The sequence below is a fragment of the Lissotriton vulgaris genome, chromosome 8, assembly GCF_964263255.1.
Source record: "Lissotriton vulgaris chromosome 8, aLisVul1.2, whole genome shotgun sequence".
Lineage (NCBI taxonomy): Eukaryota > Metazoa > Chordata > Amphibia > Caudata > Salamandridae > Lissotriton > Lissotriton vulgaris.
The window spans coordinates 1,194,059,230-1,194,203,408 of record NC_141696.1 but is presented as its reverse complement, the minus strand read 5'-3'; positions in this window follow the sequence as shown (position 1 = coordinate 1,194,203,408).

Here is a 144,179-nt window from a genome sequence, read left to right as displayed (position 1 = left end):
AAGGGTGCACGTTTGAGGGGAGAATGGTGCAACGCGGAGGGGAGAAGGGTGCAAGGTAGAGAAGGGTGCAAGGCAGAAGGGGAGAAGGGTGCAAGGCAGAGGGGAGAAAGGTGCACATCAGAGGGGAGAAGGGCAAATGACAGAGGGGAGAAGGGTGCAAGGTAGAGAAGGGTGGAAGGCGGAGGGGAGAAGGGTGCAAGGCAGAGGGGAGAAGGGTGCAAAGGCGAGGGAGAGAAGGGTGCAAGGCAGAGGGGAGAAGGGTGCAAGGCAGAGGGGAGAAGGGTCCAAGGCAGAGGGGAGATGGGTGCAAGACAGAGGGGAGAAGGGCGCAAGGCAGAGGGGAAAAGGGTGCAAAGCAGAGAGGAGAAGGATTAAAGGTAGAGAAGGGTGCAAGGCGGAGGGGATAAAGGTGCAAGGCAGAGGGGAGAAGGGTGCAATGGCGAGGGAGAGAAGGGTGCAAGGCAGAGTGGAGAAGGGTGTGAGGCAGAGGGGAGAAGGGTGCAAGGTAGAGAGAAGAAGGGAGCAAGGAAGAGAGGAGAAGGGTGCAAGGCAGAGGGGAGAAGGGTGCAAAGCAGAGAGGAGAAGGGTGCAAGGCAGAGTGGAGAATGGTGCAAGGCAGAGGAGAGACTGGTGCAAGGCATAGGGGAGAATGGTGCAAGGTAGAACAGGTTGCAAGGCGGAAGAGGAGTAGGGTGCAAGGCAGAGGGGAGAAGGGTGCACGGCAGAGTGGAGAAGGGTGCAAGGCAGAAGGGAGAAGGGTGCGAGGCAGAGGGAAGAAGGGTGCAAGGCAGAGAGTAGAAGGGTGCAAGGCAGAGGGGATAGGGGTGCAAAGCAGAGGGGAGAAGGGTGCAAGGCAGAGGGGAGAATGGTGCAAGGCAGAGGGGAGAAGGGTGCAAGGCAGAGGGGAGAATGGGACAAGGTAGTAAAGGGTGCAAGGTGGTGGTGGAGTAGGGTGCAAGGGCAGGGGGAGAAGGGTGGAGAAAGTGGAGAGAGAGTGGAGAGAGTGGAGAGATTGGAGAGAGAGAAGAGAGAGAGAGAAGAGAGAGAGTGGAGAGAGAGAGAGTGGAGAGAGAGTGGAGAGATAGTGAAGGGAGACAGTGGAGAGAGAGAGTGGAGAGAGAGTAGAGAGAGTGAAGAGAGAGTAGAGAGTAAGTGGAGAGAGAGTGGAGAGTGAGAGAGTGGAGAGAGAGAGTGGAGAGAGGACGAGTGGAGAGAGAGTAGAGAGAGTGGAGAGAGAGTAGAGAGTGAGTGGAGAGAGAGTGGAGAGTGAGAGAGTGGAGAGAGAGAGAGAGTGGAGAGAGGACGAGTGGAGAGAGTGTGGGGAGAGACAGTGGAGAGAGAGAGAGAGTGGAGAGAGAGTAGAGAGAGAGACAGGAGAGAGGGGAGAAGGGCGCAATGCAGAGGGGAGAGGGTGCAAGGCAGAGGGGAGAATGGTGCAATGCAGAGGAGAGAATGGTGCAAGGTAGAAAAGGGTGCAAGGCGGAGGTGGAGTAGGGTGCAAGGTTGAGGAGAGAAGGGTGCAAGGCAGAGGGGAGAAGGGTGCAAGGCAGAGGGTAGAAGGGTGCAACGAAGAGGGAAGAAGGGTGCAAGGCAGAGAGGAGAAGGGTGCAAGGCAGAGGGGAGAAGGGTGCAGGGTAGAAAAGGGTGCAAGGCAGAGGGAAGGAGGGTGCAAGGCAGAGAGGAGATGGGTGAAAGGCAGATGGGAGAAGGGTGCAAGACAGAGGGGAGAAAGGTGCAAGGTAGAGAGGAGAAGGGTGCAAGGCAGAGGGGAAAAGGGTGCAAGGTAGAGAAGAGAAGGGTGCAAGGCAGAGAGAAGAAGGGTGCAAGGTGGAGAGGAGAAGGGTGCAAGGCAGGGGGGAGAATGGTCCAATGGGGAGGGGGAGAAGGGTGCAAGGCGGATGGGAGAAGGGTGCGAGATAGAGAGGAGAAGGGTGCAACGCAGAGGGGAGAATGGTGCAAAGGGGAGGGTAGAAGGGTGCAAGGCAGAGGGGAGAAGGGTGCAAGGCAGAGAGGAGAAGGGTGCAAGGTGGAGGGGAGAAGGGTGCAAGGCATTGGGGATAAGGGCACAAGGCAGAGGGGAGAAGGGTACAAGACAGAGGGGGAAGGGTGCAAGGCAGATAGGAGAAGGGTACAAGTTGGAGGGGAGAAGGGTGCAAGGCGGAGGGGAGAAGGGTGCAAGATAGAGAAGGGTGCAAGGCAGAGGGGGAGAAGGGTGCAAGGCAGAGGGGAGAAGGGTGCACATCAGAGGGAGAAGGGCAAATGACAGGAGAGAAGGGTGCAATGGGGAGGGAGAGAAGGGTGCAAGGCAGAGGGGAGAAGGGTGCAAGGCAGAGGGGAGAAGGGTGCAAGGCAGAGGGGAAAAGGGTGCAAAGCAGAGAGGAGAAGGATTAAAGGTAGAGAAGGGTGCAAGGCCGAGGGGATGAGGGAGCAAGGCAGAGGGGAGAAGGGTGCAACAGGGAGGGGGAGAAGGGTGCAAGGCAGAGGGGAGAAGGGTGTAAGGCAGAGGGGAGAAGGGTGCAAGGCAGAGAGGAGAAGGGTGCAAGGCATAGAGGAGAAGAGTGCAAGGCAGAGGGGAGAAGGGTGCAAAGCAGAGGAGAGAAGGGTGCAAGGCAGAGTGGAGAATGGTGCAAGGCAGAGTAGAGAATGGTGCAAGGCATAGGGGAGAATGGTGCAAGGTAGAAAAGGGTGCAAGGCGGAGGAGGAATAGGGTGCAAGGCAGAGGGGAGAAGGGTGCAAGGCAGAGTGGAGAAGGGTGCAAGGCAGAAGGGAGAAGGGTGCGAGGCAGAGGGCAGAAGGGTGCAAGGCAGAGAGTAGAAGGTTGCAAGGCAGAGGGGATAGGGGTGCAAAGCAGAGGGGAGAAGGGTGCAAGGCAGAGGGGAGAATGGTGCAAGGCAGAGGGGAGAAGGGTGCAAGGCAGAGGGGAGAATGGGGCAAGGTAGTAAAGGGTGCAAGGTGGAGGTGGAGTAGGGTGCAAGGCAGGGGGGAGAAGGGTGCACGGCAGAGGGGAGAAGGGTGCAATACAGAGGGAAAAAGGGTACAAGGCAGAGAGGAGAAGGGTGCAAGGCACAGGGGAAAAGGGTGCAAGGCAGAGGGGAGAAGGGTGCAAGGCAGAGGGGAGAAGAGAGCAAGGTAGAGAGGAGAAGGGGGCAATGCTGAGAGGAGAAGAGTGCAAGGTGGAGAGGAGAAGGTTGCAAGGCAGAGGGGAGAATAGTGCAACGGAAGGGGGAGAAGGGTGCAAGGCGGAGGGGAGAAGGGTGCAAGGTGGAGAGGATAAGGGTGCAAGGCAGTGGGGGGAATGGTGCAATGGGGAGGGGTAGAAGACTGCAAGGCGGAGGGGAGAAGGATGCAAGGCACGGGGAGAATGGTGCAAGGTAGAAAAGGGTGCAAGGCGGAGGAGGAGTAGGGTCCAAGGCAGAGGGGAGAAGGGTGCAATGGCGAGGGAGAGAAGGGTGCAAGGCAGAGGGGAGAAGGGTGCAAGGCAGAGGGGAGAAGGGTGTAAGGCAGAGGGGAGAAGGGTGCAAGGCAGAGAGGAGAAGGGTGCAAGGCAGAGAGGAGAAGGGTGCAAGGCAGAGGGGAGAAGGGTGCAAAGCAGAGGGGAGAAGGGTGCAAGGCAGAGTAGAGAATGGTGCAAGGCAGAGTAGAGAATGGTGCAAGGCATAGGGGAGAATGGTGCAAGGTAGAAAAGGGTGCAAGGCGGAGGAGGAGTAGGGTGCAAGGCAGAGGGGAGAAGGGTGCAAGGCAGAGTGGAGAAGGGTGCAAGGCAGAAGGGAGAAGGCTGCGAGGCAGAGGGAAGGAGGGTGCAAGGCAGAGGGGATAGGGGTGCAAAGCAGAGGGGAGAAGGGTGCAAGGCAGAGGGGAGAATGGTGCAAGGCAGAGGGGAGAAGGGTGCAAGGCAGAGGGGAGAATGGGGCAAGGTAGTAAAGGGTGCAAGGTGGAGGTGGAGTAGGGTGCAAGGCAGGGGGGAGAAGGGTGCACGGCAGAGGGGAGAAGGGTGCGATGCAGAGGGAAAAAGGGTACAAGGCAGAGAAGAGAAGGGTGCAAGGCACAGGGGAAAAGGGTGCAAGGCAGAGGGGAGAAGGAGGGTGCAAGGCAGAGGGGAGAAGAGAGCAAGGTAGAGAGGAGAAGGGTGCAAGGCAGAGGGGAGAAGGGTGCAAAGTAGAGAGGAGAATGGGGTAATGCAGAGAGGAGAAGGGTGCAAGGTGGAGAGGAGACGGTTGAAAGGCAGAGGGGAGAATGGTGCAACGGAAGAGGGAGAAGGGCGCAAGGTGGAGGGGAGAAGGGTGCAAGGTGGAGAGGAGAAGGGTGCAAGGCAGTGGGGAGAATGGTGCAATGGGGAGGGGGAGAAGGGTGCAAGGCGGAGGGGAGAAGGATGCAAGGCACAGGGGAGAAGGGTGCAAGGCAGAGTGGAGAATGGTGCGAGGCAGAGGAAAGACTGGTGCGAGGCATGGGGGAGAATGGTGCAAGGTAGAAAAGGGTGCAAGGCGGAGGAGGAGTAGGGTGCAAGGCAGAGGGGAGAAGGGTGCAAGGCAGAGGGGATAGGGGTGCAAAGCAGAGGGGAGAAGGGTGCAAGGCAGAGGGGAGAATGGTGCAAGGCAGAGGGGAGAAGGGTGCAAGGCAGAGGGGAGAATGGGGCAAGGTAGTAAAGGGTGCAAGGTGGAGGTGGAGTAGGGTGCAAGGCAGGGGGGAGAAGGGTGCACGGCAGAGGGGAGAAGGGTGCGATGCAGAGGGAAAAAGGGTACAAGGCAGAGAAGAGAAGGGTGCAAGGCACAGGGGAAAAGGGTGCAAGGCAGAGGGGAGAAGGAGGGTGCAAGGCAGAGGGGAGAAGAGAGCAAGGTAGAGAGGAGAAGGGTGCAAGGCAGAGGGGAGAAGGGTGCAAAGTAGAGAGGAGAATGGGGTAATGCAGAGAGGAGAAGGGTGCAAGGTGGAGAGGAGACGGTTGAAAGGCAGAGGGGAGAATGGTGCAACGGAAGAGGGAGAAGGGCGCAAGGTGGAGGGGAGAAGGGTGCAAGGTGGAGAGGAGAAGGGTGCAAGGCAGTGGGGAGAATGGTGCAATGGGGAGGGGGAGAAGGGTGCAAGGCGGAGGGGAGAAGGATGCAAGGCACAGGGGAGAAGGGTGCAAGGCAGAGTGGAGAATGGTGCGAGGCAGAGGAAAGACTGGTGCGAGGCATGGGGGAGAATGGTGCAAGGTAGAAAAGGGTGCAAGGCGGAGGAGGAGTAGGGTGCAAGGCAGAGGGGAGAAGGGTGCAAGGCAGAGTGGAGAAGGGTGCAAGACAGAAGGGAGAAGGGTGCGAGGCAGAGGGAAGAAGGATGCAAGGCAGAGAGTAGAAGGGTGCAAGGCAGCGGGGATAGGGGTGCAAAGCAGAGGGGAGAAGGGTGCAAGGCAGAGGGGAGAATGGTGCAAGGCAGAGGGGAGAAGGGTGCAAGGCAGAGGGGAGAACGGGACAAGGTAGTAAAGGGTGCAAGGTGGAGGTGGAGTAAGGTGCAAGGCAGGGGGGAGAAGGGTGGAGAGAGTGGAGAGAGAGTGGAGAGAGTGGAGAGAGTGGAGAGATTGGAGAGAGAGAAGAGAGAGAGAGAAGAGTGAGAGTGGAGAGAGAGAGAGTGGAGAGAGAGTGGAGAGATAGTGAAGGGAGATAGTGGAGAGAGAGAGTGGAGAGAGAGTAGAGAGAGTGGAGAGAGAGTAGAGAGTGAGTGGAGAGAGAGTGGAGAGTGAGAGAGTGGAGAGAGAGAGAGTGGAGAGAGGACGAGTGGAGAGAGTGTGGAGAGAGACAGTGGAGAGAGAGAGAGTGGAGAGAGCGTAGAGAGAGAGACAGGAGAGAGGGGAGAGGGGCGCAAAGCAGATGGGGAGAAGGGTGCAAGGCAGAGGGGAGAATGGTGCAATGCAGAGGAGAGAATGGTGCATGGTAGAAAAGGGTGCAAGGCGGAGATGGAGTAGGGTGCAAGGTTGAGGGGAGAAGGGTGCAAGGCAGAGGGGAGAAGGGAGCAAGGCAGAGGGTAGAAGGGTGCAAGGAAGAGGGAAGAAGGGTGCAAGGCAGAGAAGAAGGGTGCAAGGCAGAGGGGAGAAGGGTGCAAGGTAGAGAAGGGTGTAAGGCAGAGGGAAGGAGGGTGCAAGGCAGAGAGGAGAAGGGTGCAACGCAGAGGGGAGACTGGTGCAAAGGGGAGGGGTAGAAGGGTGCAAGGCAGAGGGGAGAAGTGTGCAAGGCAGAGAGGAGAAGGGTGCAAGGTGGAGAGGAGAAAGGTGCAAGGTAGAGGGAAGAATGGTGCAACGGGGAGGGGGACAAGGGTGCAAGGCAGAGGGGAGGTGGGTGCAAGGTGGTGGGGAGAAGGGTGCAAGGCATTGGGGATAAGGGCACAAGGCAGAGGGGAGAAGGGTACAAGGTAGAGAAGAGAAGGGTGCAAGGCAGAGAGAAGAAGGGTGCAAGGTGGAGATGAAAAGGGTGCAAGGCAGAGGGGAGAATGGAGTAATGGGGAGGGGAGAAGGGTGCAAAGCAGATGGGAGAAGGGTGCAAGGTAGAGAGGAGAAGGGTGCAACGCAGAGGGGAGACTGGTGCAAAGGGGAGGGGTAGAAGGGTGCAAGGCAGAGGGGAGAAGTGTGCAAGGCAGAGAGGAGAAGGGTGCAAGGTGGAGAGGAGAAAGGTGCAAGGTAGAGGGAAGAATGGTGCAACGGGGAGGGGGACAAGGGTGCAAGGCAGAGGGGAGGTGGGTGCAAGGCAGAGGGGAAAAGGGTGCAAGGTAGAGAAGAGAAGGGTGCAAGGCAGAGAGAAGAAGGGTGCAAGGTGGAGATGAAAAGGGTGTAAGACAGGGGAGAGAAAGGTGCAAGGTAGAGAGGAGAAGGGTGCAAGGCAGAGGGGAAAAGGGTGCAAGGCAGAGGGGAAAAGGGTGCAAGGTAGAGAAGAGAAGGGTGCAAGGCAGAGAGAAGAAGGGTGCAAGGTGGAGATGAAAAGGGTGCAAGGCAGAGGGGAGAATGGAGTAATGGGGAGGGGAGAAGGGTGCAAAGCAGATGGGAGAAGGGTGCAAGGTAGAGAGGAGAAGGGTGCAACGCAGAGGGGAGACTGGTGCAAAGGGGAGGGGTAGAAGGGTGCAAGGCAGAGGGGAGAAGTGTGCAAGGCAGAGAGGAGAAGGGTGCAAGGTGGAGAGGAGAAAGGTGCAAGGTAGAGGGAAGAATGGTGCAACGGGGAGGGGGACAAGGGTGCAAGGCAGAGGGGAGGTGGGTGCAAGGTGGTGGGGAGAAGGGTGCAAGGCATTGGGGATAAGGGCACAAGGCAGAGGGGAGAAGGGTACAAGGCAGAGGGGGAAGGGTGCAAGGCAGAGAGGAGAAGGGTGCAAGTTGGAGGGGAGAAGGGTGCAAGGCGGAGGGGAGAAGGGTGCAAGGTAGAGAAGGGTGCAAGGCAGAGGGGAGAAGGGTGCAAGGCAGAGGGGAGAAGGGTGCACATCAGAGGGGAGAAGGGCAAATGACAGAGGGGAGAAGGGTGCAAGGTAGAGAAGGGTGCAAGGCGGAGGGGATAAGGGTGCAAGGCAGAGGGGAGAAGGGTGCAATGGCGAGGGAGAATAGGGTGCAAGGCAGAGGGGAGAAGGGTGCAATGGCGAGGGAGAATAGGGTGCAAGGCAGAGGGGAGAAGGGTGCAAGGCAGAGGGGAGAAGGGTGCAAGGCAGAGGGGAAAAGGGTGCAAAGCAGAGAGGAGAAGGATTAAAGGTAGAGAAGGGTGCAAGGCAGAGGGGATAAGGGTGCAAGGCAGAGGGGAGAAGGGTGCAAGGCAGTGGGGAGAAGGGTGTAAGGTAGAGGGTAGAAGGGTGCAAGGCAGAGAGGAGAAGGGTGCAAGGCAGAGAGGAGAAGGTTGCAAGGCAGAGGGGAGAAGGGTGCAAATTAGAGGGGAGAAGGGTGCAAGGCAGAGGGGAGAAGGGTGCAATGCAGTGGGAAAAAGGGTACAAGGCAGAGAGGAGAAAGGTGCAAGGCACAGGGGAAAAGGGTGCAAGGCAGAGGGGAGAAGGGTCCAAGGCAGAGGGGAGAAGAGTGCAAGGTAAAGAGGAGAATGGTGCAAGGCAGAGGGTAGAAGGGTGCAAGGCAGAGAGGAGAAGGGGGCAAGGCAAAGAGGAGAAGGGTGCAAGGTGGAGAGGAGAAGGGTGCAAGGCAGAGGGGAGAATGGTGCAACCGAAGGGGGAGAAGGGTGCAAGGTGGAGGTGAGAAGGGTGCAAGGTGAAGAGGAGAAGGGTGCAAGGCAGAGGGGAGAATTGTGCAATGGGGAGGGGGAGAAGGGTGCAAGGCGGAGGGGAGAAGGATGCAAGGCACAGGGGAGAAGGGTGCAAGGGAGAAGGGTGCAAGGCAGAGGGGGAAGGGTGCAAGGTAAAGAGGAAAAGGGTGCAAGGTGGAGGGGAGAAGGGTGCAAGGCAGAGGGGAGAAGGGTGCAAGGTAGCGAATGATGCAAGGCGGAGGGGGAGAAGGGTGGAAGCCAGAGAGGAGAAGGGTGCAAGGCAGAGGGGAGAGGGCGCAAGGCAGAGAGGAAAAGGGTGCAAGGTAGAGAAGGGTGCAAGGTGGAGGGGAGAAGTGTGCAAGGCAGAGGGAAGAAGGGTGCAATGGGGAGGGGGAGAAGGGTGCAAGGCAGAGGGGAGAAGAGTGAAAGGCAGAGACGAGAAGGGTGCAAGGCAGAGGGGATAAGGGGGCAAGGCAGACAGGAGAAGGGTGCAAGGTAGAGAAGGGTGCAAGGCGGAGGGGAGATGGGTGCAAGGCAGAAGGGAGAAGGGTGCATCAGGAAGGGGGAAAGGGTGCAAGGCAGAGGGGAGAAGGGTGCAAGGCAGAGGGGAGAAGGGTGCAAGGTAGAGAGGAAAAGGGTGCAAAGTAGAGAGGAGAAGGGTGCAAGGCAGAGAGGAGAAGGGTGCAAGGCAGAGAGGAGAAGGGTGCAAGGCAGAGGGGAGAAGGGTGCAAAGCAGAGGGGAGAATGGTGCAAGGCAGAGGGGAGAATGGTGCAAGGCAGAGGGGAGAACGGTGCAAGGTAGAAAAGGGTGCAAGGCGGAGGTGGAGTAGGGTGCAAGGCAGAGAGTAGAAGGGTGCAAGGCAGCGGGGATAGGGGTGCAAAGCAGAGGGGAGAAGGGTGCAAGGCAGAGGGGAGAATGGTGCAAGGCAGAGGGGAGAAGGGTGCAAGGCAGAGGGGAGAAGGGTGCAAGGCAGAGGGGAAAAGGGTGCAAAGCAGAGAGGAGAAGGATTAAAGGTAGAGAAGGGTGCAAGGCGGAGGGGATGAGGGAGCAAGGCAGAGGGGAGAAGGGTGCAACAGGGAGGGGGAGAAGGGCGCAAGGCAGAGGGGAGAAGGGTGTAAGGCAGAGGGGAGAAGGGTGCAAGGCAGAGAGGAGAAGGGTGCAAGGCATAGAGGAGAAGAGTGCAAGGCAGAGGGGAGAAGGGTGCAAAGCAGAGGAGAGAAGGGTGCAAGGCAGAGTGGAGAATGGTGCAAGGCATAGGGGAGAATGGTGCAAGGTAGAAAAGGGTGCAAGGCGGAGGAGGAATAGGGTGCAAGGCAGAGGGGAGAAGGGTGCAAGGCAGAGTGGAGAAGGGTGCAAGGCAGAAGGGAGAAGGGTGCGAGGCAGAGGGCAGAAGGGTGCAAGGCAGAGAGTAGAAGGTTGCAAGGCAGAGGGGATAGGGGTGCAAAGCAGAGGGGAGAAGGGTGCAAGGCAGAGGGGAGAATGGTGCAAGGCAGAGGGGAGAAGGGTGCAAGGCAGAGGGGAGAATGGGGCAAGGTAGTAAAGGGTGCAATGTGGAGGTGGAGTAGGGTGCAAGGCAGGGGGAGAAGGGTGCACGGCAGAGGGGAGAAGGGTGCAATACAGAGGGAAAAAGGGTACAAGGCAGAGAGGAGAAGGGTGCAAGGCACAGGGGAAAAGGGTGCAAGGCAGAGGGGAGAAGGGTGCAAGGCAGAGGGGAGAAGAGAGCAAGGTAGAGAGGAGAAGGGGGCAATGCAGAGAGGAGAAGGGTGCAAGGTGGAGAGGAGAAGGTTGCAAGGCAGAGGGGAGAATGGTGCAACGGAAGGGGGAAAAGGGTGCAAGGCGGAGGGGAGAAGGGTGCAAGGTGGAGAGGAGAAGGGTGCAAGGCAGTGGGGAGAATGGTGCAATGGGGAGGGGTAGAAGACTGCAAGGCGGAGGGGAGAAGGATGCAAGGCACGGGGAGAATGGTGCAAGGTAGAAAAGGGTGCAAGGCGGAGGAGGAGTAGGGTCCAAGGCAGAGGGGAGAAGGGTGCAATGGCGAGGGAGAGAAGGGTGCAAGGCAGAGGGGAGAAGGGTGCAAGGCAGAGGGGAGAAGGGTGTAAGGCAGAGGGGAGAAGGGTGCAAGGCAGAGAGGAGAAGGGTGCAAGGCCGAGAGGAGAAGGGTGCAAGGCAGAGGGGAGAAGGGTGCAAAGCAGAGGGGAGAAGGGTGCAACGCAGAGTAGAGAATGGTGCAAGGCAGAGTAGAGAATGGTGCAAGGCATAGGGGAGAATGGTGCAAGGTAGAAAAGGGTGCAAGGCGGAGGAGGAGTAGGGTGCAAGGCAGATGGGAGAAGGGTGCAAGGCAGAGTGGAGAAGGGTGCAAGGCAGAAGGGAGAAGGCTGCGAGGCAGAGGGAAGGAGGGTGCAAGGCAGAGAGTAGAAGGGTGCAAGGCAGAGGGGATAGGGGTGCAAAGCAGAGGGGAGAAGGGTGCAAGGCAGAGGGGAGAATGGTGCAAGGCAGAGGGGAGAAGGGTGCAAGGCAGAGGGGAGAATGGGGCAAGGTAGTAAAGGGTGCAAGGTGGAGGTGGAGTAGGGTGCAAGGCAGGGGGGAGAAGGGTGCACGGCACAGGGGAGAAGGGTGCGATGCAGAGGGAAAAAGGGTACAAGGCAGAGAGGAGAAGGGTGCAAGGCACAGGGGAAAAGTGTGCAAGGCAGAGGGGAGAAGGAGGGTGCAAGGCAGAGGGGAGAAGAGAGCAAGGTAGAGAGGAGAAGGGTGCAAGGTAGAGAGGAGAATGGGGTAATGCAGAGAGGAGAAGGGTGCAAGGTGGAGAGGAGACGGTTGAAAGGCAGAGGGGAGAATGGTGCAACGGAAGAGGGAGAAGGGTGCAAGGTGGAGGGGAGAAGGGTGCAAGGTGGAGAGGAGAAGGGTGCAAGGCAGTGGGGAGAATGGTGCAATGGGGAGGGGGAGAAGGGTGCAAGGCGGAGGGGAGAAGGATGCAAGGCACAGGGGAGAAGGGTGCAAGGCAGAGTGGAGAATGGTGCGAGGCAGAGGAAAGACTGGTGCGAGGCATGGGGGAGAATGGTGCAAGGTAGAAAAGGGTGCAAGGCGGAGGAGGAGTAGGGTGCAAGGCAGAGGGGAGAAGGGTGCAAGGCAGAGTGGAGAAGGGTGCAAGACAGAAGGGAGAAGGGTGCGAGGCAGAGGGAAGAAGGATGCAAGGCAGAGAGTAGAAGGGTGCAAGGCAGCGGGGATAGGGGTGCAAAGCAGAGGGGAGAAGGGTGCAAGGCAGAGGGGAGAATGGTGCAAGGCAGAGGGGAGAAGGGTGCAAGGCAGAGGGGAGAAGGGTGCAAGGCAGAGGGGAGAACGGGACAAGGTAGTAAAGGGTGCAAGGTGGAGGTGGAGTAAGGTGCAAGGCAGGGGGGAGAAGGGTGGAGAGAGTGGAGAGAGAGTGGAGAGAGTGGAGAGATTGGAGAGAGAGAAGAGAGAGAGAGAAGAGTGAGAGTGGAGAGAGAGAGAGTGGAGAGAGAGTGGAGAGATAGTGAAGGGAGATAGTGGAGAGAGAGAGTGGAGAGAGAGTAGAGAGAGTGGAGAGAGAGTAGAGAGTGAGTGGAGAGAGAGTGGAGAGTGAGAGAGTGGAGAGAGAGAGAGTGGAGAGAGGACGAGTGGAGAGAGTTTGGAGAGAGACAGTGGAGAGAGAGAGAGTGGAGAGAGCGTAGAGAGAGAGACAGGAGAGAGGGGAGAGGGGCGCAAAGCAGATGGGGAGAAGGGTGCAAGGCAGAGGGGAGAATGGTGCAATGCAGAGGAGAGAATGGTGCATGGTAGAAAAGGGTGCAAGGCGGAGATGGAGTAGGGTGCAAGTTTGAGGGGAGAAGGGTGCAAGGCAGAGGGGAGAAGGGAGCAAGGCAGAGGGTAGAAGGGTGCAAGGAAGAGGGAAGAAGGGTGCAATGCAGAGAAGAAGGGTGCAAGGCAGAGGGGAGAAGGGTGCAAGGTAGAGAAGGGTGTAAGGCAGAGGGAAGGAGGGTGCAAGGCAGAGAGGAGAAGGGTGTAAGACAGAGGAGAGAAAGGTGCAAGGTAGAGAGGAGAAGGGTGCAAGGCAGAGGGGAAAAGGGTGCAAGGCAGAGGGGAAAAGGGTGCAAGGTAGAGAAGAGAAGGGTGCAAGGCAGAGAGAAGAAGGGTGCAAGGTGGAGATGAAATGGGTGCAAGGCAGAGGGGAGAATGGAGTAATGGGGAGGGGAGAAGGGTGCAAAGCAGATGGGAGAAGGGTTTAAGGTAGAGAGGAGAAGGGTGCAACGCAGAGGGGAGACTGGTGGAAAGGGGAGGGGTAGAAGGGTGCAAGGCAGAGGGGAGAAGTGTGCAAGGCAGAGAGGAGAAGGGTGCAAGGTGGAGAGGAGAAGGGTGCAAGGTAGAGGGAAGAATGGTGCAACGGGGAGGGGGACAAGGGTGCAAGGCAGAGGGGAGGTGGGTGCAAGGTGGAGGGGAGAAGGGTGCAAGGCATTGGGGATAAGGGCACAAGGCAGAGGGGAGAAGGGTACAAGGCAGAGGGGGAAGGGTGCAAGGCAGAGAGGAGAAGGGTGCAAGTTGGAGGGGAGAAGGGTGCAAGGCGGAGGGGAGAAGGGTGCAAGGTAGAGAAGGGTGCAAGGCAGAGGGGAGAAGGGTGCAAGGCAGAGGGGAGAAGGGTGCACATCAGAGGGGAGAAGGGCAAATGACAGAGGGGAGAAGGGTGCAAGGTAGAGAAGGGTGCAAGGCGGAGGGGATAAGGGTGCAAGGCAGAGGGGAGAAGGGTGCAATGGCGAGGGAGAATAGGGTGCAAGGCAGAGGGGAGAAGGGTGCAATGGCGAGGGAGAATAGGGTGCAAGGCAGAGGGGAGAAGGGTGCAAGGCAGAGGGGAGAAGTGTGCAAGGCAGAGGGGAAAAGGGTGCAAAGCAGAGAGGAGAAGGTTTAAAGGTAGAGAAGGTTGCAAGGCAGAGGGGATAAGGGTGCAAGGCAGAGGGGAGAAGGGTGCAAGGCAGTGGGGAGAAGGGTGTAAGGTAGAGGGGAGAAGGGTGCAAGGCAGAGAGGAGAAGGGTGCAAGGCAGAGAGGAGAAGGTTGCAAGGCAGAGGGGAGAAGGGTGCAAATTAGAGGGGAGAAGGGTGCAAGGCAGAGGGGAGAAGGGTGCAATGCAGAGGGAAAAAGGGCACAAGGCAGAGAGGAGAAAGGTGCAAGGCACAGGGGAAAAGGGTGCAAGGCAGAGGGGAGAAGGGTCCAAGGCAGAGGGGAGAAGAGTGCAAGGTAAAGAGGAGAATGGTGCAAGGCAGAGGGTAGAAGGGTGCAAGGCAGAGAGGAGAAGGGGGCAAGGCAAAGAGGAGAAGGGTGCAAGGTGGAGAGGAGAAGGGTGCAAGGCAGAGGGGAGAATGGTGCAACGGAAGGGGGAGAAGGGTGCAAGGTGGAGGTGAGAAGGGTGCAAGGTGAAGAGGAGAAGGGTGCAAGGCAGAGGGGAGAATTGTGCAATGGGGAGGGGGAGAAGGGTGCAAGGCAGAGGGGAGAAGGATGCAAGGCACAGGGGAGAAGGGTGCAAGGGAGAAGGGTGCAAGGCAGAGGGGGGAAGGGTGCAAGGTAAAGAGGAAAAGGGTGCAAGGTGGAGGGGAGAAGGGTGAAAGGCAGACGGGAGAAGGGTGCAAGGTAGCGAATGATGCAAGGCGGAGGGGGAGAAGGGTGGAAGCCAGAGAGGAGAAGGGTGCAAGGCAGAGGGGAGAGGGTGCAAGGCAGAGAGGAAAAGGGTGCAAGGTAGAGAAGGGTGCAAGGTGGAGGGGAGAAGTGTGCAAGGCAGAGGGAAGAAGGGTGCAATGGGGAGGGGGAGAAGGGTGCAAGGCAGAGGGGAGAAGAGTGAAAGGCAGAGAGGAGAAGGGTGCAAGGCAGAGGGGATAAGGGGGCAAGGCAGACAGGAGAAGGGTGCAAGGTAGAGAAGGGTGCAAGGCGGAGGGGAGATGGGTGCAAGGCAGAAGGGAGAAGGGTGCATCAGGAAGGGGGGAAAGGGTGCAAGGCAGAGGGGAGAAGGGTGCAAGGCAGAGGGGAGAAGGGTGCAAGGTAGAGAGGAAAAGGGTGCAAAGTAGAGAGGAGAAGGGTGCAAGGCAGAGAGGAGAAGGGTGCAAGGCAGAGAGGAGAAGGGTGCAAGGCAGAGGGGGGAAGGGTGCAAAGCAGAGGGGAGAATGGTGCAAGGCAGAGGGGAGAATGGTGCAAGGCAGAGGGGAGAACAGTGCAAGGTAGAAAAGGGTGCAAGGCGGAGGTGGAGTAGGGTGCAAGGCAGAGGGGAGAGGGTGCAAGGCGGAGGGGAGAAGGGTGCAAGGCAGAGGGGAGAAGGGTGCAAGGCAGAAGGGAGACGGGCACAAGGCAGAGGGAAGAAGGGTGCAAGGAAGATAGGAGAAGGGTGCAAGGCAGAGGGGAGAAGGGACAAGGCAGAGGGGAGTAGGGTGCAAGGCAGAGAGAGAAGGGTGCAAGGCAGAGGGGAGAAGGTTGCAAGGCAGAGGGGGGAAGGATGCAAGGTAGAGAGAGAAGTGTGCAAGTCAGAGAGAAGAAGGGTGCAAGGCAGAGGGGAGAAGGGTGCAAGGCAGAGGGGAGAATGGTGCAAGGCAGAGGGGAGAATGATGTAGGGCAGTGGGGAGAATGTTGCAAGGTAGAAACGGGTGCAAGGCGGAGGTGGAGTGGGGTGCAAGGCAGAGGGGAGAGGGTGCAAGGCAAAGGGGAGAAGGGTGCAAGGCAGAGGGGAGAAGGCTGCAAGGCAGAAGGGAGAAGCATACAAGGCAGAAGAAAGAAGGGTGCAAGGCAGAGAGGAAAAGGGTGCAAGGCAGAGGGGAAAAGGGTGCAAGGCAGAGGGGAGAAGGATGCACGGTAGAGAGGAGAAGGGTGCAAGTCAGAGGGGAGAAAGGTGCAAGGCAGAGAGGAGAAGGGTGCAAGGCAGATGGGAGAATGGTGCAACGGGGATGGTGATGAAGTTAAAAATGTGCCCCCCGGAAACATTTCTGTTGACGCCCATGGAACGCACAGTCCTTTGTGAGAGAGAGTGGGAGAGAGTGGAGAGAGAGTGTAGAGCGAGGAGAGAGAGAGAGTGGAGAGAGAGAGTGAAGGGAGAGAGAGAGAGTGCAGAGAGACAGTTGAGAGAGAGGGTGGAGAGAGAGAGTGCAGAGAGAAGTGGAGAGAGACAGTGGAGGGAGACAGTGGAGGGAGAGTGGACAGAGTGGAGAGAGAGAGAGTGTGTAGAGAGAGAGATAGGGGAGAGAGAGAGTAGAGAGAGAGTGGAGAGAGAGACAGTGGAGAGAGGGTAGAGAGAGTGGAGGGAGAGAGTATAGAGAGAGAGAGTGGAGAGAGACAGTGGAGCGAGAGTAGAGGGAGTGGAGGGAGACAGTGGAGAGATAGTGGAGAGATAGTGGAGAGAGAGACAGTGGAGAGAGAGACAGTGGAGAGAGAGACAGTGGAGAGAGATAGTAGTGAGAGTGGAGAGAGAGTGGAGAGAGAGAGTGGAGAGAGAGTAGAAAAGAGTAGAGAGAGAGAGTGGAGAGAGAATGGAGAGAGAGATTGAAGAGAGAGTGGAGAGAGAGTGGAGAAAGAGAGACAGAGAGTGGAGAGAGAGGGTGCAGAGAGAGAGAGTGGAGAGAGAGAGAGTGGAGAGAGAGTGGAGGGAGACAGTGGAGTGAGAGTGGAGAGAGTGGAGAGATTGGAGAGAGAGTGAAGAGAGATTAGAGAGAGAGAGTCGAGATAGACAGTTGGGAGAGGGAGTGGCGAGAGTGTGGAGAGACAGTGGAGAGAGTGAGTGAGAGAGAGAGAGTGGAGAGAGAATGGAGATATAGTGAAGGGAGACAGTGGAGAGAGAGAGTGGAGAGAGAGTAGAGAGTGAGTGGAGAGTGAGAGAGTGGAGAGAGAGAGTGGAGAGAGGACGAGTGGAGAGAGTGTGGAGAGAGACAGTGGAGAGAGAGAGAGTGGAGAGAGAGTAGAGAGAGAGACAGGAGAGAGGGTGGAGAGAGAGAGTGGAGAGAGAGTGGAGAGTGAGAGAGTGGATAGAGAGACAGTGGAGAGAGAGTAGAGTGAGAGAAGGGAGAGAGGGTGGAGAGAGAGAGTGGAGAGAGAGAGTGGAGAGAGAGTGGAGAGGGAGTAGAGAGAGAGAGTGGAGGGAGACAGTGGAGGGAGACAGTGAAGGGAGAGTGTAGAGAGAGAGAGTGAGAGAGTGGAGAGAGAGTAGAGAGAGAGTGGAGAGAGAGACAGTGGAGATAGAGTGGACAGAGGTGAGAGAGAGAATGGAAAGAGAGAGAGAGAGTGGGGAGAGAGTAAAGACTGACTCAGAGACTGAATACTGATTGACCGAAAGACTGACTGGCTGAGAAACTGACTGAGAGAGAAAGGGAGAGAGAGAGTCTGGCTGACTGAGAGAGTGACTGACTGACTGACAGAGAGAGAGACTGATTGAGAGTGAGACTGACTGACAGAGAGAGAGAATGACTGACTGACAGAGACTGACTGACTGAGGTAGAGAGACACTGACTGACAGAGATAGAGACTGACTGACATAGAGAGAGACTGAGAGAGAGAGACAGAGACTGACTGACTTAGAGAGATAGATAGACTGATTGACTGTGAGACTGTGAGAGAGACTGACTGACTAAGAGAGACTGACTGAGAGAGAGACTGAAGGAAAGAGACTGACAGAGAGGTAGAGAGAGAGAGAGACAGAGAGACTGACTGAAGTAGAGAGAGGATGACTGACTGAGAGAGACTGGCTGGGAGAGAGAGAGACTGACTGGGAGAGAGAGAGAGAGACTAAGGGAGAGAGAGAATGAGAGACTAACTGGCTGAGAGAGAGACTGACCGAGAGTGAGAGAGACTGACTGAGAGAGCGACTGACAGAGATGTTGGACAGGCCACATGAAGGGCTCGCTCCCTCCCCGCATGACAGGGCCCGGACACCGGCTCTCCAGGTGCTACCCACAGAAGCAACCCGCAAACCGTCCCCTACGGGACTCCTGCTCCCTGATGTAAATATATAATTTACCGTCTTAATTTCTATGCAGGTAAGTACTCAATCAATAATAACTCAAATCGGAAAGAAAAAAACAGAGTCCGTGGTGTTAGAGTTCTTAGGGGTTTTATTCCTTAAAAAGGAATGGTCAAGACCTGGATATCATGTTCTTCCCACCACAGGGGTGGAAGAAGGGATAGAGCAAAGTTTTATTGACAATACATAGCTTATATACTTAATTTACACCATAGAAAGCAATATAGTAGGCGTAACAGCTGAGAGAAGACAAGATAACAGTATCCACGTGTTACTAGTACGTAATCAGAAGGCGTGGACTAGGCGTGAACTAGAGGTGTGTGCTAGAAACGTCACAGGTAGGTGTCACAAGGGGGTGGCACTAAACAGAAATGTCGCAATGTCAGCAGAAATCGGAAGCTTGGATGCGCGCGCAGCTGCATGACGTGTGATTGACGTGAAACTGGAGGGTGCAGGGGGCTTGACATTTTCACTGACGGAAAGAGACAGAAGTCTGGCATGTCAGATCAACTTGTACTTCTATCATATCTGATATCTGATGTTTGGGAACCATATTATCTGGACAGAAAAGGTCTCTGGGGCAGAAGCTATTCTATACTGACTGTGAGTGCGTGTATAAGCGCCTAAGTGTCTGCATGAGAAGCGTGGGGGCATGGGCCTTTCATGGGAGCATGGTAACAGAGGCTATGAATTACTTGCACGGAGACAGGTCGGCCCTTTGCTCTGCAGCTGAGGGGGATGTTTACTGGAACTAGTAGGCAGGAATGTATTTTCGAGGAGCGGAACAGATAACTCGAAGGTTGTAGTCAGTCTTGGCAGGCAGCAGGCTGAGCTGAGCGCGGTGGGCCGCGCTGGGAGTAAGTCAGAGTTCACGGGTACAGAGGCAGCCTGGGCTGAGGCTTTCAGAGTCAGAAGCCAGAAAAATGCCTCGATGGCAGTAATTCAGGGCCTACTTTGCCAGAGCTGAAAAACGTGTAAGGTACACTACAAAAAGACGTTGGCATAGCATACTTAGGGACGGACTATTTAACCCATTCAGGGTGGGTCTGAAAGAGGACATGTTAACGTTGGACGCAAATGTATTTGCGTCTTCATAGCTGGCACAGGAGGGAAGTTACATGCACTTTAAGCTGGTACATGGAGACGGTGGGGTACACGCTAGGGAACACAACTTGACCATAGAATTTATATTTCCTCATCCCGGACATCTCTGTATCACTGGCCTGGGCCACTGTCAGCTCCATTGCCCGGCCCGGCCGCCATCTTGGACACTGCACCACGAGGCCGCGTGGCCTCAGCTCGACCCTAACCCTGGGCCTGGCCAGGCCCCGACATCCCGGCACCACCATCCACCCAGGAGGTGAACGGACCACTTGGCAGGTCAATGGGAGAAAGGAGTGTCGATGGCTCTCCCCGCCAGGTGCCGATCGCCCCCAGCCTCCCCGGGCGCTGGCTCCACCCCCCTGCTGGGTGTCTGGACTCCCTCATCCCGGACCTCCCGACCTCCAAGTGCGAGGGTCCGGACATCAAAGGGCGCCAGACCTATAACTAGGGCAGCTCCAGAGCAGTAAGGCAGTTGTATCCTGGAGTCGAGAGACACCGTGAAGAACTCATCCTTGACGGACTGCTGGCGCTGCCGCAGCCCTGCCTTGTGAACTGTCTGCCTGCCTGCTGGTGCTGCCGCAGCCTTCTGCAACCTTCATCCTCGTCGGGACCTGCTGGCGCTGCCGCAGCCCGTTGTAACGACCATCTTCGTTGGGACCTGCTGGCGCTGCCGCGGACCGTTGTCACCTTCGATCTCCTCGGGACCTGCTGGCGCTGCCGCGGCCCGTCCTCCTAGAACACCGAGCTCGAGGATTGTGAGCTACCCATCATCTCATCGCAACTGCCAGATTGGTAACAAGACTGTCCCGCTACCCCCTTTTCCCTTCCTAGAGACTAGAATCGAGAGGACCCCTGAGCCCTGACCTCCTTGTACCATTCTACCGTACTTCAAGATTGCTTATAAAGAACGTTAAACCTTATCTTTGTGTGGTGTCCATCTGTGGGGGGGAAGTTACTTGTCTGTACGATCTCTGGAGACGGCTCTCCCCGGAGACCTCTCCCCCTGTCCTCGGCCGACCCTCCAGGTCCCGTCTAACATTGGTGGCCAGCGGCGCGATCCGAACCAACGCGTAATCGTACAGAAAGCAACTCACCCCACGACTAAACCACAATGTCGACCAAAGAGAGCGGATCTACAGAGAAATTCCAAATGGAAAAACTGGAGGAGTACAGCCATCGAGAATTAAAACAATTTTGTATGGAACTGGGCATTGCTACCACCGGTCTGAGCACAAAAGATGACTTTAAACACGCCCTAGAAGCGTGGGCAGAAGCAAATGCCGCCGGTCCCCGGGACCACAACATCGAAGCACCGGAGACGAGCACCGCTCCGTCCAAAGAAAGGAGAGCGGGTCTCTCCCGGGAAGAGATCCAAGAGCGAGAAAAAAGCAGACTGCACGAACTAGAGTTGGCACGGCTCAAGTTGGACGGAGAACTAAAACTAGCGGAACAAAAAATGAACCTAGAACACTTACGGCTCCGAGAAGAGCGGGAAGAAAAGCAAAGACAAAGAGAGCTCGAAGAAAAAAGACTGGCATACGAACACGAGCGCAAACTGGCAGAGATAGAACTACGGAAGCAAAACAAAGACCTGGGGGTGCCCGAGCAACCGCGCACCCCAGGAGCTACAGAACCAAAGGTCCACATCCCCAAAGATGTCGTCCGAGAGTATTTCCGAAACGACGACATACAACAGTGGTTCAAGGCCTACGAGATCGCCATGACCTCCCACCGGATCGATCGAAGTGACTGGGGAGCCGGTCTATGGGGGAGGTTCGTCAATGAAGGCCGCGATGCCCTGCTACAGCTCCCGGACCATCAAATGACGTCCTATGACCACATGAAGGCCGCCCTCCTCACTCGATATGGGCTTACACCCGAAATGTACCGCCAGAGGTTCCGCGACTGCACCCGAATCCCGGGTACAACTTGGGTGGAATATGTGAACTATTTCAGCCCAGCCTTCGAGGGATGGATCAAGGGGAGCCGCGTAACGACCTACGAGCAACTTTTTAACCTCATCGTGTGGGAGCACCTCTCCAACAACTGCTTCGTCGAGCTCAGGCAGCACCTCCTCGACAGTAAATTGACTGATCCACGGCAGCTCGCCGCCGAGGCTGACCGATGGGAGAGCACCCGAGTGGGCCGGGGTGGGCCGAACAATCAGAACAGGAACAACCAAGGTCATCATCGTCCCCGAGGAGGAGGCCAGGGCCGGGGGAAAGACGCCGTCCCGGCCGCTCCCGCTACCAGCACCCCGCCCCCGGCCGGCCGGGGCAACCCCCCGATGCGCCCGGGGTTCCGAGCCAATGTCACGTGTCACCGATGCCAGCGAGTCGGCCACTACGCCAATGACCCAAACTGCCCAAAGAACCAGACTCCGGGGCCCCGCCAGGTAGCTGCCGCCACCCTAGGAGAAGAGCAAGTCTCCGAAGAGCATGAAGAATACGAACAGGAGCAACCAGAGTGGGAACCGGCCGCCATGGTCCTGGCGTGCCTAGGGGGAAGAGACATGATCCCGCGGGCTCCCCTACCCGCCAACACCAGAAAATACAGTCAGTGGGTGAACATAAATGGGCGCAAGGCTGAAGCCCTACGTGACACGGGGGCCAGTGTGACAGCCGTCCGCTGTCACCTGGTGACCCTGGAACAAATCCTGCCGAACGTTCTCTGCCCCGTCCGTTCAGCCGACAATTCTGAGAGCCTGTGTCGGATGGCCTGCGTCCCATTCGAATGGGGAGGAGTATCCGGCATGCTGAAGGTGACGGTCCGCGATGATGCCCCCGTGGACTGTCTCCTGGGGAACGATCTCGAGAGTTCCCATTGGGCCGCCGTGGAAAGAAGAGAGCACCTGGGGATGTTGGGCCTCCCGGACTGGGCGTGCGTAACCACCCGGTCCATGGCCGCCCACGCCATCCCCCGACCTGAAGAACCCGAATGGCCAGCACCTCCTCCCCCGATCGCTCCAGTGGGGGACGCCGACCATACCGACCCCCCAGAACAAACCCAAGAAGGGCTCGCTCAGCCCCAGGACCTTCCAGACCTGGCTCAGTGGCGTCAAGAAGGGGGACCCACCCAGGAACAATTCCGTCAAGAGCAAAAGACCTGTCCCTCCCTCGAGGGACTACGACAGCAAGCCCTCGCCCAGAGCGCGGGAGATACCGCCGGGGCCCACTGGATCTATTGGGACAATGACCTATTGTACAGCGAACAAAGAATCGCGGAGTTGGGGGCCAGTCGAGTGTTGGTGGTGCCCCTCCGCTTTAGAGACTTCCTGTTGAATTTGGCCCACGATGTCCCCCTGGCTGGACACTTGGGACAGGACAAAACCTACAGCCGCCTGGTGACCCACTTTTACTGGCCAAAAATGAGAAATGACGTCCTCAACCACTGCCGGTCCTGCCCCACCTGCCAGGCCAGCGGGAAGAGCGGCCGCAAACTCAAGGCACCCCTGCAACCATTCCCGGTTGTTACCACCCGTTCGAAAAGGTGGGAATAGACATTGTGGGGCCCCTGGACCCCCGAACAGCACAAGGGCATCAATTCATCCTGGTACTGGTAGACCACGCCACCCGCTATCCCGAGGCTGTTCCCCTGCGAACTGTAACAGCCCCGGTGGTCGGCCGAGCCTTAATGGGGATCTTCTCCCGGGTGGGTTTCCCCCGGGAAGTCATCAGCGACAGGGGCACGAACTTTATTTCAAAATATATGAAATCCCTCTGCCAGCAGTGCGGGGTCACCTACCGATTCACAACCCCCTATCACCCTCAAGGAAACAGACTGGTTGAGCGGTTCAACCGCACACTCAAGGGAATGATTATGGGGTTGGAAGAGCCCCTCCGCCGCCAGTGGGACGTGCTACTCCCGTGCCTCCTCTTCGCCTACCGAGAAGTTCCCCAGAAGTCCCTCGGCTTCAGCCCCTTTGAACTCTTGTACGGACACCCTGTTCGAGGGCCCCTCAGCCTAGTCAAAGAAGGTTGGGAGATGGCCCCCCTGAAAACCCCTCCAGACGTCTACAAGTACCTCCTGACCCTACGCAATCAGACCAGACGATTCAGAGAGATCGCCAAAGCCAATCTTGAGGCCAGTCAGGAGGACATGAAGAAATGGTACGATCAGAATGCCTCCTCCATAGAGTTCGAACCTGGACAGCAAGTATGGGTGATGTCCCCCACCGAACCTTGTGCCTTGCAGGACAACTGGACAGGGCCCTTCAAGGTGGTCGAGCGCAAGAGCCCCGTCACCTATCTCATCGACATGGAATCTCCCCGGAACCCCCTCCGGGTCCTCCACGCCAACAGACTCAAACCCCACTTTGTGCGCTCGGAGCTCAGCCTACTGATGGCTACAGACAGCGGAGCGGAAGACGACTCCGAGCCCCTCCCTGACCTACTGAGGACCCGGGAGAAAGATGGTTCAGTAGACGGGGTCCGACTCTCAGATGCCCTAACCCCGGAGCAGCAGCAAGACTGTAGGACCCTCCTGCTGCAATTTGCGACCCTATTTTCCCTCACCCCAGGGGTCACCCCCTGGTGCTTGCACGACGTGGACACTGGGGACAGTCCCCCTATCAGACATCGGGCGTACCGCGTACCAGATCGGGTACGTGCCTGCATCCAAGAAGAAGTGTCAAAAATGCTCACACTCGGAGTCATTGAGCCCTCGGACAGCCCCTGGGCCAGCCCGGTCGTGCTGGTCCCCAAAGCTGCTGCCCCAGGCACCACCCCTGAGCTCCGATTCTGCGTCGACTATCGGGGTCTGAACGCTGTCACCCAAACCGACGCTCACCCCATTCCCCGAGCAGATGAACTGATCGACCGCATGGGGGCTGCCCGCTACCTCAGCATCTTCGACCTGACAGCGGGCTACTGGCAGATCGGCCTCACCCCCAGGGCCCAAGAACGATCCGCTATCTCCACCCCGGATGGCCACTACCATTTCAAAGTGATGCCATTCGGCATGAAAAACGCTCCAGCCACTTTTCAACGATTTGTGAACCAGGTACTGGCGGGCCTCGAAGAGTTCAGCGCCGCCTACCTGGACGATATTGCTGTGTACAGCCGCCACTGGTCAGACCACCTCCGCCACCTCCGAGAGGTCCTGCAGGCCCTCCAACAGGTCGGCCTCACAATCAAGGCCAGCAAGTGCCAAATTGGCCAAGGGTCCGTGACCTACCTCGGACACCAAGTGGGAAGCGGTCTGGTGGCCCCCCTTCAGCTCAAGATCGCTGCCATCCAGTCCTGGCAGCCCCCCGTAACGCAAACCGAGGTCCGAGCCTTCTTGGGGCTCACCGGATACTACCGGCGGTTTGTGAAGAACTATGGCAGCATTGTGGGGCCCCTCACAGAGCTCACATCAAAACACCCAAAAATGGTCAACTGGACTCCAGACTGTCAAGCGGCCTTCGAGAAGCTGAAGGCCGCCATGTGCACCGCCCCTGTGCTCCAGGCTCCCGACTACAGCCGGGAGTTCATCGTCCAGACTGATGCCTCCGACCATGGCATCGGGGCCGTCCTCTCCCAGCTGAACCCCGATGGACTTGACCAACCAGTGGCCTTCATCAGCAGATGCCTACTGGCCCGAGAACAGCGCTGGAGCACCATCGAGAGGGAGGCCTTTGCAGTAGTGTGGGCCCTCAAGAAGCTCCGGCCCTACCTCTTCGGTACCCACTTTCGGGTGCAAACAGATCATCGCCCCCTGCAATGGCTAATGCAGATGCGGGGGGAAAATCCCAAACTATTGCGATGGTCCATCTCCCTGCAGGGGATGGACTTCACTGTGGAGCACCGACCTGGCCAGGATCACGCCAACGCGGATGGCCTGTCACGCTTTTTCCGCCTCGACGAGGAAAGTCCCCAAGAGGATGGGTGACTCTCCCCGCCTTCAGCTGGGGGGGACGCATGTTGGACAGGCCACATGAAGGGCTCGCTCCCTCCCCGCATGACAGGGCCCGGACACCGGCTCTCCAGGTGCTACCCACAGAAGCAACCCGCAAACCGTCCCCTACGGGACTCCTGCTCCCGGACAACTCTGTATCACTGGCCTGGGCCACTGTCAGCTCCATTGCCCGGCCCGGCCGCCATCTTGGACACTGCACCACGAGGCCGCGTGGCCTCAGCTCGACCCTAACCCTGGGCCTGGCCAGGCCCCGACATCCCGGCACCACCATCCACCCAGGAGGTGAACGGACCACTTGGCAGGTCAATGGGAGAAAGGAGTGTCGATGGCTCTCCCCGCCAGGTGCCGATCGCCCCCAGCCTCCCCGGGCGCTGGCTCCACCGCTGCTGGGTGTCTGGATTCCCTCATCCCGGACCTCCCGACCTCCAAGTGCGAGGGTCCGGACATCAAAGGGTGCCAGACCTATAACTAGGGCAGCTCCAGAGCAGGAAGGCAGTTGTACCCTAGAGTCGAGAGACACCTTGAAGAACTCATCCTTGACGGACTGCTGGCGCTGCCGCAGCCCTGCCTTGTGAACTGTCTGCCTGCCTGCGCTGCCGCAGCCTTCTGCAACCTTCATCCTCGTCGGGACCTGCTGGCGCTGCCGCGGCCCGTTGTAACGACCATCTTCGTCGGGACCTGCTGGCGCTGCCGCGGACCGTTGTCACCTTCGATCTCCTCGGGACCTGCTGGCGCTGCCGCGGCCCGTCCTCCTAGAACACCGAGCTCGAGGATTGTGAGCTACCCATCATCTCATCGCAACTGCCAGATTGGTAACAAGACTGTCCCGCTACCCCCTTTTCCCTTCCTAGAGACTAGAATCGAGGGGACCCCTGAGCCCTGACCTCCTTGTACCATTCTACCGTACTTCAAGATTGCTTATGAAGAACGTTAAACCTTATCTTTGTGTGGTGTCCATCTGTGGGGGGGAAGTTACTTGTCTGTACGATCGCTGGAGACGGCTCTCCCCGGAGACTTCTCCCCCTGTCCTCGGCCGACCCTCCAGGTCCCGTCTAACAAGAGAGAAAGAGACTGACAGACTGACAGAGAAAGAGAGACTGGCTGACAGAGAGAGAGACTGACTGACAGAGAGAGATTGACCGAGAGAGAGAGACTCACAGAGACTGACTGACAGAGAGAGAGACTGACTGAGAGAGACTGGCTGACTGCCAGGGAGAGAGAATGACTGACTGAGAGAGACTGACAGAGGGAGAGAGAGACTGTCTGGAAGACTGACTGACTGAGAGAGAGAGACTGAGAGAGAGAGGCTGAGAGAGAGACTGACAGAGAGAGGGACTGACAGGAAGATTGACTAACTGAGAGAGAGACTGAGAGAGAGACTAACAGAGAGAGGGACTGACAGAGAGAGAGACTGACTAAGAGAGAGACTGACTGACTAAGAGAGACTGACTGACTGAGAGAGACTGACTGACTGAGAGAGACTGACCGACAGAGAGAGGCTGACTGACTGAGAGAGACTGAATGACAGAGAGAGATAGACTGACTGACTGAGAGAGAGAGACTGACTGACTGAAAGAGAGAGACTGACTGACTGAGAGAGAGACTGTGATGGAATTGGGGTCGAAGTGTGTATGAAGCTATGCAATGCCTCTTAAGATTGCTAATGTCTACTAATAAAAATGTATTATCAAAATGTGCTCTTTGTAGTTACCTCTGCTTTTGAAATACTGCATTGTTGCATTGTCTAATGTTTTAAAACGGAAACGAGAAGGAGCAGTGGATGCACTTTTGTCAAAACTGAACAATGAGTGGGCCCGATGTTGTATATCATGACAGGAGTCTTCATCAGGAAACCCACCTAAAATTGGGCACACTTCCCCGGCCTACTGATGGCAGGGACCCTGTAATGAATGAACCACCACCTATGATAGCCTGCTGGCAGACTAAGCACAACCTTTAACTCCACCATCCAGTGTTACTTATAACGGCTGTATTGGTGACAGTGGCGTAACAATAGCCCGCATCCCCTGCAGTATGGCGGGTCGCTGGTCTGAGAGCTCTAGAATGGCACGGAGAATGGGGGGGAGCCTCCATGTAGTTTGCAGGGGGGGGCCCTAAAGTTTCGTTGCGCCACTGAAAGAGCCTTTTCCTCTTCGAAGGGCAAACTACTCAAGACCCTGAGTACAATCCAAGAAACTACATTTCTCAAAAAGCCACAGCACTCCCACAGTGTTTACAAATGGTGGAGGTCATTTAATTTATTTATTTGTTTATTTAGAGTTTTATATAATGCGAACAAGATCCTTTTGAGTGACAGAGCGCTTTACAGGACACGCAAGGACAAGTGATAGATAATAAACAACAGTATAGTACTGCCTGATAAAATATTCATAACGTGACAAATATCATGTGGAACAGTAATAGCATGCGCAGATGGGTAGAAGAGATAGGAAAAAATCAAAGTCTAATATAATTCACAATTTGAAGCATAGTCTGTGCGGTAGAGGAACGCAGTGTACAAGAAGGGTCGACATAGAAAAGAGGGCAGAGCAAGAATCGCGAGCAGGTGATGTGTCAGTCGATCAAGGGGGGAGTCCTCAGTGGGCAGTGAATTTGCAGGATAATTGAATTTTTACTTCTTTCTCAAAAGGGGATGTGGACGGATGCATCTGATCTTGGATGGGAGAGCATTCCACATTCTGGGGGCATTTCTGAGAGAAGCATTGATGGTAAGTTTTCTTTTCTTAAATATTTGTAGCTTGAGTAGTAGGGAGCAGGAACTTCTGGCAGATCTATTTACACCAAAAAGGACCAGTGTCTGGGCCATGTAGGAAGGGGTATTGTAGTGTAGCCTTTTATGGGGCATACATGCGATTCTTAGTCGAATCCTAGCTTCTTAGGGTAGTCATTTCAGGGATCAAAAGTCTGGGTTAATGTGACCGCTTTTATTCAGCCTGTGGTGAGCCTAGCTTCTGCATTTAGTGTGGCCTTCAGTGGTGCACTGATGTTTTGGTAGAGTTGCTTTAATGTAGTTTCGGATGTACAATAGCTTGAACCGCTGTTTTGAGGTCTGCTGGAGGGAGGATAGTTTTAAGTTTCCTAAGAAGATGTAACTGATAAGTAGCAGCTCTGGTAGTGGCATTGATGTGTTTTTGCATGGAGAGGGGTTTGTCTTTGTTTGAGTGGATGACGCGTGGGTGGCAGTTAAAGGTGGTGAAAAGACGGATCTAATATTTGATAGTAGAGATGATGGAGGGTGGCGAGATCAGTAAGAATTCAATTTTTAGGGCATTACGTTTGAGGTGATTTCAGGTCAGCCAGTGCTGTGTTTTTGTCAACGTGAGATAGAGAGTTTTGATATCATCGGATGAAGTGATTTTTATGTAGAATTGGGTATTGCCAAAGTAAAAAATAGAGAGAGAGCGATCCCACTCACCAAAGGGACAGGACACCAAAATAGAACACTTCAGTCAACAACAAGATCCCTTTGGGCACCTTTGTTCAAAACATACAGGTACTTCTTAGTAGTCATACAACACTTTTTCAATCATCACCAATCATACGAAACCAAAAAGATAATAAAAAAAGGATTTTTATTTTGCTGTATACAGTTCTCTTAGGATACACAATATATGAAAAATATATAAAAACAAATTTATAAAAAAACATCATCATTTTACATTCAATGATCAAAGTTAAAATTATTTAAAACCCACAGTCTCAGAGGGCTGTGACAATTATTGGAGACATAAAACTTGATCTTAGCAAATTGGCACCCAAGTCTTACAACTGTATTTAAACAAGGTCAGCACGTTTGTTCGTTATCCTCTTTCTTAGTGACCCCTGGGATGCTTGGGTGCTCAATGAACATAAAGCAAAGCGCTGCGTTTCGGTTGCCTGATATGATTTGCCACCTTCTTCAGGCTTAATGTTACAAATCAGTGTCTCCCCAGACAATCCGTTAAGAGAGATGGGAAAACTGTTTCTTCCTCTGGTGTGAATATTTTTCTCCTCCAGACCACATCAACCCAACAATAGTATGTATAGCATACTTATATAGCGCGTACTGTCACCCAAAGGGTATCCTGGTGCTTTGACTCAAAATCACGGCACAAGCAGAGGAGGATCACACAGCGCTAGGAAAGAGATGGGACTTCAGACCCTTTTTAAAAAGAGTCACCTCATTCAACTTCCTTAAAGAAAGCGGAAGAGCATTCCATAATTTAGCGGCAGTGAAGCTGAAAGAACGGCCACCCATTCGTGTCCTCTGAATTCGAGGGACCGCAACCAAGAAAGCAGAGGAGGAACGTAGGGGCCTGGCTGCCGAGTACCATTTGAATATATTCTGAAGGGCAATAGGCCCCAGTCCATGAAGTGCTCTAAAAACAATGCAGGAAGCCTTAAAGCAGACCCACTGATGTATAGGCAGTCAATGAAGGTCCCTAAGTGCCAAGGATGATGAAGCAGAGCGCGCACGTGAGAGAGCCAACTTGGCTGCCATATTCTGGATCCGCTGCAATTGTCTAATCAGAGAACTAGGGCCACGTAGAAGTAGTGCGTTACAGTAGTCTAACCTACTGAGTATGATACTGCGCACTACCTCAGGCCTTGCCAGCACAGGTAACATGGGGAGAATTTTAAGCAGCATTCTTAACAACATCATGCAAGTGCCAATGGTCTTATTCACATCGGCGTCCAGTTGTAGTTGCAGACCAAAGATTACTCCCAGATTGTGAGCAGCATCCACTGACTCAACGGTAACCGTAGTGGTGGGGGGCCAGAAATCAGCGGGCAGAGGACGCGGGATTTTATCTAGTGAGCAATGTAGAACCTCTGTCTTAGATCCATTAAACTGGAGGGAATTTTCCCTCAACCAGTCCGCCGTGGCCAGCATACAGCGGTGAAAGGTCTCTATAGAAACAGCATCCTTACCTTCAAGAGAGAAGATAAATTGCGTGTCATCTGCATAATTTATTACTGCGATACCAAAAGATTTAATCAACTTGAGTAGGGGGCAGAGGTAGAGGTTAAACAAAATGGGGCTGTTCGCAGAGCCCTGGGGATCGCCTTGCCCTACCATTCTAGTATCAGACATAAAAGGGGGCAGAGTCACTACTTGATGTCTATCGTGGAGGTATAAGACTAACCAGTCCCGAGCTGAACCGACCACCCCACTATCTTCCAATCTCCTGATCAGTATAGAGTGGTTCACAGTGTCGAACGTGGCCGACATGTCGAGCAGAACTAAAAATGCTGCTCGACCACTGTCGACTCGCGAACGTAAGTCATCCAGGCCAACCACCAGTGCCGATTCTGTACCATGTGCTGGTCGGAAGCCGAACTGGGCCACATCTAGGCAGGCATTTGCCTCAATAAAGTGGGATAGAGACTTAGTATTGTGTAGGATGTGTGTCCTCCCTTTAATTCCTTCCTTAAGTTGTACTGTTAGGTGGGGGTGAAATAGACACACGGTTGAATAAACCTTCGCTCATTCCCTTCAAAAGACCTCTGCCACACACCGCCAATGGAGCTATGGTGAGAATTCTTTCGTTAGGTAAAATCGTCTTATTATGGGTTCAAATTCCTCCTCATGCAGATGAGACCAAACTGCAGGAACATAAAAAGTCTCCTGGCGTACTCCAACTCTGCCTCTAAGATAAGCCTGACTGCTCTTGCCAAGCTACCAGCAGGGGTTATTTTAAGAGTGTAACTCCCTTATCCTGACTAGAGGGGAAGTTTCTACCTGGCTTTGGCACATGCCCTAGGCTGCTAAAAATCCCATTTCTAACAATAATTAATTATTACATTAGAAACAGAAGTAATGAAATGAAGGCATACACTGAATATAAACTTGTATTATGGAAGGTCACGTTATTTTGCTATGGATTGTTGAAGTAAACCTAGAATATCTAAAAATCTAGCATCAGTAACAGCAGACACAGAAACACAACAGCCTTCAGAAACCTAGACCTCAATAATGAAAGGAGCTATCATGGCAATTGAAGTGAAGTGAAGTGAAGAATATACGCCGGTTCCCAAATAGTTAGTACATTCATCTGTGGCCTGAATGATTATACCTATGAGAATGGCTTTGTTGGACCGGTAAGAGCCTTCTCCTACTTCACAGCCAAAGCCTGGCACAAGCTCCCAGTCAACATCAAATGCTTCCCTACTCTGCACACCTTCAGTAAGAGCCTCAAGACCTGGCTCTTCGGCTAACTGGTGACCCTCATGGGTGAGTAGCGCGCTTTAAACCCTGTGATTGATTGATTTATTGATTGATTGTAAGAAAAATAATTTCAGAAGTTACAGATTTAAGAGCCATAAGGAATGAATTTTAGGTATGCTGTGGTTGACCCTTCATTGCCTCAGCAAGGAATGTGCAGCTAGAACTCTACAAATGAATTCCGATTATTGTCAGAAAAATTGCTTGAGATCCTGTGACTTATGTACCGTATTTTCCGGCGTATAAAACGACTTTTTAACCCCTTAAAATATTCTGGAAAGTCGGGGGTCGTCTTATACGCCGGGTACCAAAATTGACGGTATGTTTTACATAGCACGGACTTCACCCGAAGGTGTCAGACCGCTTCTCAATTGAAATGGGTGCCGCTTAGGGAACTCCAGCACAAGAACGAAGAACGTAGGCGGTCTTGAAAATAAATTACAGTTACGGTACAGGCTAATGAGCAGAGCAGAAGTACGGTACGGTAATTTCATCTGAACTGATGGCAGTCAACTACGGTAGCACAAGAACGAACGTTACATAGGTGATGGTGGCACTGTGGAACACGATATCAGCCCCTCGCCAGCCAGAGGCAACTCAAACACTGCACAAGTTTTAAAAGCAAACAAATGGCGCCGTGAGCCCTACCTAGACTGCAACTGCACATCCCCAGGCAGACGAGGCGCTCCACCACATGTGCTGATCTCTCTCTCCTTCCGTAATTCTTACGCTCATCGGAAGGAGAGGAGCGTCAGTACCACATGATCTCCTCAGTCCATGGAGATAGAAAGGGGACTGTAGGATGTTAGGAAGTGGGGGTAGTCTTATACGGCGAGTATAGCACGAAACCTACATTTTGTCAAGAAAAGTAGGGGGTCGTCTTATACGCCGGGTCGTCTTATACGCCGGAAAATACGGTAAGTGTCAACCTTCTATGGCTTTAGCAGAATAGCAGTTACTCATGTTAGTAGTTATTTCACTATGTTATCACCTGTTATGAAAGTTTCAGTTATGTATTTAACAAGAAAAAAACAAGTACATTGCCTCCATATTGAAGCTCTGATTGTAGGATTGTTTTAGAACCTGGTGCTTCAAACCCTGTAGTCAAGTACATGTGCTCACCGAGTCAGAAACATACCACCTTAGATGGAATTTAGACGAAAATTTGACCAGTGTGTCACATGACTTTATTCTATTATTTTTTTTCTCAAAAGAAGGGAAATATCATGTTTAGACTATAGAATAACCATTAGATATATAGTTAAAAAATTATACCTTTGATATCTGCTGACCTTTAGATTAGACCTGCAAACATTTTCACTAAGTGAGACCTCAGAGAAAGTAATGATCCTAATCAGAGACCAAAAGGGTGATGAGTGGAAAACTGTGCTTTTCACAAAGTTTGGTTATGTCTTTTCAGTCCTTGATAGATGAAGCATTTAGAGGATACTAGGATGTAGTCTGTATAGTTTATTTCAATGATATTCTGATTTATTTAGAGGCTTTGGAGACATGCGTACAACACATCTAGTGGGGTGCATGAACTGCTGGCAGCACAAGGTATGAGTCTTCATATATTTAAAGGAAGAGCTTTGTGAGGTGCCTGTGTATGTCTAGGAAACTACATTTCCCAAGAAACCACAGAACTCTCATGGTGTTTGCAGATAGGGTGGAAATTTTGAAATTATCAAGCAGAATTTTCTAGTGGTCCAAAAGATCCTTGCTAGGCAACCAGATACATTGTAGATACTTTCAGGACCTATTTTTCTGGAAAGGAAGAGACTGAATTCTTAGGAATCCAGTCATAATATGGAACTACTATTTCAGATGCATCCTTAAAGAAGTATAAATGTATATTTTATTTTGCTTATGTATATGAAGAATGGGAAAGATCCACATCACTTTGACACTTTTCTCATTATGTGTATATTCTATGAAGGTGTTGATATGAGGTTAAGGTAGTGAATATTTTGGACTTATTGTGACAAAGGTGTTTTAGGTTACAGTTTAAGAAAACAACCTTGAATATATATTTAAACCAAAAAGTATGTTCTTATTAAATAGAAGGCAGTTACCTTATCAGTGAAAGGAGTGAGACGATTCTAACCCTTTACAAACTCAGGCCTAGATTTATCATTATGACGCAGCACAATGCATTAAGACAACTTGCTCCGATGTGCTGCATCAAATGGAGAGGGCAAGAATGCACCATATCTATCAAGATTTGCTGAAATCCTGCTATTTCCTTGCACTGGAGCACTGTCTGCTTTCGAACACCAATGCAGTCATCTTTGCACTATATTGCAAGGGTGATTGTTATTGTGCAGTAAGGGACACCTTCCAGCACAAAAACAATCCTTAGCAGCATGTTCTTCTTTCTAAGTGATCATCAGAATGCAACTTTTAGAAAGATGGCACAAGGAGGATAAATAAAGATATTTCTTCTTGTTGCGCCTCTATCGGGAAGGCTTACGATGTTGATGCTATCCCAAGTTTACCAGTCTTGGTAAATCTGAGAATGCATCAAAAAGCAAGGGTGGATGCATGGGAACACTCATGCTCCACCCATTTAACGCCTTCCTGGAGCAGAGTAATGCAAGGCAGCACCTTGTGCAGCCTTGCCTTTCTCAAGATCTACCTAGCCAAGCAGGGCCACACCAGGTGGCCTCGCGTGGCTTGGTAAATCTGACTTTAGGATTGTGTCACCTTGCATGACGCAAGTGCAATGCAATCCTTTGATAAATCTGGCCCTAAAGATATGATTTATGCTTCAATTGCTTGAGTTTTCAAGAGTAAAAACTGTCTGAAACATAAAAATATTCTGAAGGTATATTATTTGTAATAGCAAATATTAGATGCTGCAGCAAATTGATATCTCAATCTTTAGATATCAGCTATGACCCATTAGAACTCAGTGCCCAGAAGAGTGATTAGTCACAGGGAAAATACCAGTGTATATATTTTCTCACTTATCACATGCCCCTTTCTCCAGGTCCGCTGCTAACCAATATATTCATCATGTGTATTGTTGGCTGTATATTTAGAGAAGTGTAGCATTATTCATAACTTCAGTTGGATCCAGACTGCAAGGTTAGTGCTCTCTGTCAGACAGATATGGAAATAGAAGTTCAGTAAAACTGTTTATAACCTTGTTTCTCATTGTGATACCTAATGTAGATCAATGCTGGCTCTTGTTTATGAAGCACTGAATGACATATGTGTAAGCATTTAAATAAACATAACTTGGCTATGGGAAGCCAGTGATTTTCCCTATAATTATGGGAAAATAGGAGTGTTTTGAGGGAGTTGTTGAGGACTGGATGCTGTGAAGGTCTATCAATTTCCTTTTTTTGCCTAAGGTAAAGGGGACTCCTCCTAGTAACATGGTGCTACCCTGCACTTTACAGTGACATGAAAGTGGCATGTGTCTCACTAAGGGAGCCCCAGAAAGGATGAAAAAGTCACAAAAACCCTTAAAACTCATTGGCAATCTTGTAGCACTTGATTGAAGATGGCGACTATACAGTACAGTACTTCAGTAACCACTAGCTCCTCAGTGCCATGCATTCTGGATTCAGGCACAACCGCAGTGCAGAAACAGACACCACAGACAACATTTGTGTGATACTTCACAGAGGAGACACCAAAGCCCTCATTATCCTGGACCTCTCTGTAGCATTTGGCATGGCCTCACACCCCATCCTCATCAGGCACCTGCAGAAGACTGCCATCCAAGGACCTGCTCTCTGCTGCATGTGCTTGATCTTAACAGGTAAAACACAAGCTGTCAGTCTGACACACAAACACATTTGCGGAGTGCCTCATGGCTCATTTATCTGCCCCAGCCTCTTGAACACATATATGATCCTCTGGCCAACTTAATTTGTGCATACAACCTCAGCATCCTCTCCTATGCAGATGACATGCAACTTATACTATCAACCACAACAAGACCCCAACACAAGAAACAAATTAACCACCTGCATGACCAAAGTTGGTAATTTGATGAAAGCCAGCTTTCTTAAGATCAACACTAACAAGGCAATGTAGTGATTGTTGTCAAGAATGTCCCACCAAGGGACTCCAAATGGTGGCTGGCTGAACTTAGACTCACACCCAGAACCCATGTCAGGAACCTTGGAATAATCATCAACATTAAACTGAGCATAACTACACAAGTCAACGCTCTCACTACATCCTGCTACTACACCCTGAAGATGCAGAGGAAGATCTTCAAATGGCTCTCAACCAACACTAAAAATCCTGTCACGTATGCCCTAGTCACCAGCAGGTTGGACTATGGGAACACCCTCTATGCCAGGATAACCAAGCAACTCACTAGAAGACCACCAGCAATGCAGAACTCCGTAGCCAGACATATCCTTAACCTCCTAGACAGAACTCACATCACACAACTTGTCAGGGAACTACACTGGCTCCCAATACACAAACAAGCTAAATTCAAACTCATCAGACACAAATGTAACATACTACACAGCTCACGCCCCACCTACCTGATCAGTCACATCTTATTTCATCAACCACCAAAACATATTCACTCTACTGGACTCCTACTCACACACATCCCATGCATACACAGAACCAGAGCAGGACTCTTACATCACTCCTAAAGCATAGAATGACCTCTCACTCCACATAAGAGCCTCCTCCTCTCTTTTGGAATTCTGCAAGAAGCTGAAGACCTGCTTTTCAGTTATCCAACCTCCTACTGGCAGGGCTAGGCACACACACCTACTCAACACCAGAAAACCCTTGTGGGTGCTAATGTGCCTTACAAATTCACATTACAAGCAATACATCAAACTCTCTCTGACATCATTGAAGTGTGGCCAGCCAAGTAAAGATATCTGGGAGAATATCCAAAGGGGATTCAGTCTGCGAGGAGCAAAAACCAGGTTTAAAACAAAGTAGCAAGTGGGTAACAAATGCAATGAAAAGGAGAACAAATGCTTTGCAACACACTCTTCACTGGTAACTGGCTTTTTTATATGATTCAAAAAGAAACTGAGAGCACAAGAAACAACTCAACTTAATTTTGGATTAAGAGCCTCTGGTTCCATCTTGGTTAAAGCAAATCATAAGGCTTATACACACATGCATATCTCTTCTGATTCATGACATCCACTAATGTGCGAGGTATAAGTCCATGTTTGACATCTTTCATCTGGTGCAGAACTCTCCAGTCTCACCAGCACCCTTCTCACCCAATGCCTATGACAGATTGTATAATCTATCCCCCAGCCCCTCCTCCAGATCACTGTGAGTAACATCAGAGTGGTCTCAGCTGCAAAGCCATTCTGCCACAAATCCTGCAAGATGCTGCCTACATATATGTTGAGTGCACCATCTACCTCTGAAGTATCACCACATTGGTAAGCGTTTGGCATGGATATAATAGAAGACCAAGATGAAGGCAAGCAACTGTGTTCTGCACCAGATGAAGCCTGTGGGTCAAGTTATTGAGGATGGCCAAGGCAGATAAAATTGCAGTAATCCAACTGGGAGTCCAACTGGGAACATACTACAGGTTAGATAACCATACAATCTGTATTGTAAGGGACAAAACGATAACCTTCTGCAGGATCCTTAAAAAATGGAAGCAACTGGCTTGCTCTTTAGAGACATACATGCTGGGAGTTAAAATAAAAAAAGCTTGCTGATGAAGGATATCCTGTGCATACTGCGTGCCTGTTTTCTTCTCCTGCTAGATCTTTTAGTAGCTTTCAACACTACTGACCACTAGAGAACACTGTAGTTCTTCGAGACGTACATGGGCTTCAGAGAGAAGGCCTGACCATGCTTTGTGCCTTAAAGCCAATCAAAAAAAGTTGGCCATGAGAGGAAGACATCTCCTAAGGCAGCTTTGCCTTGTGGTTCTCACATGGTTTGATTCTAGCTCTGTATTATTCAGCCTTTACATAGTGCCTATAAGAAACCTGATGGTAATGTTTGGTGTAGCCATGAGCTGGTGACACCCATATTTACCTGAAGATCCACCCCATCAAAGACATACAAACATTAGAATCCTGCCTTAGGGGAGTCCATTGAGGGATCTCTTCCAACCTCCTTCCTTTGAACTCTGAAACCAGAACACATTGCTTAAAATTACTACAATTATTAGGTGATTGTTGGATACATGCACGTAGCTTTAAATAGACGTTCTCCCACACTGTTATGGAGACAAATTTGCTAAGTATTTGGTTAGTTTCTCATTAAACTATGTTTTGCCTTATCAAGAAAGTAACTTTCAAAGATCGGGCTCACGTGTGGCGATTGGAAACATTACAACCCGCTTGCCACATGGCCTGATGAACTGAGATCACTGCCTAAATTATCGAAGGAAGTAAAAAACCTCGGAATGACCATGGACTCCAAGCTGTCGATGAATGCCCAAGTGGATAAACTTGCAAGATCAAGCTTTGCTACTATAAAAACGCTGCAATGAATTTTCCCTCATTCGGGATTTCCACACAAGGTCCAAGCTACCATCTCCCTTGTTCTGTCCAAACTCAATTATGCCAATAGCCTCTACCACGGATCACCTTTAATGACCATGAAAAGACTACAACGGATTCACAACTCGGCTGTCAGACTACTCTTGCATATCAAACCGTGAGACCACATCTCCCCTGCCTTGAAAATACTGCATTGGTTACCGGTTGCCAGAAGATCCACGTTCAAGCTGTTTTGTATCAACCACAAAGCAATACATGGAATGGGACCACTCTTCATCAGGAATAAAATCACCAAACACATTCAACAAAGGAACCTCCGCTCTAAAGGAGCATCTCGCCTCAAAATCCCACCATACAAGACAAAAACCATAGGTGGCACATCCTTCTCTGTTCAAGCAGCCAACCTATGGAACTCTTTATCCCCCAACATAAGGTCCACCAAAAACCACCTTATCTTCAGAAAACTACTCAAGATTTTGCTCTTCCCCACATAAGCACCATACGCAAACAGAAATTTACAGCATATCCCTCTGTATGCAAGCATTTGTTTTCACTATAGATATGTACCTATCTTTGTGTATTACTTTGTATAAACATGTAAAATAATTATGTTGTTCAGAGAAACATAATAATATTAATAAATAAATAAAAATCATCTTTGGTCTACATGTACATACTTCCATTATGCATCTATGTAACTTCCATGTACTTGGATCTGTGTGTCTGTTACTTTTCTCCTGAAAAAGCATATACAATGCACTACCCTATTTCTATCAATATCTTTAATCTACATATACTTACCTCCTTAATGTATCTATATACTTTCAATGTAATTATGGATTTATATATTTATCACTCTCTTCTAATTTAGCATTTCCAAATCACTACCCCAATGCACTACCCTATTTCTCAGCCTATACTTCGCTCAATATATCTTCAAGCCCAACCTTCTCAAACTTCTTCGACTACTCCTTCCAATGCACTACCCTATCTGCCATCCTATACATCTATCAATATATTCTCTACATCCACTCTCTCATTTATCCCAAACCCCATACCACTACTGTGATTGCCAAAATAACCCTTTCTAGACTCTCTACTACTCTACCCCTCCTTGCATCATCTGACACCTCTTTTACTATACCGATCCCCTAAAACAAACATTTCTAAACTCTTCCCTCTGAGTCCTCCCCTCCAAAACTCCTTTTTACTCATCCAAAAGCCTCCTCCTACTGCTAAGACCTAAATAAAAAAATTTAAAAAATGCTGTCACTCTTTTATCCGTCCACTATCCTTTTCAATCAAAATTAACAGACTAACATGTTCACTTCGCAAATTCCATATTAAACTATACTAATATACTACCCACATAATTGAATAACATATCCACTAATGAAATTACTTCATATTTTTTACTATACAAATTTTCAACAGTAATCCTTTATGGGTTCCGGAGTAGCGTGCTACTCGCCAGAAAAGCGCTTCAACACCCATCAGGGGTAACATGTGCTATATGAATGCAAACCTTTCTTCCCCTTTTATCCCTCCGCTATGCTTCTCACTCCAAGTAACTGACTAATATCCACCACTGAAATTACTTCATATTCCACCATATTAATTCACCACTAATCCTTTTTAGGCTTCCTGAATAGCGTGCGTCAACAAGCGCTATATAAAACCTTTGTCCTCCTCTATCCTTCTGCTATCATTCCAAATCCAAATAACTGACTAACCTATCCACTACTTACAATGTACTTGCATGTTTCACTATACTATTTCAACACTAATCCTTTATGGGTCCCGGAGTAGAGTGCTACTCGCCGAAAAAGCGCTTTGACGCCTCTTCAGGGGTAGTAAGCGCTATATGACTGCAATTACAATACAATACAATACAATAATATAAAAGGCCCCTCACCCAGAAGCACCTGCCCTGTCCTTTCCCTTAATACCACTTGCCACTTTTTTGACTCGTATTGTGACGTTAATCTGCTGACATATATGAGTTCAGTGTTCTATTTAACGGGAAGTCTATATATAAAACTGAGGGGCATATTATCAAGGAATGGCTTTAAAATTATCGCCAATTTAGTGGCAGGAAACTGCCGCTAAAACGGCGATAATGGGCTTGATAATATGCCGTAGAGAATTCCAATAGAAGCCCATGTTCTGGTGTTAACATGGGCTTCTATTGGAATAATTTTAAAGCCATTCCTTGATAATATGCCCTTCAGTTTTCTATACAGAGCCAGGGCATCCTTAGGTCGTGAGTGCTATATAATAATGTGTAAACAAATATAAATGCTGGCCTTTCTGTATATAAATTGCGTTCAGTTATGGAGGCCCTGACAAGAAAGTTACTTCAGCTATAATCCTTTATATAGAATCTCACATAACCTATAAATTCCTTCTCAATTAATGTAGGGTCAAGTTTTATTTCCAATAAGCACAGCGAAGGCTAACCTGGGACTTGACCAACGTAAGGCAGATAATACGTTTTTTACACATTCAGATACACAGTAGAGAAGGAAAAGCTTTAGCGGTTCTTATTGTGAACTATCCGTGGAAAACAATATGATTTATTCAAGGTCCTTAATTAAAGCTGTTTAGTTGCACGCCAATGAACTGGCAATTCCTTAACTAACTCGATGCCAATGGGTATTTATCCAATGAAAATCAACTGTTCCTTTCCTTGCCGAAAGGCAACAGACAGTTGGTATCATCTTGGCAGCATGTTGCAAGTGGCATGTCATTTTTGCTAAAGAGAGGCTTCTAGGAAGTGCTCCCTCTGTTATATAATGTTCTATATATCCGAAGGCTTGCATGCTAATCAATATTGTGCTCAGCTGCATTTCTCTTGGGACGTTCGTGCATTACTTCGTTCGCCTTTAGGGAAATTGTTTACTTTGCATTTTAAATTTAAGGAAGCCAAGTCTGTGGAATATTTAGTTAACAGTTAATGGTTTTCTATTCATATTGGAATCTCTGAAAAGAATCCATTTCCTCAGATGTGTCTGCTCCGCATATAATAATGAATTCGCTAGCTGAATTATTTCTTTTGTTTTATTGGTTTATGTCAGAAGGGCGGCATTAAGCCGTATACACAGGCTAGAAGACTAATACATGCACAATATAAATATTTAGACCTTGAAGTAGAACTGCGTACTTTATAGTAATGTACAAGAATGGGCAACCGTGGCACTCCTCAGATGTGAAGAACAAGGTAGATGGGTACTCAAAGGGTAATAATTTTTTAGGTGCTCAGGGAAACACCTACTGGTTCCAAACAGGTGTTACCGCAAATATGAAAAATGGAAAGTCTTACATCAGGTAAGAACTGCCCTGAGCACTCTTGATGCACAACAGGTGCGTGGCTGCAGGTTAACTTGAAAGTAATTCACTTAATATTCAGAATTTCAAGAATGTTTATTCATCCAAGTGTTTTTGAATTGGTCCAAAAAACAATGTTCATAGGTACATATTTCTTCATATGATTACACTTTTAATCAAACCTCCATAGCGATTCATAGCAAATGATCAGTTTAAGATGACATGGAAACCCCAATGCATTTTGTGCTAAGATAGCACTTCTTCAGGGGGATATTTTTCTAAAAAGAAAAAATGAACCATATTGTAGGTGTTTGCTGAACAGGAACCACATAACACACACAAAATGTATCTAAGCAAAACATGTAAGAGAAGATGAAAGTAGAAAAGCACCAATGTAATGCCCCAGAATCGAATTATAACCATCGAAAAGAAACTGCTCAAACGAAGTTGAAAAGACATAAGCATTTGGAAATAAATACGAACATGCGTCACGAGAAAATAAAACAAGAGAGCCATGAAAACACCATAAGGAATCAGAAAAACTGAGGATAACTGTGCAGTAGATGCTGAAACAAGACCACGAAAATTATGTGTATAGCAACCAGTAAGATCAACTCGGATACTCGGCGTCTTCCGGGTTTTGACTCGGACATACCTTCGCTGTACATGCCCGTTCTTGGTGACGGGTAAGTTTTCCTTCATTCTTGTGTTCCCGTGATTCTGGTGGCGGTTCTCTCGTCTTTTTTATGAGACGGTCTCACTCTGTTTTGAATGTGTAGATAGGTTGAACTTTTCCAGACACATTTTTTCCATGGTGACTTCTATATGTGATCGCGATTTTCTCAGGTACCGTTATTATTCTTCGTTTTACAGTTGATCTTACTGGTTGCTATACACATAATTTTCGTGGTCTTGTTTCAGCATCTACTGCACAGTTATCCTCAGTTTTTCTGATTCCTTATGGTGTTTTCATGGCTCTCTTGTTTTATTTTCTCCTGACGCATGTTCGTATTTATTTCCAAATGCTTATGTCTTTTCAACTTCGTTTGAGCAGTTTCTTTTCGATGGTTATAATTCGATTCTGGGGCATTACATTGGTGCTTTTCTACTTTCATCTTCCCTTACATGTTTTGCTTAGATAAATTTCGTGTGTGTTATGTGGTTCCTGTTCAGCAAACACCTACAATATGGTTAATTTTTTCTTTTTAGAAAAATATTCCCCTGAAGAAGTGCTATCTTTGCACAAAATGCATTGGGATTTCCATGTCATCTTAAACTGATCATTTGCTATGAATCGCTATGGATTTTTGATTAAAAGTGTAATCATATGAAGAAATATGTACCTATGAACATTGTTTTTTGGACCAATTCAAAAACACTTGGATGAATAAACATTCTTGAAATTCTGAATATTAAGTGAATTACTTTCAAGTTAACCTGCAGCCACGCACCTGTTGTGCATCAAGAGTGCTCAGGACAGTTCTTACATGATGTAAGACTTTCCATTTGTCGTACTTTATAGTAAAACATTATGATGGCATTTATTTGAGCCCTTAACTGTTTAAGCTTTCTCCATCTCAGACCCCCTTCGCGCTCTTTTTTTGATGTTTGGGTCGGTATGAGCTTTCATAACTATTTCCGTAAAAGTTTCCAGGACACACTTACGTCCTGTTCACACATGACGGATATTCTACAGAAATGTGAGGAAATGCACGGTTGTAGCCAGAGTGTGGAGTTTGCAGACTATTCTGGTTAAGAATCCATTGTGGTATCCATGCAAGTCCCGCCACCCAAGATTCGTCTTGGTAACTAGGTTTCAGAGATGCCCATGGTTCCTAGTGCTCTCAGGAGGCTGGCTGATAGAGAGCCCAAACAGAACAGCTATTCACCATGGCAAGTGAGAAGAATTTGGAATTTACCCCCTCTGTGCCGGACCGTCTTTCGAAACTGCACCCAAAGAATCTAAATTTCCTCTTGCTTGCATATGGGATCCATAATTTTATAGGCCCCAGTGGGACACAGAGACTGTGGTGTTGTATGAGTGAGGGTCATGCATGCTGTCACAACAGGTTGCCCTACCCCAATAATGTTTTCTAAAAATAAATCCCTTGTGTCTTTTGGGGTTTCTGCCCCAGGGGTCAGCTAGGGATAAGACCCTAAGAAAGGCAGAAATACTGTGTTGTTCAAGGGTTGAGGGCAGTGCCCGATGATTGGCTGGCCACTCCTATCCCATCTTTTGTCGATTCTACCCTGCTATCTAATGGACTTTCTGACCCCCTGGGGGCCGATGGGGCAGGGAGTGCAGGGGGCAAAATGACTACAGGGCCTGTTCTGCAGTGGAAGCATGACTAAATACATTGGTGGAGATTTAGTTTGATGCCTGGTCAGATCCCCCTCATGCCTACATTTTATTTTACCAATTTTTTCCATGGTGTATAGTAGGCTTTCTTTCCTCCTCATGGGGGTAGAGAGACCAGTGGGCTGTGCTGGGTTGAGAGCATATGCCAATGCCTGATCTGGTCATCTCCACCCCTTATATTTTTTGGGTATCTAACTGGCTTTTTGCCCCCCTGTGTAATAGGTTGAGGGTAAACCTAACCCACTCTTTCACCAGGAGAGGCAGAAAGAATACTATTATCATTCTGGGGCAGAGGCATGTTTACCCCACAATTTCATATTTTGGTCAATTATTTGGACCATTTTTTCCTGGTATCTAAAGAGCTGTCTGCCCTCGTACAGTGGCAGATAGGCGTAAACCCACATTCTGCCCATGGGGGACAGAAAGACTTAGACTTATTCTGGATAGGGGGTGGCTCAGCCTGATGCCTGGGTTTCCTCCCACTTATTCTTTTATGAACAATTTTTCACTGGTGTCAAGAGGGCTTTCGGTCCCTGAGGGAACAGAAAGATTTCTGGGGCTATTTTGAGGTAGAGACATCACCCGATGCTTGGGCCGGCCACTGCGTTCTTCCTTTTGTTTAAAAATTTATTTTCACTGGCGTCTTGTGGGCTTTGTGCCCCTGGAGGGCAGACTTAGGGGTAAACCCTCCTCCAATCTGCCCCCCGAAGGGAGGAATACTATTGGGTACATTCTGGGGTGGGGCACAGAAGAATGACTAGGAGGGAGGCATACCTTTTTTATTTTTGACCATTTTTGCTGGTTTCTTGTGAGCTCTTTGCTGACCCCTGTGATGCCATGACAGACAAGAAGATAGAAAGGAGTTGTCCTTCAAAGCAAAGAAGAGAAAACAAAGGTGAGTGTAATGATCATCTTTGTGTAATGTCCCTCCAATATTTGCCATGTCTGCTTTGCTGGCTTGAGAACTCCATGCACTTTGCCCTGCTAAACAGGGCTTCCCCTATAATCAAGGTTAAATTGTCCTATTCCTAATTGGCATTTACCTTGCTTTAAATCCTTAGTGTACGAGGTAAAAAAGAAATCCAATTGAATGGTGTAATCAGATTTTTTAATAAAGTACCTTTTAGAAAGTTACCTCAACCCTGTCTGAAGCTGCTGGAGCTAATTTGCATGAGCTGTCCAGCAGTTGCACAGCCCATAGTTAGCCTTTCATGAGTTGGGAAATTACTTCCACAAGATACACAATAACCCCTTTGACTGGCCAGGTGACCTGAATGAGAAGAGATGAGATCTTTAAGCTCACTTTGGCACTCAGAGTGGGAGTTGCTGCCCCCTCTGTTGACACAACTGTGTCAATTACTACCTGAGAGACCTGTTTGAGGAACATGTAAAACATCTGCGCCTTTGAAATGGGTGAAACAGGACCGGAACACAATTCTTGTGCATCCCCTGTCTGGTTGCTGAATGATCCTCTTTGACTTGCCAGCCATCTATGTCATATTTTTGTACTGGGTTCAGAGCCTGCTTTGAACTGGACTTTAGCATTATGTGTGGGAAAAAAGTAGTAATTTACATAGTATACACACCCAGCTATCAGAGCCCAGGTTTAGTGTCGCTGAAGTATTTTGATATCTTGGAATTGCCCTGGTATACTGCATTTTGGGGGCCTGGGTGCAGTAAGGGAAACATGACCTACTGAAAAATTAGGTAGGCCTGGGACTGGGAACTCTTACCCCATTGGTTAGGGAGTGACCAGGAGTCGCTCCAGCCGCTAGCAAATGCCAACCCTAAATATGGCACCTGAAGGACACATTCTGGACCTGCTTTCTGCTACCTAAGAGGAGCCCTGATGGATTGGATCTGCATTCTCTTGTACACAGGAAAAAAAAGTGGACTCCTAGGGTCCATTAGCTGAATGCCTGTGTGAAAAGACAAACTGCAAGAGATCTTCACCTTGAAAAGCCCAGCTGGCCAGGGGCACCTGAACTGGACTTTGCTGTTGCCCTCTGCATGACACCCTGAGGGTTTCTATATGCCTTTCCTTGAGGTCCTTCGGACTTTAGAAGTGTACTCATATGGTTTTTTGGGCAGCAACAGAAAGTTTGGAAACATTTGAAAACTTTTCCTTGAGAGATTCAGTAGAACACATCAGTAAAAGTATACAACCGTTAGTTCCACAGCATCAGATTGGATTTCAAGTTAGTCCCAAACAAAGACCTCCGCAATGCCAATAAAAGTGACATAGCCCCATTCTGCTATAGGAATTAGACAATTTACAGCAAGAAATCTCCAAAGCACCAGAGGACCAGGTGGACCAACAAGCTTCAGCTATCTAGTCTTTGGTTCAAACGCAGCAGCTACACAATTTAAATGGCATCCTACAAGGGGCTGATTCTTATTTTCAAAAGTGACAAAGTCCAATTCTGTGTTGGACCCAGAAGAAATTAAATTGTTTTTCTTCAAGAAAGTGACCGTTCTGAAATGGGACTAAGAAACATTTTTGAAAACTTAGACTTTTTCGGGACCAATACACTTGGTACTTCCAACCTAGAGTCCATCCTTGGTGCGTAGTGCTCTTGGCACTAGTTTTACTTTTAAGTTTAGAAAATCATATACCCAGTTACCCTTATGGAATTTTTGTTGTTTTGTTGTCATTTTAATTTTTAAATGTTAATTAATGTTTTCCATTTGTTTTGGGATTTTATGGCTTGGCCTTGTGATTTTATTACTGTTTTGGTACCGCTAAAATACTTTATACATTGCCCTAATTTAAGCTTCTCAGCTTTGTGCCACTGCTACCAGGAAGTTGAGCTCAGGTTAATTTAGTGATTTTGCCAGTTCACATCAACAAGAAATATTATTAGTCCTTGAGATGGGTAGTCACCCAAGCCAAAAATTAACCCCCTTTCTTCCAATAGGTAAAACTTAGCAGAAAGCAAGCAGATATATGTAATGGGAAACTTAGTGCTAAATCAACAGGGAGAGGAAGGCCACAAACTGGGAACTAAGGAAGCAGGGAATAGAAATCACTGACTGGGGAATGGGTAACTGCTAAAGGGAAAGGAAGATTGCTCTGAAATTGTGAAACAAAAGAGCATCTCTGAATAGTGCTAGTTCTAGAAACAAAGCTACACTGCTAAACAGTGCGGGATACGGAAACAAAGATAAGCTTCAAAATAGTACAAGTTTATGAAACAAGGATATACTGCTAAACAATGCTGATTAAGGAAACATGAATGGTCTATAGCTCTAGGATCAGGAATCAGGAACATCATGCAAGCACTTACTGCCAGAAGTGTGTTGATTCCTCCATCCATCTTTAGCCTACAAAGGTGAAGATATATCAGCGAGCAGAGGATTCTAGGGAATACAGTCATTGGTATGACAATATTATGCTCTGCGATAATACCTGCCTTGGATCTGGAACTGTTGCCTAGTTCTGAATATTTTCCAAGAAGCTGAAAATTACTGTTGGGTTATGCCTCAAAGTCAAGTTTTCTGGGAAAGGTAGTTGTTGGGAGGAACAGCTTGTGTCACTCACAAAGCACAATATGGATCTGAAAAGAAAGGCAAGTTTGGGAAATTGTCCAACATATTGGAAGTCATTACATGAGTAATGTACACATTCATATTGCTTAGTCTAAGGCTGAAAAGTTCGCTAGGCATGCGCCATAATGGTGAGAATGGAGGGCTACTCAATCACCCGGATTCAATGGCCCTCGTTCATCCAAGATTGATGTCATTTTTGTTATTTAATGCACTGAAGTATAGGGAAGGATCTTGCGGAGTAAGACAGGCATTTACAAGACAGTGTGTTAGTGTTTTCTTTGAGTCTCCTACATGATAGGACCCCACAGGGCTGTTCATTGTTAGTCATAAATGTTTATCTTTTATGTGTATGATGTAGGTGGCATTTGTCCCAGGCCTTCTTCTTCATTAGCATAGTAGGCAGATTGTTGAAAATATGAAGAGTAGAAAGAAAACACCCTGTCCCCCACCATTCACTAAAAGAAAACCCATACTGCACTGCACGGTTCTGCCTTCCCCAGAAGTGGAGTGAAACAAAGCTAAATTGTGAACTGGCGTCCCTCACATGGATCTGAAAATAAAAAAACGAATCTAAATTTCTGAAGATGCTACCATGTCACGACATATCCCGGGGGTATATTTCGGAATATTATAGCATATATTGGAGCATATCACAGACATCCCCAAATCTGCCCCAGCCATCCATGAAGTTATTATTTCATACCTAAACAAACATTATTCTATTGATGTCTCTAATGTGGTGATATCATTTTTACGTATCCCATATTACCTCTGGATTGTAAAAGACGTGAATATCTCGTCATCTGCATTCCACAAGAAAATCATTTTGTTGTTAGCACAAGAAGGAATTTTTCTATAAAAAATTATTTCAGAGCTTGAGGGAAGAGATTTCCTCCTGTGCCAAAATCATTCTTGTGTCACTGAGACTACCACCCATTAGGCAGCTGCTTCCACTGGCATAACTCCGCCCCCCATGCACCAATCAGCATTGTCCACTTTCCATTGGTAATCAGTGAGGTGGCATACACAGGAATAGGGCTGTGCCCCTGCCCTAGGACTGAAGCAGACCACCAGGAACAAGAGGATAATAAAAGTGTCTGAAATGGCCACTGGGGGCCAAGAGAATTCAGAAGGAAGCTCCATCCATTGGGAGGGCCAGCAGCATCAGGTATTTATTGCGTCCTGTTCCCTATGGCAAGGAAATTTCTCAAGGAGTCCCCATCTCCCTGGAGATGAAGCACAGAGGAATTTCTTAAGGGGGGGCTTGCATGCATCTCTTTTCATGATTAAAATGAACCCCATGGGACCCCATCTACTCAGGAACCCAATGATGCCTCTGGGAGGGAATGCAGATGAACCCTTTCACCTATTGTATTGTCCCCTGGGGTACCCTGTCTCCCCTGGGGCAAGGTTTCTGCTACTATGTACCTCTGTTTGCTGGGAAACAGGAAATTTTTGTTACCGGTCAGGACAGAGCAGTAGTTGCCCAGAACAGGCAGGGAAATGGAACATCAAGGGATTAGCAGAGACACCCAAGTAAATGTAAATTGATACTTGTATAGCACACTACTCACCCGCTAGGGTCTCAAGGCACTTGTACGAATACCGCTGTGGAACCCATCCTGGCTTTCCCTGTGTGGCGTCCACTCCTGGGCACCCCCAAGGTGGAGGCCAGGCATCCTTAGCATTGTGGGGGCTGTTGTGGAGATTAAGCAAGCTATTGCCCAGAGTTGCAGAGTGGGACTCCTTGATTGGAATAGGCACCGAGGCGAGAATTATCAGGTCCGTGGAATTTTGAGCCCAAGACCCGCCGAGGCGGGGTATTGAACTCTCGTCCCAGGCTAGACCTCTGCATCAGGGTCTGCCGCTCTAATCATTGAGCCACACTTCTCCACCCAAGCCCATATGAAAATTTGAAGTGCAAAGGCTGCTTTATTTAAAAAAAAAACAGACAAGCAAAAGGATAGGCACATGACTTGGAGGAATGCCTCTTAAGCCCTCACGCCTTAGTATGAACCTCGGTGGCGTCAGAAAAATTTACATATTTTTGCTACAGGTGCCCAAGAGAGGGTAGGAACACAACCAACATGGGCAGAATCATTTTGGGGGCTGTCAGCAGTAAGACAAACCTTCACTGGTGCCAGAAATTGAAATTCTTAATGGTCACTTCATGTCTCTCAGGTAGAAAAATTGATGGCCCAAGGAGACTTTATTCAAGTTTTAAACATTCTTGAAGCTGGTGAATTTGCATGAAGGGCCTGGAATGCAGAGCCTTTCATAGGTGGGTCCTAAGGTTTCTTTTGTAGCATGATAAATATAGAAAAAAGTCTCATGGACATCTTTTATTTGAATTGAAACGCTTTAATGACATTTAGAATTTTATAATTAAGAATTGCATGGTTTGATGAAAGTCACTGAAGTGCTTTATTATCCAGTCACAAGGATAACAGTGACTGCTTGCATGCCCTAATAATTGTCATTAGAAGATGGTATGATCCACAACAGTTTTAATAGTTTTTCATTGGCTAATTATGTCATATTTCTGCTTTTATTATTGTGACAACACACTGATAAACCCAGTAGGCCGGCTGTTTGATAACAACAGCTCATTGTATTGTTTATAATATATGTGATTGGGTATTGTAGTGATAGGTTTAAGGGCCCGCTAAGGGTGTGGACTGTTAGAAGGTTATCACCATCAATATTTCAGCCTGCCTACTTATACACATTAGTAGATGAATGCGTAGGGAGCAGTGTTTGCAGTACTTTTTTTATATATGTAAAGGCACTGGGTGGAACATGATATACTGGATGTGGTTCATTAGGAGGGAAGAAGTGCTCCATGTTAAACAAGGTAAAGACTGAGCACACCTGATATAGATTGCAGAGGTATTTTCAAAGTAGGTTGTGGCTTAAAGCCAAAGTCTGTGAAAAAGCTGTGAGAAAAGGCAAAGCATTTGTTGACAATGAATTATCCACCAGTGGATGTCTGGGCATTTGCCTATGTTAAATTGTTTTGATATAGTGTTATAGATAAAGCCTACATTTCAAGGACATTTAAAAGGTGAGGATGTTTCTTTCCGTAACTTCACAGAAGATTCTGAAGCATTACAGATTGTTTAATAATGTAGAATGTAGGGCGACCCATTTAGAGGTAGTTTAACTCACACTGGTGTTGTAGGCATGGCTCTAAGGTTGTTTGCCATTGTACTTATCTCAGGAATGTTTGAGGTGTATTTTACCAAACTACAGAGGGTTGTTCATAGTGCCTGGCAGAAAGTGTCTTATCAGTGGCAAATGCATACCTGTCAATTCTTGACTTAAAATTGCAGGTCATGTGAAGGCTTTGGAAGCATATTGTTTGTTAGGTGAGTGAATACCAGTAAAAATATTGTTACATCCACCAAGTGTTGACGATTTAACAGATATGCTATGTGTCACGTTTGTGGTCAATGGTTTTGTCCATTAAAACTTGATTGGTAATACAAGAAATTGGGCAGAGGTGTAGTTTGTTGAATTACTAAAGTTTACAAACCCCATGGAACATTATCAAAATCATAAAATATGTCATGGGAGGTGTCAACAGTGATGCCATCAAAAATGTCTTTTCATGTGTCATGTATGTGGGGTCATAATCAGCGCATGACGTGAGACAGGTTCACTAAACCATAGCTGCTGAATTTCAATGACTTTTCAGTTTATAATATTAGAAAAAACAGATGTTGAGTATGAGTTGTAATTAGGAAAACGTTATTAATAATTTGTATACTAAACCAACTTAAACTACACAAGTATTAGAAATTCAAAAGTTATAGTTATAACTTTTTCACAATTTTCTCCTCACCCAAAACTTAGTATAACTTGCGCACCGGTGTTGTGTACTTCCTAACCAGACCACATGAACTATAACTTAAACCTTCTCCATGTACAGCTTATATGTCTTCATATAACATCACTCATACTACGTTAAAACATAGCATTCATAGCAACTCTCATAACATCTGTAATGCCATAATTTATGAGAACGTTGTGCATGGTAGCAGAATGAGTTATACTCTCTATAGAGTAGAGTGTCCTGCATTAGAGTGTTGTGATGTAGAGTATTGTGGCGTAGAGTTTTGTGACATAGAGTGTTTTAGCATGGAGTGTCATGGTGTAGAGTCTAGAGAAATAGAGCAGATTGGCATATAGTGTAGTGGCATGGAGTGCAGTGGCATGCCGTAGAGTAGAGTGGAGCGATGTACAGTTGAGTGGCTTGTCATTGCGTAGAGTAGAGTGGCAAGTTAAAGAGTGGCACATCATAGAGTGTCTCAGAGTAGAGGTGCATCAAGTGGAGTGCCGTAAAGTGGTGTGCCATGTCATAGAGTGGAGTATTGTGTCATAGTCTGGAGTGGAGTATTGTGGAGTTGAACTTCATAGAGTGGACTGGCAAGGAGTGTCGTAGAGTGGAGTGAAGTGTTGTACTGTAGATTGATGTGTCGTAGAGTAGAGTGGTGTTTCATAGAGTGCAGTAGAGTGGAGTGTCATACAGTGTCATGTCATAGAGTGTTGTGAGTGTTGTGGCGAAGTGCGGAGTGGTATAGAGTAGCGTGGCATACAGGAAAGTGGCATAAAGTGGAGTGGCGTAGAGTGGATGGGCGTAAAGTGAAGCGCTATAAACTGGAGTGACATTTCATAGAGTGCAGTTGCGTTTTGCAGAGTCAAGTGGAGTGGCGGACAGTGGTGTGACGTGTCGCAGAGTTGAGTGGCATGGAGTATCGTAGAGTGAAGTGTTGTACAGTACAGTGACAGGTTGTAGAGTGGAGTGGCATATCATAGAGTGGAGTTGCATACCGTATAATGAAGTACACTGAAGTGGCATGGAGTAGAGTGTCGAAAACGTCATGCTGTAAAGTATTGTGGCATTGAGGGTTGTGACAAAGATTGTTGTGGCGTAAACTGGAGTGGTGAGGTGTGGAGTGGTGTAGATTGGATTGGCGCAGACTGGAGTGGCAAAGAGTGGAATGTCATAGAGTGGAGTGGCATGCAGTGTAGTGGAGTGACATAGAGTGGGATGAATATAATGAAGTACAGTGTTGTAGAGTGTCATATTGTGGAGTAGAGTAGAGTGGTGAGTTGTAGAGTGAAGTAGAGCGGTGTACAGAGGCGTAGAGTGGAGGGGCATAGATTGGAGCAGAGTGCTGTAGAATGGAGTGGCATAGAATGGAGTGCCAGCTCATAGAGTACTAATTAAACAACAGGGGGTGTTGATGGACAGAGTTTCTGAATTAAGCAGAATACTCTCACCCAGTCAAGAGATCAGGGCTTGATCCAACAGCGTTTTTTAGCTCACTGCACCATCCCAGCTCAGAACCTGGCTATATGCAAATTAGTCTGTCCCTGGCCCAGTGTATCATGGGAACAGGGCAAACCAAACTACCAAGCCAATTCTTTCACTGGGAAGGAAACAAGAGTACAGTACTGTTCAGTGTCTGAGTAGTATTTCATCGAGTGGAATTGAGTGTTTTAGAGTTGAATAGCGTTTTATAGAGTGGAGTATCATGTTGTGTCATAGAGTATAGTGCAGTGGCAGATTGTTCAGTGTCTTTTGCTATCCATAATTTTATTTAGATTTCAATAGGTTCCGAATGTCATAGAGTAGCGTTTTTTAAAACTATACAAAACAATAACAATAATTTTCCCTACCTATACAGACTTTACTAAAGCGCCTATTGATCTCAAAATCAGTAATACGCTATATTTCACGTTCAAACCTAGAACACTGACAAAGTGTGATCCAAACAATATAGCTGCCTTTTTATTTTGTATGGGCTTTCATTAATAAGTAATATTGGTTTTTGTCATCACTGTTTTGTCAGTGATATATCACAACATTACATCAGTATACTGCAGCCCAATCAATTACTAAGATGAATGATCACTTAAAAACTACTGAAACAATTTACATCAAAGCACAAAAAGAACGCTTTTCATATCATAATTTTTATTTCTGGCAAATTTTATGAAAATCTATTCAGCCATTTATGGCTGTTTAAAAAGTCTATGAAAAAAGCACTGTTGAAAAACAATCATGTTTGTGACCTTCCCTTTTGTCTTTGCGCCCCTTTAACTTATCACCACAAAAACGTGTTGAAGTTATTATCAATCAAAAATGTAAGGAGTCCTTATCTCTTGCAGTCCTAACAATAAGTGCCGAGTGACTAATGTTACTCTGTTTCTCAAATATATATATATATATAAATAGTGTGTACATAGTATTATAATGAATTTTATTCTATTTATGTATATGCATTTTTCTGAATTTTATATACTTTTCTAGATATATTATTATATCATATATGGATTGTATTTTTATGATTGCGAAATTTGCACAGTATATGTTTTGCACAGAACAAAAAATCCTTGTGAATGTAATATATGGCACTATGCCATTAATTCAGTTTCAAATGACAAACATTTTTTTCTAAAAATGTGAACAGTAAAGGGTTAACATGGGTAGGTCGGGAATAACCAGTACCACCCCCTTTTTTTGAACTCCTTAAGTACCCTCGTCACTGTTTAGCAACTCTATCATGTGATCAAGCCTCGAGCTAGAGGCGAAACGCGTCATGCAGACTTGCTGGGTTTTATTTCTGAAAAAAAACACTAAATTTGCACCAGAAACTTTGGGTCTGACTTGTTCGCTTTTTTTTCGAAAACTGTCTGAGCAGAGAGGACAGTGATGTGGCGGCTGCAACATCGAGCGGAGTACAAGGAATATATATATATATATATATATATATATATATATATTCACTGAAAAAACCATAGGTTTCACACCAGTTATAGTTAGCTGGAAATTTTACTGACATAAAACCATTGAAATTCCACGTTATAGTTAGTTGGACTCACTATAACGTGCGCGTGTAATGCACTGCTGATGACGTCACATATTACATCACTCATGACATGGTCAGTGACATCACTCATGACATCACTGATGACACCATCCAGTGAATGTGTCTCTTTCTGAAAAATAAATATGTTTTATATATGTATATGTAAAGGTCGATGGAAGAATAAATGTTTAAAAAAGTGTTTTAATGAATGTTTAAAAAAAAAAAATGATTGGTTAACTGGCTTATTAAGTGTATCTTAGTGAATACATATATTAACGAGTAATGTTTAAATATTTAAATATATGTATCAGTGTTTCACTTTGTGTATAATTGGCTGCATGGGTTGGTGAGTAGCTACATGTGTGTGTATATGGGTTATTAGATGTTTTTTAGTATCAGTATGAGTGTCTGTATGGTTTGGTGGGGGTATTACTTAGCACATAGATGCATCAATGACTGACTCACTGTTTGTATGTGTTTTGAAGACAGCATATGTGCAGGACTGTATGGGTGGATGAGTGTGTATATGTGTGTGTTAGTGAGTGAATGACTGTCTCACTAGTGTCTTTATCAGTAACGACATATGTTTTAATCTAGTATATGTGAGTATTGATGTTTATAAGTGAGTATATGTGAGATTGTAAGAGTTCCTGTTTTAAATAAGTATGTGTTTCTATAAGTGATTGTTTAAGAGAGTAAGTATGTGTAAGTTTTCTTAGAAGTAAGGTGGTAGTGGGTGTATAGTTATATATGCAAATAAATGGATTTTCAATAGTTTATTTGCATGTGTGAGTATGTGTGTGAGTAACTTTTGGATGACTGTCGGTGTGTAACAGGATGTATAGGTGTATCACTACATATGATGAGTGAGTATATGTATGAGTGACTATATAGAACTGTTGGTGAATGAGTGGATGTGTATATAGATGGTGGTATTACTGAATTGGTTGTTGTAACTGGTATGGATATCTCCATTTTTTTGAAAATGTTAATTTCTATTTTCGAATATGTGTTTTAAGGGTTACATTACACTGAAAGGAGGTCTGTCACTCTGTCACAAAGATGGTGTCATCAGTGATGTCATGAGTGATGTCACTGACCATGTCATGAGTGATGTAATATGTGACGTCATCAGCAGTGCATTACACGCGCAAGTTATAGTGAGTCCAACTAACTATAACGTGGAATTTCAATGGTTTTATGTCAGTAAAATTTCCAGCTAACTATAACTGGTGTGAAACCTATGGTTTTTTCAGTGAATTTAATAGGTTTTTTAAATGCTAAATCCTAACTATAACTGGTGTGAAACCTATGGTTTTTTCAGTGAATTTCATAAGTTTTTTAAATGCTAATTCCTAACTATATATAAGGCCACAAACCTATGTTTTTTTCTTTGAATTTCAAAATTTGGTTAATAGCAAATGTCTATAGCTATGAAATGTAATATTTTTGAAAATGAATGAATCCTATATTTTATTTGTATTTTAAACAATTTTTTATTTTTGACCCTGGAGCGCTCCCGGGGCGCGCCCCGGTGAGCGCCCCGGAGAGCGTAGTCATTTGAAGCGCCCCGGTGCGCGAACCGGGAAGCGTCCCGTTAGCGCCAATGTCGCGAACGAAAACATGATCATGACGTATCGCGTAGCCGTGTCCGCGTGATACGCACGGCGTAAGCGCACCCGGAAGCACTCGAGCGAATACGATCGCGCAACGTAAACATCCGACGCGCTTACGCGACGTGACCCGGAGCGCGCCCCCGGTGCGTGTCCGGGGGCGCGTCGCGTAAGCGCGTCGGTCATGTGACCTGAAAATAACACTTTTTCTTGGTGCAGAACAGTTTTGGTTTCATAATGATGAAATCCCTGGTCTTGTGACCTGAAAATAACACTTCTCATTGGTTCAGGCCTTTTTTTTTCTCCAAATGATGAAAGACCCCAACTTTTTTCCTTATTCTGACTTTGTCCTTTGACTGTGGAAGATCTGTTTGTACCTCTCTGTACCTTTTTGATCTATATAATGACTTCAGTAGCAGCAGCAGCTGATGCATCTGCACCACCACCACCACCAAGAGGACCACCACAAGATTACATTGGTGGTCAACAAGAGGAGGAAGAGGAGGAGGAGGAGGAGGAGGGGAGGAGAAGATGGCTTGAAGAACACAATACCCCATACCAGCCAAGACCACACATTATATGGGAGTTTTTTTAGATCCCAGAGGGGAAGAAAAAAGTAAATGCAGCCAAGGTGACTTGCCTAATCTGTGGCATGGAACTTTCTAGGGGGAACCCTAATAAAAAATATTCATTCGGAAACAACACAATGATTAGACACATGCAGCGCAGGCATCCAATCAACTATTCTGCTGCAGAGATGAGGGAACTGGCCAGAAACCCTCCCCAAACTACAAGCTCCTCCTCCAAAAGAAAGCAACACACTCCGTCGGGACAAGAGACAAGAGAGACGATCCCTTGCATTCAGCCACGGTTTGCGGATTTCCGAATAACCTGTAAACATTGTGGGAAGACCATCTCCTACGGAGAACAGAGCATAAAGCTCATCGTCCTTGCTGGGGACAACCACAAATGCCCCAATAAACCCTAATTATTTCTTTTCTTCTTTTTTTTGCTCCAGTTGAGCCATTTTCAATTCCCTGTTTTTTCGTTTCTCCCCATGAAAAATACAAAAAAATATAAAACTGTTCAGAAAACCCCAAAAAAGTTAAAAATGTTCAAAAAAGCAATAAAAAAATATAAAACAACAAAAAGAAGAAAAAAACTGTTCTTTTTAGAACTACCTCCAATTTATAAAAAAAGGCTACATTTTTTAAAAACTCTGTCATTCTTTTTTCCCCATGGTCCGCAACCCGGTCCGCTCCCCGGTGCGCGTACCGGGCGCTCCGCCCGCGCAAATCAAAAAAAATGGTTTTTTTGCCCCGCTGGGCCCTTTTATGGCCCCCACATCAAACCTAGGGGGTCAGGGGGGTCTATCCCTGCCCCCTTATGGTCATTTCCCCCTTTTTTTTCCAGCTCTTGTGTCTCTTTCCTACCGAGACACAAGATGGCGGCCGGTCCGGTCTGTTTGGAATGTTTACAGACACCCGAGAGCCAATCAGTTTTTCGTGCGCATGTCGCGTGGCGCGCCTGGAGCGCTCCCCGGTGCGCGTACCGGGGCGCTGCCATAGATATATATATTTTTTTTTAACCTAAATTACTCAAAATCCACTGGAGCACATATCTTGAGACATAGCAAAGGCACAACGGGCTACCAGTCCCTACAATTTTGCCAAGTTTGGTGGAAATCCATTCAGCCGTTCGGGCTAAAAGTGAGTTTGACCGCCCTATGGAAATTAACATGGGGAAAACACGTTTTGGGACCCCCCTTTTATCTCGGCCCCCGCTTAACGAATCCCCCCCACATTTTCAGGGAAGGAGCGGAGCGGAGCGGGCCACGAACTTTGAGAAATTCGCAAAGATTCGTCCACCGGCGCCAAACTTATTCCCAATAGAATGTTGCGGATTTCCTATGGAAAGTAGATCCTAACTATAACTACCTACTGGCGACCGCCAGTAGGTTATATATATATATATATACAAGGCTGTAAGAATATGGCTTCTTTAATGGATCAGGTCACCCTCAACCCGGCGACACGAGAGACGCGTTTCACCTGCACAGCAGGCTTTGTCAATCTGAATAGCGCCCTCTTGCAGTAAGTATATATAGTGTGTTTCCCTCTAAGGACAATAGTAAATACTTAAAAAATACTTTCAAGTTAAATACATGAATTTATGCAAATGTACACAGTGTGCTGGTTTCGCAGCTAATATGGCAGGTAAAACAACATCTAACTATATTTGCTGGGCACACTGCTCAAATCACATAATGTGGTTCACCTAGACATTCAAAGCATAAATACAAACAAATGCAAAGTAAAACTGCATGACATCGGCCTTTAAAGGAACATTCCACTATAAAAACCTGCGGCGCTAATCACTTGTGATATTATGCCATTATATTCAATACTCAATATGTAGTTACAATTAAAAATGAACGACGCTGCTGCAGGACATGGCATTACTTTGGCTCAAATATAGCTTTTGCTCAGTTCGTGAATGTATCCCCGGTAATTGAACTCCGACCTCAGCTCCAAATTAGTGTTCATGACTGCTTGCTTGAAATATCTGGAAATACTTTGAAGCCACAGGAGACAGAACAATAGTAAAAGCGCCACTGGGACTCCATCATAGTTTAATGCCTGAAATGCAAACCTCTCAGCGCGTGCCTGTCTTCTGATCGGGAATGCCAATCCCATAATGCACCTTGGCCAAAACACATTCAGAAGCAGTTCTAGGGCAAAAATGTTTGTGAGTGCGTCAGAGTTATCCACATAATATACCGGGGTCAGAGGGCAAAAGCATATATATATATATATATATTCACTGATTAAAACACAGGTTTCAGGAACGTTATAGTTAGGAATTAGCATTTAAAAAACCTTTAAAATTCAGTGAAAAAACTACAGGTTTCAGGGATGTTATAGTTAGGCTGACATTTTACTTGTAGAAAACCAGAGAAATTTAGCCGTTATAGTTAGTTATAACTCGTGCCCCTGCAATGCACTGTTGATGATATCACATATTACATCACTCATGACATGGTCAGTAACATCACTGATAATATCATCCAGTGACTAAGAGTTTCTAAAAAGTTTAAAAATGTTATACAAATATGTATGTATATATATATTTTTTTCTTTTTTTTTATTCACTGAAAAAACCATAGGTTTCAGGGACATTGTTCTTAGAAATCAGCATTTAAAAAACATTTGAAATTCACTGAACAAAACATAGGTTTCAGGCACATTATAGTTAGATGGACATTTCACTCTTACAAAACTAGAGAAATTAAGTATGGGCGAATTTTGCGGATCTGCAGTCCGCGAATTCGCATGAAATCGAAAAAAAACCGGCGAATTAGTGGATTTTCCCACAAACTCGCGATTTTTTTTGTGATTTGCACTCTACTCAACTGGAGTACTTTCTACTGGCTAATCAGTAAGTGCTACCTCATTGGGTAAATGTATAGTGCTTTTCCTACACTGCAGCTGCGTAAAGGGCCAGAAGATTTTTCTCCACTGACCATGTGTGCCTGTAACTTTGCCACCGCGCCAAAAGGGCACCGAGGCCCTTTGAGGAAGCTGTCCATCATAGTTGGGAAAGGACGGGAAGACGTTTGATAGCGCTAGTGTGTGGTGCGGGGACAAACAAGTGGGGCTTCTATGCGTGTCAATATGCCTCTTGTGTATAAAGGGTCAGAGAGTGAGCAGGGCAGCAGGTGAGGAGAAAGCAGCCTCCTGGTCACAGGAACTAAACGTGGTTGAGCTCGAGAAACTCAGGGATTCAAAGTCCTCCCTCGAGTATTACAGCTAATTTTCAACAGCAGATATGGGGTTAAAGCACACTTGCCCAGCCTCAACCGCGCTCACTAATGTTTTGGGCTGATTAAAACGTTACTGAATTTGAGCTTCAACTCTGGCATCTGCTATATCTGTAAGTGCTTCCTCTTGAGGTTTAATTTTTGTGACAGGAGCCTCGTGCCAGAATGAATCCTGCCCTGCATAGTTATCCACGAAGATGCCACCGTTTTGTGCAATACCTCTACTCAACTGGAGTACTTTCTACTGGCTAATCCAGTAAGTGCTTCCTCGTTGGGTAAATGTAAAGTGCCTTTCCTACACTGCAGCTGCATAAAGGGCCAGAAGATTTGTCTCCACTGACCATGTGTGCCTGTAACTTTGCCACCGCGCCAAAAGGCGCCGAGGTCCTTTGAGTGAGCTGTCCATCGTAGTTGGGAAAGGGCGGGAAGACGTTTGATACCGCTAGTGGGTGGTGCGGGGCCAAACGAGCAGGGCTTCTATGCGTGTCAATATGCCTCTTGTGTATAAAGGGTCAGAGAGCGAACAGGGCAGCAGGTGAGGAGAAAGCAGCCTCCTGGTCACAGTAACTACACGGGGGTTGCGTTCGAGAAACTCAGGGATTCAAAGACCTCCCTCAAGTATTACAGCTAATTTTCGCCAGCAGATATAGGGTTAAAGCACACTAGCCCAGCCTCGACCGTGCTTACTAATCTTTTGGGCTGATTAAAACGTTACTGAATTTGAGATTCGACTCGGGCACCTGCTATATCTGTAAGTGCTTCCTGTTGAGGTTTAATTTTTGCTACAAGAGCCTCGTGTCACAATGAATCCTGCCCTGCATAGTTATCCACAAAGATGCCACAGTTTTGTGCAATACCTCTACTCCACTGGAGTACTTTCTACTGGCTAATCCAGTAAGTGCTACCTCATTGGGTAAATGTAAAGTGCTTTTCCTACACTGCAGCTGCGTAAATGGCCAGAAGATTTGTCTCCACTGACCATGTATGCCTGTAACTTTGCTACCCCGCCAAAAGGCGCCGAGGTCCTTTGAGGGAGCTGTCCACCATATTTGGGAAAGGGCGGAAGACGTTCGATACCGCTAGTGTGTGGTACGGGGCTTCTATGCGTGTCAACAAGCCTCGTGTATAAAGGGTCAGAGAGCAAGCAGGGCAGCAGGTGAGGAGAAAGCAGCCTCCTGGTCACAGGAACGGGGATTGCGGTCGAGAAACTCAGGGATGCAAAGACCTCCCTCGGGTATTACAGATAATTTTTGACGGCAGATATAGGGTTAAAGCATACTTGCCCAGCCTCGACCGTGCTCACTAATGTTTTGGGCAGATTAAAACGTTACTGAATTTTAGCTTCAACTTGGGCACCTGCTTTATTTATATCTGTAAGTGCTTCCTGTTTAATTTTTGGCCCACCGGAAGCACTTACAGAGTTAAGGCAGGTACCCGAGTTGAAGCTAACTTTGTGACCATTTTAGAATGGCGCCAGCAAGCACTCTGGCAGCTTGCCAGCGCCATTCTAAAATGGTTACAAAGTTAGCTACAACTCGAGCACCTGCCTTAACTATGCTTCCTGTGGGCCAAAAAAAGAAAACCGCCCGCTCACGAATTCGTGAATTTTTCGGCAATTTCGTGAGATTCGCGAATCGCGAAATTGCCGAAAAATTCGCAAATTTCGCGAGCAGAGCGGATTTTGCACGCATACTTAGTATTCAATAGAATATTTGAGGGGCTCTATTACACCAATATACATAAGACATGTCTGCCTAGCAGAAAGCAATTCTGGGATGGAGAAGATGGTGGCCGGATAGTCAACCCGGTCGGGAGCTCTGTGTTTGCTCTACTGAAGAATGCGTTTTAACCAGGGGAAGCATGTCAACAGTTCCGGGAATCGCATGTGGATGTTGAATTGATTTAGGGTCTCCCTGATGAACCCGGGATAACTTGTTGAAATTTGGATTAAAGATTTAAATCTCCGCGGCCGAGACTTAGACTCTGGACCCAAAAATCTACCTCGGCAGCGGAAGGGAACTGAGCGACGCTCGGCAATCTTGCCAGAGCTTACAATCCTCCCATTCAAAACGGCGACAACGCTCACACCCTCCGAAAATAAAATCGGAAGTTAACTAAGCGACGAGGCGTGCAAGTTACGGAAGAAGGTTAGGTTAGGCAATGCAAAAGTGAAGCTTTACTCACAAGGGAAAGTCGCCGCACCCAAAGAGGAGAGGCACCCGCTGAGCAGAGTGCTCCGAGCCAACGCAAGACTGTGGGAGGTGGCGTCGTTAGCACAGAGGAATTGCCGGAGGGCAGTGGTGAAGATCCCGTTCCTCTTCTGGGGGAGAGAAGACAGTGTGAGCACAAGCAAAAACAAAGGAAGAAGATCCACAGAACTATGTGGTGTTAGCCCCGAACTGAGCAAGGCAAATAGACTTATTGAGCAATACACAGACGGCGTAGAGTCTAAAAAGCCTATAAAGGGATTCACCGACCAGCACATGAGCAGGGTAAGTGGTGGCAGTGGAGGAAAAACTGTGGAGGGGGCGAGGGTAGAAGAGGACCAGATAAGCTACTAAAGTAGAACACCCATTAGAGCTTTTAGAAGCAGCTCCACTCGTAGGCACTAAGGAAGGGGGGGTTGGGCTCTCAAAAGCCATAGACCTCGCTAGTCCGATAGAACCTACTGGAAATACAGATGTAGGGAAAGATCTGAGTACAGAACTGGGGAGGCAGTCCCCTTACTGCCTGAGAAACAGACAATTCTTTAGGCTAAATAAACCAACATCTGTAAAACAAAGCGTTACTCCACACAGAACTAAAAGAAAGCCCAGGAGGCAGACAAATTTAGAAACAACATTTTAAAAAAAGCAGACAGGGGAGAAAGAGGAGGTCGGAGGGGGAGCTGCAGTTTCTAAAGGTAGGGTCACTCCTCCTTTAAGGTCGTTTTTTAAAGTACAACAAGTGCAGCAACAGGCAGTGCAGCAACAGGCTCAGAGCCAGCAGGAAAAACAACTGGTTCAGATAGGTATGGAGGACTTAACAGGACCGAGCCCGCCAGTCAGTTTAATATCGATAGAACCGCCAGGGAATCCTACAGATAGCCTATCAGATAATCAAAGCCAGAGCACAACTGACCCTTTCCTAGAAAAAATGTTGGAAGAAATAAGGCTAAAGTTTGCGATATCCGAAAGTAACCAAAACAAGATACAGGATGCCTGCGAAATACTGGATAGTGAACTTAATGCTTTAGGAGACAGAGTAACAGCTGTTGAAGCAGCAGTAGACTCTTTAAGTAAGAAAGTGGACTCAAACAAAATTGAGATTAGAACTCTGAGGGCAAAAAATAAAGATATCAACGAAAAAATTGAGGCATTGGAAAATCAATCCAGAAGAAAAAATCTCAGAATCCTGAGTGTACCGGAGGGCCGAGAAGGCACAGACATTAAGAAGTTCATTGTCTCACTCCTCGAAGAATATTTTCCTTGGAGCAAAACAGTTGGTTTCGAGGAAGATATCTAGAGGGTTCACCGTGACCCTTTTGGGAGAAATAAAGAAAGGAAAACCCAGAGGAAAATATTAATTAATTTCAGAACATACACTCTGAAAGAGAGGATTCTAAGTGAGGCCTTGAAAACAGGGTCTTACAATAAAGACGACTGGTCCTTTAGAATTCGCTCTGACATTGCCAAAGTAACCCATGACAGGCAGTGGGAGTTAGGGCAACTAATGCCGGAGCTAAAGTTCCTAAGTGCTTCAGTTCAGATGAAATTCCCAGCCTTCCACAGGATCATGTGGAGGAATAAGATGCACAACATCAGGGATCCGGGTGAAGTTCAACAGTTCCTGGAACAAATGCCTGATCAAATGTGTGATCAAATGCACAAATAACTATATCTGAATAAAACAGTAGAAGAAGGATGTTTAATTAGTAGCTCAAAGTGGGCTTTTAATACAGCCCAAAGAAGAAAGAAGGGAGGTTTCTCTAGGGAGGGACATTTTTAACTTGCCCAAAATAAAAAGAAAGAAAAATTAAAAAATATGCACAGTGGTTGGGAGCAAGTTAGGGGAAAAAACAAAAAAAATATGTCCTCACTACAATACAAGAAAAAGGGGGCGGTTGGCGGCTGGCAGAGTTGACTGGGACGTCCCAAAGATGGTGAATATAATCTTGTGGAATGTCAATGGCCTACGATCCAAGAGTAGAAGAAGGAGTATACTTGAGTATTTAAAGACAATAGACAGTGAAATTATAATACTACAAGAAACTCTTCTTCTAAAAAAGGAGTGGGAGGAAATTATAAAGAAACTACACTGGGTGGACACTTATGTCTGCACAACCCAAGACTGTATAATCAAAGGGATTGCTATTCTATTTACAAAATCCCTTAAAGCAAGAGTGGAATCTGCGGAAACAGATCCAAAGGGCAGATGGGCAGTGGTAAAAGTAAGAATATACAATAACCTATTTACGATTGCGGGTTATTATGGCCGAAATATGAGGACCCAGCTCCTCTACAAAACCTTTATACGCAATTGCTTTCCCCGGTAATTGTAGGAGGGGACTTTAATATCATGCTCAACCCAAAAGTAGATTGCCTCCACCTAAGAAAATAAATAAGCTTGCCTAAAATGAGAAAATGGTTGGGGCTTTGCATAAAAGATCTGAGCCTAGCGGATATCTGGAAAGAGAAAGGGGATAAGAAATATAATTTTACATTTCAAAATAAAAAACTTGGACTACAATCCAGAATTGATTATTTCTTGGTGGACCAGTGTCTAGTAGACAAAACACAGAAGCTGGAACATATTCCAGCACATCTTTCCGACCACTCAGCCATTCAAATCACAATGCAGTTTAATGATAACTTCTTAGGATCAAGGTGGACAATTAATCGTACCATTTTTTCAGACCCTCAGATTATTGAACAGCTTAAGCAAGAGACAGAGATCTACTTTGAAAATAATAAAGCTGGCGTCTCAGTACAAACCGCATGGGATGCGTATAAAGCAGTAATCAGGGGCAAGATTCTTAGCCTAGCAGTGCATAAATCTAGGAGGACAAAACAGGGGATCTACCAACTAGAAAACAGTATTAAATCACTTGATTTTCAAATATCAGCAGAAATAATATCTTCTAGAAAAGGGCTTTTGGAGGCAGGCAGATTAAAGCAAAGAGAATATCTTACAGAAATTTTAGAAGATAGGGTAAGAGAAAAATAGAAAGCAAGCAAGCTGGCCCATTATGAATACGGGGAAGGATGTGGAAAGATGCTGGCTTGGAAAATCAAAACGGACCAGTCTAGAAATAAAATAGCCTGCATCGATCCCCGTAACTCCACAAGCCGGAGTCAGAGGATGTTGTGAGAAGACAAGAATTTACAGCCTTTTTCTTAGACCTCTACACTGAAGATTGCAATCCAACAAGAGAAGAAATAAAGCCTTTCCTGGACACGCAGGACTTACCAACCCTATCTATGGTAGGGAGAGAAGATTTAAATGCAGAGATTACAAATAAAGAAGTTGAGGAAGCCATAAAAAGCCTTAACAGAGGAAAAGCAGCAGCCCCTGACTCTCTGCCGAACGAGTTCTTTATAAAGCTGAAAGACTATCTGGTCTCACCTTTAACAGTTCTCTTAAATACAATCTTCATAGAAAAGGGCGTACCTCCAGACTCTTGGAATGACGCTACAATTTCTATCCTCCTTAAACCGGGTAACAACCCCAGGAAATGCAAATCATATCGCCCAATTTCTATCTTGAATTGTGATTACAAGATACACACGCAAATAATGGCAAAAAGATTAGGACGACTGGCTGGTTCATTGATCAACACCGATCAAAAAGGCTTTGTGGCAGGAAGACACTTGCAAGATCTAACACACGAACTCATTGGGGCAATCGATGTAGCTATTAATTAAGGGTGGGCGTAGTTCGCGAAGAAGCGCTACGCGAAGATACGCGAAGTGCACTTCGCACTACGCGAACTTCACGTAGCACTACGCGAGCTGCGTAGTAGCATGTTCGCACTGTGCAAGATGTGTTTTCAATGATTGCACAGTGCGGACAAGCATCCGGCACTGTGCATCATTGAAAACTGCATCTTGCACAGTGCGAGCTGTAGTTTTCTGCTGCTCGAGTAGATTATTACTCAAGCTGCAGCTTTCTCAACGCGAACTGGTAGTTTCTCATTGAGAGCGGTCGCGAGCATGCGCAACCACTCACAATGAGAAACCTTACCTCCCCGCGTTGAGAATCTCGCTGGGATGTCATTTTGCTTGCTCGCGGTCACGAACATGACGTTCAGGACTGCGAACAAGCAAAAAATGAGCGCTGCACTACGCTACGCTGCACTACGCGTGTTCGCACTGTGCTACGTGCAGCTCGCGTAGTGCGAAGTTGCGCAAACTTCGCAAACTCCGCGAGCGGAGCGTAGTGCTTCGCCCAGGGTTACTATTAATGAAAAACTTCCCCTATCTATAATCACTTTCGACGCAGCTAAAGCATTTGATAAGGTCAATTGGGCATATTTAAACGAAGTCTTCGAAAAATTTAATCCGGGCGAAAATTTTCAAGGGATGGTCAAAGGGATTTACAGCTCCCCCAGGGCCAAACTTTTAATCAATGGAAACCTTACAGATAATATACAAATAAAAAGAGGAACAAGACAGGGGTGTACCCTTTCCCCCTTAGTTTTCAATTTATATATTGAACCTGTGGCAGACAGACTTAGAAATCATCTCTGCATATGTCCTTTCTCCTATCAAGGTTGGCATAAAAAGGTCGCCTTGTTTGCAGACGACCTTATGATCTTTACCAGGGACTTGAATGGATCCATCAGGGCAATAGAAGACACATTGCTTAATTTTGGGAACATTTCCGGCTACCAAATTAATCAATCTAAAACAGAAACTATGAGCTGGAATGAGCCCACCAACAGCCCCTCTAACAAAGAGAAAATTAGATATTTAGGTATCGATCTGGTCAAAGACCTAGACAAAGTGGCAAAAATAAATATCCACAGAATTGAAGGGGAAGTAAGAAAGTTGCTAAAGGTATGGGGGGGGGCCTACCGCTGACGCTTCTTGGGAAATCCAACATAGTTAAAATGTCCCTCATCCCAAATTTACTTTTGCCTTTAGTGCCATTCCCCTAGAATTTAAGAGAGATACAATAAAGAAAATTCAGGGGGAACTCACAAGCTTTATCTGGTCCTCGAAAGGATCTAGAATTGCATGGAGCAAACTAAGAAGGAGAAAAGAGCAGGGGGGAATAGCCAGACAAGATCTCCTAGAATACTTCAAAGCCTTCCAATTCAAATTTAGTAGGCCACTTTTGAACACGCTTGATAAATACCCACTATGTGTAAATGTATTTGAGCTTGTAAAGCGCACTGCTACCCATAGATTTCCTGGCGCTGTATAACACTGGGGAACCCATCCTGGCTTTCCCTGTGAGATGGTCCCTATTGGGCACCCCCAGGGTGAAACCAGGCATCCCCGGCATTGATGGAGCCGTTTGTGGAGATTAAGCAAGCTATTGCCCAGAGTTGCTGAGTGGAACCCATGGTTAGAGTGACACCGAGGTGAGATTCATCGAGCCCGCTGACATTGGCCCAAACAGCCTGCCGCGTCGGGAATTGAACCCTGGGCAGGGGAGGAGGACTTCCAGATCCCAGAGAGAACCTGGGGGCAAGAGCTGCCGACACTGGATATAAAAAAATCCTGGCAAGTATCTATGGATAAATGTTGATCTATTGTAACATCTGCTGCCCTAAAAATGAACCATTTATTCACCACTCACAGAGCCTACTGGACGCCGAAGAGTCTTTCCGAGTTCAACGGGGCTAAAGTGTAGAACTGCCGAAAATGCGGACTAGAAAAAGCAAACGATCTACACATGTTTTGGTAGTGCCCTCAGCTCGATGGTTTCTGGAACGAAGTGGATAAAACTGTAAACGAGGAATTACGAAGACATCTGACTGTAAGTATTGACTTAGTTATTTTCGGGTAATGGGTACTAACTCCTCGGAAAAACTATCAGGAAAGCAAGAGAATCTGCTCTTCTTATTTATTTTACTGGCTAGAAGAGAGATTTGTATTAAATGGGTAAGTCCAGCCCCACCGCTACATGGAGACTGGCTGAGATCGATATTAAGAATATTTAAATTGGATAGAAAAAGTGTATTTAGTAAAAAGTTTAATTTTTAGGAGATATGGCAAGACTATCAGGAACGCTCTCAAGTCAATTGATTATTATAACCTACTGGTTATCATCTGTCCTCCACCCTATCATCCAATGATTATGCGATGGCAATAATGGATCAGGCGATAGCCTGCTCAAGTAGCCAGGACAGCTAGCTCAACCCCCTCGGAGAAACTTATTGAAATAGTAATGGAAATAAGGGGATCCCATATTCTCTTAATCTAAAGGGAAACTGCCCAGACAAAATATGCCAAATAGGGGCAGTCAAGTACCAGGACAAAGAGAGAAGGGGCCCGACAACTCCTTACTAATACTATTGCACAATGAGGACAAATAAAAAAATAAAATAAAAAAAAAGACATGTCTGCCTGTGCAACTGAATGACAGGGCAGAACTAAGAAGATTTGATCATCTATAAGCGAAGCTACCCGAAGAACGAAGCAAGACAGGTAGAGAAAGAAGAAAGAGAAGTGCAGAAAGAGTCAAGAATGGTGCAGAAAGAGGCAAGAGAGGTACAGAAAGAAGCAAGAGAAGTGAGGAAAGAAGCAACATATGTGCAGAAAGAGGCAAGCGATGTGCAGAAAGAGGAACGAGAGATGCATAAAGAGGCAAGAGAGGTTCAGAAAGGTGGGAGGAGGGGTGCATAAAGAGGCAAGAGGGGTGCAGAAAGAAGCTAGAGAAGTATTGAAAGGTGCAAGAGAAGTGCAGAAAGAGACCAGAGGGGTGCAAAAAGAGATCAGAGAGGTGCAGAAAGAGACCTGAGAAGTTCAGAAAGAAGCAACAAATGTGCAGAAGGAGGCAGGAATGCTGCAGAAAGAAGGAACACAGTTGCAGATACAAGTAAAAGATGTGCGAAAAAAGGGAACAGGTGTACAGACAGGCAAGAGAGGTGCAGAAAGAGCAGAGAGGGGTGCAGAAAAGGGCAATAGGGGTGCAGAAATATGTAACCGAGGTACACAAAGAAACAAGAGCAGTGCAGAAAGAACCAGCAGAGGTGCAAAAAGAGGCAAGAGGAGTACAGAAGGAGGCATGTGAATTGCAGCAAGAAGCAAAAGAAATGTAGGAAGCGGCAAGAGGGGTGCAGAAAGAGGCAATAAAGGTACAGAAAGAGACAAGAGAGGTTCAAAACAAGGGAAGAAGGGTGCCAAAAGAGGCAAGAGGGGTGCAAAACGAAGCAAGAGAGGTGCAGAAAGAAGCAAGAGAAGTGCAGACAGAGGCAAGAGAAGTGTAGAAAGAACCAACAGAGGTATAGAAAGAGGCATGAGAAGTACAGAACGAGGCAAGAGGGTGCAGAATCAGGCAGTAGAGGTACAGAAAGAGCAATCAGGGGTACAGAAAGAAGCAAGAGAAGTACAGAAAGTAGGAAGAAGGGTGCAGAAAGGCAAGAGGGGCTTTAATCCCCGAGTCCCGCACCAGCTCACCTTACCCGCATCAGACTCTACACAATACCTCACTTCATTTCCATAGCTCACCACTTACACACCGGTAGGGGTAAATACTTTGCTTTGCACCCCCTCTATAGCACACCCTAAACACCGCAAAGAGGTTAGAGTGCTCCTACCCTCCTTTTTCCCCCTTTCCTCCCTTTTTACCCCCTTTTTTCACCTTACTTGCTTCAACAGAATCACAAAATGGCAGCCAACACTTCCTAGTTGCAACCGCTTGCACCGCTCGCAGCCAATCAACAACAACCTCGTGCTTGTAACGCCTCAGCCAATCAGATGGCAGAATTCCCAAATATCAATATCTGTAAATTTCAATATTTCTCAAAAACTACTGAACGAATTTACGCCAAATAAACAAAAGCATGCTTTCTAGAGCAAGACCCTTCTCCCTGCCAAATTTGGGGTAATTCAGTTCACCCGTTCGACCTGTAGCCTTGCCTAAGGTTTCCTATGGAAATTAACATGGAGAAAACACGTTTTAGGTCCCCTCTTTTTGCTCGGCCCCCCCTTGCTGAATCACCCCCAAACTTTTAACACAGGAGCTAATCTCAACAAAGAATTAGTTTTTGAACATTTTGCGAAGATTCATCAATCGGCGCCAAAGTTATTTGGAATAGAATGTTGCCATTTTCCTATGGTAACTAGGTCCTAACTATAACTACCTACTGGCGACCGCCAGTAGGTATTATATATATATAAAAACACCTAAATATATATATGTATCACTCGATATACATATTTAAAGAAAAACACAGATCTATCTATCTATCTATTTATGAAATAAACACTTAACTTATTTCCAATATAGTACTGCACTACAGGTAAGACTGCCTTTGTAAAAGGCTGAAATGTAATACCTCACATCGGCTCATAGTTTGTGGTAGCTGTTGAAAAACAACAACAATGTAATCAGTGCTAATGTATTGTCTGCAGCTCTAAGGTGCCATTGAAATGCAGATGATTATTATGTATCATAACATTACATCCCTCCTGATTGATGTTGCTGCTTGGTCCTGGTGGTTTAGATGGAGCTCTGAAGATCAGTAGATCAGCAATATGTCTTTACATCAAGTGATTCTAAGCAGATATTGAATACCATTCATAGGGATTTTGAAAGAATTGTGAAGATCAAATTAACCCAGTTGTAGAACATGCCTCTTTTTGCATGGTTAGCCCCTACTTTTTGCCTGAAGTTATTTTCAACTGTAAGTGCACCTGGCCCCTGCTAACCAGGTTCCCAGTGTCAAAGCTCTTTCCCAAACACCGTACCACGATTGGCACAACTACAGCTACCCTTGTAAATCCCTTGTATATTTTTACCCCTGGTACCTAGGGCTTGAGTACTGAAGAGGGTCCTCTGGGGCTGCAGCATTGGTTGTGCCTCCCCTGGGACCCTCACCAAGGCTATGCACTCTGCCACTGCAGGCTGCATGTATTTCTGCATAGAAAACTGAAGAGTCGACATGGTACACAGCCCTATGTGCCATGCTACTCATACACTGTGTAAGGTAAAGGTAAGTCACACCTACTGCAGTCCTTTAGCCCTAAGGCAGGGTGCTCTATATCCTATGTGAGGGCATATTAGCAAGAGCAGATATGCCCCTACAATGTCTATTCTGAGATGTTGTAGGTGCAGTGGGAAGCCATGAAAATTAAATGGGATGGAAACTTGTCAATTCGAGTGTCCTAGCTCCTTGATGGCTTCACTGATTTCTAAGATGGTTAGTGCCAGACATCTTGTCTCAATAAATCCTCCCTGATGCTAGTGGTAATACTAGACAGGGCTGCCCTCTCTCCCCTCTGCTGTTTGCCCTCTATATTGAACCATTTATTAAGGCACTTCAGGCTAATGTACGGATACTCCAGTTGATTATAGAGCAGCAGTAGTTTAAAGTCACTGCATATGCAGGCAACATAGCCATTTTTACGACCGATCCATCAGTCACTATTGAGGGTATCTAAACGGAAGCTAAGAAATTCGGCCTTTTCTCGGGCTATAAGCTGAATGTTAATAAAACACAAGTGTTTCTTAACTTTCAGCCATAACATCCTATTACAGGGGGTTGCCTGACTGCCACGTATTTAAGCGTCCGTATATCTCCCAAGATTGAATACATACACACATTAAATTACGACCCTTTGTTGGCAAGTACCACCAAGCAATTGAAATGCTGGCTCAAACTCCCAATTAGTATTTTGGACAGAAGCAATATTATTAAGATGAAGGTGCTACCGAAATTTCTGTACCTATTCCCTTCAATCCCGCTGTGTATCCCCAATTCTTTTTTCAATAAGTTAGATAGGGTGCTGAGTGGTATTATTTGGGGCACAAAAAATCATGACAGGCTTTAGGAATAATTAAACTTCTGCATATTCAGGGGGGGTTAGAACTGCCCGATTTTAAAATATATTACTGAGCAGTGTTTTTCGGCCGTTTGCGTAATCTTCTAGATAAATTGGACTTTTGGCATTGGCTCGTTCTTGGCCCTGAGAGTCATATGTTCTTATATAGAATCAATGACCCTAATTATTTTAAACGTGTACACTCAAGGTTATCAGGGACTGTGTATGCATATGGCAGGGCATTCTGCCTAGGACCGCTATCTCTTTTATATATGATAAACTCCCTCTCTGGGGTAACCCAATGTTGCTGTGATATTTCTGGACTCTGAGGGTCAGAAATGGGCAAGGTATGGCGTTCAGTATTTGGGTCAATTATATTATAGTAATGGTTTTAGATGATTTGAGAACTTGAAGCCGGAACCACAGCCAAACTACAGAAAAAACTCCAACGCATCCAAAACGCCTCAGCCAGACCCATATTGGACATCCCCCGTCAAGCTCACATTTCCGGTCACCTGAAAGACCTCCACTGGCTCCCAGTCAACAAGAGAATAACGTTCCGTCTCCTCACCCACGCACACAAGGCCCTCTACGACCTAGGTCCCGAATGCCTCAACACACGACTGTACTTCTACACACCCACCCGCCAACTACGTTCATCCAATCAAGCCCTCGCCGCAATTCCACGCATCCATAGATCCACCATGGGAGGAAGATCCTTCTCCTATTTAGCGGCCAAAACCTGGAATTCTCTCCCCTCTCACCTCCGCCTTACACAGAACCACCTCTCCTTCAGAAAACAGCTGAAAACCTGGCTATTCGATATATAATGCACGCACCCTCCCTCAAGCCCCTTGAGACCCTCTGGGTGAGTAGTGCGCTATACAAATTCCGAACTTGAACTTGAACTTGAACCCTCAGCGGATGTTTTTCAAATACCTCCAGTTTAGGGACTATTTTACAAGACACGTTGCACTGCGAAACGTATCAAGTTCACTGATATGGGAGTGTCTGCATGCGCAGAATCGAAAGGCAGCAATAAGCATGATGTACAGACCCCTCTGTCAGTTTAGAGTGGATGGCTGCGAAAAACGAGCAGCAAGATGGAGTGAGACTCCTAGGATAAATGTCACTCTGGAAGGGGTCAAGATGGCATTTGACATTATAGAGCGATTGGTTCATTTGGTCAGTCTACGACTGCAACAGTTGAGGACGATCTGCGCACTTTACTATACTCCGGAGAAGATAGCTAGATGGTCCGGAGGCAGGGGCGTACAAGGAGGGACACATGGAGGTGCACATTGTAAGTGCCCCAAATATGAGCTATAGGCAGCTGATTTAGTTCACATGTTTGTTACGTGTCCTGATCTAGGATTATTTTGGCAGAGGATATCATCTGCTATGAAGCTTCGACTAGGATACGAAAATACTTTTCGATAGCTGAGAGGATGTTGGGCTATAAAGAGGTTAGCCGAGGCTACAAATATATAATTGCAATAATGTTAGTAGCAGCCATACTCGCAATAGCTAGAGCCTGGATCTCATCTAAGCCTCCCTCAGTAGCCGAGTGGTGGTAATAGAGAAATTGGTGAAAGAGAGAAGGCTAGAGAAATAAGAACTTTGCAAAAATGTGATTCTATATGGGGCTGTTTAGAGGACACATAGAGTACAGGCTCAAGGAGGATTAATATGTATATATGTTGTTTCTTGTTATTTTTCTGGGTTTCTAGTGAATCTATACATTTTCTTAAAGTACTGTTCAAATATTATGAATTTGAATATTGTGTATTGTGTTGATATTTTACTTTCCGCTACCACTTTCAATTATTGTGGATTAGATTATCTTGACAAATTAAAAATTAAACAAATAAAAAATGAGTTGTTAATTGATACTGATTAAGGAGGAGCAACAAAAAGACCTTCATCCTCTCGCAGTGCGAGACACAGAACGAGCAAAAGGGGAGCAGGCCAGTAGCTATCCTTGCCGTGAGGGCAACGGCGCTGCACCACCGCGAAAGGTACCAGCTGTTCCTTTCCTGCCGTGGAGGGAGCGGCGCACAGGCCTCATTCCCCCAGCATTCCCTGCTCTGTTGCCCGCTCTGACACGGGGAAGCGCGCCAGGAGGCACAACAAAAAGACCTTCATACTCCCGCTGCGCGGGATGTGCCCGGGCCCGTCCCGTGCCCATCAGCGCCAGGAAGAGGCAGGGCAGGGCCACCCCCTGAGCTGTTCCATTTACCCTCATTTTGCTGATAAATCAAGGGGTAAGACTTTTTAATAATCCATATGCCCACAGTAACTTGATGACTCTGCCGCAAAAGTTAATAACATTTGTATGTCCCTCCTCTTACTTGGACCACTGCGGTGGTACCGCTTGAGCATAGCCCTGGAGGGAATTGTAAGTCTGTAAATGAACTGAGGGTTGATTTGCGTGATATCATTGTATTAATTGTGCTGACAGGTTGTCTGTTTTATGATTCTGGCCCTTTCTGAATCCCCAAGGGCGTTTAATTGTATTTGGGTAGCGGTGGGACAAGGTACATCTTGTAGGAGATCTGTAATGATACCCGCTGGGAAAATGGGAAAAAGGGTAGCCGCTAGCAGAAACAAATCAACATGTGAGCCTCCGACCACAGCGATAGATAAAAGGCTTCAGACAGCTATCGGGGTGATGTCCGTGGAAATAGAGCGCATGGAAAGAAGGCTATCTCTTACCCCAGATATTTTCCCACAAGAGACTGAGGCGACCCCGTCAATAATTACCATTCAAACACCGCAGCATAGTTCATTGCCACTTTCCCCTTCCGGCCACCCTCCCATATCGCCAACTGGGGCCCAAGAAAGACAAACACACATTATGGTGCCCCCCGCGGGCTGTTCGAACCAGGAAACAACCACATAGGGATAGTATGCTTACTAGAATCCCAAATAAAGGGAAACATAAAGCAGCACTTGGTATGGGGCCAGAGAACAAAAAATCATGTGTGACTAACCAGGTTGACACAGTGGGACTTGACGAGGCAGAACAGATAACGGGCAAATCCCAAATAGATAACTCAGCTGCAGAACAACCATCATGGGTAGTCAACTTGATGGCCGACCTTCTAACTAAACTAAGAGCTATCAATTCAATTATGCTTTATTCGATTTTCAAAACACAAATTCATAAAAGCAAACATTTTAAAAACCAATGTTAAAAGAGATCTATACGGTTAAAAATTTAACAATATAAAAGAAATGCTATAGTGCAATTCATACAAGGCCGATAGTTATCAAGGGGTTACTCCACATGATTCAATGTATGTAGCTAATATCGAATACTTGAAAAAGCTGTACATAATAATTATACCTTCACTTAGCGAGCAAAGACGGCTTGCTAGTAGATTAAGAGGCACGCACGGAGTTGTTGTACAAAGCTTGAAATGCTTTATTTGGTGCTTTAGATCCCTCTCCCCTCCAACTCGACAGACGCGTTTCGCCTCGCGGCTTTTTCAATGTCGATTATCCCTTAGTGTTACAACCATTTTGAACCCTCCCTTCACTTCCATAGCCATGGAAACAAATGATGGACATAGTATCAACCACTTAGACATTGATTTAGTGTCGGCCATCTTATAGTAGGTAAAAAATGCAATAAGTTAATTCACATTCTGAAAGTGCAAGTGCTCAAAATAAATCAATAGTAAATGTTACTAATTAATCGAGTTCACGATTAAAATACATTCATAAAAAACAGGTATTTCATTTGTGTAATGGCAACTGATTATCCGCCATAAACATTACCTGTAATACATTATTTTCTTATCACAAAACCTCAGCAGATGACATACTAGATAAAGTAAGTGTTCGTGAAATTGCTGAACATATCATACAAAATCAATATGTTATTCAACATGCTGAAGTGACAAAAAAAACATATATATATATATATATATATTTATACATGTTAAATTTGAGATACAAACTTTGCAATGGCTTTGTAATATAGGGGGAGTTTAGTTACCATATACATTACATCGTATTCCGGAACCTAATGACAAGTTTTAAAAAAGAGGATACTGCCTTGATGACATAATTGTTTTCTAACTGTTTTAACTTGAGGAATGCCACTCTGCAGGTACGTAGCCCCCAGGCCTTCAATATAGGTTTCAAAAATCTCCCTCTTGGTATCCTATGAAACTTACAAAACAATACACAATGAATATGAATAAGAGCTATCATTAAAGAAGAAATAGCACCCTTTGTCACCCGCATAGATAGACTGGAGAGAGGTTGGGAGGGCACAGGAGCCATAGTACGAAATGACCCTGCGACCAGGAAAGCAGGGGGAGGGTCTGATACTGGTAGTCAAGAAGCCACCCATGGCTCAACAAACACACACGGCAGGGGGTGCACATAATTGAGATCCCCTCAACCAGTGGTATACAAAGGGAATCGAGCACTTGAACTACACCAGTCACCCAAGAGCTTAGACCGAGGAGGAGTACAAGGGAAGTAAGTGGAGGGGGTAAGGCTAAGCCTCCAAATAGGGAGGTATTCTCAGGGGATAGAGATAAAGCAAAAATAATCCATGAGGAGTTAGTAGCAAATTTGACCAACGTATTCTATCTGGAAACATCAAAGAGGGAAAAAGATTGACCTAAATGCTCCTGGTACAACAGCAAATGATGCAAAGCAAAACAAGAGCTTGTGCAACCGGTGAAAGCCAAAGATAGGCCAAACATTAAACTAGCCAGAATTAAGCACAGGAAGATCTTGCAGCAGGAAAAGAAAAGGTGGGAAACAGAAAGGTGGGAGGCCCTCAGGATTGCCCTGAAGCACAACAATTTCAAACTGTTTCGGAGGCTAGTCAGGTCTGGTGAGGGGGGGGACACGCGGCTATAGAGCCTGATGAGGCGCCCGAAGCATGGGAATCACACTTTGGGTCCCTGTACGACTGCGAGGTGGAAAGTCGCTCATGCCTAGATATTTCGAGTAACACCTTGGAGCATAGCCAGGTGGGTGGCGGGATATTTCGTTGATGGAGGTTCAAAATGCTATCATCAGCTTACTCCCCAACAAAGCCCCTGGTCTCGACAAACTCCAGGGGGACCTCTTTTGGGAGGAACCCATTGTCTGAGCCCCATACTTGGGTGCCCTATTTAACGCTATTCTTAAGGGCATGAATGAATCCCCCTGACACTTGAAGGGGTGCAGAGATAGTAAAAAGGGTTGACCACTTCTACCCTCCAGCTATGGACCCATCAGTTTAATCGATAATACCAAAAAACTGATGGGCAGGGTCTTATTGGCCCGTATACAGGGGTAGATGGAGGAGCAGAGAATCTTGAGCGTCTACCAGGCCAGCTTCAAGCATGTCAACGGTGGACCAGATATTCAGATTACAGCTACTTTTCTGGAAAACAGTGATGATGGAGGGTGGTAGCCTCTATCTTATATCTGTTGATCTGAAGTCACCTTCGATCTTGTGCCTAGAAAGAAGTTGTGGGAAGTGCTTGGCGATCTTGGGATTCCTCCTATCTTCTTAATGTGCTAGTAAGGTTACACACGGACAACTATGCACAAGTTAGATGTGGAAAATATGGGGAACTCTCTTCTCGCTTTTCTGTCAGAAAGGGGGTGAGACAGGGATGAGTTTTAGCCCCCACACTATTTTGTCTCTATATTAAAAGGCTCATTGCTTTCTTAAACAATATAAAAGACTCTGATGCCCCAAAGCTTGCCACCGGGAAGGTACCTGCATTGATGTTTGGGAACGATACCTTGTTATTGTCCAAGTCACCCCTAGGCATTCAACGCATCTTGGATGGGTTTGCACAGTTTTGTAACATGAGAGGTTTGGAGATTAATCTATCTAAGACCAAATTCATGGTCTTTAACCGTCCAAAGAACATGCGTCCAAACCCCTGTCTCAATGGCGCCCTCCTTGACAAAACCAGCAGCTCCTGTGGTAGGGATATTCAAGGCCCAAGCAAGAGGGGCCACACTATATGGGGCTGAGCTTTGGGGGCATAGTTCCACTACGGACCTTTTGAAGCTAGAAAATAACTTCATGAGACAGCTTATAGGTCTACCACGCAGTACCCCTCTAGTTCTCCTCCGCATGGACTTGGGTATAAGGCCAATTGATCAAGGGATTGCCCTTGACATTTTGGCGGAGGTCATGAGCAACTCCTGAGCTGACCCCCAACTTAACTCCAGTAAAATACCTTGTCTGGTTCATATCAGGAATATTTCGACCAGGCTTGGGAGGAGAGAGCTGTGGTCATCTCTGAAGCTGTCTAGTCCTACGATATCCAGGGCAGATCTTGTAAACATTACAGGCAATCCAACCTGCTGTCTCTATAGGAGAGCGCTAAAGAGGGCAGGCTGACAATGGAGTTCCTACAAATAAAAGAGGTGTACATGAAGGAACGCTTTCTGGATGTAATCTATCCACATATGGCCAGGAAATTGTACCTGAAATTTAGATTGGGAAATTTACCTTTGACAGTGCATACCAGTTTATGGGCTCCCGAGAATTCGAGTGTGTGTTCCACTTGTAATTAAACGGCTGAAACTGAAATGCATGTGCTGTTCTTCTGCATGGCTTATGTGTTACCTCGCAAACGATGGTTAATCCAACCATGTAAAATGTGGGGTTCACCCATTGTGCAGAGGCTTTCAGAGTTTTAAAATATGATACTGACCCTCCAATTGTATTTGCGGTATCCCAGTTTTTAAATGCCATGTGGCACACAAGGAAAGGACTTCTAAAGCAATTACAGGGGAGGATTAATTGGAGGAACCCATTTTTAATTTTTCTAGTGCAATGCAATGATCGTTTTGCCTTTTTTAGAAATCTGAATCTGATATGAGTTTGTCAGTAGTTTTAACTGTGCATAAATCATGAAAGTGTAATCATTGAATAACTTGTATAAATATTTGGAGATTGTCTTCTATGCACTTTTATGGCCACAATGGCCGAAATAAAGTTTTTACCACAACAACGATATTGATTAATTTATTGAAAATTAACTATAGGAATTGTGTAATTAATTTTAGGTGCGAGTTGTGAAGTTTATAGGGGTAAAGGGCAGGAAGTAGTTTATGATTAATTAATGAATAATTAGATGTTAATTAATATTAGTTAATTGTAAATATTAAATATGGAAATTGGAAATAGCTTAATTATTTTAGGTTTATGTGTTTCCCCACTGTTGCACTCACAGGAGTGGGGATAGTATTTTTTATCCCTCCACTATGCAACACTTTCCCTACTGTTGCAATGACTGGAGTTGGCGTTGTAAATATTATCCCTCCGCTATCCAACACTTTCTCTACTGTTGCACTCACTGGAGTGTTAATAGTAATCTTTTCCCCTCCCTCTGCTATCCAAAACTTTCCCTACTGTTGCACTCATTGGAGTGGGAATATTGATTTGTACCCCTCCTCTACCCAAAACTTTCCCTACTGTTACATTCACTGCAGTGGGAATAGCAATTTGTACCCCTCCACTGTCCAACACTTTCCCTACTGTTACACTCATTGGAGTGGGAATAGTAATTTTTACCCCTCCGTGATCCAACTCTTTCATGACTGTTACGCTAACTGGAGTGGGAATATTACATTTTACCCCTCCGCTATCCAACACTTTCCCTACTGTTGCACTGACTAGAGTGGGAATAGTACATTTAGGGCCAGATATACGACCATTGGAAATTGCGACTCACAAATTGCACGAGCCGCAGTTTGAGTCACAATTTATAATGTGTGTCTGAGACACTGTTTGCGATTCCCAATGGGTTCGCAAATCGAGATTTATGCCACTTAAATGTTAGCAACTTTTCAAAAATTGCCACTCTGTGCCCCAGCTAGTCCTGTGGCATCACAAAGACTCTGGCACACAGACAGCTTTCTGCCCGCCTGTGGAGATGTGTGGATGACTCCCAGGCAAAGGCACAAAGGAGTTGCCGCAAAGTGAGGTGTGTGACCTCCTCTCCCAGGAAAGGTGTAAGGGGTGTTAGTCCTAAAGGCAATCTTCAAAAGGGAAGGCTGCCTGTGATAACACACCAGAGCAGGCTGCTTTTTGTTCCTGTAAATAAGTTGGTGACAGGGCCATAGAGGAAAAACCCACCCCGAAACCGGTTTTCCTATGGGCATGTAAGCCTTAGGTAGCCATATCTCTGGGGTGGGCAACCAAGCTCATCACAGTCAAAGAAGAGTTCAGATATTTTAGGAGTGGCAAGACTATTGTACTCGGGGATTGCCAAAAGCCATATATAACTGGAACTGTAGGTAACCTACTAGCCCATTGTCTAGTAATTGCGTTGTCCCCTCTGGGCACTTTCCCGGGATGTAATGGGCACCCCTGATACCCTGAACTTCAGTACTCTGTGGATTTAGAGAGAGGACCTAGAGAGGCGTGTCCTGCCACCTTTTACGTTGCACAAAGAGAGGCACACCATCGGAAGGACTGCACCTGCTGCACTCTGGGCTAGTTAGATTGGACTGTGTCTGTGGCTCCTCGCTTGGGAAAAACTTCACAGCACCAGAATGAAGCAGTGACTCCAAGGATCAGCTGCTGGCTGCCTCGAATAGCACCAGGGACATCATTTCTGTGGATGCCCAAACCATGGGGTTTAGGGAGAGCCAGGGAGGGGTTACCACCATCACCAGAGTAAGCCCCTTGAAATACTCAGGGGGTGGAGATATGTAACTTTCACTTTTGTAGTAAATTTACATTCGAAGTTTGTGGATGCCCAAAAGTAGTAAACTTACTGAAAAGTATAAACGTACTCAACAGTGTAAGTTACCTTTGTGAACTAGGCCCAATACCTCTGAAGACATTTTTCATCCATGGTATTTGTCTCACACCTCGTAACGTCCTCAGGGGCATATTACCAACAACTAGCAATAATTATCGCTATGTTGGTTTAGCGGTGATATTTTTATCGCCGAGCTGCGGCGATTTTTATCGCTTAGGAGCCTTGCTATTATCAAGGTTTATCTCCTAAGCGATAAAAATCGGCCAAAATGCATGATTATCGCTGAAAAGTCAGCGATATTCATGCATTAACGAGCAAATGCTCTTAGCCATGTTATCCACCTTCCATTGGATAACATGGCTAAGAACTGCTCAGGGGCAGGTGTTATCTTTTGGAGATATTCGCGCTTAGCGCGAATATCTCCAAAAGTTGGCAATAGGAAATAGCGATGTTAGCGACTGTTTCCAGTCGCTAACATCTTGGCACGCCCACTTTGCATGTCATTAGTGATAAATATCACTGACATGCAAAGTGGGGCCCAAGATGTTCGCTATCTCCTACTAGCTGTCGCTAACTGGTCTTAGCAACATCTAGGTAATAGGGAGATAATTTTATCTCCGCTTTCTTGGCTTTTAAAGCCAAAAAAGCGGAGATAAACCTCCTTGATAATGTGCCCCTCAGTGTCTAGAAATACCAGTTCTAATGCTCAACCATCATTGTGTTCACTGTGAAAGTAACGCAAGATGCAAGTGAAAAAACATTTTTGGGAAATATTTCCCTCAGCAATCTTTTAATTCTTCTGAAAACCTTGCAAAATGCAGCAGGACTTTTATCACAATACACTGCAAAGAAGCCATGTTCAATTCTGCTCTCCTTAAAGGAAATGGGCATGTTCGACAACTATTTATATCTGCCTTCCTTTCCGTGAAAAGATTAAATATAAACACCAGCTGCTATGGTAACAATCTGTACACCTGGTTCGGTTCACATTTCGAAGTTTTGAAAATGTAGATGATATTATTCAAAAGAGGTGCAGTTCATGAACTGCACTTTCTTCAACAGTGACTGTATGTGGCATTATGGAGCTTGTCTGCAAAAACAACGAAGTACATGTTTGGCTGCAGCTCTCCACTTGCACATGTACGGTCATTTAACTGGAAAATGCAGACTAGTGCATTTGTTTCTTAATGAAACCAAAATCTTTACTATAATTTGGAACAGAGAAGTCCACTCCAGTCAGCCCTGCATTGCTCTTTTCCGCAACAATCACAAGGTCACACAGAGGTGGTTGTGACTTACTGTTGTACTACTCCTACCCTCCTGGCATGCCATGAGTGAACCAAGTTTTCTCCTCTCTTACTCTTGGAGATCAGTGTTGAGCCGCAGGCATTACAAGAGTAAATCACACCTAGAGAAATCAAATTATTCAGTGCACAAAGCTGCTCCTCCTGAGCTAACTGAGAAATACTACAGATGCATCCCTTGAAGAAAAATACTTTTTGAAGAAATTACTTTATTTCCAGAGTCCTTCATCACATCTAAAAGCAACTGCATGTTTACAGTTGCTGAGTGGATGAAAAATATCAGAGCCAACTAAATTCTGAAAATGGCGGAGATGGTTATGCTAGGATGGGAGGAACCAAATAGTGGTGGCATTCAATTTTGGGCTTAAGGCCTACTCCTGCACACAGTATAATGGTTTTGTTTGATAACAATCTCTTGTTTTTCTCTTGTACTCTCAGTCCCTGGTCTTGAGTGTATTATCAAGTTGCTTATATTTCTTAAGGGTATTTATCTGTATAATATAGATTTAGTGGTTATCCAAGTTGTAGCAGGGTGCATGGTGGCCGCCACGGCTCTTGCTGTCAACGACGAAAAATAAATTATTGTTTTAATTTTCTCTCGTGGTTGTCTGTCAAAATCCCCCCCACCTGGTCCCACGGCCCTAAAGCTAGAACCGGCAAGAGTGGCAGCTGCATAGTGGCTGTAATTGATAAGGCCCCTCACCAGCTCCTTGAGACACTCTACAGGTGAGTAGTCGCGCTTAACAAACCCATGATTGATTGATTGCTTGACCAGTAGAGAAAGGGGCAGCATCAGTCTATCCACCATGCAGGGCAGAGGGTAATCTTTTTGGTATAAGCTGCGCTACTGCCCCCTTCTATGTGGGGTTTCCCAGAAACCTTTGCCTCCCAGAGGGGCTTGCAGCTGATGATTTAAACTAAATGGAACTGGTGGGCAGAGAATTGAATTGAAAGGCTGAGCAGCCCCTACAGTACCCTCTTTGTCCCCCGAGGTCCGACGATGCGCTACTGAAATCCTACTTACCCAATGTAATGGTTCAAAATGGCAAATAATAGTACTTTAGTGCTTGAGTGAGTGCCCTTGAGTTTATCATCAAAATCCTCTTGATGAGGGATTCTTTGTGTAAGGGAGAGGTTAGATGGTTGACTGACCCGCTGATGGTACATGCCTTTAAACCTTACCTCTGATGCTCATGATGTTTCTTGGGTTTTAACCACATTGTCGCTGGGTGCCCAGCAGGGGTGCTTGAGTGCTCATGAGTTCATCATCAAAACTCTCTTGATGAGGGGTTCTTTTGGTAGGGGGCTGGTTAGAGTAGGGACTGACCTGCTGGTGGGCCAGGCCTTCTAATCCGACCTCCGATGCTCATAATATTTCTTGGGCTGTGACCAATTTGTCACAGGGTGCCTCTGCAGGGACAATGCACTAAGCGGTGCCCTGATGTTTGCCTTATTAGACTGAATGTGTCACTCTTGTCAACATTGTCTTAATATTGAATAACCTTTCTTTATGTTAAAAGTGATCGATGTTGGCCGGGCCCTTGAGTAAATGGGAAACATGTACAATTTTTGAATGCTTATATCTGTCTTAAGATGTTCAAAATATGCAAGTCTCAATGTGATGTGTTACTGTGTTTTCTTTCTTAGGAAGCAACATTTGCAACATCCTACTTCAGTTGAATTGTCAGTGACTAACTTTGATGGGGGGATAGTGGTTGTGAGACAAACCCATTGCAAGAGTGAGCACACTATGGGATTTCATCAAAAAGCAGAGGGCAGCCAATTTACGTGGATAAATTCAATGGGTTCTGGAGGATTCCTCGTCTAGACAGAGTACTGGCATTAAAAATATGTGAATTCTACAGTCTCACATCATATTGTCCTTGTGCTGCTCACTTTTCATGATGCGTGCTGCTCATATTCGTAGAAGCACAGAAGACGGCTCTCCCGCTGTGCCGGGGAGAATAGCGCAACCTGCATCACTTTGTGGGGTCCCGGTCTCACCCAGGCCCTCCTGCATTGCCAGGCTAGTTAGGGGGCTCAGTCCTACCCGGACCCCCAGGTAAGTGTTTTCAGCTCGGGGAGCCCACCCCCGTCCTCTTCTCTCTGATCTTCGGGGGCCCGGTCCCACCCAGGCCCCTGAATTATCCTACTCTTTGCGGGGGCCCGGTCCCACCTGGGCGCCCTGCAGTTCTGGCACTGGTGGAGGTTAGTGTAGCCCGGCTGCTTCGGCTTGCTCGTAGACCCACCTGCACTCTTGTGTGCGGCCGCGGGAGCCAGGGCTGCTGTTCTGGTCTCCCTGCTCTGGCAGGGGGACACAGAGACTGCTGCTGGCCTAGCGAGGACTCGGGAGAGTGCAACAGCACTTCCCCCTCCTTTTCCCTGCACACTGGAGCCTGGGGTTGGGGTCTTGGGCCCCTCCTGGGGACACCTTCACGGGGAGCGTAACTGCGCTCCCCGACTTGTTTTCTTCTCTGCCGGGGCCAAGTTTGGATCCCCGATCCCTCCTCTGACTTCACGGGGAGCGCTGTCGTGCTCCCCGACTTGTGCTGTTCTGCGGGGCTGCCCGGCTTTACGCGAGGCCAACGGCGCTCCCTGCCTATTCCTCCTAACACGGGGCCCAGGATTGGGATCCTGGGCCCCTCCTGGGGACATCTTCACGGGGAGCTCAATGGCGCTCCCCGATTTGTCTTCTACTCCGTTGGGGCCCAGAGTTTGGATCCCGGGCCCCTCCTCGGGCCTTCACAAGGAGCGTGAAGGTGCTCCCCGACTTGTGCTCTTCAGCGGGGGCCAGGGTGGGCTCCTGGCACCCCGCGACCACACCTTCACAGGGATCGTAACGGCGCTGCCCAGCTTTACTTCGGGGGATGGGGTCTCGGGCCCCTAGAGAGCTCTTCACGGGGGTCGCAATGGTGATCCCCACCTCCTCCTCCTCATACGAGGCCCAGAGTTGGGATCCTAGGCTTCTCCCCCTGCCCATCTTTGCAGGCAGCACAACAGTGCTCCCCGACTTCATGTTCGGCGGGGGCCAGGGTGGGCTCCTGGCACCCCATGGGACCACCTTCACGGGGTGCGCGATGGCGCACCCTAACTTCACCTCTTTGGGGGGCAGCCCCTGGGACCTGACCCACCTCAGGGGCATTCTCTGGAGCAGCGGCGGAGCCCCACGCGCTTCGTCGTCAGTTGGCCACAAGTCAAAGGTCCCCTACCTTCTGGGGGCCTATCTCAGCCCCAGGGGTCCGATCTTCCTGGTTTTGGCCCCTTCTTGCTTCTGGTGGTGCTCCCCAGCCACTGGGAGCACTCTCCTTTGCCCGCTGGTTCTCACAGAGGGTGGATTCAGCAGGAAGCTGTCTTCACTGGCTCCCTGCACCAGCCTTTCACCTGGCTCTCCTACTAGGCCTCTCTTCTCCCTGCGCAGAAGCCCCTACTTCTGCGCAGTGGTCCTGGACTCTTCTCCCGGTGCTGTTCAGGGATCTGGGACAGTCAGGGGGTTTCTCCTTCCAACTGCCCATTGCACCAGGCTCCAGCACCATCTGCCTCAGCAGACCACATCCCAGAGAGAGCTCCTTTTCCTGTGCAAGTTCTTTTAAGGATTTGGGGAGGAGGCTGGCATGAAGTCTCAGTTTGCCCTATCACACAGGGACACATCACTTCTCTGCCCCTGCTCCCTCCTTCCTGCCCAGGCCTCTGGGTTTGTTCAAAATGGCATCGTCCAGGGTATTCTGCCACATGGTCTCTGAGCACCCCTTCCCCCTTGCTAACTTCCCTCCAGAGCGGTCTGGTGCCTGGCACCAGGTGTCAGCTACTGATGGATGAACTTGTAGCTCCACCGATCTTCTCTTCTTGGAGTGGAGGTCCTCGTCCTTAGAAGGCTTTTTTTGCTGGGCTTGGTTTCTGAGGCCAAGCCCAGCACAAAAAGCATTCCAAGGGCGAGGACCTCCACTCCAAGAAGAGAAGATGGGGGGAGCTACAGGTTCATCCATCAGTAGCTGACACCTGGTGCCAGGCACCAGACCGCTCTGGAGGGAAGTTAGCGAGGAGGGGAGGGGTGCTCAGAGAGGAAGGTCATTAAATCAGCCTGGCAGGGATAGCCCCCAGCCAGGCCCTGGTGATGAGCTGACTCAGAGAAATATAACATTTCTGGATGAGCCAAAAGCAGTACAAATATGACTTTGGACTCTGAAGAATACTTATTCTCACCCAAGTTACAGTGCTTGTCTGGAATTTGTAGACCTTGGGAAAGTGTCACTAGCCCATGGGCTTTACATTCCCATAGGAGAATAATGAAGTGAAAACAGTAAAGCACACAGACTTTCCCTGACATGTTTCCTTCCGGTGTGTAAAGCCTATTGCATGTCACCACCCAATTCTGCATAAGTCCTGCACCACCAGTCTATCTGCACCTGCTCCTTGGCTGCGCATGCCAGGAATCTCCCCTGCGCAGCCCCTACATGTGTGCACACACATGTACACATGTGTCTGCATGTAACCAGCCCGGTGCCCCTTACTCCAGCTGCTGCACAGCGTCCTAGTCAAGCTAGGGGGACACCAGTAAAATCCACATGCAGTTTCTTTCATCATGAGCTCACTGTCGGTGAGTCCCAACTTATGAGGCTCTCCCCCAGTAAAAGCTCAAAAAATAACTGCTCAGGAAGCAAAAATTCCGGGCTGCCCAGACTGTCAGAATCGCTTTCTAACAACTGTGAATTAACAATATTCTCCTTTTCACACTTTCCTGCTGCAAAAAAGAACCATTGGATTGTGACTCTGGAAAAGGTTTAGAATCAATGGGCCCGGCCCATTCAGTGGAGGTTCAGGAGGAGTTTCTCCATGGAGGAAAATATTGGGGACATATAAAACATGGGGTGGGGGGCAAACCTCCCACCCAGAGTGTTTGCAGAGGTTTTAGACTCAGGTCTCCCACCAGAAGCATGCCTATTTTTTGCTTCATAGAAACATACACCAATAGTGGTAGATTGTTTTTGCCAAAAGAAAACAATGAACCTACATTCAGGGTGTTTCCTCCAGTTGTTGAAAGGAAAAACATACTTTGAAAGGCTGACACTTAATAGAGTGGGCCTTTTAAATCATGTGCAGGAGAGGAGGGCCCGTAGGTTTATGGTGGGGCTCCTGCACCAGCAAATTCTAATTTACCCTCATTCTCTTCACAAAAGGTATTTAACATTTGCATCAGTGGCGCCTCCTCCTCTAAGACGGATTAGAGTCTCCCTACTGCTTTTTTGCAGTGAAATTAGAGAAAATAGAATGATGATGATATCTCACGTTATTATCATTTTATATCCTCCTACTTTGGCCCACAGTTTTGCTTGACAGGACGGGGGAAGGGGATGAGTGGTAGCACCCCCCTAAAGTGTGCAACGACTGCTTGAACGGCCCAATCGAGGCATTACAGCCTACATGGAGAACATGAGCAGGCCTCCAGTCAGCGTCTGAGCGCCGAAACCCAGCACTCAGACCAATCACAACGCTATTGCTAGTTAGTTTTTAAATTTATAATGCGCAACAGCTACCCAAAAAGGGTTTTCCTGCTCAAAGGACAAGTTAGGGCTTAGAAGAAAACAGAAAAAGACAGTTTATCTGTTGAAAAGCCAGGTTTTTAAAGACTTGCGAAACTGAGTATAGTTTGTCTTGTTACGGAGTGCTGTGGGAAGAGAGTTCCAGGTCGAGGGACCAAGGTAAGAGAAAGACCTACAGCCCATCTGTGCTAGTTTGAATTTAGGGACGATGAACCTTCCTTGGGTGACAGAGCTGAGATTTTGGGAAGGAAAATAAGGACTGACCAAGGACTGAAGATATTGAGGAGCACAACAGGATTTGATTTTGTGCATATAACTCAGTGCCTTGAACTTTATTCGGTTTTCAATTTTAAGCCAGTGCAACTTGCGTCAATAGGTCAAAATGGAGGTGGTCTTAGGGACTCCACCAAAATTCAGCATTTTGTGCCATCTGTAGTCTATGGACTACAGATTTTTTTGAACCCAGATAGAGTATGTTTCCATAGTCAAGCCTCGATGTGATTAGGGCATTGACTACGGTTTGCCTGATAGATTCTGGTAGCATCCAACAGATTTTCTTTAACCATTTGAGAATGGTGAAATAAGTTGCAGCAACTTTGACTGATTGGGGGTGCATGCTGAGTGAGTCATCAATTGTGATGCCCAGATTGTGAACTTGAGGGGAGGGGGACGGAAGATCACCCATTTCACAGGGCCAGTTTTTGGGGTTCCAGAGATTTTTTTACCCTAACACCAATATCTCAGTTTTCTATCCATTTAGTTTAAGAAAATTTTGCTGCATCCAAGATGCTATTTTGTTCAAGCCAATTTTGAAAATAGAAGGAGCATTTGTATTGTGCAAGGAAAGGGGAAAAATGATTTGAGAATAATCGGCGTCAGAAAAAAAATAGATAACCCTAATTTCTTGGCTACCTTAGCTAGTGGTCATATATAAAGATTGAATAATAAGGGGCTGAGGATAGATCCATGTGGCACCCCATGGGCAAAAGAGTGGACTTTAGAGGTGGCTGTTTGTGAGAAAACTTGGAAAGTGTGTTTTGAAAGGAAAGCAATAAGACAGTTTAAGGCAGGCCCGCTGATGTCCTGTGACTTACGTGTGTTTATTAGCAAAGCATGAGACACATTATCAAAGGCGGTGCTCAGATCTAGTAAAATGAGCGCAACGGTGCCCCTATTGTCCAGATGGTGACGTATGCTTTCAGTGACCCCAAGTAAGGTGGTTTCAGTGGAAAAAATGGCTCTGAACCCTGACTGAGAGGGATGAAGAAGTCCGTGTATTGTCACAAACTGAGTTAGGTGTGAGTGGATATGGCTTTCCAGAATCTTTGAAAAGACAGGAAGTAAGGCTATAGGACGGTAATTACTGGACACATCAGGGTCAGCATTTGCCTTTTTAAGAAGGAGATGGATCATAGCATGTTTCCATATTGATGGAATGACAGCTTCATGCAGTGAGGCATTTAGAAGATTCGTTATCACAGGTAGTGAAGAAGATCTCAACAGCTTTAATATTGAAACAGGGAAAGGATCATTTGGAGATCCGGATTTAATGTTGTTTAAGAGTTTAGTTGGGCTTTCTGTAGTAAGTAGAGGCGACGTCTTAAGAGAAGTGTCAGAGAGATCCAGTTGTTCTGCTTGATTTAGGAGTGAATCAATACTATCAAGAGAAGGTTGAGGAAGAGCAGAGGGATTTCTTGCCTGTTCCAGCACAATGTCTTGGTATATTTTATCAACGTTTTGAACAAAAAAAGAGGCCAAAGCCTCACATTTAGGTTTAGTTAGTGCAGGGGGCTGTGCTTGAGTTTTGGAGCCTGCGAGTTCCTTGACAGTATTAAAAAGAGTCTTGTAGCAGTTAACAGCATTTACAATGGTAGTGGAAACATAGTCTGCTCGAGCTAATCTGCAGAGTTTATGATAGTTTTTTAAGGGGTTTTTGTAGACAGATTTAGATAAGGAAGTGTAATTCTTTCTCCACTTTCCCTCCAAACCTTTACAGTTTGGTTTTTCAATTTTCAGTGACTCATTAAACCATGGGGCTGGTGGTTGATGGTTATCAGTTTTTTTGTTTGTAAGAGGTAAACAAGTGTTCATGGCGTCTGAAAGCCAGTTTTGCACTGAGGAGGATAGCTTATTTACTTGTTGCGAGGAACAAGGTATGTGGGAGTCCAAAAAAGTATTTAGGGCAGTGATATCAAACTTTTTCCAATTTCTAAATTGTGAAACTGGCGTGCTGGCAGTAGATGAGAGGTGTGCTGGGAGTGTTAAATTGAATTTAATAAGATAATGATCATACCAGCTTGTTGGAATGGCCGGAGAGCAAAAGATCTCTTTTAGGTTTGAGAAAATGGGGTCCAGGAAATGTCCTGCTACGTGTGTAGGACCGGAACTTATTAAATGAATATTTAAGGAAGCCAAATCTGAAATAAGATTTAAGCTGTTTTTTACATGCTATATTTTCTAAATGGAGATTAAGGTCTCCTAAAAGGGAGAAGTTTGCTGTTTTCATAGCTAAAGGAGCTATGAGTTCAGCGAAGATTGAGGTTCAAGATGAGGAGGATGTAGGGGGGCGGTAAACAAGTATACCTTAAAAGGTAAATTTAGTGGAAAGAGTCAACTTGAAAAAAGCAGCCTCACAGTTTGGAAAAGGGAGATGTTCAAAATCGCCTTTAAAATCTTACTTAAAGATAACCGCTATCCCACCACCCATTTTCAAGTTTCGATCTTTCCTCACTATGGCGTAGTTTACTGGCAATGCCACAGCAATATCTGGGCCTGAGCTCTCGTTGAGCCAGGTCTCTGTGAGAAAGACCAGTCTATGATTATGAAAAGGCCCTGAGTATCTAAAAGAGGGACCAGGGTTTCTGGCCCTGGGCCCGAGCTAGGCGCGGACGGGCGCGCAGGGGCCTTTGTCCTAATTTATGCAGTTTCAGCAGCTAGACTGCTAACCACAGTGCACGTAATGGAGGCAGCCCGCACTTCCGGTTTAGTGTCGAGCTTCCCTCCACACAAACGGAAGAATCCGTGGTGGACCGGAGAAAACGCTTTGGCCAGTTGTAGAGTGCTCTGTGCAGGTAAAATGAGTGGATTTAAAAACAGTGATAAGCTATGATTTTAAAAACAGTCTCAAGCAACTTTCGCAGTTTTAGCAAATTATACAGTGAAAGATGAAAGGATGAAGCCCTTTACCAGGTGCTTCGTTTACCAGCTACTGTGATTGGCTGACTGGGAGCCTGGGTGTGCTTCCTGTGGCCAAGCGAGGGAGGACCACAGAGGGGAGAAGTGGCGAGGAAGCGGCGAGAGGGTAAGTTTAACATTTTGTGTGACTTTTTTTATAGCCACTTCCCGTGTCCTCCCCACTTCCGGCATCCTCCCCCCACCTCACACGTCCTCATCCGTCCCCTTCCTCCGATCCGTGCTGGCCGACGATGATTTGCATAGGCATATATGCTAATCATTTACAGAGGCAGAATCCGGATAATTGTGTATAACTTGATGCTTATACCGATGAGTACTCCTGGACGGCTATGGTGTTCACCTCTTCCCAGAATACTTCTATAATGTACTGAAAATTCACAAATAGTAAATCTACCACAAATGTAGGTGTGAGCTTATGGTAACAGATTTAAACATTGTTTTCTAAAACCGAATCTTTGTGTTTTCTGTTTATTAAACGATAAAGGAAGAACTGGGTAATTCAATTATTAAGAAAAATGTGGGCTTTGAATTAAAAAGATGCTTTAATGCAAAATTATTCTTTATGCGATTTAATTCAACAGACTGGGAAGACTGAAGAATGTACAATAACATGAATAATGTTTTGTAAGTTTTATCCGTTTTCACGAGAACTGGATGCTGCTTTAATATCCTTATTTGTAACTAGCAAATGTTATTATATTTACTGTAGGGTGAGATGAGGTCTTCCTCTCGATGATTGTATTGATCATATTTTAAATCACATATGGCGTTGTTGTGGGAAATGTTAAATGCAAATACAGAAATTACGAAAATGTTTTTAAATGCTCAAATGTTGAAGTTTCCCTACATCCTGATTATGTTTTGCTGCTCAGCCAGGCTTCCAGCTGTGCCACAGTGCTGCGTGCTGGTTTGCACTATTTTACTTTATAAATATTGAATTACTCACTCTGGATGTGTTCCTAACTAGTTCTCTTGGGTAGCTGCGATTCATTTTGGAAAGGAATTCCTGAACAAAGAATGAACACTTGTTTGTTTGAGAGTGAAGCCTTCCGAATTACTTTCATTTGTTGCATAGTAAATACATGCTCTTTTAGAATGTCATAGCAACACGCGATAGCAAAGGTAATCCAAACGGTTTCAGATCGATATCTGTCCTAATATCTTCCCTCTGTGCTGATAGCCCATGGAGAGCCTGGCTCATGTAATATGCAGTCCGTTACAGGAAAGCTTAGCTTGTGTAAATATGTTGTTCTGTACTCTGGTAATTAACAAGTGTTTTTAATTCCGGTTCACAATGTATTATTAAAATGTTTATTGGAAGAAGTTGTATGAAAAGGAGAAAGGGAATATTGCGGTTTAGTCAAGCAAAATCCTTTAACCTCATCTATGAAAGCCATATTTTTACACAGTAGTGCGTCAGCACACTCTGTTGGACATTTTTTATATTTTTTCAGTTCTGAAGAAACTGCAAGTCAAGTGAGAAGTAGGGATGGATACTTAGATAGATTGATAGACAGACAGATAGAGAGACAGTTAGGCAGGTAGGTAGATCAATAGATAGATAGATAGATAGATAGATAGATAGATAGATAGATAGATAGATAGATAGATAGATAGATAGATAGATAGATAGATAGATAGATAGATAGATAGATAGATAGATATAAGCCAGGGTAAGGGAGATACAGAGAAAGATAGAACAAGAAGGGAGGCGATTAATACAGCACGGCAGAAAAAAGAGAAGACCTAGAAGGGGATAAAATAAGATAAGATAGGACCAAGATAAGCAACAGGGATAGAAAAATAGAGAAGACTGAAGAGAGGAATGGAAACAAGGAAGGAGCGAGTGGCAAGAAAAAGAAGAGATAGAGTACACCAGAGAAGGTAAGAATGAGATAGAACACCGGGAAAAGAGAATGGATAGAGCACTGCAGCATCTATTGTACTCCTGAGTCACAGCCGGGAGCATTGTTTTAACAAAATTGCGCTGAATTTTAACCTTTGTGTGTGATAATTTGTCACTGTAAAATCCTACCTTTTCACCCCGACTGCACTAAGACTGGGGGCTTAATTCCCACCTTCACCGCCAAGCAGCAGAGCTAAACGCTGCAGCGGGAAACGCCCTAATTATCGCCGCCATCAGCCAGTGAGCCGGTCCTGTGGCCACGCCCACTCGCTCGAGGCCACGCCCACTCCGCCTATAAAAACATGTGCACTTCACGTACGCGCAGCGGACGGGCGCAGCGGGCGCGCCGTCAGCGCGCCGAAGGCGCGCCTAAGGCAAGCCCGTCTGGGCCCGTCCGGGCCCAGCCGGACCAAGGCCCAGGAACTCTGCCGGATTTGCCTCATGACCGTTTGGTGTACACAAGTGACATGCTTCGGGCTCTTCACCCGGAAAAAAATCAGGAGTGTCGTTATATATCCACGCTGAAGGTAAACCCTTTATCAACTGCGCACGCTGTAACCCAGTCGAACAGATCTCGGGAAAGCCTGGACTACAGATTGGCCTCCTTAACTGCCGTTCCCTCCCCAAGCATGCGCATGAAACCAACCTGCTGATACAGGACCATGGCCTGGGCGTACTGTTTCTCACAGAAACCTGGCTCTCTGCTAGCACAGATTCTGATATTGTCAATGCCCTACCCCCAGGCTATCTTATTCAAACCCTGCATAGACCTAAAGGGAGAGTAGGGGGGCTGGCAATAATCCATAGAGAACACCTTGTCTGTAGAACCAGCAGTGCCAACATTGAAGATTGCGAAAGCTGCCACTTCGCCCTCCAAATTTCTCCGGCACACTCCCTCTCAGGACTGTTGATTTACCGCCCTCCGGGTACACCAGGGAAATACCTCAACGCCCTCACTGATACGGTGTCACAATTAGCTTCCTCCGCCCCGAACTTTCTCCTCGTGGGCGACCTCAATCTTCACCTTACAGACCCCACAGATTCTACAGCATCTGATCTCCTTCAGGACCTTATGTCATTTAACATCCGGCTGGTCAATAACGGACCCACCCACGACAAGGGACACCTCTTGGATCCCGTCCTTACCAACATCGCGGATATCACCACGGGCCCCCCTCCCCCTTCCTTGGACAGATCACTTCCTAATCCCTATCTCCTGGCACCTATCCATAGCACCCCCCCAACCCTCCAAAATCCGGGTTACAGACCGACGTTGGCACAAGCTTGTCCCAGACCCCGGACCTAGAAACCCACCAGACCCCAAAGCAGATGAGGAAAAATGCTATAAATTAGCTAATTTCTTCAAGGAGAAAATACAGAAAATCCTCGACTCTATCCCAACCACAAACTCGAGCGAGGAAAAAGAGATCAATAATATTCCTACCCCCCCCCCTGTCTCACCTCTTGGGGACAAGTGACTGCCGAAGAGGTCGAAAGCACGCTTAATATCATCAAAAGCGGATCTCCCAGGGACCCTGTCCCGCTACGTATCCTCAAGAGAGTAGCACCCACGATCGTTCCCCCCCTTACCCATCTTATCAATGCCTCATTTCAACAGGGAGTCGTCCCCTCCAGCTGGAAGGCGGCAGTCGTCAAGGCACTACTAAAAAAACCTTCCCTGGACCCTGCCGACCTGGCCAACTACAGGCCAATCTCTCTTCTCCCGGGAACTAGCAATATTGCCGAAAAGCTTGTGAATAGAAAACTTTCACAATTTTTGGAGATCAATAATCGGCTTAAAAGCTCGCAGACGGGATTCCGCCCAGGGCAGGGCACCGACATCGCCCTCCTTGTGGCGGTGGAGGAGGCCAGAGCACTTCTAGACGCGGGAGGATCAGTGGCAGTGATCCTCCTCGACCTCAGTGCAGCCTTCGACACCGTCAACCACCAGCTCCTTATCCACCGACTCAGGAGTGTCGGTGTTGAAGGTACCGCACTGTCCTGGCTATCGTCCTTTCTGGGGCAACGCTCCTTTCAGATCTGGGAGAATAACACCCGCTCCTCCGAAACACCCCTCCAATGTGGCGTGTCTCAGGGCTCTTCCCTGAGCCCCACATTATTCAATATCTACATGTCCCCATTGGAGGAGGTTGTCATCCCGTTCGGAGTGAGTATCGTCAGCTATGCTGATGATACACAATTAGTGGTGTCCCTTTCTCACCCAAGCCAACAACCTGCGGACCTTTACAACTGTCTGACGCAGATACAAGGATGGATGAACAGCTCATCTTTAAAACTCAACGGTTCAAAGACTGACATTCTCCTCCTTGGTCAGAAGGGGCTCTCTCTTTCACAGAACATCTGGCCACCTTGTCTGGGCCCGCCCCCAAACCCGAAACCAGAGGTTAAAAGCCTGGGTGTGTGGCTCGAAAAAGATCTATCATTTACAACACAAGCAAAAAAAGTAGCCGGGACGTGCTTTGGGCTCCTCAAGTCGATTCGAAAGATCTTGCCCCTACTCCCTCCCAACTCTCAAAAACTGTTGATCCAAGGCCTGATACTATCTAGGCTCGATTACAGTAACTCCATCTATCTAGGCGCTCCTGAGGCAACCTTGAACAAACTACAAAGGATCCAAAACGCAGCCGCCCGGATCCTCACCAACACTCCTGCCAGAGCCTCGGCCAAACCAGCCTTGAAGCTTCTCCATTGGCTCCCGGTAAGAGAACGTGTGAAGTTCAAGGCCCTTTGGCTGGCCCACAGACTGCTTCAAAACAAAGGCCCCCCAATATTAAGAAAATTCATCAAACCATATAAAGCCCCAAGATCCCTCCGATCCGATCAGGAATATCTCATCACCATTCCCAGAGTCAAGAAGGCACGCACAGGTGGAAGGCGCTTCTCGGTCCACACTGCACGCCTTTGGAACGCCTTACCCCGCGACCTGAGAACAGAACCTAACTATCTACGATTCAGAAAGCGGCTGAAAACCCACCTCTTTCCTTAAATCCTGACCCCCCCCCCCCCCTGCCCCCACTGACCCGCAGTTGTACTGATCTTAGCGCTGGGATACTCACGGGTGACTACGCGCTTTATAAAAAATTTTAATAATAATCTAAACATTTCATAAGACAAGCACCGCTACTGTTTTACTCGGTTCCATGTTCAAATATCGATGGTAAAAATATTGATGAAAAAAATACTGATTTAAAAATATCGATAACAAAAATATCGACTTCCTATACATAAACAGGTAGGTAAAATAATATCGACACAAACATATCGATGTAAAAAATATAGAAGTAAAAAATATCGACTTGAAAAAAATTACATAACTTAAAGAAAATTAAATAAATAATGTTAATATTGTTAACAAAATTAATTAAATGTATTATATATTTTAACTAATTATAATTAATAAAACTTATTTAATAAATAAAAACACACAAAAAGTGTACATTTTGTTAACGATTATCTTTATTCAATTTATAAACTTTTTAAATTATATTAAAATAAAATATACACATTTATAAATAATTTTAAATTAAATACATTATTCTATATTTAATTAACACACTAAACTATTCAAAAAAGGATAAAACATACATTTAATAACAGAATAAACACAATAGTAGTGAAAACCTTGGAGCGAGGGGGTAAAAATTATTAATCCCACTCCAGTGAGTGCAACAGTAGGGAAAGCACTGGGCAGCGTAGGGGTAAAAATTACTACTCCCACTCCAGTGAGTGCAACAGTAGGGAAAGCGTTGGATAGCGTAGGGGTAAAACTTACTATTCCCACTCCAGTGAGTGCAACAGTAGGGAAAGCGCTGGATAGCAGAGGGATAAAAAATACTATTCCCACTCCAGTGAGTGCAATTGTAGGGAAAGCATTGGATAGCGTAGGGGTAAAAATTACTATTCCCACTCCAGTGAGTACAACAGTAGGGAAAGCGTTGGATAGCAGAGGGGTAAAAATAACTAATCTCATTCGAGTGAGTGCAACAGTAGGGAAAGCGCTGGATAGTGTAGGGGTCAAAATTACTATTCCCACTCCAGTGAGTGCAACAGTAGGGAAAGCGCTGGATAGAAAACATTACTATTCTCACTCCAGTGAGTGCAACAGTAGGGAAAACACTGGATAGCATAGGGGTAGAAAATTACTATTCCCACTCTAGTGAGTGCAACAGTGGGGAAAGTGCTGAATCCCACAACAATAAAAAACAAAAACATCAACAGTTTTATTACATTTATTTATCCAATATTAGCATAATTAATGTATAAATGTAAATATAGTATCAACAAAGATAATAAAAGATTATTAATTACACATTAATTAACACTATAATTTCCACAACACACCTAAAATTAATTACACAATTACAATGAATAATTAATGGGAATTAATGTATAAATATTTAATAATTAATCAATAAAAAATGAATTACTTACCACCCTTCACATCATTCACATATATAAACACCACAACACACACCTAAAATTAATTAAACAATTAACATAATTAATTAGTAATTGATTAATTGAAATTAGTTAACAACTAGTTATTAAACTATTATTAATTAATCAATTAACACATTATTCAATACATTTTACATAATTAATTAACTTACCACCCTATTCCCCTATAAACCCACAACCCGCTATGGAACTGAAAATGCAAAATTCAAATAAAAATATAAAAAACTACTATAAATTATTATTTAAATCTATATTATTAAATTACTTCCCACCCTATTCCCCTATAAACCCTATATAACCCTATAAACCCACCACCCGCTACGGAACTAAAAACACAAAATGTTACTTAAAATCATTTAATAACTAGTAACATTTTAAAACATATAATAAAATGGCAAACTATTTAATTAAAAACACTAAAATACATAACATTATTAATAATTCGATATTTTTGTCCACTATATTTTTGAAAACGATATTTAAGACTTCGATGTTTTTGAAATCGATATCACTTACCTGCCAATCGATATTCTTGTCCACGATATTTTTGTTTTTGATATTTTTTCCCCACGATATTTTTGAGGGGATATTTATGTCCTTTGATATTTATAAGTCAATATTCCTGCTCTGCACCGTTTTACTCCTAGCCAAAGATTCCCCTAACCTTCACATGAGTCTCCACCAACCTTCCCATGATTTTTTTTAAGTTTAAAATTTTTTTTATTGATATAATATAAAACAGATTTACAATAAAATATAGGAACATAGAATAATGTAATAACTATGCAATCTGGTAAGGCGATATGAAGAAAGCAGAGGAGTAAGGGAGGAAGAGAGAGAAAAGAGAACTACTTATATAATTACTAACATGTAATTAACAATAAAACAAGAGAAAAAGCAAGATAGCAAATAGGTAACATTGATAAGAGAAACAGGTATGCATAGACCAGCTGTAACTCATGGAGGTTTAGAAACCTCTTCAACTCGAGGGTTATGAGCTTGTGATAGCTTTGCAGATACATAGAGGAAATGAGTAATGGGTGACCATAGGACGTCTCTTATGATTTTAGGTAAAATGGTATGAACATATGCTCTATCTAATCTATGGTTATAACAAACCCCAAACCTCCGTTAAGAGGAATTAGTATTATCCTTCCATTACCATGTGTTGGAAAGCAACTGTAAGGAGTAGATCGATAATATGGAAAATGTGTGAGTGAGAGACCCAATCCTCAGATACGCTACCAAGAAATATATTAACAAAGGAGAAGGGAATTTGTGTATGAAATATGATAATAACTTGGTTCCAGACTTGTTTCCAAAAATCTTGGAAGGGAGAGCACATAAATAACATGATTAAATCTGCTGGAGTTGTATTACAAGACCAACAGGAGAGGGAGAGGGTAGAATTCATTTTGTGTAATGAGACAGGTGTAAGTAAAAGTCCGTTGTAAATATGAAATAAAGTTTGAGTGGTATTAGTGCTTGTTGAAGACATTCTAATTTTAATCCAAAACCTATTCCACATAGAAATAGAAAGGGAAGATTGGAGATCTTTGGGTTATGCATGCGCCCCTTTACGATTGCGCATGCCACAGAATATTGGTGTCATGCCCCTATGGCTGGCTAGCCTGATCCATTGATATAAATAATGTATTCATATCAATCTAGCTGCATTATTTCATTTAGCAGTAGATATTCTTGTTCATACTTTTTATCATGGTTTTACTTCAAGCACTCCTGAGGCTGGAACTTTTGCTCTACAGCCTGGGAATCCAGTGGCTGGTTCTACTGTTACTTTCTATGTGGCTGTAATGTGTTAAAGAAAGACTCCAACACATGTTAGGTTGAATTTTAATCAATTATTGAAAGTACATTGCGTACAGTGGATCATGATAACCCTTGCAATACTTTATGTATAATAATGATTGTATTTAAACAAACAAGTTACTGATTTCAGTGACTGGTGATTCTAAGGGCCAGATGTAGGAAGCCTAATTCCGGTCGGTAACAGCCAAAATTACCGAATTTCGGCCGTTACCGACCGGAATTAGGCTTCTCAGATGTAGGTGGCCAAATTGTAGGATTCGGTAATTTACTGAATCGGTAACTTAAGGAATCAGTAAATTACCTAATTCTTAGCATACCGATTCGGTAAATTACCGTATCCTTAACCACATGGGTGCTGGTGAGGAGCTCAGCTTGTCATGAGGCGCAGCGGAGCTGCACTCATGATGAGCTGAGCTTGTCACGGCCATTGGAACGTTCGCACGCAGGAGTTATTACCCTGCTGTGCTGAACGTTCTGAAAACATGAGTCCCTTTCTCACTGCACCATCAGGATTCAAGCAAGCCGGGCCGAAGACGGCTGAAATGCCAGAAACCGGTCCCCGGTAGCTTGTCTCCTTTCTGGTGAAGAATTGGCTTGGTAGTTTAGTCTGCCCTGTTCCCATGACGCACTGGGCCAGGGACAGACTGATTTGCATATAGCCAGGTTCTGAGCTGGGATGGTGTAGTGAGATAAATAACGGTGATGGATCAAGCCCTGATCTTTGGACTGGGTAAGAGTGGTTTGCTTAATTCAGACACTCTGTTCATCACCACCCCCTTTTCTGAATCGTTTTTGGCCACTATAGGTGTGGCAGGGTATACTCAGACATGAGTCCCTTTCTCACTGCACCATCAGGATTCAAGCAAGCCGGGCCGAAGACGGCTGAAATGCCAGAAACCGGTCCCCGGTAGCTTGTCTCCTTTCTGGTGAAGAATTGGCTTGGTAGTTTAGTCTGCCCTGTTCCCATGATGCACTTGGCCAGGGACAGACTGATTTGCATATAGCCAGGTTCTGAGCTGGGATGGTGTAGTGAGATAAATAACGGTGATGGATCAAGCCCTGATCTTTGGACTGGGTAAGAGTGGTCTGCTTAATTCAGACACTCTGTTCATCACCACCCCCTTTTCTGAATCGTTTTTGGCCACTATAGGTGTGGCAGGGTATACTCAGACATGAGTCCCTTTCTCACTGCACCATCAGGATTCAAGCAAGCCGGGCCGAAGACGGCTGAAATGCCAGAAACCGGTCCCCGGTAGCTTGTCTCCTTTCTGGTGAAGAATTGGCTTGGTAGTTTAGTCTGCCCTGTTCCCATGATGCACTGGGCCAGGGACAGACTGATTTGCATATAGCCAGGTTCTGAGCTGGGTTGGTGTAGTGAGATAAATAACGGTGATGGATCAAGCCCTGATCTTTGGACTGGGTAAGAGTGGTCTGCTTAATTCAGACACTCTGTTCATCACCACCCCCTTTTCTGAATCGTTTTTGGCCACTATAGGTGTGGCAGGGTATACTCAGACATGAGTCCCTTTCTCACTGCACCATCAGGATTCAAGCAAGCCGGGCCGAAGACGGCTGAAATGCCAGAAACCGGTCCCCGGTAGCTTGTCTCCTTTCTGGTGAAGAATTGGCTTGGTAGTTTAGTCTGCCCTGTTCCCATGATGCACTGGGCCAGGGACAGACTGATTTGCATATAGCCAGGTTCTGAGCTGGGATGGTGTAGTGAGATAAATAACGGTGATGGATCAAGCCCTGATCTTTGGACTGGGTAAGAGTGGTCTGCTTAATTCAGACACTCTGTTTATCACCACCCCCTTTTCTGAATCGTTTTTGGCCACTATAGGTGTGGCAGGGTATACTCAGACATGAGTCCCTTTCTCACTGCACCATCAGGATTCAAGCAAGCCGGGCCGAAGACGGCTGAAATGCCAGAAACCGGTCCCCGGTAGCTTGTCTCCTTTCTGGTGAAGAATTGGCTTGGAAGTTTAGTCTGCCCTGTTCCCATGATGCACTGGGCCAGGGACAGACTGATTTGCATATAGCCAGGTTCTGAGCTGGGATGGTGTAGTGAGATAAATAACGGTGATTGATCAAGCCCTGATCTTTGGACTGGGTAAGAGTGGTCTGCTTAATTCAGACACTCTGTTCATCACCACCCCCTTTTCTGAATCGTTTTTGGCCACTATAGGTGTGGCAGGGTATACTCAGACATGAGTCCCTTTCTCACTGCACCATCAGGATTCAAGCAAGCCGGGCCGAAGACGGCTGAAATGCCAGAAACCGGTCCCCGGTAGCTTGTCTCCTTTCTGGTGAAGAATTGGCTTGGTAGTTTAGTCTGCCCTGTTCCCATGATGCACTGGACCAGGGACAGACTGATTTGCATATAGCCAGGTTCTGAGCTGGGATGGTGTAGTGAGATAAATAACGGTGATGGATCAAGCCCTGATCTTTGGACTGGGTAAGAGTGGTCTGCTTAATTCAGACACTCTGTTCATCACCACCCCCTTTTCTGAATCGTTCTGAAAACGGGTGCGCCCATGACGAGCTCAGCTCGTCATGAGTGCAGCTCCTCTGTGCCTCATGACGAGCTGAGCTCGTCACCAGTACGGCGGTGCCGCGCGTGGACCCCCTCCCAACGCACAGCGGGGGGAAACACCCCGCAGCGAAGGGGTTAATGTAGACAGCACTCAGGTGAGTGCTTTTTACTTTTAAGGATTCGTTATTTACCACCAACTATTAGTTGCTGGTAAATTCCAAATGCCTTTTAAAAAGCAATTTTGTGCTTTTTATTCAGTGCCATGTGGCAGACATACGTGTATGTCTGCCACATGTGCACCCATGCACTATACAGGGGTGCAACAGGGTGTCAATGTGACACCCTGCCACCCTAGTAGGTCTACCCCCTATTACCGATTTGGTATTTACTGAATCAGTAATTCTTATTCATTCCTATGAGCCTCCAGGCCCATAGGAATGAATGGGGAATACCGATTCGGTAAATACCGAATCAGTATTTACCGAATTTTACCGATACAGTCAAATGTACCGAATCATTAGCTACATATCATTAACCAATTCTAAAATACGATTAAATTCTGTATTTTAGAATGGTAAATGATATTTACCTACATCTGGCCCTTAGTCTTTTAATGGAGTAACCCCTATGTTATTGGTGTGATGACCTCTTGACAAAGTAAATAGGCATGCCATATATTTTGATGTGGTGACCTTTCACAATGCTTTATTTAAATCTAAACCCTCAATGTTTTGATGTTCTATCTGGTATAGGTGGGGGATATTGTGATTTTGGGAGTCAAATGTGATTGCAGAATGTCACTAAAGGTATTTTAGATCCACCTTTGTATATAATTGTAAATTAATGCCTAGTATTTAGTGGTGTGTGTGTGTGTGTAATAAATGGACTTTTCCGTTTAACCCCTTCGATGCTCATGACGAGCTCAGCTCGTCATGAGGCACAGTGGAGCTGTGCTGATGACGAGCTGAGCTCGTCATGAACAAGGGGCTTTTAAATAATTCAGCACTGGAGGAAAATTGCTCTAGCAGCCAAGGTGTTAAAAAATAAAAAAACACTAACTGACAATGATATATGAAGAATTATCATTGCATGCCAAATCAGGCCCTGGACTGATCTGCTTTGCTACCCTGAGAGAGTCAAGTACTACAATGGGCTGGTTCAGGGGAAATTCAGACCTATTACTTGTGCAGGCCTCACATCTTTCACAATGAATAATCACTATTTCTTACACCGGAATGTTGGCCTTGCATAGTTTTCACAACAACTGATGGATTTGTTTATGCTGAACTGATAACATTTTAATCGGATGGAATATGCTGCTTGATAGCTTTTCTGACAAACATGCACGTATCCCAGAGGTTTACTTATTTTCTTTACATCACATGGATCTAGCTTTTTGCACTTTAAAAAACAAATCCATTTGACTGCAAAGTCAACGCTCCTTCAGAAATATTCTTTGCTTTGGAAAGTTCTTCTAATATTTCATTACTTGTAACATTTGCATCTGTACACCGGCCTAGGAGCTGGTCTCCTGGCCACATAAACTGAATCTGAACAACATTTTTAACAGGTAATAATTCTTCATTTTTTTTAACAGAACTGCCAATGTTTATTTGATAGCTGCAGCCATCAGTATCAATGACATATTGCATATTGCAGCTTTCTTCGTTCTATATAAATCTTTTCTGCAAATGTAATTCAATTTTACCTTGAATACCTTACTACACTTTTCCTGATTTATTTTATTGTCGTTTGTTTTTTTCTAGTTTAAGTTCTTGAACAGGCTAATCAAACTTTTATTCTATATTCTCAAATTCCTTGCTTCAGCTGTTCACCATGTCTTCTGACTTTCTCTTTTCATACCTGCTACATGTCTTTGTATCCTTTACATTTCTACATCCTTATTTCTCACATTTTTCTCTTGCCCTTTCATTTACTTCACAGTGATTCATTTATTGCTCTTCAGTTACCTTCTCTAGTGCGCTTATCTCTTGAATTACTGCAGATGTGAAGTATAAGTTGTCCTGTTAAAAATGCTTTTTAGACTATCTACTTTAATGTTGCTGTTTGTCTTCTCTTTTGTCTTTTTCTTCACTTTTTTTCAATTGTAACATAATAGTTCCTGTTGCAAAATATGCTTCTGTTAATAAATTGTACTCCTAACCTCTGTGATTAGTTGAACTTTTCCTTTAGTCGTTGATCCTTTTTTCTCTTCTCACTTATTAAATTCACAGAATTCATTAAATTCTGTGTGACTATCATGGACACTATTTTTAATGTTCTATTAATTTGACTTCTCTTTCTTTGGGTTTACTGTTCCATTCTTAGGCATTATCACCTTAATTCAAGCTTCCCCTCACAATCCTTAAAACAAATTAATGCTCATAGCTTTATTTTTGTTGGTTGTTTTATTCTTTCTTTTTTTTGGTCAAAGTAAATGAACATGTCTGACCAAGCTTTGGATTCTCCACCAACATTTTCGACTACTCCAGGGTCTCCACCTGTTCCCTGGGAACAATGGAAAAAACTATTCTTCACTTACATATTGGCTATTAGTGGTGATAGGTATGGACCTATTAGGCGTCAGGCAATATTACTACACCAGCTGGGAATTGAGGGGAAGAGGCTATATGAGAATTTACCAGAAATTTCCCTAAGCATGGGAGATGGACTGTTTCATTGGAACCCAAACCGGTTCCGCTGTGTTTGATGGGAGATGGACAACTTAACAATGTGTACGAAATGTCTATTATGATGCTTGATATAAGATTTACTACTAAAATTAATATTGTAATGGAATGACATACATTTTTTACACGGTCACAATTGTTGGAGGAAGACCGAAACATATGTAGCAGCTTTACGTGGGTTGTCCCTAACGTGTAAATTTGAGAACTTAAGTGACTCTCTTATTAGGGATCAAGTTGTGAGATGCACAAATGATAAAAGGGTGAGAGAAAAGTTGCTAACAAAAGATCTCGATCTTGAAGGAACTATTTAGGTTTTCAAGGGTATGGAGCAAGTTTCGAAGTGGTTAAAGAAAATGGATACATCATCGAAAGTTGAAACTAAGATAAGTAAAGTTGAAAGAGAAAGTACTCCTATTTGTGAAGTTCAAGAAACATCTTTAAAAGATATCACAAAGAATGACATTAAAGGAGTGAAGAAGAATGTAGTAGACAATGGTAGAAAGAAAGATATTATTACAAGGGAAATAAAATGTTTTCGTTGTGGGACTCAACAAGCTTTAAATGTGCAGCAGGAGGAATTGTATGCCGTAACTGTGGGAGAAAAGGGAATTTTTCCAAAATGTGTAGAACAAGATATAAACAAAGTAGTGTTAAAGAAATTGAGGAAGTATGCAAAAGTGTGAATTATTCTTACCTATTTATGGTGAAGAATGCTCTGTTTTCAATGATGTTACACATGACAAGAAATTCAACAATGCGAGAAAAGAAAGTGATGGAAAACTTGAGAAATCACATTGTATTGTAGGTTTAGATCATTTGCACGTGAACGTGTTGGTTGACTCAGGGAGTATGTACACCTTGGTGTCAAAATATACATTATCTAAAGAACTTTATGATGATTGGTCCGAACGTGATATAAAAGCAGTAGGCTATGGTGGGAAGAAAATAGAAATTCTAACATTAAGATGGATGAACATCACTTTCAAGTGACAAATGGTGTATGGACGTGTGTATTTGAATGATTATGGCTCTAATCTGTTGGGATGGCGTCATCAGAAAGATTTGGGCATAATGTTAAATCCAAATGCAGAAGACCATGTCATAGTATCTTTACCGGAACCGCATAGTGTAAACTCTGTGGATACATTTGATGAATGGGTAGTCGAGAAATTTCCTCGTGTTCTCAGTGATTTGGGTCTATTGAAAGGATTTTGTCATAAAATCATCCTTAGAAAGGGAGCAATTCCAGTGGTACATAAGGTATGCAATGTGCCTCTTATGATGAGGGAACCTTTGAAAAAGGAATTGCACAAACTATTGAGTCAGGGAATAGTCAAGCCTATCGACTCATCAGAATGGTTGTCTCCAATTGTCGTAGCTCCTAAGGAGGGTGTTAATGCATAGACTTAGGAGATCTGAATCGAAATATTTAGGTTGACAGACAACCACTCTGCAATATTTCTGAAATGTTGTCAGCCATGTCAGGAGGTAAAGTTTTTACAGTTGTCGATATGAGAGCAGTGTACCATCAAATTAATCTGCATGAGCATTCCCGACATCTAACATCATTCGTCACTCCATTCGGGGCATTTTGTTTTTTTGTGAATGCCATTTGGACTGGTATCTGCGTTAGCAGTTTTTCAAAGGGTGATGACGAACGTTTTTGAAGGGTTACAGAATGTCTGGTATTTCCAGGATGACATCATGATAGCTGGAAAGAATGAATCACACCATGACGAATGGTTAGAAGAAGTGATAAAGCATTTGGAACAATATGGGTTGACTGTTAAACGTGAAACGTGTCAATTTAGGAAAAAAAGGTTACATATTTGGGACTTGTGATATCATGTAATGGTATTCAACCCAAGCAGAGCATTGTTCAAGGAATAAGAGATGCATCCTGCCCTAAAGCAAAGATCAATTGAAATCCTTCCTTGGGTTGGCCGAATATTGTTCAAAGTTTGCAAAGAATTTCACTGAAATACTGGAGCCACTAAGGTTATTGATGAAAAAGGATGTAGTATTTGAGTGGAATGATGGGTGTGAGGATGCGTTCAAGAAAATCAAAGAAAGTATCATGGGGGCTCCTTTCCTAGGCCACTTTAAAGTAACTGGGAGAACTTACTTGACCACCGATGCCAGTGGTGTAGGATTGGGAGCAGTGTTGGCTCAAGTTGTTGATGGACAGGAAAGGATTATTTGATTTGCCTCCAAGAGATTGCAAGGTGCTGAGAGATCTTACTCAGTAATAGAAAGAGAAGCCCTTGCATGTTGTTGGGGAATTAAACATTTCAAGTATTTTCTTTGGGGTTTGTCTTTCAAAGTTAGAACAGACCATAAGCCACTAGTACATTTGTTCAAGGGTGGCAGAGGGTTAGAAGGTGGAGTTACTCGTAGGATTTCGAGATGGATGTTATCTGTCTTAGAGTATAATTTTGATATGGATTACTTGAAAGGATTAAAAAATGTAGTAGCAGATTATCTGTTTTGGTTACCTACTAAAAGTCAAATTGTTGAAATGATAGATTCTGAAACTGATGTGAGTGATGAGCTCAGGGTCCATGAATGTATGGCATTAAAGAAAGGAGTATAGGATGCTGCCATGGATGATGATTTGGTATTAAAAAGAGTAAAGGAGTATATTAGGGATGGTTGGCAATATGCTGTGACTTGTGATGAGCTGATAAAGGAATATTGGAATGTTAGGGAAGAGTTGAGCATCCTTGACAACAAGGTGATGAGGAGTGGTCGAATTGTACTTCCTGTGGGACTTTGGAGTCAAATTGAAGAACTAGCACATGAAAGGGTGAACAGCCTTCACAACGAAACTTTTACAACGCACTACCATTACGACGCAACCATTACAACGCAAACCATTACAACGCATTGCGCTTGGGGCGCTCTAGGATAGGGAATAGATTTAATTTACTATCCAACACCTTCCCTACTATCCACGGGGACTGGAGTTGGAGTAGCAAATTAAACTATTCACTATCCAGCACCCCAAAGCGCTATGCGTTGTAATGGTATGCGCTGTAAAAACTGTGTTGTAACGGCATGCGTGGTAAAAGCATGCGTTGTAACGTCATACATCCCATGAAAGACATCCTGGGGGGGAATATGACCAAGAGGAGGATAAGACAAACATATTGGTGGCCTAAATTGGATAGTATGGTTGAGGATGTTGTTAAGCACTGCTATGCATTGGCAAACAGCGATAAAGTAAAAACGTTAAGAGAACCACCACTTAAGTGTGTGGAGATACCAGCTAGGCCTTGGGAAAGGTTAGCAATGGACTTTCTGGTTCCTAGAAATAAGCTGGGAAGTGAAAACAGGTTTATTATTGTACTTGCTGATTATCATACCAAGTGGTTTGTATATAAACCAATGGGAGTGATTAATACCAAAGCTGTAATGACATTTTTGGAAAAGGTTTTTTTTGGAAGAGGGGATGCCGAAAACAATTTTATCTGACAATGGGGTACAATTTGTTTCAAGACAAATGAAGGAATTTATGGAAGAGTGGGGAGTTGTTCATGAAAGGGTAGCTTTGTACAGACCACAAGCCAACGGAATGGTCGAAAGGATTACCCATTTAATTATGGACAACATACAATTGTCATTGGCCAATGGATTATCTTGGTTGGAGGAATTGAAGAAATTAGTATGGGCACACAAAACTACTCCTAATGCTGTCACTGGTGTTTCCCCTTTTGTTTCTCTGAAAGGTAGAGAACCAGGGAGAAAGGAAAATCCTGGTTGGTTGTTTGCCAAAGATTGTTTGAGGGTAGACCACGAAGCTATTAAAGCTGGTGTCACAGCAAAGCAGAAGTGTGCAGAGGAATATTATAACACCAGGAAATGTGTGAAAGAATCCAACATTGTGGTTGGAGATTGGATCGTTATGAAAAAAGGTGGCATGATTATAAAGGGAGATAGTACATTTTCCACTCCCTTGAAGGTTGTTGAAGTGAGACGTAATGTAGTTGTGTTACAAAATGATACTGTATGGAGTGTTGGTAATGTTTGCAAAGTGGCCGGAAAGCGGGGATAAATGTCATTTTCTTGTAATGTCATCATTCTAAATGCAATTCTTTGTGCACTTCCATTGTTGTTAATTGTTATATAATTAATGTTTAATTTCTTTTTATCATTTTCATAAGGGAAAATATGTGTAGAGTTAATTATCACATTTCCAAGAGTTAGTATGTGAGCTGGAATGTCCAGACAGAACGTAGATTGCTCAATTCTCTGTGTTCTGAGTATGCTGTGTTACTGTGGATGCAGCGTCGTGTAAGGAGCTGCCAAGCTGAGGATGTCAATTTAAAATAAACTCATCTGTATACACAAACTAAGTTTTGTACTTACTACATTTTCATTCCTTTACACTGTTTTCTAGCCCTGTTCAATACTTCTTTTTCTTTTCCAAAATCAAATATTTCTTCTGAAGCAACTACCAATGCTCACCTATAGATATTCTCTTCTTAATATGGTTCTTCCATATTTTCCCATTTACTTGCATTCCATACTCATGTCTTAATATTTAGTCACCAGCTTGATTGGCTAATATCTTTACTATAAATTCATGTTTAATTTTTAAATGAAGACTTTACAAGATGTGCAGTGCTTGCACTTTATGTCTTCATTTAGTACTCCACAACAGAGAACAGCAAAATATAAATGTGTTATCTGCTTACCTTTGTTGTAGAGTGTTGCCTGACAGGTGTCCTTTTTGTCACAAAAGTGCCTCTCCCCTAGATTTTGTTTTTGCATCATGAAAATGGGTGTCTGCTATTTTTTTAGTCCTCTGCTTGCTAAATCTGTGTTCACTATCAATCTATTAACTGTAATATTTAAAAAAATCTTTCCTCTTCTTTAAAATGTGGGATAAGCGTCAGCTCAAATTTCGCTTTGTTCACATTTGCAGCATTTGTACAATCAACCTATTTTACTGCCTTTACCATCACCTTCAGGATATCCTTCCCTTCATTTTTAGCATTTTATTCCAAGCACTACACAGCTCTTTGCAATCAGGTAGTAGACTAGTCTTTACAACAAATGTCATTCCCCTTCTTTCCCAGGTTGCCCCTTCTCACTCTTCCGAATTTTCTAGCCTGTGTAAGTGACCCTCAGTCGAACTACTGCCTCTAAAGGGATCAGGCAAATATCATAATTAGGCTTATGGGGAACTTGTATATATTGGCTTTTTTTGGAGGGTGTCCAATTTGGGAGTTGTAGAAGCATAAGAGGGGTGAAGTAACCTGATGTCCATGACGTGGTGTAAGACATGCATAATTACTAGCATCCTGATGATCTCATTCATTGCTAAGGTAACTGCCTGAATCTCTGCACAGTGGTTGCAAGGGAACACTCATTGATCACTCATGGTAGGACTTCTGATGCAAAGCAACACATAGCAGTGCTAGCACCACGTTGCCTTACTTTAGCGCTCTTTCTCAGCACAAACAAAGGTTTGCACTGAACAATAAATGACAAGTTAACAGTTTACATTGGTTTTCAACATTTTTGTGGTGCAAATCTGGTGTAAATTGTCTGCAAATCTGCCTCTAGTTTTTACAAGTAATATCTGTTGCAGTATTGCCAAACATTTGGCTGACAAACCCTTTTATTCTTCTGACTTTTCTATGATTAATTTGAGGTTGGCCTACTAATCTTAGTCAGTGTAGTAGACAGGGTATAATTAAGCTCTCTTATGAAGATCACTTACACCCCTCAGGCATGTAAAAAAGAGCACCAATAAGTGATCCACCCCCTAAGTGTCTAGCAAAAGACTGAAACTTACTTTGGTATCATCGCTGTGGCTGTGCTTTGGCTTTGCTTTGAGTGTTAGAACAGTGTGATGTAGACTCAACAGAATTTACAAAAACCTGTTTTCCATATTTCTAAAATCACAATTTTAAATGTGTGAGAGGGACAGGCGGAAATTAAAGCGAGGAGGCCTTATCCGGGGATCAATGATGGCTACTTTATTGGTATTACAGAGTCAGATGAAAAGTCACACGCAAGAAAGTTGCAGGATGGTTGGTGGTCCTCTTCTTCGTCTCCTTCTTCAGGTGAGTGATGGGGACGTCCCCGGGTACCGATAGGAGAAAGAAAATAGTGGGCAGTAAATTTACGGTCCAGAGATAGGAGAATTAAAAACCGTTAGCATCCAGAAACCAAGGTGCAAGAAAAAGAAACCGGGTGTGTTCTTTTCAAAATATAGAGCGGCGTAGGGAAGAAAGTAGAACTGAATAGAGCGTTTGGAAAACTAAAAAGAAACTCTATCCCTTTTGGAATATCGGGCCCTTAACTTCAGGTGGCAGGCAAGAGTAAGGCTTAAAGGAAAAATGTAAAGTGGCTTACAGTGGGGAAGAAGCGCGAGTCTCCCTTCCCCTCCCACCAGCACAGTTTATGCTCCTCTTTAAAGTACCGGGGAAGTCGGGTGTCTACATACCCCGTGTGAACCCCCACTCCCCCTCCCTGCTTCTGGCACCTTTCCCTGAACCACGTACCGTGCTAGCCCTAACTCTCCAGAGTTACGGCGGCAAGCAGGCGTCCTCCAGGGGTGTCCACCAGTCCTCGGTCCAGGACTTGACCTCCGTCTTTCCCTCTTTGGTGTCCGCTTCAATGTTGCCGCTGACCCTGGTGTTGTGGTATTCATGTCCTCAAGCGCTGCAAACCCTCTTGACTTCGGTCTCCGTCTTTGCTCTCTCTCCTCTGTCAGGGTTCCTCTCTCCCTTGGCATCTCCCAGGATCTGCTTACGTGCAGTAAACCCTGCCTCTTGGTTCCCTGCGATCAGGGGCCATTAGTTTGCTTTGTCCTCGGGCGTTCCTCACTAGGGAAGAAAGAGGAGTCCAAGTTAGTTAACCCTTTCCTCCCTGACTGGTGCTCCACGTCCGGCGATATGCAGGAAGGTGTGGCGTCTCTAGGGATCATGATCGGGTTAAAAGGTGGCTCCTCCTCACATTCCTCTTCCCTTACATTCTTGCCAGCAAGAATAAAGCCAAGTGGGTATCTGGACAAGTAATCCGCATTGGTTTGTTCTTTCCCTTTTTGGTGACGTATTTAGAACCGGTAAGGTTGGAGGGTGAGGAACCATCTCAGTACTCTATCGTTGTGTCCATTATTCTTGGAGAGCCACTTTAAAGGGGCATGATCGGTATACAAAGTGAACCCCCGTCCTTCTAAATAGTATCTTAGGGATTTGATCGCCCATTTAATGGCGAGGGCTTCCTTTTCAACAATTTTTTTTACCGTGGGAATAACTTTCTGCTGATGTAGATTATGGGTCTTTCTTGTCCAGTGCAGTCAGTTTGTGGCAATGCTGCATCTCGGCCAGCCTCCGAGGCATTCGTTTGCAGGATAAAAAGCCGGGAGTAATCGGGGCTGAGTAGGACCGGCCTTGAAGTAAGAGTGTGCTTTAATTGGTGGAAAGCCCATTGAAGGAGGGTTGAGGGATGCTTTAGCTCTTGCTCGGTTTTCCTATTCTTTTGAAGCAGATCAGTTAAGGGAGTGGCCAATTATGAGAAGTTGGGTATAAATCTTCTGTAGTATCCCAGAACCCCAAGGAATGCTATCAGCTCTTTCTTCGTTTTGGGAAAAAGGATAGATGTAATAGCAACTATTTTTTCTTCCTGGGGCTTGATATGTCCCTCTCCCAAGAGATAACCTAGATACTTTACAGAGCGAGCAGCTAGTCTACTTTTAGCGGGATTTATAGTCAAACCACTGTCTTTTAAGACTTGTATGACTTGGGTCAAGTGGATCAGGTGTTCTTCTCATGATGCACTATGTTTGAGGACCTTATTCATTAGCCTGTGAAACGTGGCAGGTGCCCCATGTAGACCGAAAGGAAGCATGGTAAAGTGATACAGGCCACTAGGTTTTGCAAAGGCTGTCTTCTTCCGGTCTTGATGTTTCAGGTGCACCTGCCAATATCCTTTACACATGTCTAATGTGCTGATGTAGCAAGCTGTGTCTAGTCGTTCCACCATTTCATCGACTCTCGGGAGGGGATAAGAGTCGAACTGGGAAATCTTGTTCACCTCCCGGACGTCGATACAGAATCTGATGGACCTGTCTGGCTTGGGCACTAATACTATTGCCGAATTCCACTCGCTGCTTGAGGGTTCAATTATGCCCATACTTAGCGTTTTCATGACTTCTTGCTCTATGGCCTGTCTACGAGATTCAGGAATCCGGTAGGGTCGTCGCTTAACTCGTTTGTCCGGGGGAGTTACTATATCATGTTCTATTATGTGGGTTTTCCCAGGTTCTTGGGAAAATACCTCTTGTAGGGGTTGCAGAGGTTTCTCAAAGTCTCGTCTTTGGGTTGCGGGTAAGTCAACATCAATGCTTTGTTGATAGAATGGGGTAGTGTCTTTGTGTTGGCCCACCAACACGGAAAAAGATCCCTCCCATTTCTTGAGTAGGTTTATGTGGTATACTTGAGTATTGTTTTTTTCTTTGGGTCTAATTCTAATCTGTAGGTCACAGGAGTGACCTGTTCTAAGACACGGAATGGACCCTGCCACTATCCCAATCATTTATGGTCATTGGTGGGCATTATCAACAGAACAAAGTCATCTACCTCTACATGGCGATCTTTTCCTTTTTATCATATTGGGCTTTTTAAGCAGCTTGTGCCTGCTCCATGTGAGAGGTAACAATGCTACGGATCTGTCCCAAGTGAGTTTTTAGATTAAGGACATACTCCGGTAGGGGTTTCCCTCCCTCTGGCACTTCTTCAGACTCTTCCTTCAACATATCGAGAAGAGTGCGGGGTTGTCTGAAGTATAGTAACTCAAAAGGGGAGTATCCCCTACTCTTCTGTTTTTTTCAACGTATGGCAAAAAGAGCCAGAGGTAACATGTCCTCCCATTTGCAGGTTTCAAGGCCCAATAGTTTTTTTAAGGTGTTTTTTAAGGTGGCATTGTACCTTTCCACCAACCTGTCTGTCTGTGGATGGTACACTGCCGTACGTATCTGTTTAAAATTCAGTAGTTGACAAACCTGCTTCATAAGGCGTGAAATAAAAGGGGTTCCCTGGTCTGTGATGATTTCCCGTGGAAATCCCACCCTAGAAAATATGTTCACCATTGCCTTAGCTATTTGCACAGCATTTGGTTGTCACAATGCCACTGCCTCTGTGAAGTGGGTGGCATAATCCACTAGGACTAGAACAAATCTACATCCACTCCGAGAGGGAAATAATGTCCATCCCTACCCTAGAAAAGGGCTCCTGAATAAGGGGAAAGGGATGCAAAGGGACTTTTAGGGGAAGGGTTCTGCTGTTTTTTTGACATATTGAGCTTTCTTTGCAATACTGTTGCACCTGCCAGTAGAATTTTTCTAAGATTGATTTCTCTATCTTCACCAAAATGTCCCCCCAATTGATGGCTGTGGGCCAAGAACAACACCTTCTCCCTATACTGTTGGGGTACCAATACCTGAGTTGGCATATCCCTCCCACCCTTCCGATACAGCAATCCCTTTTGAATGATGAATTGGGGACTGTGGCTTTATTCCATGCTTCACTCAGAGTGGGATCTTCTCTCTGTGCTAAATGGAACCCCCGATCATACTGCCATATAGGCGTCTCTGGGTACTGGGTTAAGGCAACTCTGGTCCAATTCTTTTTTTCTAGTTTTTTTCTGTTTCAAACTCTTCTTGGGTTTGTTACTTGGGAAGTCAGGTACGGCCTCTTGGGCGAATGGTGCGGTTGTTCTCCAATCTCCGCTCTCCCTCCAAGTGTCTTGCACCATCTTTGGCATGTAAGGATAGTCGTTTCCTAACACCACGGGCTCTGGAAGCCTTGGAATGAGGCCTACGCATAGGGGAAAGGCAGCAATTGAGGGATTGTGCTGCACACATACATTTGTGGTGGGATACTGCCGGCTGTCCCCATGTACACATTGGATGTTAACGTACCCGGTGAGTTGAGGGTCTCCTCCGGGGATGGCCTGAGGTTGCATCACGCTTTGTAAGCAGCCCTTGTCAACCAAGACCTGGCATTTATCACTGTTAATTACTACCTCCTTATGATAGGGACTGCTGGAGCCTTGGGGAATACAGTAGAAAGTTCTTGTCAGACCAACTTCTATAGGCTCCTCTTTCTGGGGGCATACCCGGGATAAATGTCCAATGGCTCCACAATTATAATGTTGGGATCCTGGTTGAAAAGGGGCTCAGATTGGTACCGGTACGGGGCTGGGCATGAGCGTAACTTTCTCTCATTTCTACTTTCCAATGATCCTTAGCTTTTTTTACATATATTTGTTCCAGTCTTCTTAATAATCCTGCAGTTGGACCTCTATTCAGACCCCCTTTACACCTAAATATGCTGCTTGGCCATCGGTTTCTGCTGACTTGCAGGTGTAATTCCAGACTGAAGAGAATGAAGAGTCAAGAGAACCTGAGCCATCTTATGTCCCACGAACACAAGACCATTGTGGACCCTGTCCCTAGGTATGAACCCGTTTTCTCTGACGCTGACTCCCAAAAATTTCACTTGCACTGATGGTGCAGTTCAATGTCTCCATTGCCTTTTTAGATGTGGATTGACCAGGAAGTATATTATACCCACTTCTACTCTAGTGAAACATCTGGTAAAATCCACTACCTGTGCTATTTGCAGCCAGCAAGCCAGGCTTCTTCCTCTTAAGACATGTAGTTTATTGGCGCCACCTACTCCCCCAGTAGTGTTGTCTGCTCCTGCAGCCATAGAGAGTTCGGATTAAAAGGATACAGAGTTCAGAGACTGAGGGCCATATGTATCGAAAAGTCATTTTGTGATTCTCAAATAGCGATTGTTTGCGAATCGCTATTTGAGAATCGCAAAATGCTATGTGTGTAGGATTTTTAATACATTTTGCGAATCCTACATATTCTTTAATTGCGAATCTCAAAATGCGATTCGCAATTAAGGAATACCTCCCCATTCATTCCTATGGGCCTAGAGGCCCATAGGAATGAATGGGAAGACATTCTCAATTTGCGATTAGCAATTAGCGAATCGCAAATTGAGAATGCAATTTTAAGGGTGCAGGGGTGTCGAAAGGACACCCTGTTGCACCCCTGAAATAAGCATGGGTGCACATGTGGCGCACATACATGTCCTAAGGGCATGTATGTGCTTCACATAGCACTTTGACAAATGCAAAAAATTGCATTTTTGAAAGAAATCGCAAATTACCACTAACTTGAAGTTGATGGTAATTTGCGATTCCTTAAGACAAAATTGAACTTTTTTGGTGCTTCTTACATTGCATTTATGGAATTGCAAAATTTGCGATTCCTTAAATGCAATCGCAAAATAAGGAATCGCAAATTTTGCGATTCCTTATTTTGCACGCAGATTTGCTTCATACATACCATTTAGCAAAAATGCGTTCGCAAATGCCAGAATTCTGCAAATTTTGACATTTGCAAACGGATTTGTGCTTAATACATATGGCCCTAAGTCAATATAAGCCTTAAAAGTGACAGGCAGTGGCATGTGAGAAACCATTGTTCTTGCATCTCTTATTACAGTATGTGACCATATCTCCTCCCACCACCACTATTTTATCCTCCTCCTCCTTTTTTCATCATGTGCTTGGGTTTTTTGTTTAGTGGTTATCAGTTTTATTGCCTTTTGTGTTTTTTTGGCTCACATTCTTTCCCATCCCTGAAGAACAAATGGTACTATTGAGAACCACCACCCAACCATATGGAACAATTTCACTGCAACAGCGCACATGGTTGCCCTTTTCCTACTTTCTTCCTTATTCTTTTATTTACTGTTCACTATTCCTTCAAATTGTAGTAAATCTCATTTCCCTTCTATCATTCTCCCAATTTAAATTTGTTCAAACATTTCTTTTGAGTTTTTATCTATGAATTATTGTCATTATGTGACTGTTCTCATGTCTGTAACATGGACTGTACATCTGACTCTGCATAGCTCTATTTTATTTTCTACTGTGTCTGTAAGTGTAAGGGAGTATGTCAGTGTATTGGTGTACATGAATGCGTATATGTTACTGTGTGTCTCTGCGTGTTTATATGTGTGTGTGCATGGGTGTGCGTTTGTGTTAGTGTGTGATGCTTGTCAGAGTGGGCACAGGTGTGAGTGAGTGAATGTCACTCGGTGGTGGGTGGGTGTGTGCCTAGGCATTTCTGTGTGTGTGTGTGTGTGTGGGTGCACATGTGTGTGTGTTATGTACTGTATGTGTTGTGTTCTATCTAGGACCCCGATCAATATTGTGACCTCATGCCCCTATACGGCTATAATCAATAGATATCGCTATAATGGCATAAACGATCAGAGCCATATTTCAGTAACTCGTCTCTGCAGCTCATTACAGTACATGACACAGCAGAAGCCACTTCCTTAGATTCCTAGATAACACACAAAGTTCTTTCAACAGCTCAAACCCCCCACCAACCTGGGAAAGCCCCGCTTGCTTTGTTTTGATTAGTAATAGAACTCTTGCAAGCACTGTAAGAACGACCAGTTCTTAATGACATCTTTATTGACGTCTTATGTCCAAAAACTTACGTCAAACTCGGCACCTTTCAGGTATAAATAATACTGACGTTAAGCAAACACGGTGGTGGTGAATACTGGAGCAGAGCAGCTGTCCCTTGCAGAGAGCCCAGCAGATGCGAGAAGCCCACGGACGCTGCCCCTCCTCCTTGACGCGCTGAGAAAGACGCTGTCTTTTCTCCTGCCGAGAAAATCCAGCTCCGGCGTTTCCAACCTACCCTTGCGGGTGACTGGAATATCGAGTCCTGAGAGGAGATACCAGACCTCCAACATTCTATTCCAGAGGTACGGTGCTGACTAAACCCTTAGAGAGACTTCTTGAAGCAAACCCTTGGCAAAACCAACTTAACTTAAACTGCTACTTATTTACTCCCTCCCATGTATTAGGCTTAGGTCAGGTACTCCGGGGTAGGCGTAGTTAGAAGCACCAGTTGAGGACGTTAGCCAAATGTATATATGAATGTATATATTTTATTCATTTTAACCATCTTATGGCTAAGAAACCATATCAATGCTTTTACAGTATTATTTCGTAATACTCCTTTTACTGTACGCACTTTTTATAATAACAAGTCTTGCAATTGTGGCAATTCATTTCTCTTGCATGAGAAGGAAGACTGTTCAATAAATAATACCTTTTATTGAAAACGCCCGTCTCTCTATTCTCTGCATACTGGTGAAAGTAATTCTGCACAACTGACTGAGTGAAATAGCTGTCTATTGTTTCACACGACTCTAGAGATTGACTCTTATTCTGAGGAGCAAAGTTGTCATGTTAATGAGGTTGTTGGAAAACTGAATCCCTTCTTGTCTGAGCCAGGTAAGCTGATCACTTCCTATTCAGTCAAGAAAGTTTCCAGTGACCTCTGAGCTAGCTGGTGCAAACCCAATTAAGTCTAACATAGTCAGTAGAGACCTAGAAGACCGCACTCCTACGTCTACACTGCTGTTTATGTTATTCAAATGCACAGGGCCTATAGGGAAAATAGGAACTACACTACATGGCGCCCAACGTTTGGTAAGGCGATAAAACTAACGCAAGATGTTAGAGTAACTCAGTCGTGCTTTTTCACACAGACCCTTTCTCCTGTAAATACTCCAATAGACGTCTGAAGTGGGTGAAAGGTTAAAATCCGCCGGAACTTAGTAGGAAGAGATTCCTATGTAAAGTTTCTGGTTTAGTCAACGTTGAAGGATACAGTGTTCCAAAATATTGTGCACCTAATCTTTGTCTCCTTGAAACCTGATCTGCAACAAAAGACCTTCCTGACAGTAAAATGCCAGGAGAAGGCGGGAACAACGGGACCGCTGAAGCCACAGTAAATGCAACTCAGCAGGAATCCGATGTTACAGGGATTAATGAACCGGGTGCGATTATCATCCCGGCAAACATAAGAAAATCTATAACGTTAAAACTTATAGAAAACGGACTGACCTCATGAGGTGGTACCATCATTTTCGTGATAGAGGCACACGAATATCGGCAGACAGAGTTATTCTATTCATGGATAAACTTTCCAGCGGCAAACGCTACAACACACGAGTTCCACTATTACAAAATAGAGGAACCACCGGAAGAGTATGCTCCTTTCGAGGAGATCGAAATCCCATTAAAATACCAAGAGCACCTGCTCTGGTTTAAAGGCGCCCTAAAACACAATGATCACATCACCAGGCTCGGTCCACTAGGTAGACCAGGAGCAACGTGGCCGGTTCTAGCCTGCTACACACCACATCCGGACATTGAAAAAATATCTGGCGAAGAACTGTTAACACAGCTAAAAACATTAATTAAAATACATAGACAGTTGGTCCAATATGTAATGCGGACTGCAACAGTCCAAACAGCTGTTAATGTTCCACAGCTGACCCCTCATCAGGGGAACACGAATAAAATTACACCACAGAACATACAATCATGTCTTGGTAAAACACCCATAAAACGGGAACAAAACCCTTTCTGATTAGCACAGAAAATTACTTAAATAGAGGCAGTATTTCCAAATACTACCCTTATCGAGAAACACAGAATTCTGACCATCTGCCTTCCAATGGGGGTCGCACCACACGTGGAGGATTGTGACACTTGGGGTACAGTCTTTGCTTCCATTTACACAAAAACACATGGTGTTCCATCCATGGCGGTAATACCAGATGTGCTAAAACAAATTCAGAATGAATACGGTCCAGAACCTGCTTTAACTCTTGGTATGAAATTACCAAGCAGGTCTCGGCTATATTACTAGCCAACATAAAAGGAGAAGCAGCATCTGTGGCGATCCGCCAGAAATTGAAAGAAACAGATATAACAGATCAACCAATTGAGCTTGCCAGAATCATAGAAAAATGCTATGAAGAATTAGGTAGAGATAGTTTGGGTGGGAGACCAGTAAAACCCCAACTACTCGAAAATCCTGAAAAATTATTTATTAAAAATAATCTAAACACTCCTAAAAAGAGCTGGGATGGAAATAAACAGTCCACTCCCAAAGAAAAAGTCTTCGAGTCCAGAGGAAGGTCTCCTCGACGGAGGGAAAGAACTCCGACTCGAGAACACCAGTCTCCCCAGAGGGAGCACTCTGAAAAAAGATATAACCTTAGAAATAGGGATAACTTGAAAAAACCTGATAGATATCAAAGTATTGATACACGTCCCTCTCGATCTTTTTCGCAGAAATCGGAAAGAAGAGGACAGTCAGACCCAAGGGAAGAGCACACCAAGTCCAAAGACAAGGAACCTGCTCAAAGTAAAAAATTACAATTCCCGAGGAAGAAGGTAGCCAGTATTAGAGTAATCGAACATGCCGAGAATACTGAGGACACAGCTGAAAAACGGAGAGTGGGCATAGACAATGCTAGACAGTGCAGCAGAAATCAGCATAGCTCGCAAGATCCTGATGAGTCATCTGGAGACAGTGGACACGAATGAATACATTCAGGTAGAAACTGCAGACACCAGAGTTAGCGAACCTCATAAGATATACGAAATAACACTGCGTATAGAGGGAGATAAGACTAGAAAAATAAGGGGTTTATTTTGGGATAACCTCTCAAAAGGCTATGACATCCTGTTAGCTGAGAAAGATTGGCCCCCGGAGTATGTCAGGGAGTGCCCTCATGGCGAAGAAATGATTATGCCTGCCTTCTCGAATCACATTCCACTTCACACTAAATATGTATATGCAAGGAAATGGGCAGTAGCCCAGGCACCAGCAATATATAAAAATCATGTAGGACGGGATGAGGACTCTCCTCCTTACAAAATCCAGTTAAAATGTCAACCTACTGCACAAAGGCAGTACCCAATTAAGCAAGAAGCTAAAAAACAGGTCACGGAGATTTTAGATCAACTTGAATTCCAGGGGGTGATTGAAACATGCACCTCTCAAATGAACAATCCTTTGTTTCCTGTCTCCAAACCAGACGATTCGTATCGTCTAGTCCTGGACTACAGACACCTTAACTCTAGTTGCAAAACATTTGCGGTAAAGAACTTGCACAGTGCTGCACTGATGAATAACATAGTTCGGAAAAAATATAAAACAACATTAGACATATTTAATGGCTTCTTTTGTCAAAATATTGCACCAGAAAGCAGGTACTTGACTGCTTTCGCAATAATGGGGTCACAGAAAATTTCTGTAGGCTCCCACAGGGGTTCAAGAATAGCCTGGGATTATTTTCAGCCAGAGTAACAGAGTTACTACAAATATATGATGATGAGGCATTATCTTATGTCGATGACATCTATCTCACAGACGACGACTTGGAGACTCACTTGAAAAGGGTGAACACCATAATACTTGGGTTCGCAGCAGAGGGTTACAAATTCAACTTTAAAAAATCGAGAATTGCTCATCTAACAGTCTTATTTTTAGGATACGAATTATCAAGTGAAGAAAAAAGCCTAGCGGACAACTCTGTACTCCAAGCACCAAAAACGCTGAAGAACTTACAATCGATTCTAGGCTTCCTGAATTTCGGAAGAACTTACATTCTAAACTACGCAGAGAGGATTAAACCTCTCTACGAATTAATTAAACCTGATTTTAAACCAATCAACTGGACTCAAAAACACACGGAAATTTTTAGATCACTGCAAACACACATGTTAGCAAAAACAAAATTAGAAACACGTGACAATACACGCAACCTTGTAATCCGAGTCATCCCAGGAAGATGCGGATTCACGTACCTGACCTCTAATGAGGGAGAAACGGTACCAATAGCTTACAAACCACATTTGTATATAAAAAGTGAAATAAAGTTTAGTTCAACGGAAAAAATTCTAACTGCGGTTCAGACTGCTGTAGCAAAAGAAAGGGCCCTAGCACAAGGTAAACGATTAATAATCGTTACACCTATACCTGCCATAGAAGCGGTAACAAATGCGAGCATTCCAAATGCTACGGCTCTGCATCCAAGATGGATCCAATGGGTTAATTCTCTTGCTGCAACAGACGCAGTATATGAATTCGATCCTAACCTAAAGACACAGGAATTTTTACAATATGAATATGAATGTCCTCTGCCAATTGAAATCCTGCCTCTAGAACAGTACGGAAGTATCATATATACAGACGGATCGGCACAACCCGCAGTTGGGGGTAAACAAGCTTACAGTGCTGCGTGCGCGATTGTTAAAGGTCATTGGCACAAAGGAAAATTTAGACCAATGGTCACTAAGACGCAATCTCTAGGAGATTGTACAGCTCAGCGAGCTGAACTGCTAGCATTTACGATGGCGCTTGAAAATACCGATCGCGAATTCCCTACACTTATAGTGTGCGATTCATATTATTGCGTTCAATCTTATAATGAATACTTGCAGAATTGGGTTGAAAACGGGTTCAAAGATGCAAAAGGTGGCACAATCAAGCATAAAATGCTTTGGGAACAAGTGGTTCTTTTACAGAAAGAACTACAAAAGACTCACGTGATACACACTCTGAGTCATCAACGTGATGGCATTCACGTTGCTGGGAATTCATTGGCTGATGAAGCCGCGAAGGCAGCTGTGCAAACGGCTTCCGTAGCTGCTATCACCCGGTCAAAAACAAAAATAGACAGCGATATACTACAGGCTGTCGGTGCGCCAGTAAAAAATGATAGAAAAACCCTCCCAAAAGGCTTTCCAGAAAAGTACTCATATTTAACAGATACTCATAATGTTCCTTTTGCTCGAATCCCTGGAGTGGGGGATAGAGTAATTCCAAACATAGAACAAAGGTTAGGACTAATTACAGCGGCACACGAAGGGCTTGCTTCTGCACACGCTGGCGTTTCCGCCACAATGTCATTATTAAAACAAAGATATTGTTGGCCGCGCATGAGAATACAAACTAAGAAATATGTGCTTGAATGCAAAATATGCCAAAAAATGAAAGTATCAACAGTGAAACGACCAGCGCAGACACCCCTTCTCATCTCAGATAAACCATTAGCATGTGTTTACCTGGACCACTGTGGTCCCTTACAAAGGGATGGCAACTATAAATATATCATGGTTGCAGTGGATTCCTGTACGAGATTCATATGGATGTGGCCCCAGCGCTCGGCTGACACCAAAACTATTATAAAAGATCTGCGAGTCTTTATCGGCACATACGCAATTGCCATGCTTCATTCTGACCAGGGTCCTGCTTTTAGCTCTCAAGCTTATAAGGAGGCCATGACCAGTATGGGCATTGGTTTGGGATTCTCTTGTCCATCACATCCTGAGGGAAACAGTGTAGTGGAAAGAAAAAACCGAGACATAAAGCAATCTATAACAGCGAAGGTATTAGGTTCGGGTGATGGGTGGGTCAAACATTTAACAAGTGTCCAACGTAGTCTTAATAATTTGCCAAGAAATTCTCTAAAAGGTTTCAGCCCGTACGAACTATTGTTCGGAACTAGAATATATATTCAGGATCTTGATAGTCAGGCTTCAGTGGTAAAAGATAAAAATTAAGACTTTGACATCAAAGATCGTTTGGCTGTTTTACAGGACTTGAATGAAACAAGAAAATCCTTAAGCAACATAAAGTTAAAACAACAGCCAGAAACCACTGAAGACACACCACCTGTCCCAGCAAGACCTGTCTGGATTCCAAAGATTGGGGATCTGGTCAGAGAAAAAATAGCGGTGAAGAAGGAATTTTGGCCTTCTTACAGAAAAGCAGTACCTGTCTTAGAAATCAAAGGAACAAGATCAGTAGTACTACCGCCCCTTGCTGGTAAAAAGGAGAACCGAGTTGTATCCATCGACCTGGTGAAACCACAAGCATGTGGCCTATAATCAACAGCAGGCCAAGTGGACTCCCAAGAAATAACAGAATAACCAAATTTGCAACAATCCAAGAGATTCAAACTGAAAGACTAATCACATTTGATAAACCTGCAGTGAATAAAGAAGGACTATGCAATAATGCCATGGAACTCGTGCCTCTTGGAACACACATTGAAACAGTTTGTCATGAAACACCAATCTACAATGATGTGGCATCAGAATGTGCTAATGAAAGGCAAATTGAAACATCAATTCCAACAATTGACAGAACTGCATCTGGCTACTTCATCAACTTCGACAACTTTTCTGAAGATCAAAGCGACCCTGAAGTGATGCCAGAAACAAAGACTTTTAAAGAAAAGGCAACAGAACTCTTTCATCAACTCAAAGAAACTTATCTTATTTCTCCATGGTTAGAGTTTTGGTTTGGGCTAGGTGTATTTTTCCTCCTGCTTTGGCTCATCATGGTACTTTGTTTGGGAAAATTCATTGAGGGAAAATACAGTTCAATGGACACAGCAAGTCAGAACATCAACTTAGTTTTGAAACCTCACAAATCATCTCACGTCAAGAAAAGAGAACTGTCAACAGTAAATGTCACAGCCATTCCAATACCCGGCGGGGTAGTATGGGACAAGACTGACTATGAAATATATGACCCGGTCGGGATCTTGAAATATCCTCACCAGTTCAAGGTTTCATTAAGTGACTTTGTAAAACCAAGTACATTCTCTGATGATTGGGATTTTGAAAGTATAAATGATATCATGTCGGATTTAGTGTTGTCAGCAAAATTTACAGAACATGATTATTTACAAGGTTCATCTAATTATGAACAGATGTACTGTTTTTCACATAACGCAGACCATTATTTACATAAATCTGCAACTTAGAAATGTTTTTAAATATAACCAATGGGAACATTGTGCTACTCCACCTAAAAGCAGTTCAAAAACATTCTATGAGAAATTCCAATACTTTTCAGGGTTTAACACAAGTAATGCAGAAACATTTTATTATAAACTGTTGGATAAAACAGGGACGAAAACCATGCTGACAAATACTAAATTGATATATTCAGAAGCATTTTATGAAAAAATGATTACATTTGATTTCTGGAAAAACAACATTGAAACAAAAACAATCTGGGATACAAAAGATTGGCAGGTACAAGGCCTAGAAGCATTATTTCGAGCCTGCATGATCCCTGAACAAATAATGTTTTTAAATGACACAATTCACCAAACAACCTATCTTGGCCTAGCTAAGATTAAGGACCTAAGCAAACCGTCTATTCCAAAGCCAATACCTGATAATGCTACCACAGATATTGAAATAGACGTATACCATATTTTACATCAAAACAGAACACATCCTGATTGGAAAAAGTGGTTAATCTGGCAAGAAGACACTACGATTCCTGAACAAAACACATGGATTAAAAATGACCAGACCAGACCCTAGATACTCCCAGAGACAACATCCAGGGATAGTAACAACATACAGTGTAGGAAAACTGTGCCTTGAATGGCTAGAAACATCCACACTGGCAGAAATTAAGCAACACTTATCTTGACTTAAAGATGGTGCTGCCTTGCGCGATTTCATTATGGGACCACGCAAACAGCGTCATAAACGTTTCATAGCGGCAAGTGTATATGCGGCATACAACGAGGCATGGAAAGTAATGCAAATTGAAACAGCAGAAAAAATATGAGAAATTGATCGTATTAATTTGGAAAAATCACTTTCTGTTGTGGACAATGGGTTAATGACTCTGTCCTCCAGAATATATTCACTGGACAGTATTGTATCATCTGCCATCAATATAATAGATAAAGACTTGCTAATGTTACAACATGGCCAGTCCCAATTACTTTCTATTGTACAGCTAGGCTGGACGTTGCAAAATCTTCGTTCAGGCTATGTGCCATGGCGTTTAATTAACACAACGTCATTGTTTTCCAGCTTTAACCTTACTGATAAACAAATCAGTTAGGCACAGAAAGGAGCAGACTATACAATCCTGAGCATCGAAAAACTTGAGAGATTACCATTGACAATGTCAGAAAGACCTGTCATTGAATGGATAATACACGGGATTATCACAATTCCGATAACAACTTTCCGATTAAAAAATTGCCTTGAGTATATACCGACAGGCCAGTATGAAAGGTTGGGTAAAGGGTACATTAAGTCATCATGAACATTACCATATACACACACATGCTACAGTGACAACGACAAAAATGTATTTCTTAGTGGTGAACATTTTCAAACATTCACTAAGCGGTATACTTTTGTGCCAGGGTATTAATTTACATGGGGCCTGTGATGGGACTTCAAACAACCTTTCATGCCACCAGCACGTCACACCTGCAACGCAGATAGAGCCCTTCTTTAGGCAACTTTCTAACGGGAGTTACATTCTAATAACGGATCACAGCTGTTGTGGCTTGGTGCCAGGGAAAGCATATCTCGTAAGCGTGACTTCCATGGTCACTTGCTGTATGCAAGCATTGTTTCCAAACGGCCCTGGAGATTCCGAGACGCCGATTTGGCCTCCTTTGAAAATCTCTTCTATACGAATTGATACTTTAAGCAGAATGAAGTCTGTGCTTTTGCAGACAACAGTGCCCATCACGTCATCAAAAGAAACGTATGATCTCCAAGTTGCAAGGACAACATCAGAGATACATGAACTTTTATCAACAAATTGCCCCGTGCATTTCACAGAAATGCTCAGCCAAATCCTAAATATGTCGGATGCCATTGGTATCTCAAACGTATTTAAGACAATTTTTTCAGGACTGTTAACACCATTCAAAGCAGTTCTGGGCATTATTCCCAATTTTGTCCATTCTGTCTTTGGCGGCCTACCACTACTTTTGGGACTCGTAGCAGGCATTTTATTTTTGACCCTTCTGCTCCGATATGGCAAGCTAAAACACAGGCATGACTCCGGCAAGGATGGAAGAAACGATCCTGCATAACTAAGGTTCTTGGATTGGCCCGGCTGAGAGATCTGAACATGACCTGGTTTCTTTCATTCAGATCTATATGGCAGACCTGCATGTTACCTGTGCTTCGATGTATGCTATGCGGAGAAGAATGCGTGTTAGACACCTGTCTTGCACTATCATCAGCAGTACCAATGGATATCGATAGTTTGCTAAGTCCTATAACGGATCACGCATCGTGTTGTCCCCAGCGGCTACCAATCCTGATGACGGCATTCGTTGAGACTCCTGCTCTACGACTAGGTGGCGGCAGTGAAGCGAAAAATGAAAGCAGCATCACCCAGGTACGACCTTCTGTGAGCCTTGCTGATTCAGACATCGATGATAGCAATCATTCTCACAACTGCCAGGTTACTGCACTATCGAACCTGGTCGAATTGTCTCCTGAATATGTAGACCTATTCTTCGAGAGCCTGTCTGATATGATGTTCTCCCCAGAACAGAAACAATGAATTTTGGAAAACAATCCGGTGCACAGCGTTCCCATGAACTCTGAATTCGGCCTTCAGCTTTGATAAACAAAAGCTACTGAAAAGCGTTTGGAACTCTATTTTTCCGCTCCCCATGAAATATTTTTTGAATCAGACATTTTTCAAAATATTTACCTTTTTTCTGGCACAAATACTTTTGCTTAAAGTAGAACTATTCATAAAGAACAGAGCTTCTATTTTTAGTAAATCTAGAGACAAAAACTTTACCTCAGCCTCTAGCACATTTTTACAGCAAATTGTATTTATATGTGATGAAATAGTCTAGCCCTTTTTTTCTGTATTAAGAGACATTTCATGTGTAATTTTTTCGCAACATCGTTCAAACTGATTACATATGCAATAATTTTTGAATGATTACTATGCTTGAAAACGTACAGTACCTATATTCTCATGTATTTCATATACGCCATTGTATGTATTTTGGGGTGGGTAGGAATACACGCGCATCTAATTGCTTTAGTTTTTAGTAATTTGATGGACATAAATTCGTGGAGTGGAATTGCAAAATTTGCGATTCCTTAAATGCAATCGCAAAATAAGGAATCGCAAATTTTGCGAATCCTTATTTTGCACGCAGATTTGCTTCATACATAACATTTAGCAAAAATGCGTTCGCAAATGCCAGAATTCTGCAAATTTCGACATTTGCGAACGGATTTGTGCTTGATACATATGGCCCTAAGTCAATATAAGCCTTAAAAGTGAAAAGGCAGTGGCATGTGAGAAACCATTGTTCTTGCATCTCTTATTACAGTATGTGACCATATCTCCTCCCACCACCACTATTTTATCCTCCTCCTTGCCTTTTGTGTTTTTTTGGCACACATCCTTTCCCATCCCTGAAGAACAAATGGTACTATTGAGAACCACCACCCAACCATATGGAACAATTTCACTGCAACAGCGCACATGGTTGCCCTTTTCCTACTTTCTTCCTTATTCTTTTATTTACAGTTTACTATTCCTTCAAATTGTAGTAAATCTCATTTCCCTTCTATCATTCTCCCAATTTAAATTTGTTCAAACATTTCTTTTGAGTTTTTATTTATGAATTAATGTCATTATGTGACTGTTCTCATGTCTGTAACATGAACTGTACATCTGACTCTGCATAGCTCTATTTTATTTTCAACTGTGTCTGTAAGTGTATGTCAGTGTATTGGTGTACATGATACTATGTGTCTCTGCGTGAGACACACAGTAACTATATGTTACTGTGTGTCTCTGCGTGTTAATATGTGTGTGTGCATGGGTGTGTGTTTGTGTTAGTGTGTGATGCTTGTCAGAGTGTGCACAGGTGTGAGTGAGTGAATGTCACTCTGTGGTGGGTGGGTGTGAGAGCGCTGAGAAAGACGCTGTCTTTTCTCCTGCCGAGAAAATCCAGCTCCGGCGTTTCCAGCCTACCCTTGCGGGTGACTGGAATATCGAGTCCTGAGAGGAGACACCAGACCTCCAACATTCTATTCCAGAGGTACGGTGCTGACTAAACCCTTAGAGAGAATTCTTGAAGCAAACCCTTGGCAAAACCAACTTAACTTAAACTGCTACTTACTTACTCCCTCCCATGTATTAGGCTTAGGTCAGGTACACCAGGGTAGGCGTAGTTAGAAGCACCAGTTGAGGACGTTAGCCAAATGTATATATGAATGTATATATTTTATTCATTTTAACCATCTTATGGCTAAGAAACCATATCAATGCTTTTACAGTATTATTTCGTAATACTCCTTTTACTGTATGCACTTTTTATAATTACAAGTCTTGCAATTGTGGCAATTCATTTCTCTTGCATGAGAAGGAAGACTGTTCAATAAATAATACCTTTTATTGAAAACGCCCGTCTCTCTATTCTCTGCATACTGGTGAAAGTAATTCTGCACAACTGACTGAGTGAAATGGCTGTCTATTGTTTCACACGTCCTCCTCCCAAGCGCCTCCTAGAACCGGGTTTCCCTGGACAGCGAGCATGGAACAGACGCACTGCTCTCAGAGCATGCACCCCCGAGCAAGGCTCCCGAGAGTCCTCCTCCGAGGTGTAGCCCTTCCAGGACACGAGGAACCAAAGCCGGCCCCGACGGAACCGGGAGTCCAGGATCCTGCGCACCTCATATTACAGCTGGCCATCCCTCACCACGGGAGGAACAACCACGCGCCTGCGACTGACTGCCGGCTTTAGCAGGCTACAATGGAAACAATGGAAAACCGGATGAATCCGCAGGGATGCAGGCAACTTCAACTGATACACCACCGGATTCACTTGCCGAACAACCACGTAGGGGCCAATGAAGCATGAGTGGAACACACTGCGATAGCGGAACCTGATGTTCTTGGTGGATAACCACACCCGGTCCCCTACTCGGTACTGTGGTCCGGCTTGACGATGGAGATCTGCCCACCTCTTATAGGTGAGCTTGGACCGGACCAGCTCCGCCTGTATACGCTTGTGGATCTTGAATAGGTCCATCACTTGAGCATGTACCGAGGGATGATTCAGTACTTCACTTGGCACCGTTACCGGCAACGTGTTGGCATGGTACCCGGTGTTCGCCCTAAAAGGGGTTTCCTTAATGGAACTGTGCCAGGAGTTGTTATACGTGAGTTCCGCCAGCCACAACAACGATCTGTAATGTAAAGGACACTTTTTTAGCGCTCCTATCACTCCAAGGAGTATCTTGGCGCTCACCCAATCCAGATGAAGGGGTTGGAGGGAAAAGAAATGACCTGTACACTGCACTACACATTACACCAGCGCCCTACAGGCAACATCAGATAAAGAAAAGACCCAGGTTTTTAACGCTTTCCTGAAATGAGTTTCTTGGGACAATGATCGTAAAGAAGGCGGGAGTTTATTCCAGGCCTTAGCGCCCAGTACAAAAAGGGATTTGCCACCTTTTGTTACCAGCTTGAATCGAGGGATTGTGAGCAGCTTCTGACTGGCGGACCTCAAACAACGTGTCGGGTGATATCTTTTGAACCCATTACACAGGTATTTTGGACCTTGCTGTTGAAAAGCCCTGAAGGTGATTATAAGAATCTTAAAAAGAATCCTTTTACCTATTGGTAGCCAATGGAGTGCATTAAGTGCTGCTGAGGCTGAGGACCTACGGGGCCCACCTAATACAAGGCGGGCCGCTGCATGTTGGACCATTTGTAACCTGTGGAGAACAGCTTTGTTAGCTCCACCATATAAGCCATTACAATAATCCAACCTGGAATTTATTAGGGCCACTGCAACCGTTTTTCTGGCCGACAACGGGAGCAGATTAAAAAACGTCCTCAAAGCCTTTATAATCTGGAAGCACGTCCCAGCTACGGCCACCGCTTGATGTTTGAAAGACAGTTGATCGTCGAACTTGATACCCAAGTTACGAGCAGATGTGATTGTGTTTGGTGGGGCTTCTACATCAGCAGGCCAACACATTTTTGGGGAAAACAGGTTATGATTCCCAAATGGCAAGCTTTCTGTCTTTCCAGCATTACATTTTAAATGATTGTCAGTCATCCATTTAAATGTTGCAGCTAGACACTCCTTAAGATCTTCCTCGGCACCAGGCCGTTCCCTGTCCAACACCAGGATGAGTTGGGTTTCGTCAGCATATGATATTGTGCTGATCTGAAATGATGCGATCAGTTTCATCAGGGGTACCATGTACAGATTAAAAAGTACAGGATTTAGGCTTGAGCCCTGAGGGACCCCGGAGCTGACGACCTTTGCTTCAGACTGGTATTGACCCAACACTGTAACTTGGCATCTATTGCTGAGGAAATTCCTGAGCCATGCCAAGATCTGCCCTCCTACTCCTGCGGCAGCCAACCGGTCCACTAAGATGTTATGTGAGACCGTATCAAAGGCTGCCGACAGGTCGAGTAGGATTAGGACAGCCTTCTTTTCCTGGTCCATGGCCGCTCGTAGGGTCTCTGCTGTAAATAGCAGGGCGGTCTCGGTAGAGTGTTTAGACCGAAACCCTGACTGGTTGGGGTGGAGAATGTTGTTCTTCTCCAAAAAGCTCGTCAGTTGACTATTGACGAAGTTTTCCACCAGTTTGATATCCACGATTCAGAGGCCTCCTTTGCATAACAACTCAGGTATTTCTTGAGAGACTGATTTAACCTCTTGGTCTGGCCGTCAGGCTGCGGATGGAAACTCGTGGGTTAGGCCACCTCCACCCGTAACACCTTCCACCATGCCCTCCAAAACCGAGCAACAAATTGTGGTCCCCTGTCCGATACAATGACCTTAGGGAGGGCATGCAACCGGACCCCCTGTTGAAGTACCATTTGGGCTGTCTGAGCAGCAGCAGGCAAGTTTTTACATGGAAGAAAATGTCCAGATTTGGTTAAGCTGTCCACCACCACCAGAATCGCGTTACACCCTTGATCCATGGGTAACCCCACCACAAAATCGAGACTGATGGTCTGCCACGGGCAGGAAGGAGTGGGTAATGGCATCAGAAACCCCTTCGCTTTACAGGTCTCTCCCTTGGCCCGAGCACACGTGTCACATTGAGATACCCAGGTTTTCACATCCTTAGCCATATTTTCCCACCAGAAGGATCGCTGCAAGGATGAAAGCGTTTTCTAGCATCCTGGATGCCATGCCAACACCGCATTATGACACCAGTTGAATGCTTTCTGGCGCACTTCATGCTGTAGCAAATACAGTCGGTTACGATGTAACGGTATACCATGCTGTAGTGAGGGTTGCCCATCCTTCGTAACCCATTCTTGCCCTTGGGCTAAGGTGTAATGATTCTTTACCTGATCCAGGAATCTGTCCGCTGTGACAACACACAGAACCCTCTCGGGGGCACGATAGCCTCAGGGGCTGCCAGGCTCGTAGCTTCTTCTTCACTTTGTCTTGATAACGAGTCTGCTTTCCAGTTGTCAGAGCCAGGACGGAAGTTTATTACAAAGTTGTATTCCGCAAAGAACAAAGTCCATCGCATCTGTCTCTGTGATAGATGTCGGGCAGTTTTCATATATTGCAGATTGCGATGATCCGTTTATACCGTGACAGGATGTTGAGCCCCCCACAGGTAATGCCTCCACTCCTGGAAGGCTCGTTTGATCGCTAGTAGTTCTTTCTCTGCCCCCGTATATTTTATCTCGGCCTGATTCAGTTTTCGGGACAGGAAAGCCACTGGATGCAACTGTCCTGTCTCCCGTTCCCTTTGTGACAGGACTGCTCCTATAGTCAGGTCCGACGCCTCGGCCTCTACAATGAAAGGAACATCAACCTGAGGATGGCGTAGTATTGGTGCAGAACAGAAAGCCTCCTTGAGTTGTACAAACGCTGCAGTAGACTCCGGAGTCCAGACATAAGGAACACCTTTCCTCAACAACCTGGTTATTGGGGCTGCCAGCTGTGAAAAGTGCAAGATGAAACGCCTATAGTAGTTGGCGAACCCAAGGAAACGTTGTACCTCTCGCACATTCTTGGGGATAGGCCACTCTTGCACGGCTGCCACTTTCCTTTCCGCCATACTGAACCCCTGGGGACTCAAAATCACACCCAAGAATTCCACCTGCCGAACACTAAACTCACACTTACTTAACTTGCAATAAAGGTGGTTCTCTTGCAATCGTTGCAAGATCGCACACATGTGCTTAGAGTGCTGTGCAGGGGAAGCAGAATAGATGAGTATATCATCTATATACACGACCGCTATGCAGTCCAGATAGTCTTTCAGAACATCGTTCAGGAAATATTGGAACACCGCCGGGGCATTACACAGTCCGAACGGCATGACCAAATACTCGTACAGGCCATATTGTGTCTTGAACACGGTTTTCCACTCGTCACCTTGCCGTATATGGACCAGGTGGTAGGCCCCTCGAAGATCGAGGCGGGTGTAGATGTAGCCTCTCTCACCTGGTCCAACAACACGGGGATGAGCAGAAGCGGATACCGGTTCCTCACCGTATTCTTGTTCAGGACGCAATAATCTATGCAGGCTCTCAATTCCCCGTTGGCTTTAGCCATAAAGAAGAGCGGAGAGGCAGCCGGGGAGCGTGATGGTCGAATAAACCCCATGGCACTGTAGCGATCCAAATAGTCGCGTAGATGATAATTCTCCGGTTCGGAAAGGGCATAAACCCTACAGGAAGGTATGACTGCACCATCTACCAGGTCAATCCGACAGTCGTACTCACGATGGGGGGTAACCTTTTGGCCTTAACCTTGCTGAAAACATCCTGATATGCCACATACTCCGACGGTAGCACGGCCTCCTTTTCTGCCGCCATGGCCACCTGGTGGACCAGAACGAGAGTCAAAGCTATAGATCGGTGGTCCTTCATGCAATGCGACAAACACTCCCTAGACAGGAATTGTATAGTCTTTTGTCGCCAATCCATGGTAGGACTGTGTCGCCACAGCCACGGCATGCCCAGTATGAGCTCATACCGAGGAGCCTCGATGATATTGAGGACAATGCTTTCCACATGGTCTTGTGGATCCCCAGGAAGAGTCAGTTCTAGTGCTTCCGTGTGTTCAATAATAGGGCCCGACTTCAAAGGGGTGCCGTCCACGGCCAACACTGGTTCAGGTGTCTTGCTGCGCACTCGCGTCAACCCTAGCCGCTGTACCAAACCCTGATCAATGAAATTCCCCGTGGCTCCTGAATCGATCATGGACCGGACGGGATACGTTGTTTGATGGACTGTCAACTGCATATCCAAAATTATGTGCGATTCCGAATTCTTTTGTTCCGCTATAGCCAAAGAGGGTAACTGCCATCCAGCACCCCGTATCTCCTCTCGGTCACCGGCAGAGGACGGAAGACTCTTATCGGTGTCTCCCACCACACTCACAACCACCTTTTTCCCTGGAAAATAGGAGTTCCGTCTCTTAGGTTTCACCGGACAATCTCCAACATAATGCCCCTTCTTGCCACAGTAGAGACATAGACCCTGACCTCGGCGGCTCTCTCTTTCAGTCCTGGATAAGGGCGGTCTAACGGCCCCAATGTCCATCGGTTCCGGCCCTACATCTTTAGGAGCGGGCTGAGATCGGGTATCCAGTTCTCGTACCGGTGAAGGCTTCTCCCCCCTTTGTCCTACCCCATGCCTATCAGACATACGATGGTCAAGTCTTAGCGTGAGGTTGATGAGATCGATGCATGAGGTGGGTTGAGGATCAATTTGTGCCAACACATCTTTCATCTCCTCGCACAATCCCTGGTAATGTAAGGACATTAGTTTTTCCTCTGGCCAGGCGGTCTCGGCAACCAGGCGGTTGAACGCCGTCATATAGGATACTAGGTCCCTTTTGCCCTGCTTGAGCTCCAAAAGTTCTTCATCCGCACTAAAAGTGGTTGCCCGCCGGTGGAACACCCTCTCAAACTCCTTCCTAATATCTTCCCAGTTAGAAAGCAGTGGGTCATAGTTCCGTACCAAAGGAACCGCCCAATCGGCCGCATCCCCAGTGAGATACGATATCGCAAAAGCGACCCTAGAGAAATTAGTAGGGAATGACGCGGGTCGACAAGAGAAGTGTAATGCTATTTGCGTTAGAAAAGTCTGTATTTTATGAGGATCCCCCGAATACCTCTCCGGCGTGGGTAACGGAACCGGCGGGGGTACCGTGACGTGTATATGAGGGTTGGTTGGAGAGGCATCAAAAGTGTTGCGAGCCTGTCTATCCACCCTTTCCCTCAAAGCTGCGGTCTCAGCCTTGGAATCTGCCAGCTCCTGTTGTTCCAACACAAGAGCTTGCAGCACTTCATCCAAGGTTGCCATGTTTGCGAATCATCCAGACCAGGAAGAGCTGTATTTCGTGGGTATTGGATTCTGTCAGGTATTGCCAAGCTCTTCGGGATCTGGGTGATGCTCAAAGGGCCCACCTCCAGACCTCCCCAAGCTCGGTTCAAGCCTGTACCCAGAGCTTAGAGGTGGTCTGGTGAGGGAAAAAGTGTAAGGCCGGGATGGTGCGGGCTGGGAGGTATCAATCTGAAAAAACAAAGGAAGAACCCTTTACCACCACTCTAGGACACCTCTCTATTCTAGTATTCTCTATAAAAGTGTTACTCATACCTTGCTAAGAGTACCAGTGCGGAATAACCAACGCTGTCCCCTGACGCTCTTCTCGTGCGTGAAGCCCCTGAGAGATTCGACGCCTTACCGCCGGTCACCTCTGGAGTCTACAGTCTTACTGGGCTCCTCTGTTGGCAGCTAACAGGCTCCTCTCCTGAAAATAGAAGTGCTGCTCCATCGGAGGCTTCCCCCCGCCTACCTCCCTGAATACGGAAAGATAATAGCAAGCGTCCGTGTCTTCGCGCTCAAGACAGCGAAGCACCACAGCGCCACAGAGCGTGTCAGCCGACACACCCTCTCCTTCCATGAAACACTGGTTCAATGGTGGATGTGTCTTCGCGCCCAAGACAGAGAAGCACCACACACACCAGTAGGGAGGCCGCCTACTCGCTCCTCAGCAAAGGCGGTATGGATCCCGACCCAGCCGGAGTCAAACAAACAGATGTCCGTGTCTTCGCGACCGATCCTGCGAAGCACCACGGGCTGCAAGAGACTAACGGGCAGCCGCACCGTTAGCGCAACTCAAACAAACAAAATCCAATACAACCCGACTTCCGGGTTCAGACTGAATATGTAGATCCCGCCTCCATGCCGCCAGGACTTCTGGAACATGTAGTTCATCTATACTTAGGTAGGCGCAATGATCCGGGTTTCAGATCCTGACAGTTAGGGGGCTTATGTTGGCACTCTGAGCTAGCTGTCTACAGGCTAACATATCCTTTGGAGGTGTCTGGAATCAGTCTGGACACCAATCCCTTAGTTTATGTTGTCTAAACATGCAGATCCTATGTATTTTAAGGAACTATATGACAGTGGTTGACATGTAACATTAATTTCAACCTTTTTATCAATGGTTCAACTGAAGAATAAATAGTTTTTACCTCAACCTTAATCCAGGCAGTTATTTTTCACAAGTGATGTAGGTGCAACTCTTGCCTTTGCTCTATGGTGTTCTCACTGCTCTCTAATATCAGCCATGATCTTCACCCTACTGAAAATGTAAGTGTGCTCTATGAGCTACAGAGCACTCAAAACAATGTAAAGCAATCACTCATGAAGGATCATGTGTGCTGGATAGCAGGAGCAATTTTTGTTGCAGAGATTCTGGTCAGGAACAGAACTAAGCTTGAGACCATAGATTATCAGCATGCAGGAACTGTACCCCATCAGTACCTATAGAACAGAATCCGACTAGCTTATAGTGCCTCATCTGCCCACCTAACCATTCCAGAGAGGCAAGTGATTTGGCACCCCAGATCACAACATTCTCGATCCTTTATGGGATCGCTGTAGAATGGTCACTACCCTTTTGTTCATTACGCGTACCTGTCCACAATAAATAGAAGAGAGACACGAAAGAAACTTACAATATTTGTTTAAACTATCATGCTCTAATATCAATAGCTGCACCACAATTAGAAAACAGATGCAGATCAATAATGTAATTACCATAGTTAAAAGATCACATACAATAAAAAGCACTGTAATATTAGCTGACAGATTTGCATAAACCCACACTCACTACTAAAGCTAAGTGTTTATAGATTATAGATCACTGGGTGCAGGGGCAGACCCCATACCTTATCATAGTTGTTCTACATTCCAGACTACATCGCCTTCTCATCTCAGGACCATTGTTCTGTATGTCAGTCTTTGTTAGAATCCCAAAATGAGCCCCGACCTTGTCCAAAAAGCGATAAATAAATGGGACAATGCTAACAAGCAAAGTTTTACAACCCCTTACTAACCCAATACTAACAAGCAAAGTTTTACAACCCCTTCTTTCAGTAGAACAATCAAATGCTATCTTCTGCATTTTTCCCCCTGATCTTGCATATATATTAAAATATTTTTGCTATTACTTTTTTGCAACTTGAAATAACTCCAACCAACCCCTTTTTCTATTGATTTTTTATTTTTTAACACCTAAAGTCTCAGGTACCAATAGCTGTATTTGTGTTTTTATGGCTCAAACTGCAAGTTCCATAACGATGGAAACACAATAGAGTTACTCCACTAGTGATATTATCAAATACAATAAAATATGTTTTATTACATATAATTTGTATAAACAAGTTCCTAAGTACAGACAATTAAGCATAATATTTAATTTTGTGATATTTATTTTCCTGTGATTTATTTTTCCTGGATTTCTTTAAATATACGGAAAATATTTAAGATCTAAGTATCTTAGTTAAATACAGTATTATGGGTTGTCTCACTGTGTTTGTTTTGTTTTGTTTTGTTTAGTTCAATTGTTTATTGCACACTTGGCCAATTCTACCAAAGCCCCGCATCTATCGAGTTTTCCAAAATGGCCCCCTTGTTGAACCAAAAGAGGGCGGCCATTTTGTGAGGGTCCCGCTCTAGTCTTCCAGATAGATTTTCCTTTATACTCAACGTCCCCCAGCGAGACGGAATCATCCGGTCTCGACGGACTCCGAGTAGGTTTTCCGGCAGGGAGCTATGCCCGCACCAAGTAAGACTAACCTAACCTCCTCTTACAGGCACCATTGAGCTAGGGCGTTACTGTGTTTAATATACACAGCACGCCCCGGCAACCCCGGTAAGATCCGCGCCAGATGGTTTATTTTTCCCGCACAGAACCATTACACGGGCCTCCTTTCTTTCCTCGCTTGACCAAGAGGCTTAATACAGCCTTTAAGAAACGTATGTGATATCCCGCATGTTTGTTTTTCGTTTTTTGTTTATTTTATGTATTACTTCACGATCTGTACGTGTGACACTTTTCCTTTCCGGGTCTTTTTAAATCTTTTAATTGTTACAAATACCGCACACAAGTACGTTCTTTACAGGAATCCTGAAGCATGCGGTTTTCACGAGGGCAATTATATGTACATATGGTGTATATTAAAAGTTATTTTTCCTGAAATAGGCACAATACCGTGACAGTTCCAGGAAGCAATACATTACACGTTAATGGAGAATAGAGGCTCAATAACTTTTTAACTATATTATTTCTAAATTTATACCATAAGGAAAAGAGGAGACCCAGCAGACGGTGAGGCGCTGCACGCTAACCTTTTTCTTCTCTTTCACCTGCAGACACACAACTGAATTACTGTAGTGTTGTATGTATATGTTTCATATTATCTAAATGCTCATTGTTAGACATCACTTACACACCTTGGAGTGGTACTCACAGGGCTGGACCTTGTGATGTCCTGAAGAAGATCTGAGGGGTACAGCTCGAAACATGTTGGCACTCTACTAGGGTTCCGGTTTTCATTGTTTTACCGGATTGACCTAGAGACCCACCTCATTTTTAATATATCTACTAGGAGCAAGAATAAAAGTAATTCCGCCCACCAGTAAGGTATTTTTAACTCACACCAATCCACTCACTTTTTCCACTGCACCACACATAGTCCTCACTTACTAGTGCTCCTACGTAATTCGCAAGTCGCAGCATGCCTCAACCCGCACCGGGTTGGGATGGCCCCAATGATGAAGCATGTCACCGTGAGGAAACTCCAGTGAGTGAGGGGACTCAAGAAAAAGGATATCCTTCCCCTTTTTCAAGGTTACATCTATTATTAATAGTGATCTACCTCCACATCTAGGTTCTCTATCCGACATTTCGGATATTGTTGATACAGTTACATATCAGCACCCAGGGGCAAGAAGACGGGGTCCGAGTTGGTGGGGCAACCACCAGAGGAGCACTCCACTACCGAGGAACCTGCTGCTGGCCCCAGTAAGTCCTACAGTACTTTTATTAATAACAATTATATTTCCCTAACTTTTAACGCACCTTATTTTTTCCAAACTATTAATTACGCTTCCTCCTTATTCAATTTTTAACAAAAGCTTCTTTGATCTTCATTATTTGTTTTCCAAATTTTGGGTATCCCGCCTTTCAGTTCCTTCAAACTGCATCTGCTATGACTCTCTGTACTACTATTAGAATGTCTGTAGCTAAGCTTGCCCTTTTAGCCACTCTTTAGTTAAGGTTTTCTTTTGAAGGGGGGGCGCTAGAGGGCGCACAAGCTAATGGCCGCACTTTAGTGAGGCTCTGGCTGCCTGGTCAGAACTATCCTGCTTTTATCCTGTTAGCCTGCAGGTATTCACCTGAAACTTCCAGCGAGTGTGAGCCTCTCTATCCTGCCGCTCCTGTCCAAGTTTGGGGGCGATCCGACGTTCGGAGCTGGAATTAGCTGACCGAGAAATCTGACCGGGACGTACTGCTGCGGAGGGGCGGCGCAGGAGCCTGGGCACCGTGCCACGCGAGGTCGGGGCTCGCCACGAGGCAGGTAGGCTTCAGGGACGGAGTGACCTGCCCGGGGTGTGCGGGACCTGCCGGAGCTCGGCGTACAACAGCGGCGGTGAGTCTCCCCCCTCCTCTGGCCGCAACAACGTACAGGGGTGCTGGGCGGCGGACCTGAGACCTGCTAAGAGTGCAGGCGGAGACGTGAACTACCGCCTGGGCCGGGAGGTGTTTGACCGGGACCCCGGCATTGGACCGCGGATTGCCGGCGGTGCCCCCGATCCTTCTGTGAGCTCGCTGCTTCTGGGGGCTGGGGGTCGAGGAGCATCAAGAGGCCACTGGGGGTCACAGGTTCCCCCCACCCCCCACCACCCCCCAGTGCTTCTCGAGAACGGACCTTACTTACTCCTTTCCAGTGCACCGCTGCCCGCCACCCACACATCGTGGCCAGCTGAGGCCTCAGTCCCCCTCGTGTGCAGTATCGGCTAGCCTTGGTCACTGGAGCTGGGGACACGTCGAGGTGAGAGGATCACTCGGGCGCTGCTGGCCTGCTCCTCACACGGACGGCGCTGCCACAGGCGCAAACGCTGTATAGGGGGGCGCGAATGCACAAAGGATTGTCGAAGGGCAGTGAGCACCACACCGATCGCCTCTCGCCGGGCACCTCAGGCCCCTACAGGCAGTGCACAATGGGAAAGAACGACAATAGACAGCCTAAGCTCTCTTTTGAGCCAGCGGCCCCTAAGAAACAGCTGCATAACACGACTTACGCTGGCGGTGCCCACAAACCATCGGGCACTGAGCCCCCCTCCACGCCCATGGCCCCTGAGATGCGAGTAATGATGGAGGAGATGAGGCAGGGCTTCGCCACGATAGTGGACAAGGTGGACCGCCTGTCCTCAAGGATGGATGGGGTCGCACAGAAACTGGAGGTCCATGAGGAACGCCTGACGGAAGCGGAGCGACGTATCTCTGCCTCGGAGGACGCATCGGCATCCCATGATACGCGCCTCTCCAGAATGGACAACATTCTGCGAGTGATAGCGGCAAAGAATGAGGAGTTAGAGGCGAGGAGCAGGCGCAATAACATTCGCGTCACGGGTGTGCCGGAATCCACCAACACTGGCCGTATGGAGGAATATGTAGAGAAAATCCTCATCACTGCAGTGGGAAAGGAGGCCTTCTCCAGTCAATTTATCGTCGAAAGAGCGCACCGCTCTCTAGGTCCAAAGCCCAAGCCAGGGGCGCAGCCGCGGCCTATTATCGCCCGGTTGCTTAACTACCGCGACTGCGACACGGCACTACGGGCAGCGCGGATGAATCAAAACCTGTCTTGTGATGGCGTACACTTTTCAGTATACCCGGACTTTACGCCTCTGGTGCAGGAGCAGCTGAAGAAGTTTTTAGATGTAAAGAAAAAGCTAAGGGACATGCAGGTGGATTACGCACTCCTATACCCGGCACGACTCAGGGTGACCCATCTGGGTAAACAATATTTTTTCACAAATCCGCAGCAGGTGGAGGACTATATCAAGAAACTCCGCGCTACTAGAAGAGACAGACGAAACGAGGAGAATGGCGATGCGGACGGAGACCCAGTGGAGCATGCTAAAGACTGAGAATGCCTCTTTGCTACTGGTTGGTTGACCTCCTGTTGTTGTACTGACATTCGGTTTGAATCCTGTGGCCTGTCTCAGCCTTGGATGTCCTGACCTGGTTTGAGGAACTGGATTGCAGTCTCATTGCTGTGTGGACCGGATGTGGAAGGGCAGACAGGTCGTACACTGTGATCCAAGGTTGGGATTGTTATTGGAATGAACAGGATGGTGGCAATATTGGAGGAGGTGTGAGCAGCAGCTGATACATGGACGGGCTCACTTGACTTGACTGGCATCTTCTCCAACTGGGGAGGATGCCGTGAGAGACGTTGGTATGATGGACAGGCTCTAACCTGCAGGGGTAATGTATACCAGGCACCACCCCCCCTTCTCTGACTGTTCCCGTATGACATTTGCGGGGCGGGAGGAGATTACCGGGGTGTATTGGTGTGTACCTCTGATGCCCCCAGAAGGGGATTCCCCACACAGTTCTTCTATGGTTCTTGAGTACGGGGTTCGGGATGGGGGGAGGGGATATGGTACTGGCAAGTTTGGGTTGCTTCAGTGGGAGGGGGGAGGACTGGGAGCGAGGGAGTTGGGGTGCTGCATATGAGGGGTGGGGGGTGTATGACTGTTGGGGTATGTGTTGTTGAGCCTAGAGGCAGTTTTGCGGGAGATGTTCATGGCATGAATGCAGATGTTGGAGCTAGTGTGACTGTAAGCGTTACTGGATGGGAGTTGCAACTGTTCCGGACAGCGGAGAGACTTGTACTTGGTACGATACGAGTGAGGGCTGGCGACCTGGCCATGATCTTTTTTCAGGAGTACGATGGTGAGCATGGGTGATGACGCCTTGAATAACGTCTCAATATTGTCCTGGAATGTTCGAGGCCTTAATGACCCCAGAAAATGCAGAAATGTACTTGCATATTTAGATAGGCATCATGTGAAGATAGCGTTGCTTCAGGAAACCCACCTGAACCCGCGGAGCGACCCTAAATTTGCATGTAGATGGGCACTTGTGAGGGAGTTTTCCTCATATTCCACTTACTCGAGGGGTACAGTCATCCTGATCAATAAAGCACTGCCGTTCCAAAAGTTGGGAGCGAGGGTGGACACTGAGGGGAGGTATGTGATCCTTTGGGGCAGACTGGGCACTGATGTGATCATAATTGTGAATTGTTATGCGCCCAATATTTACACACCCGGTTGCTTCCTAGCATTGTGGGGTCATGTATTGGAGATCGAAGCCACACACATTATCTGGGGGGGGGACTTCAACCTGTCACTGACTCCTGGGGCAGATAGGTCAGATGGGAGTGGACAGTACAACACGAAAGCTCGAGACACACTTCAAGGTATACTGCATGAGGCAGGGCTAATAGATAGCTGGCGGCACACGCACCCCGCGTCTAGAGAAGGCACGCATTTCACGACACACGCACGCTCATGGGCGAGGATTGACTACTGCTTTATCTCGCGAGGCCTGGCTGGGGGTGTCGTTCAGGTGAAACATCTACCTCGTACCTACTCTGACCACTGCCCTGTTTTGGCTGTATTAGAGATGCCTGGATATGCCAGAGTGCGTCCGCCATGGCGGCTTTTCCCCTCTGCCCTGCTTGACCCTATCTTTAAGCATGAACTTGGTGAGGAGATAGAAGCTTTCTTCCCTAGAAATAAGGGGTCAGTCGATAAGGTGGAAACGATTTGGGAAGCCTTTAAGGTGACTGTAAGGGGCGTCACGATTGCTAAGAGTTGCGGTATACTTAGGGACATAGTGCGCACGTTGACTCAACTTGAATTGGAACTTAAAGCTCTAGAGGCGGAGATGGTCAGAAACCCTTGCCCTGACCTGGCGGAGGAATTTAGAACCAAGCTCTCGTCCTTTGAGGAGGAAGCTGCCAGGGAGGTGAAGTTCCGAGGCAAGTACTGGACGGCTAGGCGATATTGCGAGGGGGACCGGCCGGGAAAGGTACTCGCGGCGCTCACGAGGCATCAGCGCTATGCCACCCACATATTGGAAATCACTGATGGCAAGGGTGGGACCTACCAGGACACTAAAAGGATACAGGACACCTTCCTGCAGCACTACAAACGGTTATATACCAAGCAGCAGGAGGGCGACGTGGAGTTCGGGAACTTCCTAGACGACATAGCGCTGTGTTGGCTGAGCGACAGCGACAGGGCATTCCTGGGATGTCCTTTCGAACTAGATGAGATTAGGGAAGCTATCATGTCCCTCAGCAATGGCAAAGCTGTGAGGCTGGACGGCCTTCCAGCCGAATTCTACAAGTGTTACATCGACATCATGGCACCGGTGCTAAAGGAAGTCTTTGAAGAGTCGCTGGAGGTGGGGATACTACCAGGCTCAATGAGGGAGGTAGCGATCATCTCACTTCTGAAACCAGGGAAAAACCTGTTAGATACCGACGCCTATAGACCCCTTTCGCTGCTGAATTGCGACGCGAAAATACTTGCTAAAGTGTTAGCGACTAGGCTGTCCCTACTCATGACTACCCTGGTGCTACCAGACCAATCTGGCTTTTTGCCGGGGCGAGCCACATCGCATAACCTTCGCACACTGTTCTCCCTTATACCCACCATTGCGCCTGAGCTGCCTGTCGCTGCTGTGTTTTTGGACGCCACCAAAGCGTTCGATTCAGTGGAGTGGGGCTATCTTGATTAGAATGGGGTTCCCTCGGATATTCATCTCATGGGTGAAACTGCTCTACACTTCCCCAGTCGCCAGAGTCATCATAAATGGTGTGCTTTCTACACAGATGCCGATCACGAGAGGAACCAGGCAGGGCTGCCCCCTGTCGCCCCTGCTTTTTGCCTTGGCAATTGAGCCATTGGCATGCAGGATCCGGCAATTACATAAGGCCAGCGCCTTTAACTGTAACCAAAGGCAGATAGGAATTTCCCTGTATGCGGATGACGTTACACTGTATGTGCGGCACCCACAGCAAAACCTTAACCCACTTCTAAGAGAATTTATAGTATTTGGCGGCATATCCGGAGTGCACATTAATTGGAAGAAGTCGCAATTCTTTCCCCTCACGGCCTCGGTTGACCGATTCCCATTGGACTACCCCCTAGAGTGGTGCAGCTCGGAACTAAGATACCTGGGCATTGAGATATCGCTCAATAAAGAGGACACTATCCGGCTGAATTACGGAGTGGCTATTTCACAATTGACAGACAATGTGACTCGCTGGTTGGCCCTCCCGCTTTCGATGGCAGGCAGAGCCTCCCTGATTAAGATGGTCATCCTTCCGCGTTTCCTGTACCTTTTCCAGAACATTCCCTACTACACGGGGACCTATTTCTTTAAGAGACTGCGAAGTGAGCTACTTCGCCTCTTTTGGGGAGGTAAACAACCGTGACTTAGTTGGGCTGTTCTGACACAGCCGTACGACAAGGGCGGATTCGATGTGCCGGATCTTGAAGTGTACTATCTCAGTGCCCAGGCGCAGTATGCCTATCACTGGGTTAGCCACGCTCCCTTTATGCCGCAGGTTGCTGCCGAAGATTGGATAGTGCATCCGCTTCCGCTCAAAGGCATGCTCATGGGAGTGATTAGTGATGTCGAGACGCCCGCCACCACAGTTACTTGTACTATTGACTCCTGGAGGAGAGTGACTAAACTGCTTGGAGCTCCCATGCTTTATTCACCTGCAATGCCCCTTGCGTACCACCCGAGGCTATCACTGTTACTGGAAAATGGATTTCGGTCCATGTGTAAGCGCGTCCACCTTAGTACATGGGGTGATTTGTTCCAGGACGGGATATTCCGTACCAAAGATCAGATATTTCGGGATGGTCCCCCGACACCGATGGAGGTGTTTTACTATATTAGACTTCGTCAGGGTATGCGTGACATACTCCCCAGCTTCCCAGAGGAACCGGGGACAGTTTTGCCTTTGCATGTGGCGTCATGAATCATGCCAACAAAACAGCATCTGCAGCACACTTGAAGTTAAAAATGACCTGCAAAATACGCCCTTTTCTTCCTGACTCTGCCATCAAGACACTGGTTTCTGCCCTTGTCCTCTCCTCCCTGGATTACTGCAATGGGCTATTTCTCAATGCCCAAATCAGAGTAATTGCCAAACTTCAAACTATACAAAACGCAGCAGCTCGCCTCCTCACCGGCAAAACAAAGTTCGAACCCATTTCCAAAAGCATAAAAGATCTTCATTGGCTGACGGTACAAAAGAGAATTCACTTCAAAGCACTCTGTATAGTTTTCAAATCAATTAATAATCAAGGACCTCATTTTCTAAGAGAACAACTTCAAAGCTACAAACCCACAAGAGCCCTGCGATCAGCCACGCTCAGCCAATTGGTTGTCCCTCGTACCAAAACAGTCTCTTGGGGTGACCGACGCTTTTTGGTGGCAGCCCCCAGACTTTGGAACACCCTGCCTCTCAATATCAGACAAAGTGTCACACTGCTTCAGTTCCGCAAACTCTTGAAAACTTGGCTGTTCTCTCAGTAATCTTTTTCCATTTCGTCCTATCTGATTCCTTCACTCATGCCTCTATACTTTCTTTGTTAATAATGGTTTAGCGCCTTGACGCCCACGGGTATAAGCAGCGCTTTATAAATATTAAAAAAAAAAAAAAAAAAATAAAAAATGTGTTATTAGTGTCGGATGGGAGACACTTGGTGTCAAAACTGTATACTAACATCCGCGCGCAACGTCCACCGGCTGTGTCCAAGGCGCGGGATGACTGGAGTTCTGAACTAAATACTGAACTCACTGGCGAGCAGTGGAAGTATTGCTGCTCGGTCACGGCTAACATTTCGCCCAGCTATCGATTGAAAATCATTCACTACAAGTTTATACAGAGATATTATTACACGCCAGTCAGGAAGCTGCGATTTCACCTCTTAGAGGACGATAGGTGCGCACGGTGCCGCACGGAAGGCGCGGGCTTCCTTCATTTGGCCTGGGAGTGTAGAGCGATACAGGAATATTGGACGCAGGTACATGCTGCGCTCCAAGTCATGATTGCAGGCCCTATTCCACTGGACCCGGTGATTATGTTGATGGGGTATACCAAAGACATACCCAAGTCGGACCGTCGGTTTGTGGATCTTGCGCTGCTCCTCGCTAAAAGGAGGATCGCTTGCAGGTGGGGGAGAGGCAGGGCACCAAAGTTTAAAGAATGGCTGGACGACCTCACATACTGCCAAGACCAACATGGCATCTATGCAGACTTGCTGCCCGTCCGCTGTAGACCCAGAGATTTCTGGTCCCCTTTGCAGCTCTACTGGATGTCCCAGGCGACTCACAGTGATACCTCTGGGGATGAGGGTCAGTTAGCTGGTCCCTGAACGAATGGATGTTGTCTGATACACGTACACTACTACAC